This window comes from Myotis nattereri (genome assembly GCF_964212035.1).
Source record: "Myotis nattereri genome assembly, chromosome: X".
Taxonomy (NCBI): Eukaryota; Metazoa; Chordata; class Mammalia; order Chiroptera; family Vespertilionidae; genus Myotis; species Myotis nattereri.
The window spans coordinates 141,167,472-141,272,536 of NC_138078.1; the positions used below are offsets into that span (position 1 = coordinate 141,167,472).

Consider the following 105,065-nt stretch of genomic DNA (forward strand, 5'->3'; position numbering starts at 1 on the left):
CCTTATGATCTGGAAAGCAACCAAAAGTATTTCATAAACCAAGTAGCTGAACTTTGGGAATGTGTGTCATTCTGGCCTAGGGCTACTCGCATCCCTTTCAGCTTGGTTGGCATGGAGGTCTTGCCCGGGCAAGGCAGCCCATAGAGACCAGTAGCTTCTCCGCCTCAGGGGCTAACTCAATTTGATTGAGCAATACCCACACCCAGGAGCACTGTCGGTGGAAGTGGCTTCTCGGAGGCAGAAACATCCAGAATTTTATGAGAAACATTAATCAGATCCAGGAAGTTCATTGCTGTCATATTTTCCATGTTTCAAGAGCTTCAGAGACCTGTGGTACAACAACAGGCACACGAAAAAATGTGTAATGGGCGGCTTTGAAATGTGTAATGAGAGAAGAGGGGGTAGAAGAAATATTTGAAGAAATTCCTTGAAAATAGATTGTCCAATCTGAACAGAGAGGAAAAGGATTGAGCCTCAATGAACCCCAAGTAAGGCAAACACCAAAGAGCTGGTTGTAGACATAAATTCTATATCTAAAACTATCCTTTAAAAATTAAAAGTTAAAAAAAAGACATTTCTGGATAAACAATGAGAGAATTCATTGCTAGCATATATATATACATATATATGGTCAAAGCAGTACTTAGAAGGAAATTTATCGCTTTAAATGTCTATATTAGCAAAAAAAAAGAAAGATCTCAAATCAATAGCCTAGTTATCCACCTAAATAAACTAAAAAAAAAATAACATATGTATATATATGTTATTATTGTTAATCCTCACCCAAAGATATTTTTCCACTGATTTTTAGAGAGAGTGGGAGAGGTACGTGCTTGCAGCACTCAAGGTACGTGCCTGCAGCAACCAAGGTCAACCAAGGTATGTGCCCTTGACCAGCATGGAACCATTACCCTTCAGTACACAGGCCAACGCTCTAACCATTGAGCAACCGGCTAGGCCACTAGTATACTTCTTTACAAAAAGTACTTCAGACTGACAACAGTAACTTGAATTCATAAGAAGAAATGAAGACCATCACAAATAATTAATATGTGGGTTAAAATAAAAACCTCTCCTAATGTATTTTCTTCATTTCTTCCCTTAATTTCTTTAAAAGACACAAGGTTGTATAAAGCATTAGGTATAACGCTGTATTTGGGAGTTTGTAACCAATATAGATGTAATATACATGACATTAATGGCACAAAAGAGGGGAGAAGGAATGAAGCTATCTTGGAGCAGTCTCTACCTTTTATCAAAACTAAGTCAGTATTAATATGAAGTAGGTTGTGATTAAGATGCACACTATAACCCAACTGCAATTAAATATAGTATATAGTTAAAAAGTCAACAGAGGCCCTGGCCGGTTTGGCTTGATGGTTAGAGCGTCGGCCCAAGGCCAGAAGGGTGTGGGTTCAATTCCCATTCAAGGGCATGTACAGGAGACAACCGGTTGATGTGTCTCTCTCACATTCTCTCTCTCTCTCTCTCTCTCTCTCTCTCTCTCTCTCTCTCCCCCTTCCTATCTCTCTAAAAATCAATAAAAATATTTTTTTTAAAAAAAGAAACATTCAACAGACTATATATTGGCTTACAAGAGACAAATCTCAGATTCAAAGACACAACTACATTGAAAGTACAGAAAAAGATAGATGATGCAAACAGTAACCATAAAAGAGCTGGAGTGGCTATATTAATACCAGATAAAATTGACTCTAAGACAAAGGCTATATTATTAGAGAAAAAAGAAACATTTCATCATGATGAAAGAGTCAACTCATTAGAAAGATATTACAATTATAAACATATGCATATCTAACAGCACAGCCCAAAAATACATAAAACAAAAACAGACAGAATGTAAAAGAGAGAGACCATTCAACTATGAGAGTTGGAAATTTCAGTACCCCACTTTCAATAATTATTAAAACTGGAAAGAAAAGCAGCAAGGATATAGAAAACTTGAGCAACACTAACAACGAATTTGGTGTGACTGGAATCTATAAAACACTTCACTCAACAGATGCAAAATACTCTTTTCAAATACACATGGCACATTCTCCAGGATAGAACTAATCTAGGTCATAAAACAAGTCTCAATACATCTAAAAGGATTACATTCGATTTTTTTTTTAAAGAAAGAAAGAAATCTGGGAAATTGAACATCAAACTCCTAAATAATCCACAGGTCAAAGAAAAAAACTTACCAGGGAAATTAGAAGATACTTTGAACAGAATGAAATGAAAACACAACATATTGAAATTATGGGATGTAGTTAAAGCAGTACTTACACTTGATCTTAGCCAAAAGGCCAAGAAGTGATGGTCAAAGCAGTACTTAGAAGGAAATTTATCGCTTTAAATGTCTATACTAGCAAAAAAAGAGAAAGATCTCAAATCAATAGCCTAGTTATCCACCTTAATAAACTAAAAAAAGAAAAAGAAAAGCAAACAAAATCCAAAGCCAGCAGAGGTCAGATTAGTACAGAAATGACTAAAATAAAAAACAGGAAAACAACAGAGGACATCGATTCCAACAAAAGTTGGTTCTTTAATTTACCCAGCATGATCAAGAAAAAAGATTATCAAGATTGAGAATGAAAAGGGGCACATTACTACTGACCTATAGAAATTTAAAGGGCCATAAGGCAAAGTTTTGAACAATTTTATGCCAACAAAGTAGACAGTTCAGATGACATGGACAAATTCCTAGAAAGACACAAATGACCAAAATGGACTTCAAAGTAGAAAATTTGAATAGACTTATAACAAGCAAATAAATTGAATTAGGAATTGAAAATCTTCCCACAAAGAAAACCCAAGCCCAAAAGTCTTCACTGGTGAATTCTACCAAATAACACAACTGAAAAAACATGGCCACATAAAAACCTGCATAGAAATGACCATAGCAGCATAATTCACAATAGCCAAAAGGTGGACACAACCCAAATGTCCATCAATGGATGCATAGGTAAGCAAAATGTGGCCTATTCATACAGTGGGACATGATTCAGCTATCCAAACACATGAAGTACTGACACATGCTACAATGTGGATGAAAACATTATGCAAAGCATAAGAGACCAGGCACAAAGGGCCACATATTGTATGATTTCATTTATGTGCAATATCAAAACAGGCAAACACACAGAGACAGTAGACTAGTGATTGCCACAGGCTGGTATGGGGTGGGTTGGGGGGGAATGTGGAGTGACCGCTATGTGGGAATAGGGTGATGAAAATATCCTGTAATTAGATTGTGGTGATGATTGAATAACTTTGTAAATACACTAAAAACCATTAAATTATACTTTGTAAAACATATTTTTACTGATTTCAGAGAGGAAGGGAGAGGGAGAGAAAGAGAGAGAAACATCAATGATGAGAGAGAATCATGGATCGGCTGCCTCCTGCACGCCCCACCCGGGGGATCGAGCCCGAAACCTGGGCATGTGCCCTGACTGTGAATCAAACCGTGACCTGGTTCATAGGTCGATGCTCAACCACTGAGCCACGCCAGCTGGGCTAAATTATACTTTTTAAAGGGTGAAGTTTATGGTATGTAAATTATTCCTCAATAAAAAACAAATTTTCAGCTTAAAAAGAAAAGGATTGAAAGATATACTGGGCAAATATCAAGCAAAAGAAAGTTATAGCTGCCATGTTACTATCAAAGTAGACAATAAGGCAAAAGGCATTACCAGTACTAATGCATGTCACTACATTTTTCTTTGTTAATCCACACCTGAGGATATTTTTTCCATTGCTTTTTCAGAGATAGTGGAAAGGAGGGAGGGAGGGGGAGAGAGAAATATTGATGTGAGAGACACACATCCACTGGTTGTGTCCCTCATGCACACTGTCCTAACCAGAGGATGGGGATTGAACCCAGGTACGTGCCCTTGACTGGGAATCACACCCCTCAACCCTTCGGTGCATGGGCCAACACTCTAACCATTGAGCCACACCTTCCAGGGCTGTCAGTACATTTTAATCATAGATCTCAATTCAAGTTCATCTGCACTTGAAAATACATAAAGCAATAGTTGAGAGAACTACAAGCAGAAACTGATGAAGCAATGAGGCCTCTCCTGGGGTATGATGTGAGGCAGGCTTGGCTCCCTGGCTTGAGGGGAACTACAGAACTCTCCATGGGCCTGGGGAGGGGACCTGGCGATAAGGCTTTTATATTTATCAAAAGGGGGCAGATAGGACCCGGCCGGCGTGGCTCAGTGGTTGAGCGTCCACCTATGAGCCAGGAGGTCACGGTTCAATTCCCGGTCAGGGCACATGCCCAGTTGCAGGCTCGATCCTCAGTGTGGGGTGTGCAGGAGGCAGCCGATCCATGATTCTCTCTCATCGATGTTTCTACCTCTCATTCCCTCTCCCTTCCTCTCTGAAATCAATAAAAATATATTTTTAAAAGGGGGGACAGATAGGGTTGGGAAATACTGAAAATCTCTCCTAAGGCAGCAATCTGCTCCTGACACCGCGCTGCCTGTGGTCTCCAGCGGCTCCCGAGTGCCCTCTGGAGAAAGTTCACATTCACACTGATCGCCAGCGATGTCTCACAACAGGCCTCGGTCAAGCCAACCTGGCTGTTTGTTATTTCCCAAACATTCCAGCTGAGAAGACAGGAGTGGAGACAGCAGGGTCTGGACAAAGCTGGGGGTGGGCAGAGAACGTGCCTGGCAAGAAGGAACTCGGCTTAGAGTGGAGTCAGGAGGCCTGGCTTGGCCCCTTCGTGGTGTTCTGAATAGGTCTGCTTCTTCCTGAGTTCTGGGGCAGTGGGAGGGGGGGCATCCTTGACTCCCTTACACGCCCCCCCCCTTCAGTCCACCATGACCCATCTCCAGCTTTCCCATCCAGTTCAGCAGCCTGGACACAGGCTCTCTGCATCTCTTGTCTTGCCCTCCACAGGACCCGCACACATGTATACCCACCACTAACTCTGTCCCGCTGCTCGGCCATCCCTCACACTGAACCCCAGAAGGCTCTTTCTAGGGCCCAGATGCCATGCCCCACCTCCACGACTGCAGAAAGACCTCCCAGGTTCCATTTCACAAGGAATTTTTAAAGTGTGTCCTTTTTTTGCAGGGGGGGGGGGTAATATATTTTTTTATTGATTTCAGAGAGGAAGGGAGAGGGAGTGAGAGATAGAAACATCAATGATGAGAATCATTGATTGGCTGCCTCTTGCACACCCCCCACTGAGGATGGAGCCCACACCCTGGGCACGTGCCCTGATGTGGAATCGAACCGGTGAACTCTTGGTTCTTGGGTCCATGCTCAACCACTGAGCCACACCAGCCAGGCCAGAACATTTAAATAAATGAAACCAAGGGGCAGAGGATTTCAAAGATGTCAAAAGCACTTGCAAGGCCCAAACTCCAGCCTCGTGTCTCTCTCCGTCCTCACACTGAGTGTGCACTCACAGAGAAGGTTGGAGAAGTCCCCCATCTTTTCCTCAAGTCCCTACACAACCCTCACGTTCCCAGCGAGCCCTCCTCACTTGCTGGGAGGCAGGCAGCAGGGCGGGGCACAAGGCTGTGTGGCTTTGGCTCAGTTACTTGGCCTCTCTGTGCCTCAGTCTTCCCAGCTGTAAAATGGGGCCAGTGATAATGAGAGTGGCTACTTCCCAGCTGACGTTTGAGGGACTACCTAGAAAGCTCCCCGGAACAGGGCCTGGCACACAGTGAGTCCTCAATAAGAGCTCCCCCTGGGCGAACCCTTGAGGTCAGCTACAAAGCCAGTATTTGCAGAGAGAAGGGTGAGAAGTCTCTTTTGCCCAACTTCCACTTCATCTTCTGTTGTTGTTACTTCTCACCCAAGGATATTTTTCCATTGGCTTTTAGAAAGAGGGGAAGGGAGGGGGAAAGACACACAGAAAGAAACATCAATGCGAGAGAGACACATTGATTGGTTGCCTCCCACAAGTGCCCTGACCCGGAGCCTGCAACCGAGGTACGTGCCCTTGACTGGAATCGAAGCCAGGACCCTTCAGTCCGTGGGCCGATGCTCTATCCACTGCGCCAAACTGCCTAGGGCGCTCTACTTCCACTTCAGACACCTCCAACTCGCCATGTCCAAAACCAGTCCCATTGTCTCTCCCCAAAGCCACCCCAGGTGAACCCCTCTTGGTGAATGGTTCCGCAATCCCCCCAGAAACCCATGGGCCACCCCAGACGCCTCTCCTTCATTGCGCCACCCCAGTGTGGCCCCCCAGGTTGAGCCTCCCCAGAACACCTACCACCCACAGGTTTGCTCCAAGACAGTGTGGCCAACCCTGTGTGGTCCAGAATGAGGGGGACAGCTTTCTCTCAGGACACCCACAAGGCTCCCCCCTCAATTCTAGTCTGGTCTCCAGTGCCCAAGAAGGCCAGCCTGCCGGGCCCTGCTCCTGAACCACAGCACCTGAGTTTTCCAGGGGTTCACTGTTGCTGACGAAGCCTGCTGCTACCCTGCCAGGCTCTGATCCTTCCAGTAGCCAGCCTCGCGCCTGAGCACCTGCTGCTCCCTGAGCGTGAATGCTCTCACGGGACACCTCCGCCCCACCATCCCTCTTGTTAAAATGTTTTTATAGATTTCAGAGAAAGGAGAGGGAGAGAAACATCAATGATGAAAGAATCATTGATCGGCTGCCTCCTGCAAAGGCCCCACTGGGGATCAAGCCTGCAACCTGGGCATGTGCCCTGACTGGGGATCAAAACGTAGCCTCAAGGTTCATAGGTCAATGCTCAACCACTGAGCAACACTGGCCAGGCCCCCAGCACCCTCTTTGTTTTAATTTTTTTAAATATAGTTTATTGATATTTTACAGAGGAACGGAGAGCGATAGTTAGAAGCATCGATGAGAGAGAAACTTCCATCAGCTGCTTCCTGCACACCCCCTGCTGGGGGATGCGCCCGCAGCCAAGGTACATGCCCTTGACTGGAATCGAACCTGGGACCCTTGAGTCCGCAAGCCGACTCTCCATCCACTGAGCCAAACCGGTCAGGGCCCCCAGCACCCTCTTTATCCCACCCCCTATCTCTTGCCTTTAGCTGAACCAGTCCTTTCTCTCACCCAGGCCTCATCCCACAGCCTCGCTGACCCAAAGCTTCCCTCTCACAAACTACCACCCCCCGCCCCTGGGGTGGGAAGGGCTCAGAGGGATGAAGGAGGGGTCCCACTCTCTTCCTGCACCGCGATGGTGAGGGCAGAACCTCTGTCCCAAGTGAGGACTTTCTGGGGCAGATCTTGGGGGGGGGGGGAGCAGTAGAGGAGAGGAATGGTATTGAGCAGCTGCCCCAAGCGACTAAGGATGGGTGATGGATGTGACCATGGTGCCGCCTTCTGGCCAGAGGCCAGACTGCATCCTGTCAGGGCAGCCGTGGGGCCCAACTCCGTGGCAGTGACCTGGCAGCCCGCCTGGGCTGAGGAGCTGGCTCTCTCTGAAGGATTGCGATTCCTTCTCGAAGGCTGGCTCGGACCTGCTCCTGAGCAGCCAGGATGCGGCTTTCCCACGCACATCATTCCTATCATCCGAGTAAGCCCACCCCTCCACGGGGCCTCCTCCGCGCGGCAGGCTCCCTGACCCGCGGGCTCTGTCTGCACCGGGTGCAGGCGTAGACGCCGGAACAATATTTGACAGACAAAATGGGAATGAGTCGGTGTCGCAGGGTCTCGTGTGAACTGGAAAGAGGGGAAAGAGAGCCAGAGAAGGGATGCTGGTGATGTCTGAGGTGGCGGGACAGATGCTAAGGCCCCGGATGAAGAGCTAAGGAGAGGCAGAACGGGTCTGTCGGAGGGGAGAAGGCCAAGTTGTTGAGACCTGGCCTTGGCGCTGGCTGCCTGAGGTCCCCTGGATTATATGACCCCAGAGCCTGGAGTGAAGGGTGGCCCAGAACCGGCTGTGGGGACAGAGGAGGAAGCTGCCCACCCCCCTATAGACTTGCTGGTCTCGGGGACCCGTGTGGGGGGGAGGGGGTGTGCATGGGACAATGTGGAGCAGGAAGGTGGTGGGAGGATGCTGGGAGGAGAAGGCTGCAAAGGGGCTTGTGGGCCTGGAAATCACCCCCAGTCGCTCTCCTCAGTGGAAGCCAGGCCCCCTGTTTCCAACCCCAAATCCTGATCCAGTCCCTGCCCCTGAGACCCAGGCCAGCCCTGCTTTGGGGGTCACTGCTCCCCTTCAGGTCCTGAAGATCCACAGAAGGTCCCTCTCCATCGCGCTCCGCGATGGGGCTGGCAGGAGTCCCAGAGGGGAGGAAGGAGTGGCCAGCTGGACCCAAACACTGAGGGTGCTATCTCTGCTCTGGCTGGGACTGAGGTGTGGGCCTAGGGGGTCTTCCCCTGTTGGACACAGGAGAAGGGCCTAGTGGGTCCAGGAGAGGCTTGGGCCCCTCCAGAATTGGGGTGTGAGGGGCAGAAGCCATGCAGACCAGAAGACCGGCCATCGCTCTTCACACCAGGAGCCATAACCAGCCCAGCCTGGGTTCCCCCAGGCCTGGAGCCCATGGGCTCCAAAGCTCAGCACAGCACAGCAATTGTGGCCCGGTGGCGCCCTCTCCTGGCCAACGGGCTCCCCTGCACCCTCTGACACTAGCCTTCTCCATAGGAAAGTGTGTGCTGGAAATACTGTGGGGAGAGGTTGGAGGCGGCGGGCTGGGACTCTGGGCGCCCCCCAGGCTACAGGCCTTCACTCGCCTGTGAGCCCTTCCTGGCTGGCCCTGAACAACAGGGGCACTTGCAGCCCATCCCCAGGGTCCTGGAGACTTGGGTACCCATGGGGCCTCCCACCAGCCCCCTCTGCTGGCAGCCAGAGCCATACGCAGGCCCACCTCCAGGGTGGCAGAGCTGCTAACTGGGCTGCCTCTTGCTGGCATTTGGGGGGCAGGGCAGGGACAGAAAGTTCTTGGATAACCGGGAGTTTGTCTGCCATGATCCAAGGGAGCAGCAGTGTGGGTGGCAGTGGGCTAGGTCAGGTGGTGTGGTCCCGCCTCCTTGAGTTCTTTCCCACAGGTGATACCCATCCCCTCCCTCTTCCCCCATCCCTGCCCCTTCCCCCTCCCTCCAGCTCACCACCGGCCCCAGGCCCTTTGCTCTGTCTGTCTTTATTGATTTGGGGGAAACCGGAGGGGAGCCGGAGGCCACGACACAAGCGGGACCACCCACAGTCAGCGAAGCGCAGAACAGCGTGCAGGAAGGAGCCCCTGGAGCCTTGTCAGCGTCTAGAGGGGTTGTGGCAGCGACAGGGGAGGGGAGCCCCTGCGGACATGCCCCACCAGCCCCTCAGCAAGGGCAGAGCCTGAGGGGTGCCCCACTCCCACCCGAGTGCCACGTGCCACACACGTCTCAAACTCTCCACCAGAGGCCAGCCCCAGGGTGCGGGGATGGGGGAGAGGGCTGAGAGGGTCCGTGGGAAGAGAATCGGGGGTCAGTGCACTCAGCCTCAGCATCTGCCAGGGGTGGAGGGAGAGAGAGAAGCACACAAGGAGAGGGACAGTCAGGGGGCACCCCAGCCCGCACTGCGCCCGGCTCCCAGTCAAGGCTCTCAGCTGCGGACGGGGCCCACTGGGTCTTGGCACTGGGCCCCTCTCAGATCCTCACGGTGCCCGCGGTCCCCAGCCCCTGCTGGCCCCTCTCTCATCTTCTCCTCCCGGAACCCTGGACCCTCCCTCCCATCTGCGCTCCCTGCCCTCAGGCCTCTGCTCTCTGGGGTCCACCCCGCTTAGCTCTTGGCCACATGGGGCTCCACACCCTCTAAAGCAGTGGTTCTCAACCTTCCTGATGCCGCGACCCTTTCATACAGGTCCTCATGTTGTGGTGACCCCCAACCATAAAATTATTTTTGTTGCTACTTCATAACTGTAATTTTGCTACTGTTATGAATCGTAATGTAAATATCTGATATGCAGGATGTATTTTCATTGTTACACATTGAACATAAAGCACAGTGATAAACCACAAAAACAATATGTAATTATATATGTGTTTTCCGATGGTCTTAGGCGACCCCTGTGAAAGGGTCATTCGACCCCCAAAGGGGTCGCAACCCACAGGTTGAGAACCACTGCTCTAAGCTCACCCAGGAACCACCTCCTATTAGGGGATGCAGGGCCCACCCCCACATACCTGGGCATCACCAGTTGGAGGGCTGGCCAGCCCCGAGGCCCGGATGGCTATGGCGGGCCATCCTCCGCTCTGAGGCCTCCTCACCCTCTGGGCTCTGCCCCAGCTTTCGGATGTGGCGCAGGAAAGAGGTGGCATTGAATGCTCGCTGCAGGGAGAGAGGGGTATCAGGCTATGACCAGCCCTGGCCCCTGAGATTTCAAAGATCAGACAGGCTACTGGCAGCCTCCCCCTGAGGCTGAGGGGTAGGGCAGGTGGGGAAGGGAGGCAGCCTTGGAGCCAGGAAGGTCCATGGCCTGACCCATACTGACCTTCCAGTGGTTCCGGGCAAAATTCTTCTGGATCTGCTCACTGACCGAGCCCAGGATGTCTTTGTCAAAGGCAGCATCCCCAGAGATCCTAGCGGGAGGCCAGGGGTCAGTGGGGGGAGTGGGGTCTCTGAGGGCGTGGTCCCTCCCTCCGACCCTGGGACAGCTTGGCAGGGGTTCCATTCACCAAAGATGCTGTAAGGCCTGCTGGCACGTGAACCTCTTCTGCGGGTCTCGCTCCAGAAGGTGCCGGATGAAGTCTTTGGCTGGAGCAGGGAGGCCAGGTCAGACCAGCCCGCCCCCATTCCCCTCATCGCACCCCCTCCCCTCCCTGAGCTCGGGGCCAGCCTCAAGTTCACCTGATTCGGAGATGTCATCCCAAAAGGGAGAGTCAAACTCGTAGCTGGCCCTCAGGATCTGGCTGAAGAGTTCGGGGTCGCTCTCGTCGTAGAAGGGAGGGTAGCCACACAGCCTGGCGCCCACAGATGAATCACCCAGCTGTCCAACCCTCCCCAACCCAGCAGGGGGTAGGCGGGCAGAAGAAGAGCCTTCCCAGTGGTCACTCACAGGATGTAGGAGATGACACCCAGGGCCCACACATCTACGGCCTTCCCGTAGGGTTTCTGCTCCAAGAGCTCCGGGGCTGGGGGCCAGAGACAGACAGACGCACACCCGCGCACACACACACCAGCCTTCAGCGCTGCCTGGCTCCGCCTAGTTACCCCAGGAATGGCCAGCCACCTGCCCTGCCCCGGGCACCACAGCTCCCACGGGGTCCCCCAGCCCCCTCAGGGAGCCCCCCTCACATACCCACATATCCTGGGGTCCCACAGGCGGTGCCCAGCATGTTGCCAGCCTGAATTTTGGACAGGCCGAAGTCGGAGACCATGATCTTGGAGTCCTCGAATGGCGTGGCATAGAGGAGGTTTTCAGGCTAGGACACACGGGAGGCCAGAGGTCAGCCCTGGCATGGTCCTAGGGGCTGGGACCAGGGGCTGGGCCCCCTCACATCCCCCAGACCCTTGGTGCACAGGAGGCTGTGTAAGGCCTGGGCAAGTGGGTGAGAGGGCAGGCACCTTGAGGTCGCGGTGCACGATGCCCAAGCTGTGCAGGTAGGAGACAGCACCGAGGACCTGGCCCACCAGGTGGCTGGCATCCTTCTCTGTGTAGGAGCCACGCTCCATGATGCGGTCGAACAGCTCGCCCCCTGTCACCCTGTGAGGAGCAGGTGCTCGTTTGAGCAAGGCCCCTCATCCCACACTCAGCACCCAGCCCCCAGCCTGCCCTGCCCTCCTCACAGCTCCATGGCCAGGTAGAGGTGGGAGGGGCTCTCGTGGACGTCCTCCAGAGCCACGATGTTGGGGTGGCTGACCCTGCAACAGCAAGAGAAAGCCCTTGTAGCCTGGCCAGTGTGGCTCAGTGCTTGAGCATCAACCTATGAACCAGGAGGTGATGGTTTGATTCCCAGTCAGGGCACATGCCCGGGTTGTGGGCTCCATCCCCAGTGTGAGGCGTGTAGGAGGCAGCAGCCGATCAATGATTCTCTCATCATTGATGTTTCTATCTCTCTCTCTCCCTTTCCCTTCCTCTCTGAAATCAATAAAAATATTTTAAAAAATAACAACAACCCTGCCCTAGCTGGTTTGGCTCAGTAGTTGAGTGTCGACCTATGAACCAGGAGGTCACAATTCAATTCCCAGTCAGGGCACATGCCCGGGGTTGCAGGCTCGATCCTCAGTAGGGGCCATAAAGGAGGCAGCTGATCAATGACTCTCTCTCATCATTGATATTTCTGTATCTCTCTCCCTCTCTCTTCCTTTCTGAAGTCAATAAAAATATATTTTTTAAAAAGCCCTTGGCCCAGCCGGGGTGGCTCAGTGGTTGAGCATCAACCTATGAACCAGGAGGTCATGGTTCAATTCCCAGTCAGGGCACATGGCCGGGTTGTGTGCACTGTGGAGCGTGCAGGAGGCAGCCAATCAATGACTGATGTCTCTCTTATCATTGATGCTTCTCTCTCTCCCTCTCCCTTCCTCTCTGAAATCAATAAAAATATATATTTTTTTAAAAAATAAAAAAACCTTGTAGGCCACTGCAGCCTCCTCTGGCCTCAGGGCCTAAGGGTGCTTCCTTCCACTTCTGCCCCCTTCCCTACCACAAGCCACCCCTGCCCAATCCCACAAGGCACAGCCCCACGCCAGGCCTTCCTGGGGCACAGAGGAGGCAGGGCACCCCATCCCAGGGCACTGCCCCACAGGCCTTAAGCCCTAGCAGCCAGGGCCAGGCACACACCTGCGGAGCACCGCAATCTCATTCTCCACCAGGGCCTCCTTGCCTCGAAGGGCCTTCTTGGAGATGCACTTCAGGGCAACAAGGTGTGAGGAGCCCCGCTCCTGGGCCAGCACCACCTCGGAGAAGGCACCCCTGCCGTGGAGACAGCGGAGGCAGGAAGGGAGGGGGCACGATGGAGAGGCAGAGGTAGAGGAGGGGAGGAGAGGGTGGGGAGAGGAGAGATGGGGAGGAGGAAGGGCCCCCCTAGCTGAAGCAGAAGGGGAGGCCCTCTCCATCTCAGGCCACCCATCCCACGCACACACGCCCACACAGTCACTGACGCACACTCCCTGACACTCATGCACACACAACACATTCGTGGCCACACTCACGAGCCCAGCTTCTCGCGGATCTCATAGACGCTGCTGATGTCCTCCGTCTGTTTCTTGAGCAGCAACATGTCTGGGGGAGGGGGGGGGGGGCAAGGGAGAGTTGGAGGAAGGTCCCCCACCCCAAGCCCAGCAGTGCTTCAGCCACCCTCAGCGACAGCCCCACTCAGGAACACATGTCCCGTCAGGTCCCTACACCCTCCCCCAGCCCCCGTACATCTTGCCCTTCCCCCACCGCCCAGGTCAGCACTCCCAGCGAGACCACCGCATACACTCCTTCCTCCTCGCCCCCCCACCCCATACGCCGCTGCGATCCCCAACGCCCCCACACCGATGGCGATCGGCGCCCAGACACCCGCTCTCTGCCGCCACACAACCGAGTCAGCCGCAATGAGCCGCCTTCCAGAAGGCTCCATGCACCCCCACCCCCGCCCCTCCGAGCCCACCCCCATCCACAGCACCCAAAGAGCCCTCCTTCGCCCCCAGGCCTGGACTTGCCACCCATCGCTCAGCGCCCACAGGCACACGCCACCCAGGCCACCAACCCGCCTGAGATGCACCTGCGACCCCAGCAGCACAGCCGCCTGCCACAGCTACGGCCACCCACGCGGCTGCCCAGGCGCACCCGGCCCTCGGCGCCGCGGGGCGGGAGGAACTCCGCAGCCTGGGCCTCCCGCGTCCGGAGCTGCGTGGGCAGCGCGCGTTCGGGCCAGGGGCGCGCTGGGGATGACAGGTGTGCGCGGGGGCACGCGGGGGCGACGGGGCGAAGACTGCGGCGCGGGACCCTGCACGCCCCCGCCTGGGAGCGCTCGGTACCGACCTGGATCGGAAGCTGCAGCGTCGCCTCACGCAGTGGCAACGGCGCAGAGCCCCCCGCCCGCGCCCCGCCGGCCCCGCCCCCTCCGCGCGCTCCCGCCCAATGCTGGCGGCCGAGCACGCGGTGGCGGCGCTGCAGGGCACCTTGTAAGGCAATCTGCCGCCTCCAGCTGCCGCCTCCCTCCTGGGTCATTCATGCCGGTTCCCACCGGCTTCGGCCCCCTGGCGGCCTGGCCGGGCGGCCCCAGGGCCTTTGCACGACCAATGTCCTCCATCCCGAAGTCTCTTCACCTGCACGTTGACATGACTGTGAGCCTTCGGGTCTCTGCTCCATCCAGGCCAATTGGTCTAAAACGGTCTCTTTCCCTAGCCCAGCCCTGCCACTGCCACTTCGGCAGTTGGACAGCCACGGCCTACTCACTGGGCTCCCTCCACCCTCTGAACCCAGATTTAACCTCTCCTACCCAAGTCTCCGCCCCACGCAGCGGCCAGAGCATTCCCTGTATTGAGATCATGTCACCCCTGGGCTTTCCATGTCACTCCAAGTCAAAGCCTGAGTCCTCACAGTGGCCTAAGCACTCTGTTAATCCTCACCTGAGGATATTTTTTCATTGATTTTTTTTAAAATACATTTTTATTGATTTCAGAGAGGAAGGGAGGAGAGAGATAGAAACATCAATGATGAGAGAGAATCATTGATCGGCTGCCTCCTGCACGCCCCCTACTAGGGATCGAGCCTGCAACCCGGGCATGTGCCCTGACTGGGAATTGAACCTGTGACCTCCTGGTTCATAGGTCAACGCTCAACCACTGAGCCACACCAGCTGGGCTCCATTGATTTTTAGAGAGTGTGGAAGGGAAGGGGGAGAGACAGAGAGAGAAAAACATCCATGTAAGAGAGACACATCAATTGGTTGCCTCCCATACATGCCCCAACCAAGGCAGGGGCTCAAGCCTGCAACCGAGATACAAGCCCTTGACTGGAATTGAACCCTGGATCCGTTAGTCCAGGCTGACGCTCTATCCACTGAGCCAACCCAGCTAGGGCATGGCCTAAGGACTCTATGATTGGTCCCCTTTCCCATCACTGCTCTGGCCCCTATCCACCCACTTTCCCCTTCGCTCAAGCAACTCCAGTCAACTCCAGCCGCACTGGCTTCCTGACTGGCCCCCAAACACACAGCACGAAGGGTGTGTACCATACGTAGCCCTCAGACACACTCACACTTTCACTCGCTGCCTCTCTGCCCCAAATGCTGTTCACCGGGTCTCAGCTCAAATGTCACCTCTCCAAACAGGCCTGCCCTGCCCCCTCCCACAGCCCTGTCTTCAGAGGATCCATCTCCTCCTGCGTCTGTTCCTCACCAGGACATCCACTTCCTCAAAATGTGTCCGCTGACCCACCCAGGGGACGTGCTCAGGAAATGAGTGCTGGCTGACCAGCTTCAATCCTTCAGCAACTAGTGGATTCCTCCCACTCCATCCCATGGGTTCTGGCGCACTGCCCAGGGGGTCCAGGCCTCACCAGGGATGGGGAGTGGGTGTCCTGGCTCTTGACAGGAGCGTGACCAAAAGATCCAGAGCTGCAGGGGCTGTATCGCCGCACAGGGTCCAGGAGTGACTTGCTGAATTCATCTGTTCTCAGGGGTCTGTAAGCCCCAGGCATGGCACAAAGTCAGAGAGGAATTATGGGGCAGGCAGAGGTGTGTTGTTTATTTTTTTTTATTATTGTTTTGTTGCTTAAAGTATTACAAAGGGTATTACATATGTGTCCTTTTTTTTCCCCCCATCCTTGACAATCCCCTGGCCTCCCCTACCTGTGTTGTTTATTTTTAATACATTTTTATTTATTTCAGAATGGAAGGGAGAGGGGGAGAAAGAGAGAGATAGGAAATCAATGATGAGAGAAAGTCATTGATTGGCTGCCTCCTGCACACCCCACACTGGGGATGGAGCCTGCAATCCAGGCATGTGCTCTGACCAGGAATTGAACCGTGACCTCCTGGTTCATAGGTTGACACTCAACCACTGAGCCACAGCAGCCAGGCAGGCAGAAGTTTTTTAAAAATCATCTTTCCAGAGCACAACTCCCACATGTACTCTGTCCAAAAATTGGTAAGTCTGAGAAGGCCCCCTCCCATTCTGGTCCCCCCCCTTTCCCAATGGCCCCTCCCAGTTCACTCTAGAAGCCCCCAGGGGCCCCAGCACTGGGCAGCGTGGGCCTCACTCCCAGCAGGCTCTCCTAGGGCTTACACCTAAGAACAGAAGAGTGGAATGGCACTGGCAGTGAGCCCCATCTCGCACTGGCAGTGAGTCCTGTTTGACACAGACAAGCTCACCTTGCTTGTTTGTTTAATGATCATGCAGAAGAAACATGGTCAGCCCGGCCGGCATGGCCCAGCGGTTGAGCATCCACCTGTGAACCCAGAGGTCACGGTTCAATTCCCAGTCAGGGCACAAGCCCGAGTTGCAGCCAGATCCCCAGTAGGGGGCATGCAGGAGGCACAGATCAGTGATTCTCATCATTGATGTTTCTTTCTCCCTCTCTCCCTTCCTCTCTGAAATCAATAATATACATCAGAGCCCCATGGCCATGGGTTATAAGAAGAAATGTAACATATACATGTGTGTTTCAGAGACGTGTGATGGAGGAATGACGGAAGACTGCCACAGGGAGAAAGATGGCACGTGGAGACCTCTCAGAGGGGCTGCAGATGAAAAGAGGAGGCAGGAATGAAAGGGAGCTTCCAAAGGGAGCCTGGGAAAGAGGAACCAGCGGGCAGATGTGAGGTGGACACAGTACCAGCTCATGGGTGGTTTTGATGCCACTGGGCTCCTATAAAAAGTGATTTCACAATTTTTGTCTTAAATCAGTATTTGCAACACACCAGAAATTACACCCCCACAGCTGTGTGTGGGTGTTTTTTTTAAATCCTCACCTGAGGATATTTTCCCATTGATTTTTAGAGAAAGTGGAAGAGAGAGAGGGAAAGACAGAGAGAAATATCAACGTGAGAGAAACACATCGAGTGGTTGCTTCCTGCACAAGTCCCGACGCGGGCCTGGGCCAGAGCAGAGCCTGCAACCGAGGTACGTGCCCTTGACCGGGATTGAACCTGGGACCCTTCGGTCTGCAGCTGACACTCTATCCATTGAGCCATACCGGCTAGCCCCTCCCCCCAGCTGTTAAAATATCTGTTGAAATATTGTAGATGTGAACTTCAAAATGTGTGTGTGTGTGTGTGAGTGTGTGCATGCGCGCACGCGCGTGTGTCCTGGGTGGTGTTGGATAAATAGCGTTTTGAAACCCTTTTAGGGCACCCCTTACAGAAAAATGAACTCAAAGTGGCTCATAGACATAAATGTAAAATGCCAAACTTCTACAAGATAACACAGAAGAAAATGTTTTACCTTGACTTGCTGATGAGTTTTTAAATACAACAGGAAAGCCCAGCCGGTGTGACTCAGTGGTTGAGCGTCGACCTATGAACCTGGAGATCACGGTTCGATTCCCCAGTCAGGCCACATGCCCAGGTGGTGGGCTCGATCCCCAGTGTGGGGCGTGCAGGAGGCAGCCGATCAATGATTCTCTCTCATCATTGATGCTTCTATCTCTCCCTCTCTCTTGCTCTCTCTGAAATCAATTTAAAAAGTATTACAAAATACAATAGGAAAAGCATGGTCCATGAAAGATAAAATGATAACCGGGACTGTATCAAAAGTTTAAATGTTTGCTCTGCGAACAACACTGTTAAGAGAAAGAAAAGACAAGCCACAGGCTGGGGGGAAATCTTTGCAAAACGCATATCTGATAAGGGACTGGAATTCAAAATATACCTGGAACTCTTAAAACCCAACAATAAAAAAAACAAACAGCTCAGTTAAAAATGAGCAAACGATCTGAACAGTCACCAAAGAAGAATTCCAAGGGGCAGAAAGGCATATGAAAAGGTGCTCCACATCATAAGTCATTAGGGAATTGCACATTAAAGCACGACACCACCAGGGTGACTCAATTGGTAGAGCGTCATCCCCTGCACCCAAAGGTCGCAGTTCGATTCCAGGTCAGGGCACTTGGATGCGGTGCAACTGGAACCCTCATGCATTGCTGGTGGGAATGCAACATGGTGGGAACATGGCCACTTTGGGAGACAGTTTGGTGGCTTCTTACAGAACTGAACGTATTCTTACACGATCCAGCAATTGTGCTCCCTGCTAGTTCCCCAGAGGCATTGAAAATTTATGTCCACACAAAAACCTGCACTCAGATGTTTGCCAAACAGCTTTATTCAGAATCAGCAAGATGTGCAAGCAATCAAGGTGTCTGTCCTTCAGTAGGTGAGTGGTTAAAGGAGCCGTGATACATCCAGACAATGGAATACTACTCAGCTATAAAGAGGAAAGAGCTATGAAGCCATGAAAAGGAAAGAATGAATACTGACTATATATTGCTCAGTGAAAAAAGCCAGTCTGAAAAAAGGCTACATACTGTGTGATTCCATGTATGACACTTCAGAAAAAGCAAATCTATAGAGGCAGTAACAGATCATGGTTTCCAGGGGTTTGCGGGGGTGGGGTCTGACCAAGGGAAGCCCAGGGTGATTCGGGCCGTGGAACTACTCTGTGTGATGCTGTAATGCTGAATACCGGACTCTCTGCATATGTCCAAACCCAGAGACCTGTACAGCAGAAAGAGTGAGTCTAGCATATGCAAGATTGAAAATAATTTTTCAGGAGTTTGGGGATGCCGGGAAGGAATGTGGACTGTGACCAAAGAATCTATGTGTGTGGCAAATGTACAAGCGCATCTCCCTGAAGGGGGTCGGGGAAAGGGGCTGATTAAGTCCCAGTGGAAAGAGTGGAGCCTGTAAGACCTAAGGCAAAAGGACCCTCAGTGCACACTGCACTCTAGTTGACAAGGTTGATCCCGGAGCAGGCAAGTGTTAACGAGGCTGAAACCACCCTGCAGGTGCGCTGGAACTAGACGATTAAGGCAGATGGTGGGAGCCAGGTTTTTCACTGTTGAAATGAGAAGAGACAGACAAACAAGGGGAGGTGCTATAATGATCAGAGTTGGAGACATCAGTATGAACTTACTAGAGGCCTGGTGCACGAATTTGTGTACCATTGGAGTCCCTCAGCCTGGCCTGTGGGGTTGGGCTGAAACCAGCTCTCTGACATCCCCCGAGGGGTCCTGCATTGTGAGAGGCCACAGGCCAGGCCAAGCGGCTCCACCAGGGTACAATTGGGGCCAGGGAGGGATGCGAGAGGTTGGTCAGCGGGGTAGGGACCATGGGAGGGCTCCAGGGCATGTCCAGACAGTCTCACTCAGTCCCCATCAGCCAGACCCCAGCAGCAAGCTAACCTACCGGTCGGAGAGTCTGCCCCCTGGCTGTCAGTGCACATCATAGAGACTGGTCAACTGTCTGCCCCCTGTTGGTCAGTGCATATCATAGCGAGCAGTTGAGCGGCCTTAGCATATCATTAGCATATTATGTTTTGATTGGTTGAATGGCTCACTGGACGACTGGACACTTAGTGTATTGGGCTTTTATTGTATAGGATGTTTACCTTAGTAGAGAAACAGATGCATCTGTATCTACATAGTATGTATACCAGGTGTACTGGTTAATGCAGATTTTGTAATCAAAGAAAACATGATAATTTCAAGAGAAACATCAAAAGTGCTCTATTCAAAGTAATGTCCATCTCTAGCTACACATTTCCCCATCTTTCAGGTAATTTGTGGATACTGTCCCAATAGAACTTTCCTTGATTTGAGGCAAACCATTCAGAGACTCAATTTTCCACTTCTTCATACGTTTTGAAGTGCTGCTCAGCAAGTGCGTGTGCCATCGATCGGAACAAGTGGTAATCTGAAGGAGCAAAGTCTGGTGAATACGGCGGGTGGTTAGTACTTCCCAGGCAAGATCTTTTAACGTGTCTTGAACTGGTTTTGAAGTGTGTGATGGTGCGTTATCATGAAGCAAAATTACTTTGCCGTGTCCTCTGGTCCATTTTAGTTGTTTTACGATCAAAGCGTGGTTCAAGTTGACCTGGATGTTCTTTGTCTTTCACATCGAAATCATCAATTTTAAAGCGTTTAAACCAGCATTCATAAGTATCTTGAGATGGAGCATGTTCACCATAAGCTTCCCAAAGTATACGACAACTTTCAGCAGCACTTTTCTTCAAATAAAGTAATGAATTAAAACTTCCTGCAAATGCTCTTTTTTTGCCATGAAATTCGACATTTTTAAGCGTAAAAATGTCTATGATGTTAACACCTTCAGCAAATTTGACATATGAAGTTTTGAAGCTTGTTGTCAATACAACAAAACTGCATACATATCAAATCGCATATATATCAACATATGTGTAACTTCATCTATTGAAAAAAAAATCCACATTATTTACCAGTACACCTGGTATATAGGTTTATAGATACATGCATCTGTATCTCTACATTATGTATATACTAGAGGCTGAGTGCACGACATTCATGGACTCTGTGTGGGGGGTCCCTCAGCCCGCCCTGCACCCTTTTGCAGTCCGAGAGCCCTCAGGGAGTGGGCCTAAGCTGGCAGTTGGACATCCTTAGCACTGCCACGGAGGTGGGAGAGGCTCCCACCACCTCCGCTGTGCTCACCAGCCATGAGCCTGGCTTCTGGCTGAGCACTGCCCTCCCTGTGGGAGTGCACTGACCACCTTGATGCAGCTCCTGCATTGAGCGTTTGCCCCCTGGTGGTCAATGCATGTCATAGCGACTGGTCATTCCACTGTTCGGTTGATTTGCATATTACCCTTTTATTATATGATATGTTTATAGATATATGCATCTGTATCTCTATATTATGTATATCCTAGAGGCCGGGTGCATGAAATTTGTGCATGGGTAGGGTCACTAGGCCTGGCCAGTGATCACGGCCAATCAGGTTCCCCACCTCCTTGCCTCCCCACCTCCTCCTTTCCTCGCTCCCTCAGCACCCCACTGTCACTGCTGGTTTCCCGCCATGTTTTGCGCCACCCCCTGGAGGTTAGCACACATCATAGTGAGTGATAGAACTCCCGGTCTCATGGTTGTACTCCTGAGGGTACACTTTTCATATTAGCCTTTTATATATATAGATATGTTTATAGATATATGTATACACATAGGTTAGTTTACACATACATTTCCTTGTACTGTCAGCTGAGAGGGCCTACAGCAATGATACTCCAGTAGCAATGAGCACACTAGAGCCCACACCTGGTTTCCAGCACCATTCTCTGATAAAGGGCTCCTTAGAAAAATGGATGATTCTACGGCTGGGGCAGAAAAGAGACATTATGAGCCTGGAACAGCCTGCAGTGACAGAAAGTAAAGAAGTATTTCCCCTCCTCTCTCTCTCTCTCTCTCTCTCTCTCTCTCTCTCTCTCTCATGGGGGCATGACAAAGGGACAGAAGAACCAACCAACTGAAAGCTCTCATTGGCTAATGCGGGAACAATTCAAGCAACAAAATAAATAGAGTAGTATTGGATTATAACCCAAAGTACAAAATAAATATCCAGTTATAAATAAATGATTAAATAATAAATGAAAAAGGGAAAAGAGACAAGCTCCGTGCAGACAATTCCAAATAGTTTATTTAACCACTCACCTACTGAAGGACAGACACCTTGATTGCTTTCACATCTTGCTGATTCTGAATAAAGCTGTTTGGCAAACATCTGAGTGCAGGTTTTTGTGTGGACATAAATTTTCAACTCCTCTGGGGAACTAGCAGGGAGCACAATTGCTGGATCGTGTAAGAATACGTTCAGTTCTGTAAGAAGCCACCAAACTGTCTCCCAAAATGGCCGTGTTCCCACCATGTTGCATTCCCACCAGCAATGCATGAGGGTTCCAGTTGCACCGCATCCAAGTGCCCTGACCTGGAATCGAACTGCGACCTTTGGGTGCAGGGGATGACGCTCTACCAATTGAGTCACCTGGTGGTGTCGTGCTTTAATGTGCAATTCCCTAATGACTTATGATGTGGAGCACCTTTTCATATGCCTTTCTGCCCCTTGGAATTCTTCTTTGGTGACTGTTCAGATCGTTTGCTCATTTTTAACTGAGCTGTTTGTTTTTTTTATTGTTGGGTTTTAAGAGTTCCAGGTATATTTTGAATTCCAGTCCCTTATCAGATATGCGTTTTGCAAAGATTTCCCCCCAGCCTGTGGCTTGTCTTTTCTTTCTCTTAACAGTGTTGTTCGCAGAGCAAACATTTAAACTTTTGATACAGTCCCGGTTATCATTTTATCTTTCATGGACCATGCTTTTCCTATTGTATTTTGTAATACTTTTTAAATTGATTTCAGAGAGAGCAAGAGAGAGGGAGAGATAGAAGCATCAATGATGAGAGAGAATCATTGATCGGCTGCCTCCTGCACGCCCCACACTGGGGATCGAGCCCACCACCTGGGCATGTGACCTGACTGGGGAATCGAACCGTGATCTCCAGGTTCATAGGTCGACACTCAACCACTGAGTCACACCGGCTGGGCTTTCCTGTTGTATTTAAAAACTCATCAGCAAGTCAAGGTAAAACATTTTCTTCTGTGTTATCTTGTAGAAGTTTGGCATTTTACATTTATGTCTATGAGCCACTTTGAGTTCATTTTTCTGTAAGGGGTGCCCTAAAAGGGTTTCAAAACGCTATTTATCCAACACCACCCAGGACACACGCGCGTGCGCGCATGCACACACTCACACACACACACACACACATTTTGAAGTTCACATCTACAATATTTCAACAGATATTTTAACAGCTGGGGGGAGGGGCTAGCCGGTATGGCTCAATGGATAGAGTGTCAGCTGCAGACCGAAGGGTCCCAGGTTCAATCCCGGTCAAGGGCACGTACCTCGGTTGCAGGCTCTGCTCTGGCCCAGGCCCGCGTCGGGACTTGTGCAGGAAGCAACCACTCGATGTGTTTCTCTCACGTTGATATTTCTCTCTGTCTTTCCCTCTCTCTCTTCCACTTTCTCTAAAAATCAATGGGAAAATATCCTCAGGTGAGGATTTAAAAAAAACACCCACACACAGCTGTGGGGGTGTAATTTCTGGTGTGTTGCAAATACTGATTTAAGACAAAAATTGTGAAATCACTTTTTATAGGAGCCCAGTGGCATCAAAACCACCCATGAGCTGGTACTGTGTCCACCTCACATCTGCCCGCTGGTTCCTCTTTCCCAGGCTCCCTTTGGAAGCTCCCTTTCATTCCTGCCTCCTCTTTTCATCTGCAGCCCCTCTGAGAGGTCTCCACGTGCCATCTTTCTCCCTGTGGCAGTCTTCCGTCATTCCTCCATCACACGTCTCTGAAACACACATGTATATGTTACATTTCTTCTTATAACCCATGGCCATGGGGCTCTGATGTATATTATTGATTTCAGAGAGGAAGGGAGAGAGGGAGAAAGAAACATCAATGATGAGAATCACTGATCTGTGCCTCCTGCATGCCCCCTACTGGGGATCTGGCTGCAACTCGGGCTTGTGCCCTGACTGGGAATTGAACCGTGGCCTCTGGGTTCACAGGTGGATGCTCAACCGCTGGGCCATGCCGGCCGGGCTGACCATGTTTCTTCTGCATGATCATTAAACAAAGAAGCAAGGTGAGCTTGTCTGTGTCAAACAGGGCTCACTGCCAGTGCGAGATGGGGCTCACTGCCAGTGCCATTCCACTCTTCTGTTCTTAGGTGTAAGCCCTAGGAGAGCCTGCTGGGAGTGAGGCCCACGCTGCCCAGTGCTGGGGCCCCTGGGGGCTTCTAGAGTGAACTGGGAGGGGCCATTGGGAAAGGGGGGGGACCAGAATGGGAGGGGGCCTTCTCAGACTTACCAATTTTTGGACAGAGTACATGTGGGAGTTGTGCCCTGGAAAGATGATTTTTTAAAAACCTCTGCCTGCCTGGCCAATGGAATACTATCCTATATAATAAAAGGGTAATATGCAAACTGATCAAACAGCAGAACTACCAATAGCTATGACCTGCACTGACCACCAGGGGGCAGATGCTCAATGCAGGAGCTGCCCCCTGGTGGTCAGTGAGCTCCCACAGCAGGAACGCTGCTCAACCAGAAGCCAGGCTCACAGCTGGTGAGCGCAGTAGCCTAAGCCATTAGTTGGACATTCCCTGGGGGCTCCCGGACTGCGAAAGGGCACAAGCCAGGCTGATGGACACCCCCCCCCCCAGTGCACGAATGTCATACACTAGGCCTCTAGTTCAGCTATAAAGAGGAAAGAGCTATGAAGCCATGAAAAGGAAAGAATGAATACTGACTAAATATTGCTCAGTGAAAAAAGCCAGTCTGAAAAAAGGCTACATACTGTGTGATTCCATGTATGACACTTCAGAAAAAGCAAATCTATAGAGGCAGTAACAGATCATGGTTTCCAGGGGTTTGCGGGGGTGGGGTCTGACCAAGGGAAGCCCAGGGTGATTCGGGCCGTGGAACTACTCTGTGTGATGCTGTAATGCTGAATACCGGACTCTCTGCATATGTCCAAACCCAGAGACCTGTACAGCAGAAAGAGTGAGTCTAGCATATGCAAGATTGAAAATAATTTTTCAGGAGTTTGGGGATGCCGGGAAGGAATGTGGACTGTGACCAAAGAATCTATGTGTGTGGCAAATGTACAAGCGCATCTCCCTGAAGGGGGTCGGGGAAAGGGGCTGATTAAGTCCCAGTGGAAAGAGTGGAGCCTGTAAGACCTAAGGCAAAAGGACCCTCAGTGCACACTGCACTCTAGTTGACAAGGTTGATCCCGGAGCGGGCAAGTGTTAACGAGGCTGAAACCACCCTGCAGGTGCGCTGGAACTAGACGATTAAGGCAGATGGTGGGAGCCAGGTTTTTCACTGTTGAAGTGGGAAGAGACAGACAAGCAAGGGGAAGTACTAGAATGGTCCATGTGGTGATGGATCAGAGTTGGAGACATCAGTATGAACTTATGTTTACCTTAGTATAGATACAGATGCATCTATATCTACATACAGTGGGGCCTTGACTTAAGAGTGTCCCGACTAACGAGTTTTTTGAGATACCAGCTGTCTCTCAGCTGATTTTTTGCATTGAGTTGATAGAGTAATTTGAGTTAACGAGCTCGGTCTCGGAACAAATTAAACTCGTAAGTCAAGGCCCCACTGTATTATGTATGTATAGGTTTATAGACATATGCATCTATATCTATGTGTTATGTATATAAGTTTATAGATCTATGCAACTCTATCTCCATATTATGTATATAAACACTGAGTGGCCAGGTTATTATGATCATCTGACGTTTGTAGGCAAATTAGCTATAATTTCCGCCTGAAGTTGCTAGAGGGCCAGACCATTATAAATAGGGAAGCAGGTTGTTTACCACGACAGTAGAAGTGATTTTTTTCTGAAGATATGGGTAAACAACGTGATTTAACAGCCTTTGAACATGGAATATATATTATGATGAGTGGCCAGATTATTATGACCACCCCATCAGTACTTCATTGGGCCACCTTTTGCCTTCAATACTGCAGCGATTCTTCTTGGCATTGACTCCACAAGATGTTGAAAGGTGATGCAATGAATCTGACACCATGCCTGATGAATGGCACTGTCCAGTTCTATGAGATTTGATGGTTGTGGAACCAGCTGCCTGATGGCTCTTTTAACTTCGTCCCACAAATGCTCAATTGGATTGAGATCTGGTGATTTGGGGGCCACCTAAGCAAGGTAAAGTCTCCCTCATGTTCTTGAAACCACTCCTGCACAATACGAGCACCGTGGCATGGCGCATTGTCTTGTTGGAAGAAGCCATCTCCATTGGGATACGCCATCAACATGATAGGATGAACTTGATCAGCAACGATACTTAGGTATGTTGTGCTATTCAGACGTTGTTCCACACGAATTAAAGGGCCCAAATCATGCCAGGAAAACATGCCCCAAACCATAACACTGCTCCCACCAGCTTGAAGGGTTGTACTCATGCATGTGGGGTACATGCTTTCATGCTGTTTCTGCCAAATTCTCACTCTGCCATCTGCATGATGCAACTGGAAACGTGATTCATTGGACCATGTGACTTTTTTCCAATGCTCAACTGTCCAATCCTTGTGTTCCTGTGCGAATTGGAGACGTTTTATCTTGGTAACTGCAGACAGCAAAGGTGTTCAAACAGGCCTTCGGCTTCCATATCCCATACGATGCAGTGTACGGCTAATTTGCCTACAAACGTCAGGTGGTCATAATAATCTGGCCACTCAGTGTGTATATATATCTATCTATATCTATATATATATACACATATATAATCTCCCACGTTCAAAGGCTGTTAAATCGCACTGTTTGCCCATATCTTCAGAAAAAAAATCACTTCTACTGTCGTGGTAAACAGCCTGCTTCCCTATTTATAATGGTCTGGCCCTCTAGCACAGTGGTTCTCAACCTTGGCTGCACATTAGAATCACCTGGGAATCTTTTTAAAATCCTGATTTCTGGGCCTCATCCTCCGGAAATTCTGTTTCTTTGTTACTAATGTTGTGGCCTCACCCCATAACAAAGAAACAGAATTTCCGGAGGATGAGGCCCAGAAATCAGTATTTTAAAAAGATTCCCAGGTGATTCTAATGTGCAGCCAAGGTTGAGAACTGCTCTAGCAACATCAGTGCGAAATTATAGCTAATTTGCCTAAAACATCAGGTGGTCAAAATAATCTGGCCACTCAGTATAGATAGATAGATAGATAGATAGATAGATAGATAGATAGATGATAGATAGATCTAGAGATATAGATATAGAGATATATAGAGAGAGATGTTCATGAATGTGTGTATATGCATAGGTTAGTTTAACATATATTTCCTTGTACTGTCAGCTGAGAGGGCCTACAGCAGTGATACTCCAGTAGCAATGAGCACACTAGAGCCCACACCTCGGTTTCCAGCACCATGTATATATCTATATAAAAGGCTAATATGCTAAGTGTTCTTCCCTCTGTCCCGGTAATGACATCACGTAGCAACAGCCGGCTTCCTCTCCCTGGTGACGACTAGCCTCCCTGCAGTTTCTTCAGCCCAGGAACACCAGGTGGAAACACTTTGCACTGTAACTAAATGTCTGTGAGGCGTTTTTCCGTGTCTCATCTCATTTGATCCTCACAGAAGTCCTGGAGTAGGTAGCTAGGAGACTCGGTGGAATCCTATTTCTTTTCATTAGCCAGAAAACAGAGATTTAGAAAGCTTAGAAACTTGACCCGACTGAAAAGAAGTGGTGGACCTTGAAAATGACTTCTGGTTTTCTCACTGCACAGAATAATAGTCAAACACTGCTGCAGTTAAATATTTTACCCTTTGTTCTCCCTGCGTGATCTACAATAATAATCTGCCTTTTGTTGATATTTATTGCTGTGTTGCTGATAATTATCTGAAAGAGAAGTTGGGGTGCTTCACTGGGCTGGAAAAAGTTTAGCTAAATCAGAAAGCAGGTCTAATTATGCAAGTTTGTTCTATATCTATAAAAGGCTAAGTTGACTCATGCATGCGTGATACATATAAAGCTCTCGCTGGTGACAATCACACACGTGTGTTTTGATCTGTCATTGTTGATTGTGAATTTGGTTGACACTTGTATTATAGAGAAAGGGCGAATAGTGATATTAAAATATTTCTTCTAATTAATTTCCTTTCAATGTGCACAAATCCGTGCACCAGGCCTAATGGAGCCATTTTCTCCAATAAAGGACTCCTTGGAAAAATGGCTGATTCTACAGCAGGGGCAGAAAATAGACACGATAAGCCTGGACAACCCTGTAGTGCCAGAAAGTAAAGAAGTATTTCCCCTCCTCTCTCTCTCTCTCTCTCTCTCTCTCTCTCTCTGTGATGGGGGCATGACAAAGGGACAGAAGAACCAACTGACAGCTCCCATTGGCTAATGTGGGAACAATTCGAGCAACAAAATAAATAGAGTAGTATTGGATTATAACCCAAAGTACAAAATAAATATCCAGTTATAAATAAATGATTAAATAAGAAACAAATAGGGGGAAAGAGACACGCTCTGTGCAGATAATTCAAAGAATTTTTTAAAATATATTTTCATTGATTTCAGAGAGGGAGAGAGAGATAGAAACATCAATGATACAGAGAATCATTGATCAGCTGCCTCCTGCACGCCCCCCACTGGGGATTGAGCCCACAACCTGGGCATGTGCCCTGACCGGGAATCAACCCGTGGCCTCCTGGTTCATAGGTCAATGCTCAACCACTGAGCATGCTAGTTGGCCTCCAAATAATTGTTTAAATATGTTTCTATTGATTTCAGAGAGGAAGAGAGAAGGAGTGAGATTCATAGTTCGATGCACAACCTCTGACCCACACCGGCTGGGCAATTCCAAATAATTTATGTAGCTAAATTATGTAGCTACTTCCCCAACCCACAAGGGAGAACATAGCCTCCTGTCCTCAAGTGTGGGCTGTATACTTTGGTGCAAAGTACACTTTGGTCCAAAAAGGACACGATGCAAGGGGGTGGGAGGAAGATTACATTGAAAGTGGAAACATCTGACGGGCAAACACAACCTCAGCCAGGTGACCAGGGTTGACGTGGGAAGATGTTAAGTCCTGCTGAGCGCATGGAGCAGTGGTTCTCAACCTTGGCTGCACATTAGAATCACCTGGGAATCTTTTTAAAATCCTGATTTCTGCCGGAACCGGTTTGGCTCAGTGGATAGAGCGTCGGCCTGCGGACTGAGGGGTCCCGGGTTTGATTCCGGTCAAGGGCATGTGCCTGGGTTGTGGGCACATCCCCAGTGGGGGATGTGCAGGAGGCAGCTGATCGATGTTTCTCTCTCATCGATGTTTCTGACTCTCTATCTCTCTCCCTTCCTCTCTGTAAAAAATCAATAAAATATAAAATAAAATAAAATAAAATCCTGATTTCTGGGCCTCATCCTCCGGAAATTCTTTCTTTGTTATGGGGTGGGGCCCCAGAAATCAGGATTTTAAAAAGATTCCCAGGTGATTCTAATGTGCAGCCAAGGTTGAGAACCGCTGGCATGGAGCCTTGCTAGGATGTGATGGAAAGGGTGATTTAGCTCCGCGGTCCTCTTCTCTCCCTTTTTAAAAAATCTGTTTTTATTGATTTCAGGAAGGGAGAGAGAGAGAGAGAGAGAGAGAGAGAGAGAGAGAGAGAGAGAGAGAGAGAGAGAGAAACATCAATGATGAGAGAGAATCACTGATCAGCTGCCTCCTGCACACCCTACACGGGGAATCATGCCCACAACCCGGGCATGTGCCCTAACCAAGAATTGAGCCCTGACCTCCTGATTCATAGGTCAACGCTCAACCAGTGAGCCACGCCGGCCGGGCTGCGGTCCCCTTCTCAATAGCCATTCTGTCTACTTGGGACAGAAACAGTAGACCAACCCTGAGAAACAGTCCTCCATCTGAGAGGACAGTCACAGCCAAGAGGAGTTGAGGACACGTGACTAATGCAGTGTGGGATTCTGGGACAGAAAACCGACCTGATGGGAAAGCCAAGGGTCTCTGAATAAGACTATAGACTTGAGTTCGTCACAATGCACAAAGTTGTTTGATTATTGTGACAAATGTAGCAGAACATTGTCAAATGGTAGGTGTGGGAGTGTGGGAGTGTGGGAACTCCCTGCTATGGCCGGACGTCTATCTGTATATCTGAAGCTGTTCCGAAATGAAAAGTTTATTTGCAACATAAAAAGGAATTTATAAATCCTCTCAGGGGTGTGTGCGGAGAAGCGCAGCAGTGAACAAGGATGCTGTGCAGGGGCGGGGGTCAGGTTCCCCCTCTTGGACCCCAGGCCTGTGGCCAGCCTGGCGCCATCCTCCCCTCGCCAGCTGTGGGAAACACAAAGCCCTTCAAGGTGGATGGCAGCCTTCCCTTTGTTCCCAGCGAATTCTAATTGCAAAGCTCCTAGTGCGCTCAGCTCGCAGCAGAGGAGGCGCCCTGCACCCTCCGGCTGCCCAGGTCCTGGTGGGGCTTTGCCCCAGGGCAAGGCACCCTCCCACCCAGCCTGGTTCTGTGGGCCACTCGGTGGGGCCTGTAGCACCAGTGGCAACAGACACTGGGTCCAATTCTCAGACCTCCCTGGACAATGGGAGCCCTCCTTCCAGTGCTCCCTCCTCCCCTCACCGTCCTCCTGGGCTTATTCCACCCCCACCCCCACCGGCCTTTGAAAAGCTGCCCACCATGGCTGCTGTCTGGGGAACACAGCCCACACTGAGGACAGGGGGCAAGTATCTACGAGTATCTCAACCCCTCCTGCACCTGCTCCAGGACCAGCCTCACAGGGCCGTGCACACAAAGACTGGCAAGACAGGCAGAGGCTTAGACGGGGCTGGCAGAGACAGGCCCTTAGCTGGGATCCCGAGGCATCCTCCCCAGCAGCTGCTGGGCGGTGGGTGGGGGCAAGGTACACCTCACCGAAGCCCTGAGGACAGGCCAAGAACCCGAGGGCTGGAAACGCCGCTGCCTTTGTTCCGCTCAGGTGCCCCGCAGGCCCTGGCAACTGCCCTGGGAACACTGTGACTCGGACACTCCCACAGGCTGCGGGGGTCCGCACATCAGGAGCCAGCACTGCGGCCCCCAGCTCCCCTTTGGGGAGACTTTGGCCTAATTATCCGGTCTGAGAGGCTGGGTTCTTGGACTTCGAGCACCACACAAGCCCAGCTGCCCTGGCTAGGCGCCAGGGCAGGCTCGGGTCAGAGGGCTCCCTCGCCTTCCTGTCTAGCCTCCTGAAACGTGGCAGCTGAGCTGAGTCCTACAGGGCCAGAGGGAGGTCAGCAAAGAAGAGGTGCCCCAGGCAGTGGGCCCCCCAGGGCCAAGGGAAGAGAGGACAGCTTGGGAGGCGGCTGCTATTCAGTACTGGGGGGCCCGCGGGCCAGCTAGTGCCCAATCTGGCAGCCATGGAGACGAATTGAGCTTGATCTGCAGTGTGAAGACAAAGAGCGGGTGGGCAGAGACTGGTCAGAGGTGTGCTGCTCGCTAGAAGCGTGCAGCGCATGGGCCTCGAGGAGTGGTGACCAGAGGAGTGGTGACATTGCCTGCTTGAGGAGGACTGGGGGAAGGGGAGGGAGGGGGCAGCCCGTTGCACCCCCCCCCCAGATGAGGAGCCCCCTGCATCAACATCTGGAGATACCCTTTTTTTCTTTTTCATAGTTCATGTCACTTCAATCGACCTGAATAAAATGAAATCTAGCAAATTTGCAAATACTGATTTAGTGCTAGCATCCCTCAACAATGGCAGTGGAAATTCTACAAGTGGAATTCGTAACCTATTACACAGAAGGCATATACTCCACCGCTGTTAAATTCTATGCCAACAATGAGTCTTACACGCAAGCCACAAAATGTTGTCCATAGTGTTGTAAAATGTCATTTAATTTCACTCCTATAACTTTTTATTTCTTGTGTTTTAAATGAATACTATATGGAGACACTCTTTAAAGGCAGCAGTCCCTGAAGCTGTGAGAGCCTCGGCCACAGGAGTCCCGGAGCTCACACAAGCCCATTGTTAGCAGCCACTCCGACCCAGCCACCTCCCCCTCAGCCTCTGACCCCACAGAAGCAGCCGCAGCCACAGGTGGCTACATCCTCAAGGTCCAGCCACCAGCCTTGGAGCCTGCCTCCCCTCCCAGCTGAGCGATGGAGGGCCCCACCCTTGACTCCCTCTGTCCTTGTCACGCTGCCCCGCCTTGCTCTTTTCACCCCGCGCCCTCACCCTCCCGGAAGCTGTGGCCACTTCCCCAAAGCACCATGGGCTGCGTGGACTGGCCCACGTCCTTCTCCAGCCACGGCTTTCTCTCTCCACAAGCTCCTTGGACAAGCGTGATCTTGAGTCGCCTGCACCCAGACGCGGCCTCACTTCCCCCTGCTTCTCCCTGCGCCTGTCTGCCCTCTATCCTGGCCTCTCCACTGAAGCAGCCCTCACTATGGGGCCAGCTTCCCCAGGCCATCTATGGGTCGCCTACTTCCCTATTGCCTGTCTATCTCCAAGCCAGCGTCAGTCCTGGGCCAGAGAAGGCGCAAGTTGGGGTCTTCTGATGAGTAGAGCGACCCTAATAGCTCGAGGGTCTCCAAGCCCCCCTCAATCCCTCCCATCTCCCCCACATGCCACTTGAGGCTCCTCCAGCGAGCCTGGGTGGAGATGCTGCCCCTCCCTCACCTAGCAGGCTCAATCTCGCTCCAGCCGGAACTGCTTTACTTCTTAAAGCCACCGGATGGCTGAGGGTTTAGCTTAATGGGATGAGCCATCTGGGGACCACAGTGAGCCTGGGACTTGCGGAGGGTTGGGGGGGCACACTTCACATACCCGACCAGGACAATGATCCCTTCCTTCCCCACCCCATGACTGCTCTGAGCCCTGAAAATTCCAAACAGGCTGCTCAGCTGCTAGTGGAGAGGCAGCTGAACAACCTTGCTCTTGCCCGGGAAGCGAGGTCCCGGGGGAGAGGTGTGTCAAGAGTGAGGAGCTGGGAACCCCCAACTGAGGCCTCTGAGGAGATCTGTGCACCCACTAGCACCAGGGGGCAGCCTTACCCGATTCCTACCTGAGTCTCCCGCAGGGATGGGGGCAGGAGGCGTCCCTACCACCACCCCCACCTTAACGACAAAATGTATCCTCGCACCTCAGCCAGACGGGCTCCCCTCTGCCCCCCTAAAAAGACTCATAGAGACCTGTCTCCCCAAACACTGGGACCCTGAACTCTGGCTTCCAAGGCTGCACCCCTTGGGAAGGGCTGATGCCAGGAGGAGGCAGGGTGGTGCCTGTGACAAAGCCCCACAGCACACCTGGAGGCAGACATCCCCATCCCAACCTTTCCCTGTGGCCAGCTGGGCCCAGCCCTTCAGGAGGCCCAAGCACCCCGCATCCCCTCTGGTACCCAACCTCGCCCCAGCCCCCTGGACGGGAGTCACAGAGAAGGAGAAAGGAGGGGGAGAAGGAGAAAGGAGGATAAGGATGGCTGGAGGGCAGCCAGGGGAGCGGCTCTTCTAGCTCCGGGGAGGGCAGGTTATGAGTGGCCATCTGGGCAGGGGTAGGCCCAGGTGAACCTGGGGACAGGGGTGGTTGGGCCTCGGGAGGAGGTGCTGACGGTGCCTCAGGTAGCAGCCATCCTGCTTCCCGCTGGAGCCGCGTCTCCTCCTCGGGAGGAGGGCGGGAGGAGGTGGGCGGAGTGACGGGGAGGGCAGGAGGGAGGGACGGAGGAGGGGGAGGGGGAGCAGCCCGGTCGTGGGGGGTGGGGCGACAGTGACATCACCCCGGAGTCGGTTCTTAAGCAGCAGCCGGTCAGGGCGAAGAGAGGGACAGTCGGAGAGCGGTGGCGAGTCACTGAACCCACCGCGGCCCGGAGAGCGGCTGGAGCCGCCGCCGCCGGGAAGGAGGGGCGAGTGCGCCCGCGCCGCCGCTGCCGCCGGAGCCGGAGCCGCCGGAGCAGGAGCCGCGGGCGAGCCAGACAGTCGTGCGGGCCCGGGCCGGAGCGGGGGGCGCGGGCCGCAAGCCCATGCTCCGGCCGCAGCTTGCAGACAGTGGGCGCCCGATGCCGCCCGTGCCCCGCTAGGCTGAGCCTCAGGCCGGGCGAGCCGCCGCCGCCGCCGCCCGAATCGCGCGCGGGCAGAAGCCTCGGGAGCCGCCACCGCCGCCCGAATCGCGGGCAGGAGCCTCGGGAGCCGCCGCCGCCGCCCGGCCGGCCCCGCCGCAGCCCGCGCGCCCCCGGGCCCCCGACACACATGAGATTCTTCAGGCTCACTTTCAAGTGCTTCGTGGACTGCTTCTGACCGCGCCGCCCGTACCCCCGCACCCCACCCGCCGCCCGCCCGCCGCCCCGACTCCGGCCCGGCCGCCCCCGGCCGGCCCGCGCCTTCGGGGCCCCCAAGCCGCTGGTGCCCCCCGCCACCCGACCCCCGGCCCGGCCGCACCACCCGCTGGGACCATGGCGAAGAAGAACGCCGAGAACGGCATCTACAGCGTGTCCGTAGACGACAAGAAGGGTCCGCTGATCGCGCCCCTGCCCGACGGGGCCCCGGCCAAGGGCGATGGCCCCGCCGGCCTGGGGGCGCCTGGCAGCCGCCTAGCCGTACCTCCGCGCGAAACCTGGACCCGCCAGATGGACTTCATCATGTCGTGCGTGGGCTTCGCCGTGGGCCTGGGCAACGTGTGGCGCTTCCCCTACCTGTGCTACAAGAACGGCGGAGGTGAGCGCCCCCGCTCCTCCGCGCCACCCACCCTGCCCCGCCCGCCACCCGCCCCTTCGGGGCTCACGGGTGAAGTCCAGAGGGTGGGGAAGGCCCCCGGGGCAGTCGGGGGCCAGGGGCCGCCCCTCGCTGGCCGTTGCCATTCGGTGGCCCAGCCTGGCAGCGTCCACCCCCTGGCCAGTCATGTGCCTGGCAGCGTGTGGGGGGAGGGGGCCGGCGCGCCTCTGGCCCAAGCCATGGGGCTGCCCTCGTACTCCCTGCGTTCGGGGATTGGCCACTGAGGTGGGAAGGCGAGGCCTGTCCCCAGGGGGGGCTCCCAGAGGTGAGGAGCCCTGGCTGCCTCCGCTGGTCAGGCACACAAGTGGCACATTGTGTGGGCCCCCCACGTGTGCACACACGAACACACACATACACAATGGGCCACTCTGTCCCTCCCCCTTCCATCTTTTCCCCTCCCCTCCCTTCCCCTCCCTTCCCTTCCCCTCTCTTCTCTGCCCCTCTCTTCCCTTCCCAACCCTCCCCTCCCCACCCTCCCCTCTAGGCTGGGCCTGGAACACTGGGTGCCTGAGCCAGGCATGGGAAGCCTGCGGCCTGGGCTGCCTGGCGCCGCCGCTGGACACACTGCATGCACACCCCATGCCTGCTCGCCCGCCCCAGCCCAGCTTAGCAACAGCGATGGGCACACATGTCCTGCGACTGCAAAGCAGCACCGGGCTTGGTGGGAAGCCACAGTGACTGGGTCATGGGTGGGAAACTGAGGCCCAGAGTGAAGGCCTTTGCCCAAGGTCACACACAAGAAGGATGCTGGAACCAAGAACCAGGCAAGCTGCAGTGAAGCCCAGCTTTGGAGTAGTGGAGAGAGCTGGGCCAGGACCAAGGGTAGGAGGCCTGTGCAGGAGGGAGTGCCCAGGGGCTACTGGGTCCCAGCTCCCTGCACCCCCACCCCTGCTCCTGTAGTCTCCGGCCCTGCCCTGCCTCCAGAGCCAGGTGGTCTCCCCCATGATGTCTCCCTCTGTCCTTGCTCACTGACATTTTCAGACACCCCCCCCTACACACAGACACACACACACACACACACACACACACACACACTGGCAGAGGACTGCACCCGCCCATCATGTTCCCTGGACCTTCCCACTTGTAGGCCAGTGTGTGGGTACAGGGAAGGCAGGGCTCCCTGCCCTCACCCAAGCCAGGCAGGCCTCCAGGCTTGAGTGCCAGCCATGGCGCACATACACACAGGCACGAACATGCCCTCGCTGCCTTTCCTTCCTGTATTGCCTGGCAAACAAGGAACTGTGACACAAGGGATGGCGTGTGTGTGCAAGCACATGTGTCCTCCATAACCATTAGGTCGCACTTGGTGACCATGGAGGCAGAAGCCTTGTGGTCCAGGGAGCTGAGCCACAGCCCCCCTCAACACTCCAACCCCCCCCCCCCAGGACTGTTCACCTGGGGCCTCTGAGTCAGTGGCCACCACTGCACTGATTCACCCAGTGGGAAGTTATGATGGGGCTGCGGTGGAGCCTGGAGCTGGGACTTACCCCAGCCTCCCAGGGCCTCTGGAAGCTGGATTGGCTGCAAGCCTTCACAGCCTGGTTGTGGAGTTTGGGTCAAGCCCCTGGCCTGTGTGTCTTCCCTCAGGTGTGTTCCTTATTCCCTACGTCCTGATCGCCCTGATTGGAGGAATCCCCATTTTCTTCTTGGAGATCTCGCTGGGCCAGTTCATGAAGGCCGGCAGCATCAACGTCTGGAACATCTGCCCCCTGTTCAAAGGTGAGCAGCCCTGGGCCAGCCCCTCTCTGCTCTCTCCCTCGGCCACTCTTTCCCTTTCCCACTGCTGGGACAAGGCTGGCACCCACTTAAGAAATCGCATCCTGTCTGAGCACCAGGCCTGGGGCCCATTGATGACCCCCCAAGACACAAGGGAAAGCCGGACACCATGCAGACCACCATGTGACCTTGGGCAGGCTAAGGGCTACAGGGGGGATTGGGCCTGTCCGCCAGAGGGAGAATGCGCAGGCCCAGCAGGGCTGGGAACACACTCGGCTAAGCTCACTTGGCTCACTGAGTGGAGGGCAGCAGGTACAAGAGACAACCATGGGAGAAGTGGCCTGGGGCCAGCTCTCTGAGGCCAGAGGGCCAGGCTGAGGGCTTGGATGGGAGCGATTGAAAATTCAGGGTCTGAATGGAAGAACTAATAATGGCAAAGGTCACCTTAGAACCCCTTCTGTGCGTGGGTGGCAGTGTCCCCATCATCTCTGTAGGCCCTAGCAGGTAGGTTTCACTATTACTGCCTTTGAGGAGGCTGGGACACAGAGAGGTGAAGTGACTTGCTGTGACTGCCTGCTGAAAGGAAGTGCAAGATAGTCACCCTCCAAATCCAGGTCTAGCAGCCTTCCCCCTTGAGGGGGAAGCCCCCAGGTCACCAGAAAGCCCCCCAAGTTGCTGAGTACTGTAGGCCATGGCGGGGGGGGGGGGGGGCGGGGGAAGCAGGTGAAGATACAGTGGGGCCTTGACTTACGAGTTTAATTCGTTCCGAGACCGAGCTCGTTAAGGAGCTCCTTAACTCAAATTACTCTGTCAACTCAATGCAAAAAATCAGCCGAGAGACAGCTGGTATCTCAAAAAACTCGTTAGTCGGGACAGTGGTAAGTCAAGCCCCCACTGTAGTGAGGCCCAAGAGAAGAGGCAGGTGTATGAGGCTAGGCAATCCACAGGACTTAATGCTGAGATGGGGCAGGAGCAGAGGTCTGGGGAGGATGCAGGTGAGGCCAGGAGCAGGGGCTTTGGGGCCAGGGACAGACTTTGGTCCCAGCATTGGGACTCTTACACAAGGGATAGTCCACGGGGCTCTGTCTGGAGCACGACAGAGAAAGATGTAATGGGAGGGAAGGTGGGGAGGGGGCGGACGGTGGCTGCAGGGAGCAGGATGTTATGGGGTGGTGGGAAGCCTGCACAGAAACTGCCCTCCTCCTAGGCCTGGGCTACGCCTCCATGGTGATCGTCTTCTATTGCAACACCTACTACATCATGGTGCTGGCCTGGGGCTTCTACTACCTGGTGAAGTCCTTCACCACCACGCTGCCCTGGGCCACGTGCGGCCATACCTGGAACACTCCCGACTGTGTGGAGATCTTCCACCACGAAGACTGTGCCAATGCCAGCCTGGCCAACCTCACATGTGACCAGCTTGCTGACCGCCGGTCCCCTGTCATCGAGTTCTGGGAGTAAGTCAGGTGCCTCTGGACCAGGCCCAGCCCGGGCCTCTCTCTGGGCTCCGCACGCCGAGTCTGCGTGGGTTGGGTGGGACCCAGCCCTGGGGGGATTCCCGGCAGGAGTCACTCCTGGGCCCTGCCTGCCCCCGGGGGACCCCCAGGCCAGTCCCTGGGGGAGCCGGGAGGGACGGGCCTGGTTTTTTCAGCACCGTTTCTCACTCCGTGTGCTGTCGCTCCGCGGTGCCTGACAAGGGGAAGGGGAACGGCCGCTCTGAGTGCTAGGGTAGCCACTAGCCCCGCCGCCGCCGCCGTCCAGGGGCTCCCGGGCTCCGGGCGCACACACTGCGTGGCCTCCAGGGACAGGCTTGGGCCCGGGCCTCGCCCAGGTGCTCAGGAGGGACCAGCTGGACACCGGGGCTGCAGGAGCGGGAGCACCAGCCCTGGGACGGCTCCCAGCCGCTCCGCCCTCTGCTCACACGGCCCTCGTGGGCCCGCCCTCCCCAGGAACAAAGTCTTGCGGATCTCCAGGGGACTGGAGGTGCCAGGTGCCCTCAACTGGGAGGTGACCCTGTGTCTGCTGGCCTGCTGGGTGCTGGTCTACTTCTGTGTCTGGAAGGGGGTCAAGTCGACAGGAAAGGTACAGCTGGAGGCGGGCAGGGCTGGGGGTGATGGCAGGGCTGGGGGGCAGCCCTGCCTGGGCAGGGGGTCTCTGCCAGGAACCACTGTTGCAACAGGTGACTGGGCCAGGGCCTAGGCCTGGGAGGGGGCAGGTACTTCAATCCAGGCCAGGCGATCCCCACCCCGTGGCTGGGCAGTCCTCCCTCCCCTCCAAATCCAGGTCTAGCAGCCTCTCCCTGAGGGGGAGAAGCCCAGGCAGCAGCTGCCCTGCCCCTGTGTTGGGCATCCCCGGCCCCTCCCTCCTCCCTCGTTCCTCTCTGTTCCTCACTCCACACCTGAGTCTGTTTGGACAGTCTGGGTGGACCTGCTGTATGGCTCTCTTGCCTGCCTGTCTGGCCCAGGGTCGCGTCTAGACACATGCCTTCCCCAGAAGCTCGCTGTCAGGTTCGGGAGACAAATGTGTGAACAGGCGCATAATAAGACAGCGTGCCGAGGGCTGTGGGACGTGGCCAGGTCCCTGGAGGGCTGGCGCGTTCCCCGGCAGGGTCTGAAGAGCAGCCGCTTCCCGAGCTGGCGGTCCCACTTGGATGGAAGGCAGAGGCTTTTGCCGTCCGTCCGTCTCGCTCTTGCCCGTCTCTGGCTGGCCCACTTCTAATCCCAGCTCCCGAGGACCCCGCCTCCCTGCAGAGGACGGCCTGGACCTGCCTCCAGGCCGCTGTCCCACTCTCTGCCCGGGGAGGGCCCTGCCTCTCCCCTCCCTCTGCCGCCGACCTGCGCTTGCCATGGGGCTGCTAACGCCCAGCCAAGCACCTGGCTTCCTTTGGAAGGAGCCATGGCTCTGGGGAGTCTAAGGGGGAGGGGGGCTGCTGGCTGGCTCATTCCTTACCTCTGAACACACTGTCCAGTGGGGGGGGGGACCGTGGCCTGCCCTGCTCAGGCCGCTCAGGCCGGGGGCCTCTGAGGGGGAGGTGGGTGCCGCTGGGCCCCTCTGAACAGCATGGCCCCCCAGATCGTGTACTTCACCGCTACGTTCCCCTACGTGGTCCTTGTGGTGCTGCTGGTACGTGGAGTGCTGCTGCCCGGCGCCTTGGATGGCATCATCTACTATCTCAAGCCTGACTGGTCGAAGCTGGGGTCCCCTCAGGTGAGGCGGAGGTAGTGGGAGGGAGACCAGGGGCCAGCCCAACAAGGCCCCTCACACCTACTCTGCCCTGGCCCGTGTCTAGGTATGGATAGATGCTGGGACCCAGATTTTCTTCTCTTATGCCATTGGCCTAGGGGCCCTCACAGCCCTCGGCAGCTACAATCGCTTCAACAACAACTGCTACAAGTAAGGACCTCTGCCCCCGCTCCCCTGTCCTGCCTGCCCATGGGCAGCAAGCAGGCAGCCTAACCAGCTCCTGTGGTCCCCTGTGTCCCCAGGGACGCCATCATCCTTGCACTCATCAACAGCGGGACCAGCTTCTTCGCTGGCTTCGTGGTCTTCTCCATCCTGGGCTTCATGGCTGCGGAGCAGGGCGTGCACATCTCCAAGGTGGCAGAGTCAGGTAAAGAGCCTGGGCCCCAGCCTGGCCTCTGGAACAGAGGCTGCTGTCCTAACATACCTACCATGTGCATGAACGCACATACAAATCTACATTCTGAGAAAATTAAAAAATCAACTCAACGTTGTCACACTGCTCTAGGCCAGAGGCAGGCCTGGATGAGCAACTGCAAGGCACAGCTGTTCCAGCCAGCTTAGTGGACCTGGCCACCTGGAGCCTTGAGCTCCAGGCCATCCATCCCCGGGGGCCTCTGGGTATGCTCTCATATTTGCTAATGTTGCAGAGGGGAAGGAAGGCCTTTCCAAGGTCAAAGGTAACCAGAAGCCCAAACCAGATACCCTCCTCCTATAGGCGGTCTGCCAAGGGCCCGCAGGAGCCTTCCAGCCTCTGGGTGGCACACCCACAGCGGGCTCAAGCCGTTCAGCAGTGCCTTGATATGAGGGGAAAGGCCTTTGGCCAGGGGCCCTGGTGTCTGCAGTCCTGGTACCACGAAGCAGGGGTGGGGGACAGGAAGTGGGCATAGCCACAGGTATTCACATCCTGCCTCTTTCCCTCTTAGGGCCTGGCCTGGCCTTCATCGCTTACCCCCGGGCCGTCACGCTGATGCCCGTGGCCCCACTCTGGGCTGCCCTGTTCTTCTTCATGCTGCTGCTGCTGGGCCTTGACAGCCAGGTTTGCAGTGGGGACAGGACAGAGGGGATGGGAGGGGAGGGGCTGGCAGGTGGGCAAGGGCCATGGCCTGAGCACCTGGCCACAGTTTGTAGGTGTGGAAGGCTTCATCACAGGCCTGCTGGACCTCCTCCCGCCCTCCTACTACTTCCGTTTCCAAAGGGAGATCTCTGTGGCCCTCTGCTGTGCTCTCTGCTTTGTCATCGACCTCTCCATGGTGACTGATGTGAGTGGGGCAGGGTAAGGGCCGCCTCTGGCCCCTGGCTGCCATCTGCCACCTGTCCTGACCTGGCTCTATCCCTAGGGCGGGATGTACGTCTTCCAGCTGTTTGACCACTACTCGGCCAGTGGCATGACCCTGCTCTGGCAGGCCTTCTGGGAGTGCGTGGTGGTCGCCTGGGTATACGGTAGGTCTGGGCTGAAGGGCAAGAGGGGCTGTGGCATGGAGCAGGCGTGGTGGGTCTATAGTTCTAGCCGTCCCTTCACCCCACCCCAGGAGCTGACCGCTTCATGGACGACGTGGCCTGCATGATTGGGTACCGGCCTTGCCCCTGGATGAAATGGTGCTGGTCCTTCTTCACCCCGCTGGTCTGCATGGTAAGGGCCAGGAAGGCTGGACTGGATGGGGCAGGGCACCTCAGTTCACTGGCTAATTGCAGATTCTCTCCACAGGGCATCTTTATCTTCAATGCTGTGTACTTCAAGCCACTGGTCTACAACAACACCTACGTGTACCCGTGGTGGGGCGAGGCCATGGGCTGGGGCCTGGCGCTCTCCTCCATGCTGTGTGTGCCCCTCCACGTGCTGGGCCGCCTCCTCACGGCCAAGGGGACCATGGCTGAGGTCAGTTCTTCAACACCGCCCCTCCCTTCTGTTTTAGTCAAAGCCTTACCTCCAGATTGTCTGTACCCTGACCCCCAGGATGGGTCCTTGTACCAGAAGCCTCTGGGCCAGCTGGACAAAAGGGACATTGGCTATCAGGGTTGTGGCAGGGGGAGGCGGCCTGTCCCTAGCTTCCATTCTCAGCCACATAACCCTGTCTCCCTGGTGCAGGGAGTAGCGCCTGGTCGGTGTCTTGGGAGGAGCAGCCCTGGGCCCTGAGTTGGTGGCAGGTGGTGGTGGTGGAAAGAGGCCAAGGACAAGCAGGTGCCCCTCCCCAGGGGCTCACGATGTCCCTTTCTCCTGCAGCGCTGGCAGCACCTGACGCAGCCTGTCTGGGGCCTCCACCACTTGGAGTACAGAGCTCAGGACTTGGAGGTCAGGGGCCTGACCACCCTGACCCCAGTGGCTGAGAGCAACAAGGTGGTGGTGGTAGAGAGTGTCATGTGACAGGGCCGGCTCCCAGTGCCAGCTCTCCCTCTTGTAGCCATAGCAGCCCCTGCTTTAGCGCCTCCAACCCCTCCAGGGGGCTTGCCTTTCCCTGACACTTCTGGGGTCTGCCTGGGGGGGGAGGGGAGGAAGCACCATGAGTGCTTGTAACTAAAATAACTTTTTCCATTTTTAATAAAATGCCAAAAATACCACAACCCACCAAAAATAGATGCCTCCCCCCACCAACCAAGCTGGTGCCCACGCTGCTTCCCAGGCCCTGCCGCCTGCCCTCCCCCTAGTGCCTGCTGCCTGTCCAGGCTCTGCCCAACACACCCGTGGGTGGCTCCTCACTCCAGAGGCAGCAGTGGCAGCTTAGGGAACAGAACGGGAAAGGGGAGGGAGGAGAGAAAGGGGCAGCGGAACCACAGTGAGTATTTCAACTGGGCTAGACCCCTCTCCCCATCCCTAATCTAGAAGCTTAGAGAGCCAGCCAGCAATGGGACCTTCTGGTTCCTGCGCCAATTGCCACCAATATCAATTCTGTGAGCTTGTGTATGAGTGCATGTGTGCGTGAGTATGTAGGGCACATATAGATCTCTATCTCTTAGCAAAGGGGAAAACCAGGTGTACACTGTGCCTGTGGGCAAATGAGGCTTGTATTTTGCACATTTTATAAAAACTTGAGGAGAGAGATTTCTGCTTGTATATTTCTAAAGAGAAAACAGCCCCGAGGTCCCTCTCCTTGCCACTCCCTGTCCTTTCAGCCCCTCCTTAATTCCTCTGCCCCAGCCAAGGAGTGTGAATTTATAGATGTAATTTTCATAGGCAAAACAAGAGCTTCAAGCTGTGCAGAGTCTGTCGTGTGGGTATGCATGTGCGGTCCCCGGCCCCAGGCTGAGGTGGAAAAGTGCACAGTAGGGGCCTCGAGGGTGTCCCGCTACCCCTCTGCCCACAAGTCGTGGGGGTGAGTAGGTGCGGTGTTCTATCCCAGGAATCTGGGGCTGCTCACCTGGCATGCTCAAGCTTACCCACCACACCCTGCCCCCAGGGCTGGGCTGGGCAGACTGCAGGGATCTGAGGTGGGCACCAGCCAGGGAAGGGATCCAGGCTTGGCTCCCGCCTGCGAGCTTAAAGCTGATGCACTTTTCACGTCTCAAGTCTTCCACGTAGCAGCTTTACTTAACCCACGTCTGTGTCATATCTAATCCCGGGACAGCCGAGTGGACCCTAGAAAGACTTCCCCCACACCCTGACATCAGCTGGAGGGGAGGGACTAGGCGAGGGCGGGGGGCCAGCGGGGACATTCTTACTGTGCTAAAAGCCACTGCAAACATAGCAATAAAAACATGTCATTTTCCAAAGCTGGCTCCTGTTCTGCTTGTCTGGGCGTTGGGGGTGGGACTGGAGGTACAGGGGAGGCCTCCCCACCTCGAGCTGTTTCCTTGGGCAACTATTTGTTCTGGGGGTCTCCATACCCGACAGTGTTCCAGGAACTGGGACTAGAGCAGGAAAGGAAGCTGACAGAAAGTCTTTCCCCCAAGGAGCTGACACACTTGGGGAGAAAGGATAATAGTATGCGACAGAAGCACACACCAAGCAGGGCAAGTGGGTGTGAGGTCACGGGCAGTGGGTGGGAAGTCACGGGTGTAGATTTTCCAAAGGTTGCCCAAATGCCACACTGAACACATGACTCTCCAAGATGCAGGCGGCAAGGGGCAGGCAAGGTGGAGAGGTGAGGTTACAGCAGAGCCGGGGGAAGGTGGAGATCACTGGACCAGGACACCAGCAGTGGAGGGAAGAAGTGTGGGTCGGAGATCAGTTTGAAAGGCGGGAAACAGGGCTTGTGGACCACCAGGATGCAGGGTTGAGTCAAAAAGGCCTCAAGAAATTGAGCATGAGCACCGTGAAGGGTGGCATTGCCAGGCCCTGTGCCAGGGAGACGAGGTTTGAAAGGGATGGTGGTGTCATCTGACTAGAGACCTCTATGACGGCGGTTGGACAAGAAGCCTGGAGCTCTGGAAAGTCTGAACTGAAGAGAGAACTTAGGAAGTTCTCAGCACATAAAGACAGCCCGGAAAGCCCTGAGCCTGGATGAGCTCAGCCAGGGCAGCCAGGAGTGGGTGCAGAGGGAGAGGCGGCCCAAGCACTGAGCCCTGGGGCCCTGGGACACCCAGAGGTGGCAGAGGAGGGGCTGGTCAATGGGTGGGATGGACCCCAAGAGTACAGACCTGATCCTGGAACATGTCTGAGGAACACCCCCGCCCCCATTGGGGTCAGGAAAGAGAGTGCTCGGCTGTCAGATGCTAATGGTCAAGGGAGCGAGGGCATGCCCGACCGGCATGGCTCAGTGGTTGAGCATTGCCTATGAATCGGGCGGTCAGGGTTTGATCCCGTGTGGGGTATACAGGAGGCAGCTGATCAGTGGTTCTCTCTCATCATTGATGTTTCTATCTCTCCCTCTCCCTTCCTCTCTGAAATCAGTAAAAATATATATTTTTTAAAAAGGGAGCGAGGGCCTGAGAAAATTGGCTGCATTTGATGACAAGCTCATGGAGACCTGGACAAGAGAAGTTTGGGTTGGGGGTGTGCAAAAGCCTGATTGGAGTGGGATTAAGAAAGAAGGGCTGGAGCCTTAGCCAGTTTGGCTCAGTGGACAGAGCGTCGGCCCACAGACAGAAGGATCCTCGGTTCCATTCTGGTCAAGGGCACGTACCCGAGTTACCAGCTCGATTGCAGCCCTGGTCATGTGGCTCTCTCACGTTGATGTTTCTGTCTCTCCCCCTCCCTTCCACTCTCTTTAAAAATCCGAGGAAAAATATCCTCGGATGAGGATTAACAAAAAAAGAAAGAAGGGCTGGAAACAACCCAAGTGTCCATTAACAGAGGAATACATGAACAAAATGTGGTCTATTCATACGGTGGAATATTATTCAGCCTATATAAGGAAAATATGACACACACTACAACATGGATGAACTTGAGGACATTATGCTAAATGGAAGGAGTCAGACACAAAAAAGGCAAACACTGTATGATTCCATGCTAGGCGGCCGCTAGAGGAGTTAGATTCAGAGAGACGGAGAGTGGGCTGCTTGGTGCCAGCGGCTAGAGGAGGAGGAGGATGGGGGTGAGTGCTTAATGGAGCAGTTTCAGTTTTGCAAGATGAAAAGTTCTGGGAATGGATGGCAGTGACACACAATGACATCCTTGACGCCAATGAAGTGTAATCTTAATGATTAAAATTGAAGTTTCAGGTTACATATATTTTAGCACAACTTAAAAGAAGGGTGGGAAAGAACTGGAGACAATGGCTCCATTCAGGTCCTTGTGGGCAGGACCTCAAGCAAGAGAGGCTTCAGCCTTAGGTGAGAGCCGGGCGCTCTATCCAGTGCCACAGGAGGGAGGGCAGGATAAGGCATGGGCGCTGGGGGTGGGGGGGCAGGGGGGGAGGCGATGTCAGGACCAGCCCAGTCATCAGCTGAGGCAGGCCTGGGGTGAAAGTCAAGGTTTAGGAGCCTGGTGCTCACTCTGGATGTTAGCCTGGACCCTCAGAGAAAAGTGACAGTTTGTTCCTCTCTGGGCTCTTTATATAGCAAGGCATTGTCCCCTTAGTAAGGAAGGCCTTTAGCCCCAACTGTACAGCCAGGGAGGGCTCTGGCCTATGATGCTACCATCAGCCATGCTCTGATGGTCACCAAGATCCTGGACAGGGGGCAGGTCCTCAGAGCTTGGGAAGGCCTTTCTACAGCCTGTGCTGGCGCAGAGGAGACGCCTCCCCAACAGGCCAGCTCCTGTAGAACACCTGACAGACAACCTGCTCTTCAGACTCAACCCCTGCCCCACCCTTCTCTTAAAGCTTCTCACGATGCAACCCCTCAGCTCTCATTATGCCTGCAACTTCTAGAACCCTGTGTGCTGGCAGCTCCCACATCTCCAGCCTGGCTCCTAGGGTGATGAGGCTCCTCACACCAGGTCCTGGCCCCTGGCGATTCCTCCCCACCAGCTGGACAGAGCCTGGTATCATCGCCCTCAGGCCCACTCTCCATTCCCACTCCACCCCAGCCTCACACCAACTCCTTACCCTCTCCACTCCCTAACAGGGATGCCATGCCTTGGCTCAGATCTTTGTCACTTCTTGCCAAATGGCCTCCAAGCCACCTGCCACACCACCACCAAAGACTCAGAAAACACTGACATCACCAAAAGAGAACCTGACAGAGGGTGGGCTGCCTGGCTGGGGCCAGGAGAGCTGTGGGCAGGCACCATTTACTCAGGAGGCTGCCCCAAGGTAGGAACTTGCAACACAGGGACAGGCAATCTAAGCGGAAGACAGGGAGGAAGTGGATCAGCCAGGGGGCCAGCCAGGTGGGGATGCTGGGGACAATTCTGCTAAGACGAAGGCTGCTGGAGGAAAATAACTCAGGAGTAGCCAGAGGGGCTGGATACCGCAGCTGGAGACTAGGTGGGTGCCTCGCCTTCCACCTCTAAGAGTCTATGACCCCCAGCTACGCAGACTCCTCTGCTCTGCCCAGCCCAGGGCCTGATGCCAAGGGGGCTCAGAGGCCGCTAGGGGCTGGCCAGGAAAGAACCCAAAGCCACACTGGTTGGACTCTGGCCTCTAGAAATTTGAAGGTTGAGTTCAGAAGACCATGGTCGTCAGGGAACACTTCCTGGAAAAGCGGGACAAGCCTTTGGCCTTGGCATAGCAACCAGAGGGTGTCACCTGGGGGCCCCTCCCAGTAGGCACCACCCAGGGAGAAGTGGGAAGAGACAGACACTGGAAAAGGGAGCCACCAGCCCAGGTCTGGCCGGGGCAGGAGGGGAGCACAAGGCTGGTTATCAGCATCACCATCTACAGGGACCCCCCCCAATTCCAAAAGAATACACCCACCCCACCCGCTCCCCAGGTCCCTTGCCCAGTCCTCAGGTTGGCAGCCCTAGCCACCCCTGCCCTCACCCTCAGGCTGACCCTAAGTACTAGGCCCTGCTCCATGGAGGCTACCTACAGAAGTCAGCCTAGGGGGGTGCTGAGGGGCAGCAGGCTGGAGGAGCAGGCTCTCCGAGCAGACTGGCACACCTGCCATGTTCTCAGAGCTGCACCCAACCAATCCAGAGCCCCTCCCCTCCACCTAGCTCTGCCCTGGGCCAGTCATAGGTCACTGCCAAGGGCGAGACTCCTCTCCCAGCCGGCATTACTCAGAGGTCATCTTGCAAACCTTGGGAGGGCGGGGAGGGCAGGGAGTGACTAGTGGCACTCTGCCACGTTCTGTCTGTCCTAAATGTGATGAACAGGACTCAGAGGCAGGCGAGTCTGCCACTGGGAGGACCCACCAGTTTACGGAGTCTAGCTCCCCTGGGCCCAGTGGCCAACCCCCAGGGAGACCAATAGGACAGACACATCCCAAGTGGCCATAAAGTAGAGCCTGGCTTGGGGAGCAGAGAGCAAGCATGCGCCTGGACCTAGCCTGGGGTGGGGAGCCTTTAAGGATTAGAGCTTTTAAGTTGAAAGAAAAGTACCTGGAAGGACAAAGACTTGGGGTCTCTGTCTGAGCTATCGCTCTAGGGTGGGGGAGAAAGAGGCCCCCTCGCAGCCTGTTACACAGATACACAATGGACACTTCATAACAACCTTTATTGCCGAAAGAAACTACTCTGCCTGCTCCATCCGCCTGGCAGGACGAGAGAAAGGGGGCCTTGGAACCCCAAACATGAACGAGCAACACAAAAAGGGGCTCAACCCAGCAGGAAGCAAACCCCACTGCAAGGGTTCCAGGTGCCCGCCTTTTCATCCTGAGCAGGTGAAAATCCAGGCTCCAGTGGAGTGCTGGGAGGACAAGAAACTGTAAGCAGTGTGAGGGGCAGGAAGTGCAAATACCGAAGAAGGCCTGGCCCTCAGGAAGCAGCAAACGTGGGCCAGGCCACGGCCACAGGTGGACAGGAGGTGCCCTCACTCCTCCTTCTTGTCCGTGGGACCATCTATCTTCATCTAAAAAGGGACAAAAATCAAAAAGCACTGGAGTGGCACACTCCTCCCCTTCGCCCTCTAGCCCTTCCACCCCAGAAGCCAGGTATGGCACTTCTTTTCCCCAAATGACAGGTATCCAGGTGACCAAAGTCCCCACCCTCAGCAGTACCCCAAACCTTGCAAGGATGGGAGTAGCCTCATTCTAGTGAAGAGGCTCAACCCTAACACCAGCTGACCCCAAACCAACACCTCCTCTTGGGCCCCACCCCGCCCCTGCCCCCATGCCCACAGCTCAGCTTCCAGGCCTTTCTGAGTCCCTTCCAAGTTCCTGGCCAGGCTCTTCCCAATTCTACACACCTGCAAGTCTGCCCTACACTGAGGCTATTGGCCCCATCTGGGGGCTAGGCCCTCCCTCTTCGACCACTGTGGTGCCCAAACTTGGGTTGCCGAGCACCGAGGCAAGCTGTCAGAACTTAGGAGTGTTTACCTGGCCCTCATGCCCCATTTCCAGGCCATCTGAGCTTCCAGATGCAGCTACTCTGAGGGCTCAGACCAGGCCTGGAAGCACAGGTGATGGCAGTGACTAGCACCTGCTGGGCTGGGGAGAGCCTGCAATGCCCCAGCTTTTTGCCCCTACATCACCCTGCAACCCCTACAGAGAAAAGGCCAGCAGCCAGTCCTGGAGTTCCCTGTATGCCTGTTGCGTGATGAGGCACCTTCAGTGGTCTGAACTGGAGTGGACACCAGACCAGGAATGGGGATCACACAGGGCTAGAGCTCCTCTCAAGGACACTGATGCTGGGCATGACGCCAACCCCACAGCCAAGACCACCTTAGTAAGTGGCTGCCATCTGCTAGACCACACTCCTCCTGCCCAACAAAGGTTTCTGGCTGCTGGGCCCAGATTCAGCAGCAACGGAGAAAGGGGGAGCGAGAGAGAGGGAGCAGCCCCTACTGCCAGGGGCTCTTGAAAGGCCTGCAGCAGGAGAGCAGCAGCCTCCCCCGTGCAGAGGGGCCTCCCTTCCAACAGAGCAGGACAGGGCATGCTGACCTGTATCTTCCTGTGCTCCTCCAACAGGCGGTCATATTCCTTGGTCAGGCCCTCGGACTGCTTCCGCATGGCCAGAGCCTCGTTTTCAGCTTTCTCTAGTTCTAAGTAATGAAAAGATGGGGATTAGCGAGAAAACCCTGCTTGTGTTGACATCAAATAGACCCTGAATCTGTCCCCAGTGAGGTCTAGGAGACCACTCTTCTCAAGAAAGCTCCTCTGCGGGCTGCCCTGAGAGCCCCCCAAATAGGGAAGTTGGCCAACTAAGCTGGGGGAAGTGGGAAAATACCGAGGACCACCAGCCCCTTTAATGAAGATACCCGGAGTGGCTTCAGGCAGGGGTGATTTCAGCAAGTCTGAAGGCATGGGACAAACATTCTGAGAATACTGGGAGTGACAGCAAGAGGCAGGGAGCAAAAGCCCAGCCTGGAAGCTGAGGACAGGAGAGGAATGTTGGAGAGGCCTTCAGGAAGGGAGCATCTGGGAACTTGCTGTGGGGTTTGGGGGAACATCTCAACCAGCTGTCATTTAGCCTCCTGAATTCGTTCCTTCCTTACCCATGAGACCCTGGTGACAACAATGCCCATACACCATGCCTGGCACTGGGTGAGATGCTCTGGAATTAGTTTTTAGGCCTCTGGGACTCCCAAGGCCCTGCTCAGCGGGCCGCCGTGTGCACCGCTAAAGCACTGAGCCCCACAGGCTGTCTGAGGTGGATGATAAGGGTGTCACTTGTTTGTTTACACCCAGCTCCTGAGCCCGCGTGTTTGTTATTAATACTTTGGCACAAGAGCAGTAGCAGCCACCAGCAGAGGCTCCAGACTTCTGGGGACCAGGGGACACCTGAGGACAATGCTCACTTTGCTTGTTGGTGGCCAGTTCATCCTTCAGCTTCTTCAGCTCAGCCTGCAAGTCACTGTTCGCTAACTCCAACTTCCCCTCCCTGGCATCCAACTTGACTCCACCACCAACAGCTTCCTAGGAAAAGTGCCAAGGGCCTGGTTACTTGGGAGAGAGGGAGGGAGAGGGGTAGAGAGAGGGAGGCGGCGGGGAGGGGGGGGGGGAGGAAGGGAGGCACGCCAGCATCATCCTCCCCAACTGAGCTGTGATTCCTCAAGCTGCCTGGGCACTTGCCCCTTCGGAAATGTCAGCACGGAACTGGGCCACTGCTTGTTCCTAGCCATCAGGAAAGGCCAGAGCCAGCAGGGCCACCTGTTGCAGCTCACAGGGCACACACCCTGCCCACCCTGGCCCCCAGCCCTGCCTCCTTTCTCAGCAGCTCCTCAGAGCTTACCAGTCCATCCAATGAGTCAACCTGCTGTCATCTGGGGATGGCTGCCAGTCACTCCCAACTGACCAATGCTCCTCCTTTCTCCCCGCCAGGCTCCACAGCTCGCTCTGGCCAAGGAGCCCCAAACTCGACCCTACCGGTCCAACTCTATCCTGCCCCGGAATCCAAGCCCATCAGCCTCCTTCCCAGCTTGGCTCACACCTCACCTCTTCTCACAGACCTTCTAGGATTGGCTACACCCCATCCCTGCCTCGTCCCCAGCTGATAGCAATGCTCTTCTGTGTTAACTTGTCCACCGGTCACAGCACAGGGCTCAGCTCATTAGGGAGCCAGTTTTACCAGGAAAGAGTCTGGCCTAAATGTAGCAGGTAGAATTGAGAGAGCAGCAAGAGCACCCCCTCTCGCTCCCAGCCCCCCAGTCTCCTCCTGTACATGCCCCCACTGAGAACTGCCCCTATGCCCCTCCACCCAATTCCTCGGCTTTCCCAATAACCAGTGTCACTGATAGGCTCACAGTGGCCCATCAAGAATGTCACATGATGGGGTCAGGCAGGCAGAACTCACCTTCAGCTTCTCATTCTCTTCCATATACTTCTTGGCCGCCTCACTAGCACTCTCTGCCTGCTTTTTAAAGGCTTCATTGGAGGCCAGCAGCGTGGCCTGCTGAGAGATGAGGGTCACCAGGCGTCTAAGCAGGCTGTGAATGTTTATAAAAAGGAAGAAGTGAGCAAAAGAAAGGGGAAAATGGCTGACATGAATTTCTCTTGGTTGCTCCCGCCCCATGCCTGCCTCCAGCCTAGACCTGCTCTCTTGGATTGCCAGGGCAGCCAAGCGAGACGCTGCAGGCCTGGATCTAGCAACATGAGGGAAAAGGTGGACCACGAGCTGTCCTCTGTGCCAGAATGATTAACACTGCCCCCAAATGGCAGGCACAGGAAACAAAAGCCTGACAGGACACCCAAGTGGGGTAAGCTATAGCCTAAGGGCCTGGAACCTAGCACTTTCCGGGTCAGGACCTGGAGGTGCCAGAGAAGCCAAAACAGTGCCATTTTCCTCAATGCAAGGTCAGGTTCGCCCTAAACAAGCAGTTAGTGCCTGGGGGGCGCTTCCAAAAAGCCAGCCAAATCCTTACACCTACCATGTGAGGTAGGGGAGATCATCGCCCCCATTTCACAGGGGAGAAACTGAGGCTCAACAGGTTAAGGCAACTGGTCAAGGTCAAGAGCTAGAAGTGGGTGTGGCTAGAATCCCCACTCCTGTCTGTCTGACCCCCAAGGCCTGAGCTAGGAACGACTATACATTTTAAATTTCCAAGGACCCACTCCCAGGCCAACTGAGAGAAATAGAAATGGCTCTTTTTCTCCCCACCCCCATCCCAAACATGTTCTATAGGCAGCTGCTAGAACACATCTGTTAGATAATATTGCCACACTGAGGGCCTCTGTGGCTAGGAGAACAGGGCCAGCCAAGCCATGAGAGGCAAACAGGCAGCAGTTGAGGGCACACGCTGCTCCATTTCCTGAAGTCACCCTCAAATGGTCAAAACCGCGGGGTGCGTATAGACAACTCTCCCCATACACCTGGGGTAGGGACCCAAGCCAGCCATAGCTTGGAGGAAGACATGTATGTGCAGGAGCCCTGGGAAAGCGGAAAAGTCTGGTTTGTCCAGGCCCATTCCCAGACCCGCCAGCTGGCCTTCATGGGGTTCTCATGGACACCTGCTACTCAGGCAGCCCAAGGGAACAGCAAGTAAACAAGGCAAGCTCTCGCTGACAAGACACCCAGGATTGAGGGCCCGGAAACCGGCACTTCCCAGATTAGGACCTAGAGCCTGGGCCATCAGAAGCCCTGTCAAAAACAAGGACTTAGAGGGGAGCAGGCTCCAGGGGACCTGAGATGCCCACCTTGCTTCCTGGGTTGGGGACAGGTTCTAGGGGCCCATGGCAGTACTGGGAGAGCCAGGCCGCTGGTTCCTGGCAGGAGGGGAGAGTTTCCAGTGACATGTGCTCTCTAAAATTAGCAGGCGGGACCTCGTGGCCCAGGGCTCAGGTTTCCCTGTCTCAGCCCCTGCCTGCCCACCAGCCTGCCCCCCACTGGGCTGAAGCCCTGGAGGTGGAGGGAGCTCCCGGGTACCCCAGAAGCCAGAGAGAAGAGACGTACCTGACTCAGAGGACTCAGAGGAAGTGGAAGTCAACTGGAGGGGCCCAGAAAGAAAGGCAAGTCTGACTAAGCCCCAACCTCCCAGCACAGAGCCCTTAGGCCAATCCCTAGCTGGAGCAGGGAGGGGGGAGGGCATGTGTGCCACCTGGTGGACCCAGCAAGCAAAGCTGGAGAGGCAAGCCCAAGGGTGACACTTCTCCCTAACCGCCCCACCAACAATGCTGGGCAGGCAGCTGACTCGGGCAGGACTCCAACGGTGCTGTGTGAGGTTGGGCCCAGGGTGGTGGTGGCGGCAGCAATGACAGCAGCAGCACAGCAGGGGCCCATCTCTCCTCGGTACCCTCCCAGCCCATTCCCAGCTATGGAGCACCAGGGTTGCCAAAAGAAGCCTGGGAAAATGCAGAACCCAGCACAAGAGCCGTCCAGGGTCCTCAGCCTGCTCGCCCCACCCCCCTCGTCAGCTTGCAGCTCTTAGGGTCTCCCTCTCAGTGCAGGGTAGGCACCCCCCAGCCCCGTGTGTTTCGTGCTATTTTGTGTCATCCTCGTCCTCTCCCTCCCTTCCTGTTAGACCTGTTTCTTCAACCCAGCCCAGAAAGATTCTGGGCAATTCTTCCCTCCATGAACCTCACTCCTCACCATTCTCCCTCCTGCCAACCCAAGCCACTCCCCCTCCTCCTACTCCCTCTATTCCTAAACCTATGCCAATCTAGGCCACAGCCTGGCCAAGCCACTAGCAGGCCCACCAGTGCCATAACCACCCAATCCAAGGAGCGCCCTGGAATCCTTGGGGGCGGGGGGAGTTCACTCTGCAGCATTGGAGCAGCTGACAGAATCATCCCCTGCCCTGATTCAAGCAACCCTGGCTGCCTGCCAATCTCCTCCCTGACAGGGTTTATCTCAGCCCAGACCCTTATGCCCAACTGCCTACTAGACCACGGCTGCTGAGTGTCCCCAAGACATACCCAATGCAGCCTGTCCATGAGGGCCGGATCACCCCTGCACCTCCCAAGCTCTCAGGCCTCCACCCCTCCCCCAAGCCATTATCTAGTCCTATCCATTTCAACTCCAGACAGACGACTCCCCGAGTCATCCCCATCACAACTTCTGTCCTGGGTGGTTTTAGCAGCTACTAACTGGCCTCCTCCCTAGCGGTGACTGTACTGCTTGGCAATACATGCCCTAAGGGAAGCCAGAGTGATCTTTCTCCAAGACTATCCGATCATGTCACCCCTCTGCTTCCATCCCTCCAACACCTGCCCTCAGCCTCCGGCTGGCACACAGCTCTCTGCTCTAGTAACACCAAACCACTGGCCCTTCTTGGAACACACAGGGTTCTCACCTGCCTTGTTTCCCTGCCCCTGCACTCAGCGCTCCAGTCTGCAATGGCTCCTCCCCTTCTGTTTGTGAACTCTTGCTGAGGACTCAAGACCCAGCTCAATTTCTACCTGACCCCCCAAAAGCCTCTCCTGATCCTCCTGTGCCCCATCCAGTTGCATTCGTCTGGCTTGTTCTCATCGCTCTGTATCGCTTGTTCCTTGTCTGGCTGCCCAGGGACCAGGGACTGCACCTTTGATCTCTAGATGGACCCCTAAGGCCCTGGAAATGACCTCCCCACTCTCACGTGTGTGAGGCTGCACCTCAAGCCAGGGCTGAATGCAGGTCTGGGGCCCTGGCTCTTCCCTGACCTGGCTGCACTGAGGGGGACACAGGTCACGGAGCTTGCCCGTGCAGCAACAGGGTAGCAGGAAAGACCGGCAGGAAGGCACCAAGTCAGACCCGTGCGGATAAGCAGGCTAGGCTTGCGGCTGCAGTGGGAGCTGAGAAGGCACTCTGGGAAGCACTCATCACCACAGCCGGGGCAGAAGCCAGTGTCCTGGACCTCATCCACAGGGTGTTCCCATAGGGCCCCAAGCTAAGCCAAGCGCAGCGCTCCCTAGCAGGCCAAGTAGGGAGCTGGCCTTCTAGAACTTCTAGAACTCTCACTGCCCCTCACGCACTAGGACCTTTTTGCACCTGCCCTACACTCACCTGTCAAGATCCAACTCCAACACTCCTCCTGTGACCCTACACCCCCCGAGACCCTCCCAAACACATCAATGCGCCCTTGTGTGTCCCCTCAGTGCCCATGATGGAAGGCGCTGAGCTTCAGACTCTCCAAGTCTCAAGAGCCCAGGAGGTGTCACCCTGGAGAAAATGTTGAGGTACTGCTTCTCCCTCTCCTGCTGGTTTAGCCTCCACTGTTCTCTGCTTTACCACCCAAACATTATTATGGGGATAACTGCTCTTAGCTACCCATTTCTGGACAACAGGTCAGACAGAACTCAGGAGCCAAAGGGATTTCCCAAAGAAACATGGCTGACAGAGGGGCCCAGGTTCTGGGTTAAATGCCCCCAATGACGAGAGGAAAAAGCCAGCACACGAACCTTGAGAATCCAGAGGTTTCCTTGGCAGACTAATGTCACCCCCAAATACCTGAATTCAACACAAGTTTCTTGGTAAGATGTTTTTGGACACTAAGCAGGACTCTCGTGCTTTTATAAAAGGTTGAATAAACAAGAGAAGGCAGGAGAAAGCGAGTCTCTGTAAGGACACTAGAGAACCAGGGCCAACCATATCAAGTCGGGGAGACGTGCTTCATATCCTGTCTCCCTCCTGTGGGCTTAACAGGAAGTGGGACAGAAGCAAGGGGGAAGGTCCTTCCAAGTACCGAATGGAATATTCTATGGTTATAGTGGCCCCCCATCCCTGCTGCCCCGTGCAAGTGGGAAGCTGGCGCCACAGCGCCACCTGTTGACTCTCCAAGCTGACTACAGCCTTGCCCCAGTCAGGGCTTCCCAGGGTTGGTGGATTCTGGGTGAACCTTCCCCAGCGGTTCAAGAAAACAGGAGGGTGCCCTGGCAAGGAACCAAAAGCCAGGCCATACCCCAGGAAAGGGCTTCAGGCATAGCACTGTAAGAGGGCAGAAGCGGCCCCAGGAACTCTCACTCTGAAGAGCCTGGAGTCATGAAAATAAGGAGACAGCAAAGCAGATCCAGGGACCATCCTCCCACAGGGTTGCTGGAGTAAATCTCAGCATACCCACTCAACCTTCCTCTCAGCCCTGGAGCAGAGGTTGTAGAAAATGGGGAGGGGGAAACATCCCTGTGGCAACTCCAGCTAAAGACCCAGGTGACTGTTGGCCACCCTGAAAACAAAGTCAGCTAGAGGGGGACAGGGCAGGGGTATGCAGTCAGTCCTTCCAGCGACTGCCTGTCCTCCACCCTCTTAAGCTGAAGAGCACTGGGGGACAGGAGCAAGCTGTTTCCAGGGGTTTTGTAGTGTGCCTTCTAGAAACCAGCCAATGGATTTGGGGGGACAGAGAGCAACTGAAGGAGGTCAGACAACCCAGGCAAAGATATTCTGAGACTAGCTGACTCCAACAAAAACATGCTGTTAGTCCACCTGGCTATGGAGAAGTAACTCTGAAGGCAGTGGCAGGGAAGGGGCCATCACCCCTGGATGTGTCCTGCAAGGCCCTAGAGTCCAAAGGAAACCAAGTAATGCTTCCAGCAGGAGGCCCGGTGTGCTCAGAGCCTGGGGGTGGGAAAAGAGAAGGCCACCAAATGCAGTTCCCCAGTTACACAAGCCACATTCCTCACAGTGACTCTTTCCATCTTGCAGAGATGGGTTTGGAGGAGCCCTTTGGTCACTTCCCATCCAGAACCCTGCTCTCCACTCCCTCACCCTCTGCTTTTAGGCCAGAGGCTGGAGTCCTCAGGCTCTGAGAGAAAGGGGCCTTCCTGGAAGGGTAAGCTTTCTATGAATTTGGAATCAGGAAGAAGGAACCCCTGCTGGCTTGGCACTGAGCCCCAAAGGTCATTCATTCATTGTTTGTTTTTAGTGTGAGGAAGAGAATTCTTTGTCCCAAATCAGGTAGCTGAACAATCTATTTTAAAGTCAATGCTCATTCTGACGCATGTCAGATAATCCTTCTTGGACTCTTCATAGGGAAGACCCCCGACACATTTTCCTGCAGCTCCCCTTCATAAGTGCCTCTCCTACCCTCCTAAGTGCAGCACCCATAGGACACTGGCACACTATTGTAGCTGGGATGAGTTTGGCTTGGTGGGGACTAGAAGTCAATGGACTTATCAAAAAGATTCTTACTATGCCCTGGCCAGTGTGGCTCAGTTGGTTGGAGCGATGTCCCGTGCACTGGAAGGTCCTGGGTTCAATTCCCGGTCAGGGCACATATCTAGGTTGCGGTTTGATTTCCGGTCAGAGTGCGAACCGGTGGCAACTGAATGATGTTTCTCTTATCTCTCTCCCTATATCTCTCTCTCTTTCTCTTCTCCCCACCGTGTTCCTCCCTCTCTACAAAATATTCTTTAAGACTATTTTTTTAAGTCTGGCCAGTGTAGCTCAATGGCTAAGCATTGACCCATGAACCAGGAGGTCACAGTTCAATTCCTGGTCAGGGCACATGCCGGGGTTGCAGACTCAATCCCCAGAGTGAGGCACGTAGGAGGCAGCCAATCAATGATTCTCTTTCATCATTAATGTTTCTATCTCCCCCTCTTCCTTCCTCTTTTTGAAATCAACAAAAAATATTTTTAAAAAGATTTAAAAGCCGAGATCTAAAGTCCTACTGTCTTTGTATTCTTAGAAAATTATGGCAGCCAACAGATGCATGGATCGAGTGGAACTAAAGGCAAAAAAATCCCTCTGACTGGTCTTCTACAGCAGTGTTCCCTCCACTTAAATCACTATCTTTGGGTAGGCCTGAGCACTAGGATTTTTAAAAATATCTCAGTTAGATACCAATATAAACAAATAAGTTATATAAAAAAAGAAGCCGAAACCGGTTTGGCTCAGTGGATAGAGCGTCGGCCTGCGGACTGAAAGGTCCCAGGTTCGATTCCGGTCAAGGGCATGTACCTGGGTTGCGAGGATGGGAGATGTGCAGGGGGCAGCTGATCGATGTTTCTCTCCCATCGATGTTTCTAACTCTCTATCTCTCTCCCTTCCTCTCTGTAAAAAAATCAATAAAATATATTAAAAAAGAAAAAAAAGAAAAACCCTGCAAGGTAATCAGGGAATTGTAAGCAGGCACTCACATTGATTGGCTGGCTGCCTCCCTACTGGGGATCAAGCCCCCAATCTGGGCATGTGCCCTGACCCGGAATTGAACCAGCAACCTTTTGGTGCATGGGAAAATGCCCAACCATCTCTTTTCAAAGCGATAAACCAAAATATTATTTTGCCCGTAAACATGATATCTGGGATTTGCTTCGAAATAATCCAGAGCCAGGGCACAGTGGGGGATGGGGGAAGATAAAACAAAACTGGAGGACGTTTACTGCTAAAGCTGGGTGACATTCACAGAGGACCATTCTATTCTGCCTCTATGTGTGTTTCAACTAAGCAAGCAGTCTGCCACGGGCTGAGAACCCCGTAGCATCATCCAACTGGATGCCCAGGGCCCCAAACACATCTCAGCTTGCCTGCCTCCAACTTTTTCCTTTTTCTCTTCATGCCTCCAACTCTTGTTTGGCCTCTACCTGGGAAAGCCTTTCCCCCACCCTCTGCTCTTGCTGCAATACCTGTCCTCTCTGTTCTACTCTACTCTGCTACCACCCCATACCCAGCCCAGAACATAAGACCCCTGAAAACCAAGACCTGGCCTTCTCTTCCTTTCCCTACTTGGGCTGGCAAAGCCGATCGCACACGTGAGAAAAATCCCACAAAACTCTATAACTACTTGGGGTGATACTGATAAATGTTACCATTTATTAAACAGTTCCCAAGTGCCAGTCATGATGCTGTGACCATGACCTGAGTCACCTCGACCCTTACACTAATCACCTGAGAGAGGTATCCTCATTCCTGCTCTACAGATAAGGGAAAAGGCTCAAAGAGAGTAAGTGACTTACCCAAAGTCACACAGCTAAGACACAGGATCTCAACCCAGGCCCAATTCCAAAGCCCAATCTCATCACATAGCATCTGCATCCTCTGGGGGCCTAGAAGTATTTCTTCACTAGCCACCCTGGGATTCCTGCCATCAGAGCTCAGACACGGAGAGGCCAAAGCAGGGGCTGTGGAAGGGAGTGATCATGTCCTAAAGGATCTGGGTGTGAGGCATATATACCAAAGGTGCTATGAAGGCACTAGAAGCAGGGGGTGGTAGAATTGGTTTTGATGACAGAAAAGGTCACTTGGCTAGGGGAACAAGGATGGCAGCAGGAAGCCCCACCATGACAATGGCTCCCAGGACACTGAAGAAACACTCAGGAGACATACGTAGGCTGTAGAACTGGAGCAGTTTCCATATTACAAGATGAACTGAATTCTGGAGGCTGATTGTACAAAGTGTGCACGGACTCAACATTACAGACCTGACCTGAACACTTAGAAATGACTCAAATGGTCAGTGTGATGTTATATGTATTTTGCCACAATTAAATATATATATATATATATATCTACACTAATAAAAGAGAAAAATGGTAATTGGCATACGGCGATACCGTTTTCATGGGCTAATCAGGGCTATATGCAAATTAACTGCCAACTAAGATTGGCAGTTAACTGCCAACAAGATGGCGGCTAATTTGCATATGTAGGCACAATGCAGGGAGGCGAAAGGGAAAGCAGGAAGAAGCCCCCTGCCACTGACAGTGATCGGAAACCCAGGGGGGAGCTAAGAGCTGGGGGGCAGCCATGATCGGAGAATCAGGCGCCTTTGCCGCCCTGGCCAGTGATAGCAGGAAGTAGGGGTGGAGCCAGCGATGGGAGCTGGGCACGGTCGAAGCTGGCAGTCCCAGGAGCTAGGGGTCCCTTGCCTGGGCCTAAAGCGAAGCCCACGATCGCGGCGCCCCCCGCTGCCACTGCGGGTCCCCGCTGCCCGGGCTGGAAGCCTAGGCCAGAGGCGTTAGGCCTGGGCAGGGGCGGAGCCTGCAACCGCGGGGAGCTGGGGGTCCCCTGCCCAGGACTGACACCTCTGCCGGAGGCCTCAGGCCTGGTCAAGGGGCCGATCCGGTGATTGGTGATCGGAGGGTGATGAGGGTCAACTCCTCTGGCCGAGGCATCAGGCCTGGGTGGGGGGCGGAGCCGGGGATTGGGGGGATATGATGGTCCCCTTGCCCAGGCCTGAAGCCTGGGTCAGAGGCGTCAGGCTTGGGCGGGGGGTGGGGCAAGCGATCAGAGGGAGATGGGAGTCCCCTGCCCAGGCATGATTCCTGGGCCAGAGGCCTCAGGCCTGGGCGGGGGCCAGAGCCAGTGATCGGGGGGAGATGGGGGTCCCCTGTCCAAGCCTGACACCTCTGGCGGAGGCCTCAGGCCTGGGCAAGGGGCCGATCAGGCAATCGGAGGGTGATGGGGTCAACGCCTGAGGACTCCCAGTATGTGAGAGGGGGCAGGCTGGGCTGAGGGACACTCCCCCCCCCCCGACACACACACCCACACACCCAGTGCATGAATTTCGTGCACCGGGCCCCTAGAGTGTGTGTGTGTGTGTGTGTGTGTGTGTGTGTGTGTGTATGTGTATATACATATGAATATGAGCAGGGGGAGCACATGTGTGAAAAGACAGGGAAAGGCAGATCGCCCTCGGGCTTCTGAGCTGAGACACGTGCCATCTTGCTGACTGACCTTCCCCTCCTTCACCGATTTCCTCGTTCCTTCTGATGGGCCTCACTGGATCCCCCCTCCATCCCTTCCTCCCTTCCATGTATACATGCGTGCAGGCGGTCCTCTGGCTTCTGCCTCAGCTGCTGCTCTGCAGATGCCCATAGCAGAATTGCCACCATGTCAGCCTCAGAGGATTGGTGTCCCTGTTATCTGCTCCCCTATCTCCCATCAAACCTCTTAAACCTGTCCTTCAATCTCAACTTATGCTATCACTCCCTGGTTCAGGCTGCCAGCATCTCTCACTCCAGCGACCCCCAACTTGGTCTCCCTGCTCCCAGGATGCTCTACTCCATCCCATGCACTGTCACCAAATATGAACACCCAATTCTGACCATGGTGCAGCAGCCTTGGAAAAACACAGTGCTTTACCACATGGAGGTTGGGTACAAACTCATTCAAAACCCTCTAGCCTGTCTCCTGCCACTCCTGACTTATCTACCCTGGCTCTGCCTCCCTTCCCAACTTAGCCAGTGCCCAAGGAGGTTTAGGTGTTGAGTCCGTGCGCCCCAGTGAGATGTGTGCAAACACAGACAAGGAAGAGACAGACAGTAAGAGAGAGACAGACACTTGGAACAGGATCAGGAGGCCCATAGAACCTGGCCTGGTGGTTCCAGCCTTCACTAAAGGGCACCGAGGGTTCATCAGCTTTTGCAGTACCTCATTGAGATGCAATGAGCCACGACCACAAGTCTTTTCAAGTTCATGTTCGGCCCTATTTCCACGGCCCTTTATGAATCTACACACACGTTTACAAATGTTTCCCTTTTAAAAACTCAAGTCCCATTCGAATCAACACCACCTAGACAACTGAGGATTGAGAGGCAGCTAACCTACCTGCTGTTCACTTCCTCCTAGCTTTCATATCTCTCTGCATCTGCTCACCATGACAACCGCCCTCAGCACAGAACACTGAGCAGGTTGGGGGTAGAGCACAAGCTCCTGAGGCCTCTATTTGGATGGAACTGATCCATGGGGCAGCCACTCATGGGATTTAAAACCCCGCCCAATGACACTGTTATGGCAGCATGGGGCCACACTTCAGCACCTGATCCATAAAAATTGAATTGGAACCCGGCTGGCATGGTTCGATTCCTGGTCAGGGCACATGCCGTGGTTGCGGGCTCAATCCCCAGTGTGGAGTGTGCAGGAGGCAGCCAATCAATGAGTCTCTCTCATCATTAATGTTTCTCTCTCTCCCTCTCCCTTCCTCTGTGAAATCAACAAAAATATTTTTTAAAAAAATTGAATTGGAGCCTGGCAATCATCCTGCCAAAAACCCACATATACTAGCTCAACAGAAGGCGGGGGCAGACTGAGAGAACTGGCTCTCTAAAGAATTCAGAGTAGTCACCAACTATGCCTCTTTGCACGTAAATACACACAAGCTATTCTTTCTAGAACATGGCTTGAGGTAAGAATCAGACCCTCCCATTCTAGTCATTATCTCATCTATCTTCGCCTCCCTTTGGAAACTGAGATGCTTGCCTGTCTGTAGTCTTCCAGAATCTCTCCCAACCCGCAATTCCATCTACAAACAATTGCAAGATCCCCCAGACATAATGCCATCAAGCACAAGTGGAAGCTAAATCATTTTGAGTAGCTGGGCACTTCAGCCTACCTTTACCCTTCTGAGATTTCAATCATCTCATCTCAATGCCTCCTTGACCCTTAACCTTCTGCCCACCATTCTTTACTTGACACAGAAACATTAAAGGGACTTCTTTTCCCATGTCCTACACCGTGCTTCACAATCCAGAGTTCATTGCAGGGTTCCGCCTTCCTGATACTATTCTTAAGCTCCGTGTGCTCTTCTGGGGCAGTCCTTGCTTTTCGTCCTGTCCTTCCTATCTTTCAGATGAGATGTGACCTGGCTGGGAAGCCCTGAGTGCTTCTGTAGTCCCTCAGACTTACAGTGCCATCATGTCCCACTCCACCCCTCCCAGCTCCCATGCAGATGGAGTCAGAATCCTGTTTTTGCCTCCCTTTCAGTCTCAGCCTACAAGATCATCATCATCTTTTTCAGAGGTTCCAGAAACCCTAAAATTCTAGAGTCTGTGTCCAACTCCTTCCAGACTTCTCATTTCCCGACTCTGATCATTCGGCTCACCTTGAAGAGCTGTCTGCCCTTTCCAGCACCGCCCCTGCCACTTTTCCAACTCTGACCCAGAGAGGGCAGGCTCACCTGAGCAACTGACTTTTTCTGCAAAACTGAAACCCAGACATGTAGTCATTCTAATGCCTAGTGAAAAAGGATGTCCAGGTGACGAGTGGTGGGAGATCCCAGCCCAACCAAGGATCCAAACACTCGCCCAGGTTTTGAGTATCCGCACTATGAGTGCCATCCGGACTCCTCTGGAAGCCCTCGGCCTGAGTGTTATGTCTACCCCCTGCCAGTCAGCATACTTGAGAACAGCCAGGGCCCCAATCAGAACCCCTGTGAGCAAGAGGCAGTAAACCAGCCCCAAGCTCAAACAGGTGCTTCCTATCAGTCTAGTCTTGCCCAACTAGCCAACCCCATGACCCTAATCAAGGCCTTCAATCTTACAAAAAAAAAAAAGGAAAGAAATAAACAGACTGCCATGGATCAGAATGTGCTCCCAGAGGTCTAACATCTGGGAAGGCTCTAGGGACACAGTCTCAGCCATGCCTTTACCCATTCCTCCCAAGGCAAGAAGCCAGTTTAACCTTCTGCTTCTCCCAGAGGAGGGAAACACCTCACTTCACACTATGTACAGAGAGCAAGCTGCTAATGCATTTGCCCTAAGAGAGCATGTGGCAAGTTGTGGCAGAGCCAGAACTCGCATCTTCTAACCTTCCAGTCAGTCCTGTCTCACTCTTTATGTTGCCTCTGGAGGTCAGGGGAAAAACTGGAGGCCTCTGGGGAAACTGTGTGGATCCCCTAACATAGACAGGCCTCGGGTTCAAGGCCATCTACTGAGGAATCAAAGTCACAGCCCAGAGGCCCCCCCACAGTCCCTCACCCCTCCCCACTCACAAGGACAGCAGCAAGGAAAAGCCAGCAATGTAGAGATTCCGCTGGGCACGGAAAAGCTTCATGTGGAAGTGTTCCACCGCTCCAGGGTTGTTCTGGAGGTTCACCTTCTCTGTCACGTCGTCATACTTCGAAATCTCACGTACAGCATCTGTGGTGAAACAGGGAGATGACACGGGGGTTAACTCCCTCTGGAAGAAGTCCAGACTGTCCAGCTGAGACAGTGTGAGTTGGGGAGGTCTCAATTCCCTCAAACTGTCTCCTGCTATCACCCCTTCTAGACACACCTCATGGAATGCCCACCAGAGCTCTGCCCTCAGACCCTCTTGCTCCTCCAGCTTTTCTCATGTCGTTCCCTGGCCCCATTCTACCCAGGCCACAGGCTTGCTCGCTGTGTCAAGATGCTAACCAAGTCTGAGGCATTGCTAGCCAGGAGCAGCCCCCTTTGCCATGGTCCCCCTAATGTCCGGTTCTGTCTATCAAGTCAGGCAGGCCACCAGCCACCCCACTGATAAGCTAGGGTAGTCCTGCTTATGGAAATGACCGCTGAGGAAGTATGAGCTGCCTAGGAGGCAAGAACCAGAGGATGCCTGCTAAAGATTCAAGGATTTTCATCTCTAAGCTTTATAATGGGTTTTATTACTCAAACCATTTTATTTGGATTAAAAAAGGCATTTGTGGTCATCAAAAATTCAAACATTCCAGAAATTTGGAAAAAGAACCCCATAACACAGTCACTTCCAGCAGGGTATATATGTGGCCATCATATCTAAAGCTGTCGCTTTCAGTCACATTACACTGTTATTTTCTTGGTAATACACACCCTTATCTGAAATTACCTTAATTATAGGTTTATCATGTCTCCCCCAAATTAAACTAAAAACTCAAGCCCTAGCTGGTATGGTTCAGTGGGTAGAGCATTGGTCTGCAGACTGAAGGGTCCTGGGTTCGATTCCAGCCAACGGCACATGCCCAGGTTGCAGGCTCGATCCCCAGTAGGGGGTGTGCAGGAGGCAGCCGATCAATGGTTCTCTCTTATCATTGATGTTTCTATCTCTCTCTCCCTCTTCCTTCCTCTCTGAAATCAATAAAGAAACATATTTTTTTAAAAAATTTAAAAAAAAACCTGATAGTCTTTACAGTGAAGAAAAATATAAACTAAAAACTCAATGAGAGCAGAAATCCCCAGGGCCTAGCAAAGTTTAGGGTACACAGGGGGCATGCAAGTAACTCCTGAATAGTGAACAGCCTCTGCTCCTGAGAGCCGTTGTTAGACATAGAGTACTTCAGTTTATAAATATTTTTACATCTGTTTGTGTAATAGAAATGGAACCAGCCCATAGCTACTGCTTTCTCTCCTACACCCAGACATCTTTTTAAGTCAGTTCATAAAGACCTACCTAAAGAGGGCTCTTAATAGACCCCCATATAAAAGGGGCAAGGTATCACTGTATGGACATGGTTTAATTCTTAATTCCTGGCTTGAGACGGCTTGGTTTTTAAGTTGATTTTACATTATAAAAGCCTACCTTTCCTTACTGGTGCCTTTATGTTAAATCTGTATTGTGCCCTGGCAGGTGTGACTCGGTTGAGCATCGTCCCATATACCAAAAGGTTGCCAGCTTGATTTCCAGTCAGGGCACATGCCCAGGTTGCAGGTTCAATCCCCCGTTAGGGTGTATGTGGGAAGCAATCGATCGATGTTTCTCTCTCACATCAGTTTCTCTCTCTTTCCCTTCCTCTCTTTCTAAAAATCAACTTAAAAAAACATTTAAATCTGTATCTTAAAAACGAACACTCTCGCCGAAACCGGTTTGGCTCAGTGGATAGAGCGTCGGCCTGCGGACTGAAAGGTCCCAGGTTCGATTCCGGTCAAGGGCATGTACCTGGGTTGCGGGCACATCCCCAGGAGATGTGCAGGAGGCAGCTGATCGATGTTTCTCTCTCATCGATGTTTCTAACCCTCTATCTCTCTCCCTTCCTCTCTGTAAAAAGTCAATAAAATATATTTAAAAAAAAAAAAAAGCGAACACTCTCCAACACTATTAGCAGGGGTATAAAGTGGGCAACTCACCTATTTGCAATGGATTGCATGTTCCTGTCTCCTCACATTCCTATGTGGAATACTAATCCCCAATGTGATATTAGGAGGTGGGGCCTTTGGGAGGTAATTAAGTCATGAGCACAAGGCCCTCATGAATGGGATTAGTGCCCTTATAAAAGCCACCCTAGAGAAATCCCTACCCTCTTCTGCCATGTGGACACAGCAGGCAGTAGTCTATGAACCAGGAAGAGGGCTCTCGCAAGACACCAATTCTGCTGGCACCTTGATCCTGTACTTCCAGAACTGTGAGAAATAAATGTCTGTTTCTTTAAGCCACCCAGTCTATGGTATTTTTGCTACAGCAGCCCAAACTAAGACACATAATTTAAAATGTTCACTCCCTTGGATTCATCAATTCCACTTCTATGAATTTATCCTACAGAAGCACTTGCATAAATGTGCAATGAAATTAGGATGCCTATAAAGAAGGAATTAGCCCTAGCAGGTTTGGCTCAGTGGATAGAGCATCAGCCCAAGGACTAAAGAGTCCCAGGTTCGATTCTGATCAAGGGCACGTATCTCAGTTGCAGGCTCGATCCCCAGAGGCAACCAATCAATGTGTCCCTCTCACATCGATGTTTCTCTCTCTGTGTCTCTCCTCCCCCCTTCCACTCTAAAAAAAGTCAATGGAAAAATATCCTCGGTGAGGATTAACAAATAAAAAAAAAGAAGCAATTAAATTATAGTATAACCATATGATAGAATACAAGTACCTTACTGATGAGTTTTCATCAACATTGAGGCAAGATCCTCTACCAGCAAAAAGATTATGACTCGCTGAAGGCTCAGATGGTTAGCCTTTTTAACAGCAAAAAGAAAAAAAAAATTTAATCCTCACTCAAGGATATGGTTTTATTGATTTTAGAGAGGGGAAGGGAAAGAAAACCATCAATGTGAGAGAAACATTGATAGGTTGCCTCCCATACACGCCCCAACTAGGGTTTGAACCCACAACCTAGGCATGTGCCCTGACTGAGACTCAAACCCACCACCTTTTTGGTGCACAGGATGATACTCCAACCAACTGAGCCACCGGCCAGATCACAATAAAGTATTTTTAGTTAAGGTATTTATAGTATTTTTATAAACATATTGCCATTATACACTTAACAGACTACAGTATAATGTAAACATAACTTTTATATGCACTGGGAAACCAAAACATTTGGGTGACTCGCTTTATTGTGGTATCCACCTCACTGGTCTAGAACTGAACCCACAATATCTCTGAGGTATGCCTGTATAGTCAGCCCTCCGTATCTGTGGGTTCCACATCTTTGGATTCAACCAAATGCAAATCAAAAATATTTGAAAAAAAATATTGCATTGTTGCTATTTGTGTATTATGTAGTTAGGTCTATGATGGTCATGTCTGTACTGAGCATGTACTGACTTTTTTGTCATTATTCCCTAAACAATACAGTGTAACAACTATTTGCATAGCATTATATGTATTAGGTATTATAAATAATCCAGAGATGATTTGAAGTATATGGGAGGGTGTGCATAGGTTTTTTGCAAATACTACACTACTTTTTTAATAAATATTTTATTGTTTTTTTACAGAGAGAAAGGAAGGATAGAGAGTTAGAAATATCGATGAGAGAGAAGCGTCAATCAGCTGCCTCCTGCACACCTCCCACTGGGGATGTGCCTGCAACCAAGGTACATGCCCTTGACCGGAATCAAACCTGGGACTCTTCAGTCCCCAGGCCGACGCTCTATCCACTGAGCCAAACCGGCTAGGGCAATACTACACTACTTTACATAAGAGACTTGAGCATCCATGGAATTTGGTATCCATGGGGGTCCTGGAACCAATTCCCCAGGGACGACTATATTACACAATCTTTAAAAAGAATGCAACTGCTGTAACAAAATGTCTAAGATACAATAAGTGGAAAAATGCACGCTCCAACACGTGTGTAGTATATTAACAAAGACATCAGCACAGAAAATGCCTATGGAACTGTGCAATAAAGCATTAATGATGGTTATCTGTGAGATATGCAACTATGGGGTGACACATGGAACTGTGGAAGAGTTTAACTTTTTAGGTTAAGTTTCTGAATTTTTAAAAATATTATTTTTGTGATTTAAAGAAAGCATATTTTTCTACACTGTCATCAGCAACTAGGAACCCCACCACCTTAAGGACCACATTGGCCTATGGCAAAGAGCAGATTGGGGATGGTGGTGTTAAGCCATACTAGCCCAAGCCACACCAACAGCGTGCTGCTGTCTCTATCTCGGGCCTCAAACCCAGGGCAGTTGACCCTGGACCCTCATCAAGCCCACTCCCCAGTCAGATCTGCCCTAGGCCCCTCTCAGTGAAGACTAGGAGCCAGCCAGCACTACAGCTCTACTTGGTATGCCCATCACCTTTCACTAGTATTTACTACTAGCTGACATTTATGTTTGTAGAAGACTCTACAGACGTCTCTAGATTACAATTCTTACCATTAGGGCAGGAAGCAGCCTGTCACCATAGCGGGATTTGTCTCTGTAGAACTTTCGAGCAATTCCCCAACTCCAAAAAAGAAGAGTGACGACTTTGCTAACTATTGGATTCTCCGTAAGGGGCCTTCCTGGCCCACTTCGGTGTGTTAGAAAATGGAGAGCTCCTGGAGTCTGGTTTGCAGAAGGGCACAGCGCAGAGGAAATACCCCTAGCACAGTCCCTCCCCATCCCAATTCTCACCCCTACCCCACATTCAAAAGCAAAAGCACAAGAAAAGCCTGACTTTTCGTGCTCAGGGGATGAAGTTCATATTCCCTACCCCTGCGGGCTCAGAGGACCCTGATCAGAAAGAGCTACCTCACAGTAGAGACTTACCAAGTATTTCAACAGCAAGGTATGCGGGCAGCTGGCACCCACCCTACATGGCTGAGAATAAGCAGGCCACACCTGGCCTATGCAGAGGTATTCCTGCCTGAACACATCCCATCAGGCCCTGAGACATTTAGGAAAGAGAAGTGCCTAACACAGTAGCTAGTGGGTGGGGCCATGCAAGTTCCCCTAAACTATAGGGCCCCTTGGCCTCCCACCCCCTGCTGCATTTCTTTTTTTTAATATGGTTTGTTATTGTTGTTGTTTTTCATTGATTTTAGAGAGGGAGGAAGGGGGAGGGAGGGAGGGAAGGAGGGAGGGACGGAGGGATGGAGGGAAGGAGGAAAACATCAATGTGAGAGAGAAACAGATCAGCTGCCTCCTACTTGGGATCAAGCCGGCAACCCGGGCATACGTCCTGACTAGTAGGAATCTAACCGGTGACCTTTTGGCGCACCGAACAAGGCCCGCTCAATTGAGGCACACCAGCCAGGGGCCCCTGCTGCATTTCTGACGTGGACTGGGAAGAGAGGAGTGCTCTGAGCTTAAGCAAGCACACCTTGGAGACAGGACCACAGTCTATGGCAGAGCCGAGCCAATACTTTGGAGTCCAAACTTCACTAATTCTGCTGGTCTCTGAATAATCATGCTACCAGAACGTCTCAAAATGTTTGCCTTCCATCTTAGTACCACCTGGCCCCAGACCCCATCCCTGGCATGCCTGAGGAACCAGTTTATCTTTCCAGCCCCTGCTAGTGTGCACCTCAATGTGGGGTTTATAGAACTTCAGAGCTGGAAGAACCTGGAAAGACCTGAAGTTCAGACCTCTTGGTCATCCCTATACCACAGGACACAGCAGCTTCTTTCCCAGCTAGGCTCCCTGTCTGCTTGGTCACTCGTTCCCCTAATCATGGCCTATTTCAGGCACGGAGGGAGAGACTGATGCTAAGTGACTGAAGAGCAGTACTACTTAGACCAAGGTCAGCAAGGGCCAATAATGTTTCTCTTGGTTTCAGTTCTGGAATGACCCAGAGGAGCTGCCCCCGAGACATGAAGTGGTTAGCACAGGGTCCACAAAGACTGCTGGTCAAAGTGAAGGCCCTGCCAAGTACCCTTTTTGTGGAGGAAGGGAGTCTCTCCCCCAAGAGAAAGACAGAGACACTTAAGTGGTCTGTCTCTGAAAAGCCAAAACTGTATGCTACACGTGAACCATGGCACCGAGCTTTACAGCAAAGGCCACGGCAAGAGTCTAGGGCAGGTAGCTGCTCTCTGCCACAGGTCACTCACCAATGACCAGCAGCACAAGGATGGCAATGAGAACGACAAAGAAGGTGTTGCTATAGGTCACTACCAATTCCACCAGGCGGGACTTAAATATCTTCTGCCATCTGTGAAGAAAACAAAAAGACAGGGGCTGTAGAGAAAGAACACACTTGGGCTCTGGGTCTTAAGAACAGAAACCCAGTTTTGCAGTCTTCTCCAATGGCTGAATATCCCATACAGACCCAGACTCAGGTGCTTCATTTTCCCAATTTATGACATCCATTCAAGAGTGGTTAAGCCCAACTGGCATGGCTCAGTGACTGAGCATCGGACCAATGAACCAGGAGATCATGGCTCAATTCCCAGTCAGGGCACATGCCCGGATTGCAGGCTCAATCCCCACTGGGGGGGGGCATCCTGGAGGCAGCCAATCAATGATTCTCTCTCATCATTGATATTTCTATCTCTCTCTCCCTCTCCCTTCCTCTCTGAAATAAATTTTTTAAGTGGTTAAAAAAAAAAAGATGCTTGTCCATAAATAGAAATTTCTAGAACACCAGTCATAAACACTGGTAGTCACTGGGGAAGGAAATGGGAAACTTACCTTCTACTGCATTTCTCTATGTAGTCTTCAAAATGCTTGTCACATAAATATTATTTAAGTTGTTTTTCCATGTGAGCAATTTTGGTTCATCTAGAACCCCACCACCCTGGATTATTATGAAGCAGACCCAGCCTCCCTTCATTTCCCTTCACAAATATCTAAGGATGTAGCTCTATCAGAAAAGAGCCTTCGAAAATGGTTAATGTAATCACAATACCATGACCAAACCTCAAGAAAATCAGTAAGTAGCCCTCACTATCAGAGCCAGAATCCCACAGTACAATTGTTGCATTTTTAAATAGCTGGCTTGTTTGAGTCCAGAGACAATGCTCCAATTCTGCATTTAGTTGAAAAGTATCAAAAAAAGAGAAAGAAAAGTATCTTAAATCTCTCCTACTCTATGAGCCCTTCCCTTGGCCACTTTTGCTTTCTTTCCCAATTTACTTTATGCAAAAACCAGGTTGTTTAGCCTACAAAACCTCCCAGATAGCAGTTCCCAGGAGGCCTCTGTTTCTGTATTTCTTCCAAATTGCATGAGGTATGAAGATTCAAGATATGGTTTTTGGCAAAAAATATTCCTGCCGAAACTGGTTTGGCTCAGTGCATAGAGCGTCGGCCTGTGGACTGAAGGGTCCCAGGTTCGATTCCGGTCAAGGGCATGTACCTGGGTTGCGGGCACATCCCCAGTAGGGGATGTGCAGGAGGCAGCTGATCAATGTTTCTCTCTCATCGATGTTTCTAACTCTCTATCTCTCTCCCTTCCTCTCTGTGGAAACTCAATAAAATATATTTAAAAAAAAAATATTCCTTAGGTAGTGCTATATGCTTTCTATAGTATCACATCAGGTATATGCGTTTTCCTTAAAAACAGCTTTTAAAAAAATATTTTTTATTGATTTCAAAGATGATGGGAGAGGGAGAGAGAAACAACGATGAGAGAGAATCAACTGACTGCCTCCTGCAGGACTCTACTGGGGATCAAGCCGCAACCCAGGCATATACCCTGACCGGGAATGAAACCATGACCTCCTGGTTCATGGGTCAATGCTCAACTGAGCAACACGGGCCAGGCTAAAAACAGTTTTAAAAAATATCTTTGGAGCCCCAGCCGGGTGGCTTAGTTGGCTAGAGCATTGCCCCATACACCAAAAAGCGATGGGTTCAATTCCCCATCCCTAAGTGAACATACTTAGGTTGAGGATTCGATCCCAGATTGGGCACATACGGGAGGCAACTAATGGATATTTCTCTCACATCAATGTTTGTTTCTCTCTCTCCAAAAATCAATAAAAACATATCCTCAGGTAAGGATTTAAAAAATACTTATTGCCCTGGCTGGTATTCTCAGTGATTAGAGCATTGGCCGGCCCACCAAGGGGTCACAGTTTCAATTCCTGGCCCTAATCAGGGCACATGGGGGAGGCAACCAATCAGTGTCTCTCTCGCACTGATGTTTCTCTCTCTCCCTTCCTGTCTGAAATTAATAGAAATATATTTTATAAAAATAAAATAAAAGCAATGGGAAAAATATGTTCGGGTGAGAATTAACAATAAATAAATAAAAATATGTATCTGTGGACTCTCAGCCTCATTTGTAATGTTCTAATTTAAGTCAGAACGTGTTCACATGTTATATGCAATTAAAAATTAATTAACTTTTAACAGGTCCTCTGTTCACTTGAAAGAGAATATGGCTTCACCCTGCATAGGCTGAGTAATGCTCATGAGGCTACTACGCAATGCCAGTGAGAGTAGTTTAGTGGGACAAAAGTCACCAAATAAGCAACAACCTGACCCCGTGGTGCAAGTCTTCCGGATCCCACATTTGCCATCCTCCAAACCCCAGGGACCCAAGGGGAAGCAGGAAGGCATCATTCCCAGAACTGTAACTAGAGCTAGGTCTTCTTCCCTTTGGGGCATTCAGAAGACCAGAGGCAGGGTGCACAGGAAAAGAACTCAACAAGATATGACAAAGCAGAACGGTGTGAAAGGTTGGCAGTAGCAAACACAACCCCTGCCACCCCCACCCCAGACATGTTCTACCTGTTTCTGTCTGGCCCTAATTCCAGGGTCTACCAATTTTACACACATAAGCTTTGGGGCTTGGCAACAGTCTCGTTCTTATATGCCTGCCTGCTTGTTCCACAGGCCATACCTTTTGGGTGAAATGAAGGGAATGCAGAGAAGCAGCACAGCAAAGACCTCTGCATAGAGGAAGGTGGCAACTGCAGTCCACTGCAGGCTCATCCTGTTGCTAGAAGATTTCCAACAGGGAGATGTGAGCTTCTTTTCTATAGGGCACGGAAAGAACAAGAGTCATGAAAACTGGACAGCCATGCTACCCTGGAAATGGGGCGCCACTCAGCAGGGAGACTTGAGCATTCATGCACAAAGGCCTGCCCAACTTCCACCTGCCGGGGCGGAGTTACTTTGCTGTCCCCTCCAGTAAGTGCGTCAACATGTCCAGAGCCACCTTCTGGACAATTCCTTTCCCCAGGGAGTCCAAGAGACACCTTGTACCTGTTTAAGTGGGAACGTGTTTTTAACAAAGATTATATAGATAGGAGAAAATTCTCAACACCCATCAGGCCCGCTCCCTTCCCAGACACGGGAAGCTCGCGGCAGAGACTCCCAGCTCCCAGCCGGCTCCGCGGCGGCAATATTGCAGAAACGCAGTTTCTCCAAAAGCGAGGGCACACCCCACCCCACCCCCAGTCCCGGGAGGCCCTTCCCTAAAACCAGTAGCTCCCTCTGGGGCTAGAGCGGAGCTTAACAGGCTTCCGGACTGCCTGCGCCTGCCTCCGATGGGACTGGAGGACTCGGAGTACCTCAAAAAGCCCACAAGAGCGACTCCTAGAGGGCGGGAGTCAAGCGACACCAAGGGCCAAGAGCAAATGCAGGTCTCGGCTAAGTGCCTCACCGCCGCATCCAGAGAAACTTCTAGAAGCAACTGTCTCCTCAGAAGCCGGAGGAGACCCTCCCGGCGGCATGCGGTCGGCCAGTCTCACCTGACGCCGCGCACAGCCCGGAGGCGCCTCGACGTGGCCCTAGCCCGGCACGCCCCCCCACACACACCCAATTCCCAGGCCCGAGGCTCCTCCGGAGGGGCTTGGCCACCGCCCTCCGACACCGCAGCCGGCCCTCACGCCCCCGGAGCCGAGCTCGGCCCGCCGCCGCCCCCACTTCCCTCAGCCCAACCCTGCCCCCGCACTCCAGGATCGGCCCTCGACCCCAGGGCCTCTCCACACTGCCCGCCGCTCCCGTCTTCAAAGGGCAGAGGGGACCTGGGCGGCCCCAAAGCCCGGACAGGCTTGCGGCCCCGCTCACCGAGTTTCTCAGAGAACCAAGCACGCTCCACCACTGCCGCCAAACTCTCCCACCCTGGCCCTGGCCACGCCCCTTCCCCCGCAGCCGGAAACCGGAAGCGTAGACAGGGCCCCGCCCCTCCCCCAGCCGAAGCGAGGCCCCGTAGGCTCCGCCCATGGCCGCTTTCCGCCCCGCCTCCCGAGCCGATGCGCCGATTCCCAGGACTAGGGAAGAAACGGAGCTTTGGAAGCGCAGGGAGGCGGGGCGAGGCCTTGGCGGGAAGACGAGGCGCTGCTTCTCTAGCCCGCGCGGTCCTCCCACGTCTCTTTGGTCCGGAAAGGGGTTGGGGTCCACCGTGGGGAGAGGGCGGGGTGGGGCGCAGTGCGCCCGGGCTCCGCCTCCCGCGCCTCCTCCGCCTCCCGCCCCTCCTTCGCCTCCTCCCTTTCCCCTGACTCGCCCCTGGGGAGGGGTGGGTGGGTGGGGATTCTGGGCGGGTGGCGGAGTCACTGTCGCTTCAGCCAGGCTGTGGAGAGGACGGACGCGCCTGGTGCCCCGGGGAGGGGTGCCACCAGGGTAGGAGGAGGAGGTGGAGAGGAAGAGACGCCCTCTCTCCTTGAGCCATCTCGAGGTTCTGACCCCAGGGGCTAGGAGACTGATAAGTTCCTCCACCTCCCCTGCCTGAAGAGGCCGCGACCCTGGAGGGACCTGAGCCCACCGCACCAGGGGCTCCAGCACCGCCCCAGTGGCCTGGAGCAACAGCCTCAGGGACCACTGCAAGATTTCCAGTTGCCTAGACAACGAGCCGGGGTCAGAGCAACAACCCTTCCAGCCACCTGCCTCAACTGCTGGCTCAGACACCAGTCCCAGCCCCGTGCATCCAGCCCAGGTGACATGCCGGTGCTCTCCACTCCCCGGTCCTCGCGGGTGACCACGCTGAAGCGCACAGCTGTGGTCCTGGCCCTCACGGCCTATGGAGCCCACAAAATCTACCCCCTGGTGCGGCAATGCCTGGCTCCAGCCAGAGGCCCTCAAGTGCCTGCAGGGCAATCCGCGCAGGAGGCCTCTGGGGCCACTTCGGGCACAGGGGCCAAGGCCGGTGTGAACCGTGTGTTCTTGCAGCGACTCTTGTGGCTCCTGCGGCTGCTCTTCCCCAGGATCCTGTGCCGGGAGACGGGGCTGTTGGCGCTGCACTCAGCCGCCCTGGTGAGCCGGACTTTCCTATCAGTGTATGTGGCCCGCCTGGACGGTCGGCTGGCCCGCTGCATCGTGCGCAAGGACCCGCGGGCCTTTGGTTGGCAGCTCCTGCAATGGATCCTCATCGCCCTCCCAGCCACCTTCATCAACAGTGCCATCCGCTTCCTGGAGGGCCAGCTGGCCCTGTCTTTCCGAAGCCGTCTAGTGGCCCATGCCTACAGCCTCTACTTCTCCCAGCAGACCTACTACCGAGTCAGCAATATGGATGGGCGGCTTCGCAACCCTGACCAGTCCCTGACAGAGGATGTGGTGACCTTTGCTGCCTCTGTGGCCCACCTGTACTCCAACCTGACCAAGCCACTCCTGGATGTGGCTGTGACCGCCTACACCCTGGTTCGAACGGCTCGTTCCCGTGGGGCCGGCACGGCCTGGCCCTCAGCCATTGCTGGCCTCGTGGTGTTTCTCACAGCTAACGTGCTACGAGCCTTCTCACCCAAGTTTGGGGAGCTGGTGGCAGAGGAGGCGCGGAGGAAGGGGGAGCTGCGCTACATGCACTCTCGCGTGGTGGCCAACTCAGAGGAGATCGCCTTCTATGGGGGCCATGAGGTGGGGCAGGTTGGGGTGCTGAGCTTGGAGGAAAGCATGTGGCTGGGAGGCCCAGGGGCAGGCAACTGTGAGTGGTGGGGAAAACCAGGGCTGGCTAGAGTTGATGCCAGAGGTGTAGGCAGACCACAGGAGAGGGAGACTGGGATGATGAACAGGGCCTGGGACAGCTCAGATTTAGGCACAGAAATGGAGAAGCAGGAAGGCTGGGTGGGACTGCCCTGGGCCGGCTGCCTGGCCACTTCTGCTTCCTCTCAGTGAGGCTGTCCTGGGCTTGGAGCTGCTTGGGGCTGCGGATCCTAGCGGTTTGAGATGCTAGAGCTTCTGTCTCGCCCCATTCCTGCATTCAGCTGGAAGGAGGCTCCTGCTGTCCGGGATCAGGGATGGTGGGACGTGGCCTGTTGCCCGGCCCCTCCTGGGGCCCAGGGCCCTTTGAAGGCCGGCGTCCAGCCAAGCTGGCCAGCCAGGCAGGCAAGCGTTACGGGCATGACTCAGCCCAAGCGGAGTTTAACAAGCAGCACCCAGCGCGCCGGCCTCAGCAGTGGCCGTGCTTCTCCGCCTGAGCTCAAGGGCCAGCCGGGCTACAGGCTCGGCCTCCTCCCTGAGGCCCTGAGGCAGGGATGCAGGGCCCAGGCCGAGAGACGTACTTCCTGTCCGCCCAGTGGCCACCCTGCCCCTGGCGTGGCCGACCTTCCGCCTGTGTCCCAGGGCTCAGCTCCCCAGTGGGCTGGGGCGGGGATAGGGGCAGGGTCAGCCTGGGAGCTGGGCGCTGGGAAAGGTTACTGCAGGCCAGTGCTCCCTTTATCTCGCCTCAGCCCCTCCCCTTCCTCGTGCCTGGGGTTGCAGCTGCCTCCGGGCCCTGCTCTCCTGCTCCCCTGCTCTGTGCAACTCTGGTTTCGGTTCCCAGTACTGGTGCGGGGGGAGGGGTGCAATGACATCCACCTCCTGAAAGCCTATGTGTCCTCCCTGGGTCAGGTGGCCTCTTGCCCCTGGGCCTTGTTTCACTGGCTGTGCATCCGAACTCCAGATTAGGAGAAAAGCGCCTAGTCTGCAGCCTCAACCCCCTCCCGTCCTCTCGCGCACGCGGGCTGCAGGGCCTTGGCAGGCAGCCGTAGCCTTGGGTGAGGCGCTTGGCACATAACCCGCAGCTACATTGTCAGCCCCAGCTGGCACTCCTGCCAGCTCCCAGCACGAGTCAGGATTGCCAGGGTGCTCAGAGGAGGCGTGCTCACTTCAGGAACAGGAGATTGGGCTTGAGGCAGAACCACAGGATGCAGAGGACCTACCTATATGGTGAGGGCAAAAGAGAGATCACTGGCTCTTTGAAGGACTTCCTGTGGGCTAGCTTCAGGAAGTAGCATGTTGGCTAGAAGGGTGCAATGGGGCGGGGGGTGCTTAGGAAGGCAGTATACGTTCTCAATCTGTCTCTTTAGGCCTCTGCCAAAGGGCTGGAGAGCAGCATGGGACAACAGGCCCCCATGGGTGGGTTGATTTTCCTTATTGTGCAGGCATGTGGCTCATCCCAGGCCCACTGGCTGGTGTCCCAGTGGACACCGTCCTAGAACATGTTAGGGCAGAGGTGCCTGGCTGGCTTGTGGGCAGACAGCAGAGTATTCTTTTCTTATTGAGCTTTCAAAGAAGAGCGTTATTTAAACGCAAATGCACCCACATATATACACACTGCAACCTCTTGTTGGCTTGAGAGCAAGATAAACTTTTCTTTTTAAAAAAATATTTTTTATTGATTTCAGGGAGGAAGGGAAAGGGAGAGAGAGATAGAAACATCAATGATGAGAATAATTGATCGGCCACCTCCTGCACACCCCACACTGGGGATCGAGCCCGCTACCTGGGCATGTGCCCTGACCTCCTGGTTCATAGGTCGACGCTCAACCACTGGGCCATGCTGGCCAGGCGGTAAGCCTTTCTTAATAAGTCAAAAGCATCATTTACAAAACTCTGGTTCTCCTGATGGCTCTGCCAGCGTGGTCCAAATTCCACACCTCTTGCTACCTTCAGGTTGTGTGAGCTTGGGCAGGTCACTGCCTCTCTGGGCTTCTGTAGTATTCTACTGTACAATGGAAATGAGAATACAGGTAGAGTAGCATGTGGTGAGCATCAAATGGAGAGTCAAGTGCCAAAGCACTTGGCTAAGGAAATGGTGCCCAGGCTGGGCAGCTGTTGTCAGTCAGGGGTGGGAAGGCTGAGCTGCCTACCTGGATGCCGCTGTCATGGGAGAGCCTCTTTCTCTCCCACTCCCTTTCCTGCTCTCTCTTCTCCAGGCCTAAGATGGCAGGTGCTGGCCAGTGCAGGAAGCGGGAGGGGAGGGGCAGATGGGGAGGCCCACCTCACTGGAATCCTCAGTTGGCCATTATGGGGGGAGGCCTCTGGGGCTGGCTCAGGAGCATGCCCTCCAGGTTGCAATGGGAAAATGAAGTGGAAGTTTCTCACCCAGAAGATCCCTGGGGAAGGTAGCAAGAGGCGGGGCCTAAGTAGACTGTTGAACCAAGTTCTTCAAAATGAAGTACTGCTTTTTGCTTAGTCCAGCACTTACCCAAAAATACAGGCAAGGTGGCTACCCTTGGCCCATGTCCAGAAGCTGCCCAGGGCAAAGAGAAGGGCGTAGTGAGCTTCCCAACCAAATAGGTAGTAGAAAGAGGGAACCAGAATAAGCCTCTGCAGGTGAGGTCATGAGTCCGTTCATCATCACTGTACCCCAGTGCCATGATGTCAGACAATCCATACTGTCATCCCCCACCCCCGGCTCTCAACCTTTTCCTGGCCATCAGATGGCATGGCACGGGTATACTTGGAGATTGGGACCTCTTGCTATCATCCCCATGTTAGCTACCATGAGGTCTCTCAGGCTCTCTCTCTCTCTGTCACCCCCGCCCTGGCAGGTGGAACTGGCCCTGCTGCAGCACTCCTACAAGGCCCTGGCTTCGCAGATCAACCTCATCCTGCTAGAGCGCCTGTGGTATGTCATGCTGGAGCAGTTCCTCATGAAGTATGTGTGGAGCGCCTCAGGCCTGCTCATGGTAGCAGTCCCCATAATCACCGCCACTGGCTTCTCAGAGTCAGGTGAGAGTCGGCACTCCCAGGGGGTGGGGGCGGGGCCCAATGTCAGCGGGTCCATCTGCTCCTGGCCTGGCTTCCTGGAGATCACTCTCCTTGCTGCCTTCCCCTGTGAGTCTCCCCTTTACAGCATCTCACACATCTTGGTACCGCTCAGCTGAGCCCGGGGACTGACCCCTCACCAGGTGCAATACCCTCGGCCAGCTGTGCCTGTCCTCAGCCCAACTATGACGGGAAGGTGGGAGAACGGGGAAGTACCTTGAGCGAGCCCCTTCCTCCCTGGGCTTTGACTTTTCCCAGGCCGAAAACAACTCTGGCAGGTTTCAGAGGCTGACCTCTGCCCTAAGGCCTGGGGGGGATTGTTTAGCAACTGGATTATCAGGATTCTCGTTTTTTTTTTTTGTTCCTCTACTGCAGTGGTTCTCAACCTTCTGGCCCTTTAAATACAGTTCCTCATGTTGTGACCCAACCATAAAATTATTTTCGTTGCTACTTCATAACTGTCATGTTGCTACTGTGATGAATCGTCATGTAAATATCTGATATGCAGGATGGTCTTAGGCGACCCCTGCGAAAGGGTCATTCGACCACCAAAGGGGTCGCGACCCACAGGTTGAGAACCGCTGCTCTACTGGTTTGCAACATATTCCTTCTATTTGCAGTCTTTTCAGGTTATCCTTTCAAAGGTTGACTTGTGTGCACACGAAAAACAGTCTAGCTCAGCGATTTTCAACTGGAGTGCCGAGGCACACTGGTATGCCGCAAGAATTTTTAAAACATGCAATACGTGACCATTTGGTCAGGGACACTGACCTCATTTCCCTTAGGTTGTCAAATAAAAAAAAATGACAAGAGCCAACACAACAGTAGCCGTCCGGTGTGGATCAAAATTATATCTATGTTTTTTGTCAGATCGGCAAAAAATATAGCATATTTCTGGTGTGCCGCAGAATTTTAGTAATTAATATGTGCCACGAGATGAGAAAGGTTGAAAATCGCTGGACTAGGTTAATCCGATGGCTCCTCCTCTTCCTGGTCCTTAGAACACTAACACAAGGACCAGCTCCGCTGACGTGTCGTAGCCCAGGGTCACGTCTGCATTCTCGTGTGGGGGTTTTTCTGGTTTTGTTTTTGTTTTTTTTTAATATACAGTATATTTTTATTGATTTCAGAGAGGAAGTGAGGAGAGAGAGACAGAAACATCAATGATGAGAGAGAATCATGGATCGGCTGCCTCCTGCACGCCCCACACTTGGGATCGAGCCTGCAACCCAGGCATGTGCCCTGACCAGGAATCGAACTGTGACCTCCTGGTTCATAGGTCGACGCTCAACCACTGAGCCACACCGGCTCATTCCTGTGTTTTTTTTACTTGGCTATTGCTATTGGGCTGATGCATGTCTAAATTCATCCCCATATTTACCGATTTCTCTGCTCACCAGTCCTTTCCCACAGCCTAATCACCTTCCTCCAGATAGACATCTTTCAGAAGTTCTTTATGTAAGGCTTTCATGAGGGACACTTCACAATTATTTTGTTGTCTGAAAATGTCTTTATTTTATCCTTTTCCCCAAACTAAATATTAGCTGGGTATGGGAGGCCCGGGAGGATAGTTATTTGCTCTCAGCCACTGACAATATTCCATTGTCTCTGCTGGAAAATCTGTTATCAGTTTAACTCCCCACAGCAGCCTGCATTGTCTCTCTGATTGCTTTTAGATTTACTTTCTCTCCTAGTCTGCTATTTCGCTGGGAAGTGTTACCCTGTGGGTTTCTGTTTATCCTGCCTTCAAATATTCAGATTTTTTAATTGGTCAGGAAAATTCTCAGCTGTTGCCTTTTCAAATATTGACCTGTTCCTTCTGAACTCCTGCTGGATGTCCTCCCTCCTCTGTGGCTCTTCCACTCTTACTATTTCCCATCTAGAACTATCTGTACTGAATCCTGGGAGATTTCTTCAGATCTTCTTCTCACTCACTCGCCAATTTTCCTTTCAGCCGAGCCTCATTTGAATTTTTTTGTTTTGTTTTGTTAAAGGGGAGAATGATGATTTTTATTTTTTAAATATATTTTATTGATTTTTTTTTACAGAGAGGAAGGGAGAGGGTAGAGAGTTACAAACATCGATGAGAGAGAAACATCGATCAGCTGCCTCCTGCACACCCCCCCACTGGGGATGTGCCCGCAACCAAGGCACATGCCCTTGACCGGAATCGAACCTGGGACCCTTGAGTCTGCAGGCTGATGCTCTATCCACTGAGCCAAACCGATTAGGGCTGAATTTTTTTTAATTTTTTAAAATTTGTTATTGATTTCAGAGAGAGGAAGGGAGAGGGAGATAGAAACATCAATGATGAGAATCACTGATCAGCTGCCTCCTGCACATCCCACACGGGCATGTGCCCTGACCAGGAATTGAACCTTTACCTCCTGGTTCATAGGTCAGTGCTCAACTACTGAGCCACGACTGCTGGGCTAATTTGAATTTTTTAAAAATTTCAGTGACTACTTCTACTAAGTTCTATTTGATTCTCTTTCAAATAGAAATTTGAAAATAGAAATTTTCATTTTCAAATAGAAATTTCAAATTGTTTTGGCAAGTGTCATTTTCTCATCTTTTGACTGCTCCTTTTATGCTGTATATCATATTAATGATACACAATCTCTATCCTGCTATGGGGTTATCTGAATTCTTGGGGGTATAAGCCAGCTTGATCTTCCATCTGCCAGTCTTCACTCATGGTAGATTCTTTCCTTGTGGGTTTGTTTCTTGTTTTTTTCTTTTTAAAAAAGTATTTTTTTATTAATTTCAGAGAGAGGGAGAGAGAGATAAAAACATTGATGAATGGGCTGCCTCCTGCACGCCCCTACTGGGGAATTGGGCCCGCAATCCAGGCATGTGCCCTGACCGGGAATCTAACTGGCAACCTTCTGGTGCATGGGACAACGCTCAACCAACTGAGCTACCCTTGTGGGTTTGTTTTTTATCCTCACCCGAGGATATGTTTTTACTGATTTTGAGAGAGAGGGAGAAACATTGATTGGTTGACTCCCATAAGCGCCCCAAGTGGAGATCAAACCCACAACCTAGGTATGTGCCCTGATAAGGAATCAAACCCACAACCTTTTTGGTGTATGGGAGGATGCTCCAACCAACTGAGCCACCTGGCCAGGGCTCCTTGTGTTTTTGCCACAAGACTTTCCTGGGAACTCTATATGGCCTAACAGGAGGGTACAGTTTCCCCAGTGCGTATTGGCTTCTGTTTTGGCCAAGCACTCCTGGTAATTAACCACTTGGAGGCCATTTTCATATTCACCTCTCCGTTTGGGGAGGAGGAGTTCCTGAACTTGGCGGTAGTATTCATTTGAACCCCAGACACATAATTACCAATTCTTAGAGGTGACCTTTTGTTCCCTGCGCCTAGATCTCTGGCTACATGACCTGTCTTCTCAGTCTCAAGAGATTTCACTGGTGTACCTGGCTGCTGGCTTCTCTGTGGGCTCCTGGGAATTTGCCTTGCTTTCCTACCAGCATAGCCCTGTTTTCTTTTTATTCTTTTTTTTCTTTTGATTGATTGATTGATTGATTGATTTAGAGAAAGAGGGAGGTGTTGTTCCACCTATTCATGCATTCATTGGTTGATTCTTGTATGTGCCCTGACCACAAATGAAACTGCAACCTTGGTGAATGGGGACAACATTCTAACCAACTGAGCTATCCGGCCTGAGCTATAGCACAGCTCTGCTTTCAAAGGTGTTCTGGTTAATGCAGTTTGGTAGTAAGGGTTTTCAGGTATGTAGAGAAAGAGCCTAACTTGTTTCAGAAGTCCCTCTCATTCTCTCCCTATTGGCAGCTCTGCCTTGGGGCCTCCCGTAGGTACCTTCAGCTGTCTGTCCCTCTCTGGGTGACCCCAAGAGAAAGGATCTAATTGGAGGGGGGTAGTTACTTTCCACCAATGGGCCTCCATTAAGAGTGGCCCTGATTTTTTTTCGAGCAATCGAGTGAAGCTGTATTGAAACATTTTCACTGGAAGTTAACACAAATGGGAACAATGAAATATTGGCTCTGCCATTAGCTATTCAAAATAATTGAGGAGCACGTATTTGGATGTAATGGGAAAGTAAGCATTAGGAAGAGTGGCAGGCATTAAAAATAATAGAAATTAGCAATTCTTGTATAAAGACATCAGGTGGGATCTATGGCCCTGGGCAGTTCGAGTTCCGCTGCGCTTCTTAGAGACGCTGCTGGGAAGAGGGTGAATGCCAGTAGCCACTGCTGCCACCACTTCCTGTTACTAGGTGGTCTCATCCAACCCTGGCTGTGAGAACTCTGGGCCACTTGACCAGAAGTATCAAGGCGGGCCTATGGAGCACGTGACCACAGAGCTTGGGTGCCATGACACCTTCCCTAGTTCCCTCCCTCCCCCACAGGTTCCCACCTATTTCGTTTCCTCTTACCGGCTTCAAGCTGTGAAGGGTCCTGGGGGGCACTTTGTCTTCCAAAAGTGGCCCTGATTTAGGCACAGGTGCCAGAGCCAGTCAGCATACCTGGTGCAGAACATGGGAAGAAACTCTTGAGGAAACAGACCTATGGTTTCAGGAAGCACCTGCAGCCACTTCCCTCTGCGCCTGGCATTGGGCACAGCTCGGCCTGCCTAGCACCTGAGGCCTCTCCCTATGGTTTCAGGAAGTACCTGCAGCCACTTCCCTCTGCGCCTGGCATTGGGCACAGCTCGGCCTGCCTAGCACCTGAGGCCTGTCCCTCCTCTGAAGCCCTAGGACTTTTGGGATCCTCTGCTATGTCAGACTTCACGGTGATTTAAGAAGCATGAGCTCCTGTCCCCAGCCTCTTAGCTTTTATAGTCAGTTGCCTGTGAAAATGTGCAATTCTCCTGTCTTGCTCATCCCACTTCTGTCTCACTAGCCTCCTTGCTATTGCCCCCAAACACCAGGCAGGCTTCTGCTTCAGGGCTTTTGCAGATGCTGCTCCCTCTGCCAGGAATACGCTTTCCTCTGATGTCCTGCCCTCCTTCTAGCGGACTTTTGCTCACAGGCACCCTCTAGATGAGGCCTGCGCTGCCCATGACCCTACCTCTCTCTTCTTCACCACCTCCCTGCTCTCCCAGGCACTGAACACCCTATCTATTTCACTTCTCTGGTTTATAGTCCCTCTGCCCTTTTATTTATTTTTTATTTTTTTAGTGTAGGAGGGGTTTTAGTGGGTTTTTTTAAATAAATTTTTATTGATTTCAGAGAGGAAGGGAGAGGGAGAGGGAGAATGAAACATCAATGAAGAGAGAGAATCAGTGATCCGCTGCCTCCTGCAGGCTCCACACTGGGGATTGAGCCCGCAGCCCGGGCACATGCCCTGACCGGGAATCGAACGGTGACCTCCTGGTTCATAGGTCAGCGCTCAGCAACTGAGCCACACCAGACCCCTTTTCCCCTTTAGACTGGGAGGTCAATGAGGGCAGGGATTTTGTCTGTTTTGTCCCTGCTCCAGGTGCTTCAAGGAGGCTCAGAGCACTGGGGGCCAGTGCGAGGAAGCAGGCATTTATCAACTGAGGAATATGTAGATGCCTTTACCCTACTTATCTCCTGGCCCTGCAAAGCTAGAGGGCCCAGGGGAGGGGCAGCCTCACCATGAATGGCCGCTGGGTGTCCTGTTGTGGGGCCTTGGTCTTAGCTGCCCTAGGGCAGTTTATTCTGTCTCCAGGGAGGTGCCAGCTGTTGCCAGGATGCCCAGGCACCTGCAGACCCTTTCACTTTATGCGTAGTCACTGTCTAGCTCTCAGGACATCCTGGGAGGAGGGCTTGTGTCCCTCTTCCTGTTAGGGGCTGTGTCCCTGGGGACACCGTGGGAAGGAGGCCCATAACCTTAGACTGTCACAATTCCTGACTCACTCTCCTGTCCAGTTCCTGGATTCCTGGCCCAGGCCCCAGAAGGTGGTATGAGGCTCTCTAGCCAGCCATCGCGTCCCCTTTCTACCGCACACTGCACCCTCGCTGCTCTGAAGGCCATCTGCCCTGAGACAACTTCCTGCCCCGCCCATCACCGTATTCCTGAGGCTTCTCTCTCTGATCAGTCTAAGCCCCTGGATACAATCCTTCCCAAAACTTCGGCCTCAGGAGCCCTGGCTTCCCCTGGATAGCCTCAGTGGGTACTGCTCACTCACCCACACCTGGTACCCTCAGAATCAGCATTCCATTGCTCCTTACCGACATTTCTAGAACATTCCCTATATAAAAGCCCTGCCCCTTTGGGTTTTCCAAGGGTCAAGGAAGTCAAGCACGGGAGGCTTGGGGGTGCAACAGCTCTGGGTGTTAGAGGACAATGTGGAGATGTGGCCCCAGAGGGGCTGCTGTGAATAGGACAGGACACAGGGCGAGGACAGTCTAGGGAGAAGGAGCTGGGTGTGGCAAGAAAGAAAGCCAAATTCCTAGTGGCTCATTTTTTAAGTCTTCGTTATTGAGATGTAATTAACATGCCACACACTTCAGCCTTTTAAAGTATTCAACTCAGTGGTTTTTATTTATTTTATTTTATTTTTTATGGATTTTAGAGAGGGAGGAAGAGAGAGAGAGAAAGAGAAAGATAGCAATGTGAGAGAGATATCGATCAGGTGCTTCTCCCACATGCCCGGACCAGGGATCAAAGCCACAGCCTAGGTATGTGCCCTGACCGGGAATCCAACCCATGACCTTTCAGTGCTCGGAATGACGCTCCAACCAACTGAGCCACACCCTCCAGGGCAGTGTTTTTTAATATATTCACATAGTTGTGCAATATCTAAGGACAGAACATTGTCGTCACCCAAAAAAGAAAACCCGGGCCCATTAGCAGTCACTCCCCACCCCACCCCAGCACCTGGCACCCACTAATCTTTCCCTCACTATGGACTTGCCTCTTATGGACACCTCATATAAATGGAATCTCACAATATGAAGCCTTGTGTGGCTGGCTTCTTTCACCCAGCAGAACATTTTCAAGTTTCGTCCACGTTGCAGGATGAATCAGAGCTTCCTTCCTTTTAGGAATAATATTCCATTGTATTCGTGTACCACAATTTCTTTATTCATTCATTGATGGGCATTTGTATTGTTTCCGCTTTTTGGTTGGTATGAAAATGGTACTTATGATCATCTGTGTGCAAGTTTCTGCATGGACATATATTTTTGCTTCTCCCGGATATATATCTGGGAGTGAAATTGCTGGGTCATATAGTAACTCTCTGTTTAACTTTTTGAGAAATTGCCAAACTGGTTTCCACGGTGGCTGTACCATTTTACATCCCCGCCAGCAGTATATGAGGGGTCGGTCAATTTCTCCACTTCCTCGCCAACCCTTATTATCTCTTTAATTATAATCCTCCTAGTAGGTGTGACGTGGTATCTCATTGTGGTTTTGATTTGCATTTCCCTGATGACTAGTAATGTTGAACATCTTTTCATGGGTTTATTGGTCATTTGTATATCTTAGACATACAATAGAAATGTCTAGTAAGATATGTTGCCCATTGTTTAATTGGGTTATTTATCTCTTTGTTGTTGAATTGAAAAAGTTCTTTATATATTCCGGATACTAGACCCTTCTGAGGTTATGATTTGCAGATATTTTCTCCCAGGCTATAAGTTGTTTTTTCACTTTCTTGATGATTTCTTTTGGTGCCCCAAAGTTTTACATTTCGGTGAAGATCATTTATGTGTTTTTATTTTATTGCTTGGACATTTGGTATCATATTTAAGGAGCCATGCCTAATCTGAGGTCACGAAGATTTACCCCTGACTTCTTCTAAGAGTTTTGTAGTCTCCAGCCCTTACATGCAGATCAGTGCTCCCCTTTGAGTTAGTTTTGGTGTGAGATGGGGCGATTGGGGGTCATTCTTTGCATGTGGATACCCATTCATCCCACCACCATTTGCTGGATAGACTCGTCCTTCCCCCAGTGGGTCCATTTTACATCCCCAGTGGGTCCATTTTAATCTCCCACTGTCCCTGCCTCTCCCCTCTGCTGTGCTCCACAGATCCAGAAGCCGTGAAGAAGGCAGCCTTGGCGATGAAGGAGGAAGAGCTGGTGAGCGAACGCACAGAAGCCTTCACCATTGCCCGAAACCTCCTTACAGCTGCTGCAGATGCCATTGAGCGGATCATGTCATCCTACAAGGAGGTACCCCACCCCCACGAGTCCACCCCTACCTTGCCCTCCATCCCACCCCCAGATGGCAGCAGCTGAGCCAGGGTCCCCCTTCCTTCCCACAGGTGACAGAGCTGGCCGGCTACACGGCCCGGGTACATGAGATGTTCCAAGTATTTGAAGATGTCCAGCACTGCCGTTTCAAGAGGCCTGGGGAGCCAGAGGATGCACAGGCAGGGTCTGGGGCTGTGGTCAGGTCTGGTGTCCGTGTAGAAGGTCCCCTGCAGATCCGAGGTAAGGGCGTCCTCCCTAGAGAGGCCCCACTGGTCCCTGCCCTCCTAGCACTGGCACCTCCCAAGTACCACCCAGCAGGGGGACTCTTTAAGTTGTGCCCCCAGGGAGGGCTTCTTGGGCCAGTTGTGGCTCTCACTGCCCGGTCCCTTCCAGGTGCCCTGGCTGGGATTTCTCTTTGCAAAAGAGGGGACGTGGTCCTCAAGTGGAGGGAGTCACTGGCCCATACAGGCAGCAGGAGAAAGTTCAAGCCTACAGTAGGGGCCAGGATGCTGTGGAAGAGGGGCACAGTATCTGAGCCACCACTGAGATGGTGCCAGGAGGGGACAGAGCAGGAGTTCCAGAGACCATAGAAATGGCTTTGCCCCTCCCCACACAGAGCACAGCACCAGACACTGGCAGGGGTGCGGGGACTCTGCTTGTAGGAAGACCCGCTGTACTCCCAAGGGGCCTTGTACCGCGCACTGGCATGCTGTTGGGGGTGGGGGGTATGTGGAACTTACCAGAAGGCAAAGGGAGTACTACTGCGCCCTAGCTTCCTTTTTTGTGCTCTCTCTCCAGGCCAAGTAGTGGATGTGGAGCAGGGGATTGTTTGTGACAACATCCCCATCATCACACCCACGGGAGAGGTGGTGGTGGCCAGCCTGAACATCAGGGTAAGTTGAGTGGGCTGAGCTGGGCTGAGTCATGGGGCCTGGGGCCTGGCCTTCTACATCTACAAGCCCCAGCCCTTGGCATCCAGCCTGGCTACCTGCCTGTGTTGTCAACAGCCGTTGTTCCAAGATCTACGTGGCAGGCGGGCAAAGGTCAAGGTGGAAGACCAACGTGTCTCTGCCTGTTAGTTGTGGGGCAATGGAGACAGACAGATAAAAGAAACTCGAGATTACTAGGATTAGCCAAGAGTCACCTGAAAGTTCCTGGCCTTATCGTAGCCAGCCCCACTCCCACCCCACCCCAGTTCCACAGAAGACTTGGGGACTCTGGTTTAATTCCAGCTGTGGTGGAAGAGATTGCCTCCACTGACCTGGGCTTGGGGTCCCATCCATCTGCTTCAAGAAGCCCCCAGTGCAGCTGTGTATGCTGGGTGCAGCCTGGCCCTCCATCTGTGGAAAGGAAGCCCTGGTGTCTGGCATCCACTAGTCAGCTGTGTCCCCAACCAGGACTTTGGCTGGGGAATGATGGAATAAATGAGAAACCTATGGGGAGGCGAGCAGAGAAAGAAGCAAGAGGGAGTCATTTGTTCATTCATTTATTTATTCATTCAATCAGTATTTTCTGAGCTCCAGGAGGGGCACTGGAAACCAGAGGTAGATCAGGGAGACCCCACTGTGGGGGCCCTAAAATGTTACAAAGATCCCCAGTTAGACAGCTGCCCAGGATCTAGCAGGGGCCATAGGAAGGGTAGTCACCATCCCGGGGGAAGAGCAGAGGTCAGATGAAGCTTCATCCGGGAGCTTCCAGGCAGGTGGACAGCGTGGTGAAGAAGGCCTCTCCAAAAGAACAGGCAGTGGAGTGGTGGGAGCAAGAAACCGGTTCAGCAGGAGCCATGGTTGGGCAGGGAGTATGTGGAAGAGGCGAGTGGAAGGGCAGTGCCTGGGGCTCCTTTCTTTGATCTGCTAAGAGGAGCCCTGAGAGCCATTTGGAGGCTGGGAACATGTCACAACCACAAGCAGCACAGGACAGTGGTATGATCCCCATTGCCCGCATCTGTGGTCACTCTTGGCCAGTTTATCCAAGGTGAATGGTTTCCATGCGGGCCCTGTGGAAGCCCAACTAGATAAAGATCAGAAGCCCTAGTGAACAGGGACTCAGCTGGGTAGGGAGCAAGGCCAGGCAAGGAAGGGGTGACTGGGGTGGAAGAGCAGGGGTGGGGGGCTGAGCAAGAGCTCTGGCCTGGCAGAGCTGATGATAGAGCTGGGCTCTGGGGCTGGGAGATACTGGGAAAGAGGAGCAGTTCCCAGCCAGATGCTGGGGTGAGGACAGAGGGAGAGATGCAGAGAAGGAAACGGAGCCCTCACACATCGGGCCCCACCCGAGGGAGTTTATGGTATAACAAAGGCCCACAAAGTGAGGGGCTCAAACAATGGAAGTGGAATCTCTTCAAGTTTCGGAGCCTGGAAGGTGTATGCTGAGAGCAGTGAGGGAGAATCCGTTCCAGGCCATTCCAGCGGCTGGTGGTTGCTGGCCACCATTGTTGTTCCTTGACTTTGCTTTGATCTCAGCCTCCATCTTCACATGGTGTTCTCCCTGTGTTTGTGGCTTTGTGGCCAAATCCCCCCTTTTTATAAATAAGGACACCGGTGACATTGGATTAGGGGTCAGCACACTCCAGGATGACCTCATCGAAATTGAACTGATTACATCTGCAAAAGCTATGTCCAAATAAGGTCACATTCCTAGGTCCTGGGGGTTAGGACTCCAACACATGAATTTGGGGGGACACAGTTCAACCCCCACACTGACCGAGGTAAGCCAGGGAAGGCCTCACATGAGCCACACTCAGATTGTCCAGGGACTTTGGAAGGCGGTACGTGGCCTGAGGACAGCAATCTCCCTGCCCTCTAACCCCTCCTTCCTGAACACCTCCCTCCACACAGCTCCACTGGCCTTTTTTTTACTAGCCAGTGAGCATCATGTGATTGGCCAACTGGGGAGCCTGAGGCCCTTGACACTGAGCCTGGGGGGTTACAGTGGCATCTCTGTGGCTCCCTAGTATCCATGAGGGCAGTGAGAGGGCTTCGGGGAGCAGCTAGAGCAGCAGTTCTCAGCCTGTGGGTCGCGACCCTTGGGGGTCGAACAACCCTTGCACAGGCGTCGCCTAAGACCATCGGAAAACACATATATAATTACATATTGTTTTTGTGATTAGTCACTATGCTTTCATTATGTTCAATTTGTAACAATGAAAATACATCCTGCAGATCAGATATTTACATGACGATTCATAACAGTAGCAAAATTACAGTTATGAAGTAGCAACGAAAATAATTTTATGGTTGGGGGTCACCACAGCATGAGGAACTGTATTAAAGGGTCGCAGCATCAGGAAGGTTGAGAACCACTGAGCTAGAGTTTACTGTCCACCTAGAACTCTAAAGAAAGCACCTTTCCTGCCCTGGCGCGTGTGGCACACCCTGGTCAGTGTGCACAATGGTTAGAGCATCGGCTCCAGGCACAGAAGAGTCATGGGTTCAATTTCCAGTCAAGGGCACATGCCTGAGTCGCAGGTTTGATTCCAGGCTCCAGTCTGGGTGCATGCGGGAGGCAACCAATCACTGTGTGTCTTTGCCACCAATGTTTCTCTTCTTTTTCTTTCTTTCTCCCCCTCTCCCTACATCTCACCCCGCTCCCTTGCGCTCTCTATAAAATATATATATATATATATATATATATATATATATATATATATATATTTTATTGATTTCAGAGAGGAAGGGAGAGGGAGAGAGAGATGGAAACATCAATGATAGAGAATCATTGATCGGCTGCCTCCTGCATGCCCCCCACTGGGGATCAAGCCCCCAACCCAGGCATGAGCCCTGACCAGGAATCCAACCATGACCTACTGGCTCATAGGCTAATACTCAACCACTGAGCCACACTGGTTGGGCCCCCAGGCAGTTCTTAAAGAGAAAATTCTGCTGAGGAAGCATAAACACTTGGATTCCCAGTGCAGTGGGATGGGGGTGCTATTGACTTTCTGGGGCCTGTACCCATTCATATGGCTGTGGTGGAATAGGCCCTCCTCCTGTTGGCCCCATATTCTGTGGTGTGTGTTAGGGCCTTAAAAGGACAGGCTGGGGCCCAAAACAGACATTCGGTTAGGGCTCTGGATTCTGGACCAGGAGGGCCTACCTAGCGTGCACCTGGGTACAGGTAGCTGTCAGAGGCTGTCAGAAAGGCCGAAGGTGAGAGGAGAGAGGGCCACACCCCCTGGGTACCACATGGCACTGCCTCCACAGGTGGAAGATGGCATGCACCTGCTCATCACTGGCCCCAATGGCTGCGGCAAGAGTTCTCTGTTCCGGATCCTTGGTGGGCTCTGGCCCACGTATGGAGGTGTGCTCTACAAGCCCCCACCCCAGCGCATGTTCTATATCCCCCAGAGGTGAGTGGTGCAGGGAGAGGGAGGGAACCAGGGCCCCCGGCTGTGCCCCTTGCCCCTTCCCACCTGTGGAACTGACACCATGGAGATGGTAGAGCTTGGGGCCTCAGGAGAGGACAGCAAGATGCTGCCCCCAGAATCAGAGGGACTGTGGAGCCTCTGCTTGCCCCTTACCATGTCCCCTCACCTGGTGACTTTACAGCTGCGTGGTGTGCATGTATGAGAGTACATACTGCAGGGAGGAGACGTGGTGTGTGTGCATGTGAACATGTGCATGTGTGTGCTGTGTCAATGCATGCATACATGCTTCTGCGTGCAGGACGAGTGTGTGGTGTGCACATGTGAGTGTGTGGGCCTGGTGTGCATAGGTGGGTGTGAGCACTGCCTAGAGCACTTGTAGCGCGGTCTGTGGGCTTCAAGTTCTCCCCACCCCTGGCAGCCAGGACTCACGGAGGAGCCCAAACAGACACAGGGCACGGGCAGGGCCGCCCGACCCCTGGTGGACACGCAGCTTTCCCACAGGCCGTACATGTCCGTCGGCTCCTTGCGTGACCAGGTGATCTACCCTGACTCAGTGGAGGACATGCGAAGGAAGGGCTATTCAGAGCAGCACCTGGAAGCCATTCTGGACATCGTGCACCTGAACCACATCCTGCAGCGGGAAGGAGGTAGGGGGTGGGACATCCTCCTCTCAGCACCAGGGAGTGAGCCATCCACCCAGCAACCTGCTACCACCCCACCCCCTGCCTCCCTCATCCACGATGCCAGTGTGCTAGGTGCCCCAAGAGCCCTCCTAACAGGGAAGATTGACAGGAAGCGGGTGGCTCAGGTTGGGGGGGGGGGGCGTCATCCAGATGGTGCTTGCCATCAGGTGAGAGGCTCACAACAGGCTGGGGAGCTGAGGGGAGAGCTCTCACAGGGAACAAAGCCCTTGGAATGCTTTAGGTAGGGAAGTTACAGGTCCGTGTCGCATTTCAGCAAGAGGACTGACCTCAGGCGTGGGGGCGTGGGCAGGGCAGCGGGGGAGGAGCCCGCACTGGCGTCTGCGCAGAGGGCCTGGATGGTGGGAGGCAGGAGCAGAGGTGGAGGGGACATCCGGTTTCTGCCTTCACCCTGGGAGGCGCCATCCCTTGGGAAGGAGAAGAGGGAGGGACAGCCTAGTGGCAAGAGAAGGCATTGGTCTGGGGCTACCCCGTTAGTCTGCGAATGCCTGTGGGGCCTGGAGGTGAGGAGGCAGTGCGGAACTCAGGGCGGGGCTGAGCTGATCTTCTTAGTGAAACCTGAGCTGCAGGGTTCCACTTCCTGCCTCTGCCACTTAGGGGCAGCTTGACCTTGAGCAAAGACCTCACCTGAGCCTCTCTCTCCACCTGTAGAAGGGAGCAGGTACTAGTGACTAGTCCCTCCCTAAGCACCAGCGTTAAATGGAACCACTGCCAGCATCACACCTGCACAGGAGGAGGGCTGCAGGCGGTGGAGCCCAGGTTGCCAGTCATGCTGAAGCTTCATCCCCAGCTCCCCCTGGCCTGCCTCAACCTCTTTTTGCTCCAGCCACCCTCCCCTTAGAAGTGTACCCCTCCTGTCCTCCAGGCACCCCTCTGTGCCTGGGGTCCTTGAGGCTGACCATCATACCCTATTAGCATTGAGTTCAGCTGTCAACAACAGAACCACACACACACGCACACGCGCACACACACATGCATGCACAGCGGCTCAAGTCACTCATAAGTTTATCTTACTGTGACACAAAAGTCCTGAGGAAGGCAGGACACAGTTGGTGGGAGCAGCCCTGCTCTTTGTGGACCTTTGTTCCCAAAGTCACCAAGTCACCTCATGGTTCAAGATGGCTGTTCCTGCATTCACATATCCCAGGCCATAGGATGGAGGAAGTGGGGGGAAATGGTATATGCCATCTGTCTCCTTTTTTAGAATATGTTTTTATTGATTTTTCAAGAAAGAGGAAGGGAGAGGGAGAGAGAGAAACATCAATTGGTTGCCTCCTGCAACCAGACTGGGGATTAAGCCAGCAACCTGGGCATGTGCCCTGACCAGGAATCAAACCTGTGACCTCTTGGTGCATGGGACAATGCTCAACCAACTGAGCCACATCAGCCAGGACAGTGCCATCTGTCTGTCTTTCTTTTTTTTAAAATATATATTTGTATTGATTTCAGAGAGGAAGGGAGAGAGTTAAAGAGATAGAAACATCAATGATGAGAGAGAATCATTGCTAGGCTGCCTCCTGCACACTGCCCCTCCCCCCCAGGGATCGAGCCTGCAACCTGGGCATGTGCCCTTGACTGGAATCAAACCTGGGACCCTTCAGTCTATCCACTGAGCCAAACCAGCTAGGGCGTGCCATCTGTCTTTTAAAGAAAGTTCCAGAAGCTAGAAGTTGCCACATGTGTAACACTTGAACCCCATTGGCCAGGATGCAGTCACATATTCATATACCTCAAGACAAGCTAGGGAGTATAGTCTTTTTGAGGGTACCATACACTCTACCAAAACTTGTAGTCCTGTGGAGAGGAATCATACACACACCTGCTCATTCAGGCAGCTGCCTGAGCCTTACCAAGGGACTGGCACGAGGCAGCGAGACAAAGGCCTGGTGCCTACAGGTGAGAAGCCTTCTGGAGAGACCACGCCAGCCTTCCTGGGGCTGGCTCTTCGTTGGCACCTTGTCAGGTCCTGGATGAGTTTGCTGGGGCTGCTGGAACAAAGTACCACAGACTGAGCAGCTTAAACAGCAGAAATATGTTAGCCCCAGCTCTGGAAGGCCGAAGTCCAAGATCAACGTGTCGGCAGGGTTGGCTCCTGCTGAGGGCTGTAAGGGAACATCTGTTCCAGGCCTCTCTCCTTGGCTCGTAGACAACCATCTTCTCCCTCTGTCTCCTCACATCATCTTTTCTCTATTATGTCTTTGTGTCCAAATGTCCCCTTTTTATAAGGACACCCATTGTATTGGATCAGGGTCTGCCCTCGTGACCTCACTTTGACGTGATCACATCTGTAAAGACCTTTTCTCCAAATACTGTCACCTTCTGAGGTCCTGGGGGTTAGGACTCCCACATATCTTCTTTTGGAGGGGATACAATTCTGGTCTCAACTTCTTTTTGACTATTGAAGTATCACCTACAGCCCAGACGGTGTGGCTCAGTGGTTGAGCGTTGACCTATGAACCAGGAGGTCACAGTTCAATTCCCGGTCAGGGCACATGCCTGGGTTGCGGGCTCAATCCCCAGTGTGAAGCGTGCGGGAAGCAGCCAATCAATGATTCTCTCTCATCACTGATGTTTCAATCTCTCTCTCCCTCTCCCGTCTCTGAAATTAATAAAAATATATATTTTTAAGTATCACCTATAGACAGACAAGCACCCAGAGCACAAATAGTCAGCCATTGGCCTTCTCCAGAGTCATCTTCCACTGTCTCGTGTTCCCTAGCTCCCTCTCACCAGGCCCACCACGCCCAGTGGGCCTGGGCCCTTGTTGAATTGAACAGAGCCCCCTTGTCCCCTGCCTAGGTTGGGAGGCCGTGTGTGACTGGAAGGACGTTCTGTCAGGGGGCGAGAAGCAGAGGATCGGCATGGCCCGCATGTTCTACCATAAGTGAGTGGTCTGTCCAGGGTGCTAGGGCTCCCTCAGGCACTGGCTGCTCTCCAAGCCCGTGGCTGAGACTAAGCGGCGGCTCAGCGTGCATGCTCCCCGGGGCCTCCTGAGGGGGAAGGTAGTACGGTTAGGAGGCCCCAGCAGGAATTGGGCCCCAAGGGGTGGGGGGTCGGGCCCAGACCAGGTCAACAGCAATGGAGGGTCCACAGCCTCGCCCGCTCTGCTCCCACTCTCAAGGCCAAAGTATGCCCTCCTGGATGAATGCACCAGCGCTGTAAGCATCGACGTGGAAGGCAAGATCTTCCAAGCGGCCAAGGATGCAGGCATCGCTCTGCTTTCCATCACCCACCGCCCCTCCCTGTGGTAGGTGCCCTCCCTTCCTGCCTGGAGTCGAGGGGAGGGAGCACCCTTCCCAAATTCTACACCCCCACAGCTTTGCGGGGAGGGAGGAGATGGTGCTGCCATCAGGGGAGCAGGGAACCCGCCACATGTCTCCTGCTGAGCAGCCTCTGCATCTCTGTCCCTGTCCCTCTCCCGGCCCAGGAAGTACCACACACACTTGCTGCAGTTCGATGGCGAGGGTGGCTGGAAGTTCGAGAAGCTGGACTCAGCCGCCCGCCTAAGCTTGACTGAGGAGAAGCAGCGGCTTGAGCAGCAGCTGGCCGGCATCCCCAAGATGCAGCAGCGTCTCCAGGAGCTCTGCCAGATCCTGGGCCAGGGCCGCAGGGTCGTCCAGGGCGCTGCCACCTGACAGAGGGCCGTGGCTCTGGGCCCTCAGCCCCTGCCCCTCCCCAAGCCCTCGGATCATATGAAGGAAACAGCAGTGCCTGCCTACCCACACCCCCCTCCACCCAGCCCACCGCAGGCCCACCCTGCATGACTCTCCCTCCACCCAGGCCTCCCTGCCACTGGCCTGACCTGCCTAGATGACTGCCAGCGAAAGGGCACGCCTGACCCTTGTGCCCCTGCCCTCGGGCAAGGAGACATGGAAGGTCCTACACTGCTGCCCTCCCCAACCGTGCCCCTCCCCTGCCCCACCATGAATGTGACCTGAGCAGGGTAGCTGAGTCCTCTCTTTGCTTTGGGGAGGCAGAGAGGGGCAGGAGGTACCCCAGCCCACACCACCAGGACAGTCCGTACTGAGCCTTGGCATCTGTGGGGACTGCCCTCCTGAGACCCAAGTCCCCTTATGTCCTCCTTTTCAGTCCCTCGGAGACCCTATGGTCCATCCTTCTATTGCCACTGCCCAAGTGGTTGCCACGGCTCCACTGGACGCCCTCCCTGCCATAGAAATGGCCAAACAGGACCCAGGGCCAGACTAGGGTCACTGCCCCTTCTCCCCACCACTTGTCCCGAAGAGCTCTCGGGAGAAAGAATTGCACAACATTTCTCAGCAAGCGATAAGAAGAATGTAGTCCCTGTCCGTCTCGGTCCCTACAAGCTAATTTATTGGATTCCCGTTTGTAGCCTTCTCGATTGCCAATGTGAGCACCCTGCTAGCAGGGGAGGCAGCCCGGGCTGCGGTCCTTCCACAGGTGGCCCAGCCTCTGAGCCAGCCCCAGCCAGCCTGTCGGCCCACCAGCCTACACTGCCAGCTGCCACCAGGGGGGCCCAGGCCAGCCAGAGGGGGAAATGGACACTGCTGCCATGAGTGTGGGCACCAGTGTTCCCAGCTCAGTGCCAAAGAGGGGTCAGCCGGAGAAGCTGTCTCCACAAAGCTAGCTCCTGCCCGAGAGGGAGACCCCACCGCTGCTGTGTGCCTTTCGGGGGTGGAGGGGGGCTCAGCCCTCGGGCCAGGAAGCCTCCCTCAGTCCCTCAGTAAAAACTGCCCATGGAAATTGTGTTCTTGCCTCCTGTGCTCTTTGTCCGGCCTGGCGTGGGGGAGACACAGGGACGGGCAACAGGCCTGAAGGGAAAGAATAACAGCCCCCACGCCACCTGAAGACACAGCTCAGCACATTCTGTGGCTGGCATGCTGGGGGGGAGGCGGATTCATCAACATCTCACAAAAATATTGGCGGGGCCTAAATAGGACTCTGGACCCAGCGCTGGGGTGAGGAGAGGACTTCCAGAGAGATCGTATGGGAAAAACAGCTGCAAAGTGGGCTGGTTGGGGGAACACTACGAGGAAGAGTCCTGACCCAGCCTGGCAAGGAGCAGCCGGGAAGATGTGCTTCTAGACTAGGGGTGGGCAAACTTTTTGACTCGAGGGCCACAATGGGTTCTTAAACTGGACCGGAGGGCCGGAACAAAAGCATGGATGGAGTGTTTGTGTGAACTAATATAAATTCAAAGTAAACATCATTACATAAAAGGGTACGGTCTTTTTTTTTTTTAGTTTTATTCATTTCAAACGGGCCGGATCCGGCCCGCGGGCCATAGTTTGCCCACGGCTGTTCCAGACCCTCTAGTTATAGGAGGGAACATTTTGCAAGGGACCAGGAGTGGATCAGGAGCAAGATTCGGGATATTGATGCTTGAGTGTAGGGGAAGGGGCCAAGGAGCCTGAACTTATTCCAGAGGCAACAAGAAGCCACTGGAAAGTTTTCAGCAGGATGCAAAACACATGGAGTTATGCTTAAAGCAGGTTGTGTGGAGGGTTGTTTGGAGAGAGGCACACCACTATAAAAAGAATTCTATAAAAAGTTCTACCCAGCCAGCATGGCTCTGATTGCGTGTCGACCTATGAACCAGAAAGTCACAGTTCGATTCCCAGTCAGGGCACATGCCTGGGTTGCGGGCTCGATCCCCAGTGTGGGGCGTGCAGGAGGCAGCAGCTGATCAATGATTCCCTCTCATCACTGATGTTTCTATCTCTCCCTCTCCCATCCTCTCTGAAATCAATAAAATATATACTAGAGGTCTGGTGCATGAAATTTGTGCACTGGGGAGGAGGTCCCTCAGCCCAGCCTGTGCCCTCTCACAGTCTGGGACCTCTTGGGGATCGGGCCTAAGCCGGCAGTCAGACATCTCTCTCCCAATCCGGGATCCCTCACTCCTTACCACCCACCTGCTTGCTCCTTACCACTCGGCTTGCCAGCCATGAGCCCAGCTTCTGGCTGAACAGCACTCCCCCTTTGGGAGCGCACTGACCACCAGGGGGCATCTCCTGCATTGAGCGTCTGCCCCCTGGTGGTCAGTACGCATCATAGCGACCGGTCGTTCTGGTCGTTCCGCCATAATGGTTGCTTAGGCTTTTATTATATAGCTGTAATAAAGAATGAAGTTCTGACCCATGCTGCAACATGGGTGAACTGCAAAAACATGATACTGATTGAGTGGAAGGAGCCAGTCACAAAAGACACATACCATATGACTCCATTCATATGAAATATCCAGAATAGGCAAACCCACAGAGACAGAAAGGGGATCGGTAGCTGGCAGTGGCCTGGGAGGAGAGGAATGAAGAATAACTGCTAATAGGTACAAGGTTTCCTTTTGGGGTGATGAAAATATTCTGGAACAACAGAGGTGATGGTTGCACAATATTGTGAATGCACTAAATGCCACTGGATTGTGCACTTTGGAATGAACAATTTTGTGTTATGTGAATGTCACCTCAAAAAATAGATGATACGCCGAAACCGGTTTGGCTTAGTGGATAGAGCGTCGGCCTGTGGACTGAAAGGTCCCAGGTTCGATTCCAGTCAAGGGCATGTACCTGTTGCGCGCACATCCCCAGTAGGAGATGTGCAGGAGGCAGCTGATCGATGTTTCTCTCTCATCGATGTTTCTAACTCTCTATCTCTCTCCCTTTCTCTCTGTAAAAAAATCAATAAAATATATTTTTAAAAAATAGATGATAGATTGATTGTTTGATGATAGAGGATAGATTGATACATGATAGACACAGAGAGAGGGGCATAGATGATCGAACACACCACCTAAAGCAGCCCAGACAAGACATGCTGAGGCCTGAAATCCTGGACAGATTAGAGAGAGATTAGAAGAAAATCAACAGGCATGGGGGAGGGGGCAGGTCAGGCATTAGGGACAGGAAAGGGGAAAGTCAAGAAGACCCCTAGGTTCTGGCTTGGGTGGCCTAGTGGGTGACAGCACCCTTCACTGAGGGAGGGTCAGGTTGGAGAGTAGCTCTCACCCAGTTAGCACTTGCTGGGCCTGCGCCAGCAGCCCCCTGGAAATGATGAGTAAGCAGTGGCCGGGGGAGTTTCCAGCTTGGATGAACTCTAGCCTTGAGATCCTCTGAGGCATCCAGGCTCTAGCAGAGAGTCAGGTGTTGGCTGAAGATCTGCATAGACAGCCTGGGGAAATGGGGCTTGGTCCCATGGGGGGGCGGGGAGTGCAAGATAGACTGCATTTTATCGAAGTTTTGAGGTTAGGATTCGTTCCTGATTCCAGGGAAGCGGTAAATGAAAAGGTGGAGAGTTGTTGCCCAGCTCAGTGGTTGAGTGTCAACTTATGAACCAGGAGGTCACAGTTCCCGGTCAGGGCACATGCCCGGGTTGTGGGCTCAGTCTCCAGTGTGGGGTGTGCAAGAGGCAGCCGGTCAACGATTCTCTCTCATCATTGATGTTTCTCTCTCTCTCCCTCTTCCTTCCTTTCTGAAATCAATTTTTTAAAAATTTTAAAGAAGGTGGGGAGTTGTTGGGTTGTTCCTCCATTTCTTCCCAAGATTATGTAAGTCATCCCTACCTGAACATAAATCCTTTAAAAAACAACAACAAAAAAAAACTTAAGTAACTAGAATAGCTCTGTGGTCTGCCACCAAACCCCAATTGATATGAATGGAAATAGACAACCTGGCAAATACCATCCTAAAGGAAGTTAGTCAAGAGAAATTAATGTCAGACAAAGTAGACCTCAGGGCACAAATATTATTAGGAATTAAAGAGATTGCTGCATAGTGATTAAGTAAATAATTCATTTGTAGCATTAACCATCGTGAACGTGTGCGTACCTGCCTAATGACAGAGCCTTGAATGTATATCAAACAAAAATGGAAAAGGAAAAATTAATAAATTAGTACATTCACCACAATAAATTATACCACCTCTCACTACAATTGGCAGCTCAAGCAGACAAAACTAGTAAGAATATAGGGGGAGGGAATGAACAAACTTGATGAATGGGCTTTCCAAAACTAAAGACTACACACTCTTATCAGTTCACCTAGATTATAGTATAGGCCCTAGAACATTTACTATAACTCACCATGTCCTGAGCCACAAAACAAATCTCAACAAATACTGAAAGAATTGGTATTGTCCAGATCATGTTCCCAAGCTGCGATAGGATAAACTCATAAATTGGTAGCAATACTAAAATAAGTCCTCCTAAATGTTTGGAAATTTAAATGTACATGGAAATCTAAAAACAGAACTGAACAACAATGAAAATAAAACTACACATGAAAACTCATGGGATGTAGCCCAGCAGTACTTAGGAGGAAATGTATAGCCTTAAAATGAATAAGAGGAGCACCAACTCAGGAAGTTAGAAAAACCACAATAGAACAATCCTAAAGAAAGTAGAAAGAAGGACTCACACTTCCTGATTTCAAAACATATTACAAAACTATAGGAATTAAAACAGTGTGGTACTGGCATGAAGACAGACAAATAGACCAATGGGACGGAATAAAGCCTAGAAAGAAATCCTCACTTATATAGTCACCTGATCTTCAACAATGGAGCCAAGACCATTCAATAGAGAGAAGGCAGTCTCTTCAATAAATGGTTGTGGGAAAACTGAATAATCACATGCAAAAGAATGATGTTTGAGCCTGGCCAGTGTGGCTCAGTGTTTGAGCATTGACCTATGAACCAGGAGGTCATGACTCGATTCCCAGTCAGGGCACATGCCCAGGTTGGGGGCTTGATCCCCAGTGTGGGGCGTGCAGGAGGCAGCCTATCAATAATTCTCTCTCATCATTGATGTTTCTAACTCTCTCTCTCTCCCTTCCTCTCTGAAATCAATAAAAATATATTTATTTTAAAAATTATGTAAGTAAAAAAACAAAAAAAAATTCACAAAGGGAATCCAGAAAGAATTATTAGACGTAATACAGGAGTTTACAAAGTTGTTTGATACAAAATCCATACACAAAAAGTGTGTTTCTATATACCAGCAACACAATCCAGAAGGTGAATTTAAAAGAAAATAGCATTGCCGAAACCGGTTTTGCTCAGTGGATAGAGCGTTGGCCTGCGGACTGAAGGGTCCTGGGTTCGATTCCGGTCAGGGGCATGTACCTGGGTTGCGGGCACATCCCCAGTGGGAGTTGTGCAGGAGGCAGCTGATCGATGTTTCTCTCTCATTGATGTTTCTGGCTCTCTATCTCTCTCCCTTCCTCTCTGTAAAAAATCAATAAAATATATTTTTTTAAAAAAGAAAAAGAAAATAGCATTTATAATGGCACAAAAAACCCAAGTCTCTAGTAATAAATCTAACAAATGATGTTCAATTCCTTTAGAGGGAAATGTATTGAAAGGATCTTAATAAATAGAGAGATGTACTATGCTCATACAGGGGGAAACTCAATATTTTAGAGATAGCTAGTCTCCAAAGTGATTCAAAATTCAAAAAAACCCCACCAGAGGTTTCTCTGGAACTTGACAATCTGTTTCTTTTTCTTTTTTTTTTTTTAAAGAGCTCACATTTATTACTGAATCAACCTTCTATTTCAGGAGTAAAAAATCAACAGAGCAAAATCACAAGTTCATTAATCTTCCAATTAAAATGCCCCAACTGTCCAGACAGTAAGTAGCATCTTTTCAATCATTTAAGGGTGTAGGCAACCTGGATACAGCATAAATATGTGAGTCATCTCTCATGTGTGATTTCTCATAGGCCCAGTTTGGTTCTTCTCCAATGTCTCCTCTTCGAGTTGTACCTGATTTTATTACCAGTTTTCATCTGAATCCATTGGGGAATGGTCCGATTCTGCTTTTGTTTCTTGGCCAGGAACCTCTTGATCCTGAAAGTCTTGTGGGAAGACATGGTGAAGGAGAGGCGAACGCGCGCACTTCGATGGCGGAGAAAGAGCGACAATCTGTTTCTTAAACTTCTTTAAAATATATATTTCTTTATTGATTTCAGAGAGGAAGGGAGGAGAGAGAGATAGAAACATCAATGATGAGAGAGAATCATTGATGGGCTGCCTCCTGCACACCCTCCACTGGGGATGGAGCCCGCAAACCAGGCATGTGTCCTTAGCTGGAATCGAACCCGGGACCCCTCAGTCTGCAGGCTGACGCTCTATCCACTGAGCCAAGCAGGCCAGGGCTGTTTCTTAAACTTCTAAAGGAAACTAGAGGTCCTAGAATAAGCAAGATAATTGTGAATGATGAGGAGGAGTAACAAATGAAGGGGAAGCACAAGGAAAAAAAAAGAGAAAGAGAAAGAGAGTAAAAAAGAAGAGACTCCCAAGAATGAAGACTTGCTTTAAAGCTCTAGTAAGTACAACAGGGTAGGCGAGTAAACCCAATGGACAGAAGAAGCCATGCTCACATAGACACGGGATGTGGCATATGACCAAGGGCTCACCACACATTTGTGCAGAAGGATGGGCTGATTAATGGGGTATGGACAATAGACACCAATGTGGAAAAATATAAAACATGATCTCTACCTCACACCATATACAAACAAACCCATTCTATGGATTAAGGTCCTGAATATGAAAACCTAGAAACAGCCGAAACCGGTTTGGCTCAGTGGATAGAGCGTCGGCCTGCGGACTAAAGGGTCCCAGGTTCGATTCCGGTCGGGGGCATGTGCCTGGGTTGCGGGCACGTCCCCGGTGGGGGATGTGCAGGGGGAGGCTGATCGATGTTTCTCTCTCATCGATGTTTCTAACTCTCTATCTCTCTCCCTTCCTCTCTGTAGAAAATCAATAAAATATATTAAAAAAAAAACACAAAAACCTAGAAACATATTCAGAAAAGAACACATGAGGAAATCTCTATGCTCTTGGATAGGGGAGGATTTCTAAACAAGACAAAAATGACAAGCCATAAAATAGAAGCTCAATAAATGTAATTATATTCAAATTTAAGACTTCTTCATCTAACGATGCTATAGGCAAACTGAGAAGACAAGTAATGGGCAGGGAGAAGACATAACAGACCAAGGACTGGTATCTAGAATATATACCAGTAAAGACTCTCGAAATAGTAAGGAAAAGACAATTCATATAGAGAAATTGACAAAGACATGATCAGGCATTTCGCAGAAGAGGGAAGCCCTGGCCAGTGCACTCAGTGGTTAAAGCGTCGGCCCACGCAACAAAGGGTTGCGGGTTCAATTCCCAGTTAAGGGCACATACCAGGCTCATTCCCCGCCAGGCACATATGGAAGGCAAGCAGACAATGTATCTCTCTCACATCAATGTCTCTCTCTCTCTCTCTCTCTCTCTTTCTCTTCTTCCCTCCCTCCTTCCCTCTCTTCCACTCTCTGAAAAGCAATAGACAAAATATCCTCAGGTGAGGATTAACAACATCAACAACAAAAAAACCCACAAAAAAATAAGCAGCAAGGCATACTAACCACTTCACACCCCTCATATTGACAGAAAGTACTAAATATTAGGTCAAAGTACTAAGTGCAAGTGTTGGTAAAGTGTGAAGAAAAAGAAAGGCACCAGATAAGTCCAAGTTCTCCTTGATTTGCTGACCTCTGCATCCTCAAAGCCTACCCGACTAACCTTGTGCCACAGGAAGAGGGAAACACCCATGGGCATGTCACCTGCAGACAGCCTCAGCAGTCCCTATCTCTCCTCCTTCCAAAGCCTGCCACGTTCATGGTCCAGGGCCACGTGGCCTCATGGTTAAGTGCAGGGGCCCTGTGGTTGACTCTTAGCCTTGCCACTTAGTAGCTGTGCAACCTTTTTAAAAAAATATTTTTGTATTGATTTCAGAGAGGAAGAGAGAGGGAAAGAAAGAAACATCAATGATGAGAGAGAATCATTGATCAGCTGCCTCCTGCACGCCCCCCACTGGGATCAAGCCCCCAACCCGGACAGGTGCCCTGACTGGGAATTGAGCCGTGATCTCCTGGTTCATAGGTCAACGCTCAACCACTAAATGATGCCGGCTGGGCTAGCTGTGCAACCTTGTGTAAGTTTCTTAACCTCTTATGGCTCAGTTTCCTCTCCTGTGAACTGGGGGAAATAGCTATAACCCCTTCTGGGGCCAGTGGAAGGAAGGAATGAGTTAATATACCTGAACACTTAGCCCAGTGGTCCCCAACCTTTCTTTGGCCACGCCCCACCTAAGCATCTCTGAAATCCTGATGCTCCCCCCCCCCCCGTGACATATAATTCTTATTATTCGAAAAGTAACTCCTATTCATGTGGAGGAAGCCTAAAAGGCCATTCACTTGGTCTAAACAAGCTTCCAAAGAACATGGCATCCATGAAAGAGAAAAACAAAAGAACGAAAGGAAGGTTGAAGTACTGAGGAAGCAATCACTAAGAAATTGTTTTTTAAAATGATAATAATAATATGAAGTGAGCCCTAGCCGGTTTGGCTCAGTGGATAAAGCATCAGCCTGTGGACTGAAGGGTCCCAGGTTTGATTCCAGTCAAGGGCATGTACCTTGGTTGTGGGCACATCCCCAATAGGGGGTGTGCAAGAGGCAGCTGATCGATGTTTCTCTCTCATCGATGTTTCTAACTCTCTATCGCTTTCCCTTCCTCTCTGTAAAAAAATCAATAAAAATTTTTTTAAAAAATTTAAAAAAATAAAAATAAATAATATGAAGTGATATGAAAAAAATAGCAAATAGTTTCTTTTGAAACTATAATAGAGAACTGAAATACATAAATAGGTCACTATATATTTATATTTTATATATGAGGCCCCTAGAACCATAAGAAATGCAAAAAAATTCGCTGTTAACTCATTCTCAAATTGCCCCCCTTAAAAATCAAATTGCCCCCCTCTGGGGACTGTGCTCCACTTTGGGAACCACGGACTTAACCCAGCCCCAGACCTCCTGAGGAGGGCCATAGTCGCAGCACTGGTTTAAGGTTCGCTTAAACCTCACTTCCTCTTCCTGAGACCCAGATTGCCTCTAGCTGTGACTTCTCCTCCCTGTGCCTCGAGATGCCCTCCACAGATGGGCTTTTCTGGCAGTGGGACCTTAACTGTTGGCAAGTAGCTCTGCCCGAGACCCAGAAAACACTTGAGCATGTGGAAGTGGGCTTTGTCTCTGAACGGTGCCAATGCCAGGCTTGAGCCTGGCACCCAGAAGGCACTTCCTGGAAGGCTATAGAATGCTCCCCTGACGACTCAATGGGAGGGCACCACCCTGTTCTCACCTGCTCCAGCCAGGTGCCCACAGCCTCTGCCATGCCTATCAAGGCCAGCAGAGGGCAGCAGCAACCGCCCTGCGCTGTTGGGCAAAGGGGTGGATGGGGAGGGGCTGGGCTGCCTCATCCGCCAGGATGAGTCCGGTTGGGCACGATTGCATTGTGGGGAGGGAGGCCGGGGCTCCACGGAGACGCACTTCTGGCACCAGCTGCTCCTCAGCCCCTGCCCGCGGCCCACCCAGGTAGGCAAGAACCAGGGCTGGTGAGATCAAGGGGTGCAGGGGCCTCTGGATTGGGGAGCCCCACCTCGGGCTGTGCTGGGACCTGAGAGAAGCCAGGGGTCCACAGGGCCAACTAACTCTCATCCGGGAAAGGCCTTCAGGGGCCAGCCCTGTGATGGCACCTCCTGATGCTTAAGGGGCACAGCACACCTCTGGGAAGTAGGACCCCGTACTTCTGCCCCCCAAATGGAAGAGCTGGCGCTGCCAAGGGCAGGGCACAGGGTAGGGAAGTGGCCCGCCTGGCTCCCTGCCCCCACAGCCACCCAACTGGCCCAGCCAGGTGGCGGCAAAACTGCTGCTGCCACCTTGCCCAGAGCCTGCTGCTGCAGCTCACCGTGGTGAAGGCAGGGTCTCCGATCTCTGCACACCTGCCCCTGCGCCTTGGGGCAGAGCCCTGGCTCTGCTGGCTTGGTGTGCACACGGTGCCCTGTGAGGGTGGCAAGGCAGCCAGCTGCCAAAGGACACTCCTTTCCCCGCCCCAAGCATGGAGGGGGATGTAGGCCCTTCCTGGGATGGTGTTTCCTTGGGGGAGGGGGAGGGGCACCGCCAGCGACCAGTTGCGATGCCTGAAGCTCAGGGTTGAGTTCCTGCTGGCCATGCCCCCCACCCCTTCCTGTGCATCCTCTGCTGGCACTGTGCACCACCACCAGGATGTACCTGGCACGACTTTGCCGGTCCCCCGAGGTGGGGCTGGATGGGCCAGTTCTTATTCTGGGCCAAAGGGGTGGGGGTGTTGAGGGGGAAAGTGTCCTGGACGCCTTGCCTTTGTCAGCGTCTCCCCT

At 52.5% G+C, this 105,065-nt stretch overlaps 5 protein-coding genes across 9 annotated transcripts; 2 read left to right on the top strand and 3 right to left on the bottom strand.

Moving 5' to 3' along the window:
* Positions 1–9,076: 9,076 nt before the first annotated feature.
* Positions 9,077–13,977, bottom strand: PNCK (pregnancy up-regulated nonubiquitous CaM kinase). Of its 3 annotated transcripts, none has more exons than XM_081081432.1 (12): positions 13,900–13,977; positions 13,083–13,152; positions 12,712–12,843; positions 11,718–11,792; positions 11,496–11,634; positions 11,230–11,353; positions 10,987–11,062; positions 10,779–10,891; positions 10,607–10,685; positions 10,423–10,510; positions 10,115–10,259; positions 9,077–9,438 (listed from the first exon to the last, which is right to left on the bottom strand). In XM_081081432.1, the coding sequence occupies exons 2-11, from the start codon at positions 13,148–13,150 to the stop codon at positions 10,122–10,124; spliced, it is 1,032 nt and encodes a 343-aa protein (XP_080937558.1). In that variant the 5' UTR covers positions 13,151–13,152; positions 13,900–13,977; the 3' UTR covers positions 9,077–9,438; positions 10,115–10,121. The 3 variants fall into 3 exon arrangements, with proteins under 3 accessions (XP_080937558.1, XP_080937559.1, XP_080937557.1); XM_081081433.1 differs by lacking the exon at positions 13,900–13,977 and adding an exon at positions 13,640–13,810; XM_081081431.1 differs by lacking the exon at positions 13,900–13,977 and adding an exon at positions 13,411–13,503.
* A 19,758-nt stretch (positions 13,978–33,735) lies between these two features.
* SLC6A8 (solute carrier family 6 member 8) lies at positions 33,736–42,847 on the top strand. Of its 2 annotated transcripts, none has more exons than XM_081081425.1 (13): positions 33,736–34,129; positions 35,774–35,905; positions 37,110–37,359; positions 37,852–37,984; positions 38,975–39,109; positions 39,192–39,295; positions 39,388–39,512; positions 40,069–40,181; positions 40,267–40,404; positions 40,483–40,585; positions 40,675–40,775; positions 40,851–41,021; positions 41,367–42,847. In XM_081081425.1, exons 1-13 carry the CDS (start codon positions 33,868–33,870, stop codon positions 41,505–41,507), a joined length of 1,908 nt encoding a protein of 635 aa, XP_080937551.1. In that variant the 5' UTR covers positions 33,736–33,867; the 3' UTR covers positions 41,508–42,847. The 2 variants fall into 2 exon arrangements, with proteins under 2 accessions (XP_080937551.1, XP_080937552.1); XM_081081426.1 differs by having other exon boundaries at positions 39,418–39,512.
* A 4,255-nt stretch (positions 42,848–47,102) lies between these two features.
* BCAP31 (B cell receptor associated protein 31) lies at positions 47,103–72,831 on the bottom strand. 2 transcript variants are annotated; one of them, XM_081081438.1, is made up of 8 exons: positions 72,744–72,831; positions 71,572–71,707; positions 68,837–68,937; positions 62,620–62,767; positions 50,358–50,490; positions 49,363–49,480; positions 48,506–48,606; positions 47,103–47,475 (listed from the first exon to the last, which is right to left on the bottom strand). In XM_081081438.1, the coding sequence occupies exons 2-8, from the start codon at positions 71,661–71,663 to the stop codon at positions 47,437–47,439; spliced, it is 732 nt and encodes a 243-aa protein (XP_080937564.1). In that variant the 5' UTR covers positions 71,664–71,707; positions 72,744–72,831; the 3' UTR covers positions 47,103–47,436. The 2 variants fall into 2 exon arrangements, with proteins under 2 accessions (XP_080937564.1, XP_080937565.1); XM_081081439.1 differs by lacking the exon at positions 72,744–72,831 and adding an exon at positions 71,937–72,134.
* A 368-nt stretch (positions 72,832–73,199) lies between these two features.
* On the top strand, positions 73,200–95,572 carry ABCD1 (ATP binding cassette subfamily D member 1). The gene is made up of 10 exons (XM_081081421.1): positions 73,200–74,522; positions 77,420–77,600; positions 85,618–85,760; positions 85,853–86,021; positions 86,580–86,674; positions 89,981–90,126; positions 90,646–90,791; positions 93,645–93,729; positions 93,967–94,092; positions 94,273–95,572. The coding sequence occupies exons 1-10, from the start codon at positions 73,614–73,616 to the stop codon at positions 94,478–94,480; spliced, it is 2,208 nt and encodes a 735-aa protein (XP_080937547.1). The 5' UTR covers positions 73,200–73,613; the 3' UTR covers positions 94,481–95,572.
* A 4,908-nt stretch (positions 95,573–100,480) lies between these two features.
* Positions 100,481–100,689, bottom strand: LOC308511408 (large ribosomal subunit protein eL39-like; the record flags this gene model as incomplete). Its single annotated transcript, XM_081081446.1, has 1 exon — positions 100,481–100,689. The coding sequence occupies one exon, from the start codon at positions 100,687–100,689 to the stop codon at positions 100,534–100,536; it is 156 nt and encodes a 51-aa protein (XP_080937572.1). The 3' UTR covers positions 100,481–100,533.
* Positions 100,690–105,065: the final 4,376 nt, after the last annotated feature.

What these genes read in the sequence shown, in the direction of transcription:
- PNCK (XM_081081431.1), bottom strand. Translation starts at nt 13,495, where the DNA reads ATGGAGCCTTCTGGAAGGCGGCTCATTGCGGCTGACTCGGTTGTGTGG. An exon ending in CTGGGCGCCGATCGCCATCG is followed by an intron (nt 13,153 to 13,410) that starts GTGTGGGGGCGT and finishes CCCCTCCCCCAG; the next exon opens with ACATGTTGCTGCTCAAGAAA. An exon ending in CTCTACCTGGCCATGGAGCT is followed by an intron (nt 11,635 to 11,717) that starts GTGAGGAGGGCA and finishes TGCTCCTCACAG; the next exon opens with GGTGACAGGGGGCGAGCTGT.
- SLC6A8 (XM_081081425.1), top strand. Translation starts at nt 33,868, where the DNA reads ATGGCGAAGAAGAACGCCGAGAACGGCATCTACAGCGTGTCCGTAGAC. An exon ending in GTGCTACAAGAACGGCGGAG is followed by an intron (nt 34,130 to 35,773) that starts GTGAGCGCCCCC and finishes GTCTTCCCTCAG; the next exon opens with GTGTGTTCCTTATTCCCTAC. An exon ending in TTCAACAACAACTGCTACAA is followed by an intron (nt 39,296 to 39,387) that starts GTAAGGACCTCT and finishes CTGTGTCCCCAG; the next exon opens with GGACGCCATCATCCTTGCAC.
- BCAP31 (XM_081081438.1), bottom strand. Translation starts at nt 71,663, where the DNA reads ATGAGCCTGCAGTGGACTGCAGTTGCCACCTTCCTCTATGCAGAGGTC. An exon ending in CCCTTCATTTCACCCAAAAG is followed by an intron (nt 68,938 to 71,571) that starts GTATGGCCTGTG and finishes TTTTCTTCACAG; the next exon opens with ATGGCAGAAGATATTTAAGT. An exon ending in CCTTGTGCTGCTGGTCATTG is followed by an intron (nt 62,768 to 68,836) that starts GTGAGTGACCTG and finishes GTTTCACCACAG; the next exon opens with ATGCTGTACGTGAGATTTCG.
- ABCD1 (XM_081081421.1), top strand. Translation starts at nt 73,614, where the DNA reads ATGCCGGTGCTCTCCACTCCCCGGTCCTCGCGGGTGACCACGCTGAAG. An exon ending in TCATGTCATCCTACAAGGAG is followed by an intron (nt 85,761 to 85,852) that starts GTACCCCACCCC and finishes TCCTTCCCACAG; the next exon opens with GTGACAGAGCTGGCCGGCTA. An exon ending in GCCCGCATGTTCTACCATAA is followed by an intron (nt 93,730 to 93,966) that starts GTGAGTGGTCTG and finishes CCCACTCTCAAG; the next exon opens with GCCAAAGTATGCCCTCCTGG.